At 37.2% G+C, this 144,179-nt stretch overlaps 1 pseudogene; it reads right to left on the bottom strand.

Moving 5' to 3' along the window:
* Window positions 1–948: 948 nt before the first annotated feature.
* On the bottom strand, window positions 949–1,668 carry LOC110566909 (RWD domain-containing protein 1-like; annotated as a pseudogene).
* Between the last annotated feature and the right edge of the window lie 142,511 nt (window positions 1,669–144,179).

Genomic DNA, 144,179 nt, shown 5'->3' with positions numbered 1-144,179 from the left:
TAGTGTATGATTGTGAGTCACCTCAACATGAAAAACTGTATTAAATGGTTGCGGCACACTTTATGAATGATGCATTTTTGTTTTCCATATTTTGGACATTTTGCTGTTTGAGTTTTTAGTTTGATTTTGGAGAAAGAACTTAAAGTTCTGTTGGAAGGGCCTTGCTGTTTGGGGCTGCAGTCCCCTCAGTCTGTGTAGTCATTCTGAGCTTAGCCTTAAGGTGTAGGACTTGCTCTCCCCAGCAAGGCCTCCTGCTTTCTGACTGATTTCATCTGGAGAGTGTCTGTAGACATAGATACCCCTAAAGGCATTTGATATACAGTATAGCTCCCTGCTATCTCTCCCCACCCCATGCATATATGTTAATTAGGTACTAGGTTTTCGTTCATATGATAGGAGCTAGCTGTTTAATGCAAATGAAGTATACTGAAAGTGCCTAGTCTTAACCAATTATGTACACCTATCCTTGGAACTCCCCACCCACTGCCCAAGGGGTAAACAGCCTTTGTTCTCTAGAATTAAAGTTGAACTAGGCTCCCTGAAGTGGTTTCTGGTGGTTTGATCTCTGTACAGGCTTGCAGGCCTTTCAAGCCTTGTGTCTCATCTCCTGCCCCTCGTGACTTCATGTGCTGGTGGGAGACAGCCCCCCCAGGCAGAAGGAGAACCACAAAGTATGGTGGGTTTGGAGGAAGAAAGGATCTTGATTAACTTGGGAGAGGAGAAGAGTATAATCAAAATGTATTTAAATTTATTATTTTAATTTATTTATTTACTCATTTTTTATATTTGAAATTTTATGGGCAGTTTATTTAGTTCAATGATAAAAGCTATCAGAAGAATATTCTCCTGAATAATATGTCTTTTCTTAGAAAAAAACAAACAAACAAACAAAAGAACGATATAAACCCTCTAAGCATTGCCACAGATGCTGGAGAAAAGGACAGTGCATCAGTCTGAGGAGTTGCTCCCGAGGGCAGCAGGATTGTAGTCGGGGTCATCCTCACCATCCTCCAGCTCCAAGTCCTCCATGTCCTGGAACAAGGACTCATCCACCTCCACATTGTTCCCAATGTCCTCCAGAAACTGGATATCAGGTGTCAAGATTATGATCTGTTTCAAATAACTGTTTCCCACTTAGCTTATTTTTCCCTGCTGTTCTTCTTTCATCCTTTTCTTTTTAATTTCCGGGAATTCTGCATCAAACTTGGCTTTCCAATTCAAGAAATTTTCAATTGTAACAGGAGTACCATGGAATAGTTTCTTTTCTGCTTCTTCTGCTTCCTTTTCTTTCTGTTTCTTTTCTTCCTCTCTTCTGGTTTTATTCTGATCTACTATTTCATTTAACTTTTCCTGAACAGCTGTCACAAGGGTGAGGATCTTCACCATGCCAAGATTCTCCTCAGCCTGCAATGCCAGTAATTTTAAAATGTCTGAGACATCATTGTCTTCTAGATTTTCCTGGGAGAATATTTCATAAAGGGGAGCCTAATCGGGGTATTTTTGCACTATATGTAAACTTGAGGGTAGTCCGGACAGTTTCATCATTTTCTCCAGCCTCCGATGTCATGCAATTAGTAATGGGTTTTCTGATAACCCTGTGAAGGAGTCGGGGTAGATGGACTCCAGAGCCTCCAACTCATTGCATTGCTCCTCACCATATTCTGTCATCATGGCCCGCGCTGATGCCCATCAATGAACGGGACACTCTGGACCGCGCGGCTGCCTGGTAGGCACACGTGCCTTATTTACTTATTTTACACCCCATCACAGCACCCCCTCCCACCTTCTTTCTCCTCTCCCCTTATCTTCAGAAAACCAACAACAACCAGTCTGAGAACATCAAGTCACATCAGGACAGAGGGTATCCGCTTCCACTGAGATCCAACAGGGCAGCTCATCTAGGGGAAAGTGATCCAAAAACAGGCAACAGAATCCATGTCAGAGACATTTCCAGCTCTGAGTACTAGAGGACCCCCCCCATCAGCTACATATGTGTAAGGGATGTATGTCTAGTCTATGCAGGTTCTTTAGTGGTGGTTCAGTCTCTGTGAGGACCTGTGGTCCTCAGTTGACTCTGTTGATCTTCTTGTTTTAAATAATAGTTAAAAAATTACCTGTGATAGTGGTGCATGTTATTAATAACAGCACTTTTAGGAGGCTGAGACAGGCAGATCTTTATGAGCTCAAGGCAGGCCTGGTCTATAGAGAAAGTTGCAGGACAGGCAAGGTTACATATACATACAAACCATGTGTCAAATAAAACAAAATTATAATAATGTTAATAATAATAATAAGACCATGAGGTTCATATCTTTCTGTGCCTAACTTATTTTCTGTGATACAAGAATTTCTAGGGCGTGGACAAATGACAGTATAACTCTTTGTCGTGGTTGCACCGTGTCCTTTACATGTGTGCCCTGGGTTTTCTTTACACACCTTCAAACGCTGAATGCTTAGTATGTAACACTCCTTGACTACTATACATAGTGTTGTGATGACCTTGAGAAGACATATTTCTGTTCAGCAAAACAGAAAAACTTACATTCTATTTATTTATTTGATTGCTTATTACAATTTATTCACTTTGTATCCTGACTGTGGCCCACTCCTTTGTCTCCTCCCAGCTGCACCCACCTTCCCTCTTCTCCACCTATGCCTCTTCCTTAAACCACTGAAAGGGGAGAACCTCCTCCCCTTCTATCTGACTTTAGGCTATCAGGCCTCATCAGAGCTGGCTGCATCATCTTCCTCTGTGGCCTGGCAAGTCTATTACCCCTCCTCCCCATGAGAGGTGATCAAAGAGTCAACCACTGAGTTCATGTCAGAACTCAGAGAGCCTCTTTAGCCCTTACTAGAGAACCCACTTGGAGACTGAGCAGCTTATGGGCTTCACTTAAGCAGGCATTCTAGGTCCTCTCCATGCATGGTCCTTGGTTGGAGTATCGGTCTCTGCAGGCCTCCCTAGACTTTTTTTTTTTTTTTGTCTCTGCTAGATTTCCTGTCCCTCCAGGTCTTTCTATCTCCCCCTTTTATCATAAAGTTTCCTGCACTCTGCCCAAGTTTGGCTATGAGTCTCAGTATCTCGTTAGATATCCTGATGGGTGGAGTCTTTAAGAGGCCCCCTGTGGAAGGCACCTGTCCTGTTCCTTAACTTCTACTTTTGATGTCTGTCCTGTTTGCCCTTCTGAATGAGGTTTCAACCTCTTCCTTAGGATCCTCCTTGTTGTTTAGCTTCTTTGAGACTATAGATAGTAGTATGTTTGTCCTATATTATATGTCTAGCATCCACTTAATAATGAGTAAATATCATATCGGACTTTGAGTCTGGGTTACCTCATTCAGGACGATCTCTTCTAGTTCTATTCACTTGCTTGCAAATTTCATAATTTCCTTCCCTTTAATTGCTGAGTAGTATGCCATTGTGTAAATGTACCACTCTTTCTGTATCCATTCCTTTGTTGAGGGACATCTAGGTTCTTTCCAGATTCTTGCTATTACAAATAAAGCTGCTGTGAACATGGTTGAGCAAGTGTCCTTGTTGTATACTTCACCATATTTTGGATATATGCCTAAGAGTGGTATAGGTGGATCTTGTGGAAGCACTGTTCCTAATTTTAAAAGCACCAGATTGATTTCCAAAGCAGTTGATCTTATTCTGAAGGGTGTGAGGTGAAAACTCAGGATCATTTTGATTTGCATTTCCAGAAGGACTATGAATATTGAGAATTAAGTATGTCTCTGACATTCGATATTCATCTGTTGAGAATTCTGTTTAAGCCCCCATATATATATATATTTTTTTGTACCTGACACACTAAGAATGTGGGAAGAAAAATTTGGGAAGAGGCACAGGAGAAAACTTCCTGAACAGAACACCAACACTTCAGGCTCTAAGATGTACAATTAATAAATGGGACTTGTGAAACAGAAAAGTATCTGAAAAGCAAAGGACACTTTCATCAGAACAAAAGGACAGCCTACAAACTGGGAAAAAGATTTTCACCAACCCCATATCCCACAGAAGAGTAATAGCCAGAATATGAAAAGAACTCAATAATTTAGACACCAACAAACCAAAATAACGCAATTAAAGAATGGGGTATAACTCTAAGCAGAGACTTCTCAACAGAGGAATACTGAATTTCAAAGGAACACTTAAAGAAATGCACAACATCCTTATTCATCAGTGATATGTAAATCACAACAAATCTAAGATTCTATCTTACACCTATCAGAATGGCTTAGATCAAAAAACTCAAGTGACAACACATTCTGGAAAGGATATGGAGAAAGGGAAACCATTCTGCATTGTTGGTGGGAGTGCAAACTTGTACAACCATTTTGGAAATCATTCTGGCACTTTCTCAGAAAATTGGGAATAGCACTACCACAAGACCCAGTTATACCATTCCTGGGCATGTACCCAATGTTTTAAATGGAGTACTTGGTATTTGGTGTATAATTTCTTGGGTTCTTTATATATTCTGGATATTAGCCCTCTGTTAAATGTAGGGTTGTTGCAGGGCTTTTCCCAGGCTGTAGGCTGTCGTTTTGTTCTGATAACAGTGTCCTTTGCTTTACAGAAGCTTTTCAGTCTCATGAGGTCCCGTTTGTTGATTGTTGATCTTAGAGCCTGTGCTGTTGGTGTTCTTTTCAGGAAGTTGTCTCCTGTGCCAATGAGGTCAAGGCTCTTCCCCAATTTCTCTTCTAACAGATTTAGTGTGTCTGGTTTTATGTTGAGGTCTTTGATTCACTTAGACTTTAGTTTTGTGCAGGGTGCTGAATATGGATCTATTTGCATTTTCTACTTGTAGAAATCCAGTTAGACTAGCACCAATTTTTGAAGAGGCTGTCTGTTTTCCATTGTCTGGTTTTTGCTTCTTTGTCTAAAATTAAGTTTCCATAGGTGTGTGGGTTTCTTTCTGGGTCTTAGATTCCATTCCATTGGTCTGTCTTTCTGTTTCTATGCCAGTATCATGCCGTTTTTAAGAACTGAATCCAAGAGCATATTAAAGATATCATCCACTACGACCAAGTAAGATTCATCCTGGGCATACATGGGTGGTTCAGTATATGGAAATATATCAATGTACAAATAAACTGAAAGAAAAAAACAAAACACATGATCATCTTATTGGATGCTGAAAAAGCCTTTGACCAAATTCAACACCCATTCATACTTAAGGTTTTGTACAAATCAGGGATACAAGCCACATTCCTAAACATAGTAAAGGTCATATACAGCAAGCTTACAGCTAACAACAAACTAAATGGAGAGAAACTTAAATCAATCCCACTGAAATCAGGGACAAGGCAAGGCTGCCTACTCTCTCCATAGCTCTTCAACATAGTATTTGAAGCACTAGCTAGAGCAGTAAGACAACCAATGATCAAAGGGATACAAATTGGACAAGAAGAAGTCAACGTATCACTATTTGCAGATGATATGATATTGTACATGGGTGTCCCCCAAAATTGTATCAGAGAAATCCTTCAGCTGATAAATATCTTCAATAAAGTGGCTGGATACAAAATTAACTCAAAACAACAACGACAACAACAAACTGAATCTGTTCTGTATATAAAAGACAAAGGGGCTGAGAAAGAAATTAGGGAAACAACATCCTTCAAAAAAGCCACAAATAACATAATGTACCTTGGTGTAACTCTAACCAAGCAAGTGAAAGACCTGTATGAAAAAAAAATTTCTTGTCTCTTAAAAAAAATTGAAGACAATAGCATAAGATGGAAAGATATCCCATGCTCATGGATCAGTATGATTCACATAGTAAAAATGGCCATCCTACCAAAAGCAATCTACAGATTCAATGCAATTCTCATCAAAATAGCAAATTTAATTGTTAATTTTAAAATATTTGATATGCTAATATATTTAAAGTATTTTCTCTTTTGTGTGTAAGTGTGCACTTACATGTAGTGGTCTGTGTGTGCATGTGTTGTTTCAGTGATGCTTGTGCTTCTTAGCCTGGTGTGTGTGTGTGTGTGTGTGTGTGTGTGTGTGTGTGTGTACAGTATACATGTATACATGTGTGCATGGCAGAGATATACTTGCAGTGGCTGTTCTTGATTGCTTCACATCTATTTGTTTATTATGTATTTATTCATTTATTCAGATAAGGTTTCTTCCTTAAACTGTACCTGACTGATTTGCCTTGTTTCCCTTGTCAATGCCCTTCATGAATCTACTAGTCTCTGGCTGCTCCTAAAATACTGTGGCTGCAAGGTATCCTGAGCTGAACAGCTTTAAACACAGTTTTATTGATGATTCTGGGCATCCAATTTCAGGTTCTCATGCACATGTGGCAGGGTATTTGTCCACTTAAACATCTCTAGAGTTCTAATGCAAGTTTACAAAAGAAAGTAAACATATATACATATATATATATGTATATATATATGTATATATGATTATATATGTAACTTTAAATATTGTGAAATATGGATATAATTTCTGTTTATGTCTTAAGTCAGAAAAACAATTCATTGTTAAAATATGATTAATTATCTTGCATCTGTGTTTTCTTCATTTGGAAAAGAAGATTTAATTCAAAATAACTTTCTTAAAAAAGGTTTTAAAACCAGCATTCAAATATGTTCTCCCAAAATGGATTTTATGTGTTATTCTATATACCACATGACAGTTTGCACTTGTTTTGGCAATGTTTCAGTATATCATCTTAGAGTATTTGTTGCTTTGTTGGTAGCAATCAGAACCTGGTTATCTCTAGAATGGATAATTATCATTTTAACTATGTTCCTTTGAATTTTTCTAAATATTTAAGAGGTACAACCATTTTGTCGATAATAACACACAGTAGGAAGTAGATTTTCAGGTGATTATATCAGGCATTTCTGGAATCTTAATGTTTGGTAATTTTACCCCCACAGAAACAATTATACTTAAATTGCAATAGACTAGAATGCACCAGGCTTTCAAGGAAAAAAATCATTTCAAATATGAGTAAGTAAAATAATTTGTTAGTCAAACGAGAGGATATTTTTATTTGATATCAAGGTCAGATATTAATAAAAACAAGGGCCACATAATACCTTAGGATAACTTGATAAAATGATTAGCATGTTTTTTGGCTCTGTTGTTCTCCAAATGGAGTTCCTGCCCACCCATAGGCTACTCAGTTTCCAAGTAGGTTTCCTAGTAAGGGGTATAGCAGCTGTCTCTGTCATGAACTCAGTTGCAGGCTCCTTGTTCACCTTCCCCTGGGGAGTGGAGACTTGCCTGGCCATAGAGGGAGGCTATGCAGCCAGGCCTGATGAGACCTGATAAGCTAGGGTCAGAGAGAAGGGGACCAGGTCCTCTCCTACCATGGGAGAAGAGGGAGGGTGGGAGAAACTGGGAGGTGATGAGGGAGGGAGCTGCAGTGCGGATACAAAGTAAATAGATTATAATAATAAATACATAAAATTTAAAAAAAGAAAAATCTACATCTAGAAAGCAGAAAAAAAGACTAACAGGTGGTTCTACTGCTGTGCAAATAAGGAAAGTGAAAAATGATGAATATCATCAAAACAAATTGATTTTGTACAAAAGCTAAACTTTAGCTATATTAGGAGACATCCAATTTATATTAATTGGTGAGCTTATAAAATGAAAAAGAGTAAGACATTTACATTTCATTTTTTAATTTAATTTCATTTATATATTTATTTATTATAATCGATTCACTTTGTATCTCTGCTGGAGCCCTTTCCATTGCCTCTTCCCAATTTCACCCACTTTCCCTCTTCTCCCTCTATGCCCTTTCCCTAATCCCCTGATAGGGGAGGACCTCCTCCCCTTCTATCTGACCCTAGCTATCAGGTCTCAACAAGGCTGGCTGCCTCAACTTCCCATGGGTCTTTTCTGAGATTGATACTCCAACCAAGGACCATGCATGGAGATAAACTAGAACCCCTGCACAGATGTCCAAATGGGCTCCTAGTAAGGGGAACAGGGACTGTCTCTGACATGAACTCAGTAGCTCTTTTATCACCTCCCCCTGATGGGGGAGCAGCCTTACCAGGCCACAGAGGAAGACAATGCAGCCAGTCCTGATGAGACCTGACAGGCTAGGGTCAGATGGAACTGGAGGAGGACCTCACCTATAGGAGCATGGGAGGAGATGAGGGAGGGATGAAGGTTAGGATTGGGAGGGAATGAGGGAGAGGGCTATAGCTGGAGTACAAAGAGAATAAACTGTAATTAATATAAAAATTAAAATTAAAAATTAAAAAAACTTATTCATTAGTACACATGTTAATATGTATGAAGATAAAGTTATATATACAGTTGATGTTTAAATTTTTAAACTTTGTATCAACTTTTATACATTCTAATAAATATTTAATATATTAATTATTTAATAGCTAATATGATATTATTAAAAACAATATAAGTTCTGAAAGAGGTAAGTAAAAATACTTATAAGTATTAATTGACTCATATGGAAGAAATGTCAATGTCCAACCCTTATATATTGAATTGAGAATTTAGTAAAAGCTAGTACAATGAATTCCCATTCTTTTTTTATTTTCAGATTGTGAGGGTAGTGATATGGTCATGCATGATGGTGAATGCCTATAATCTCTGTACCTAATTCAGAAGCAGGGGTTGACTTTCTAAAATGCTTACCTTGTCTATATAGAAAGTTTCAGAATGGCCAAAGGCATTCCACAATAGTAAGGACATCAAGAATATACCCACTATGAATGCTTTAAGCGACTTGTAGAAATTTGATCAATGCAACTAAACTCAAACAAGTTTTTCTCACTCACACATGTCTTAGTAATAGCTAATTTTCTTGTACCTGGTCTCCTGAGATAACAAAGAGTGCTTTCTGACTTAATAAGTAAAAGCACTGATGTCATGCTAATTTTTATATTGTTACCATGCCAACAGGTTAAAAACTGTATACTTCAAGAACTAAAAGATATTTTTGAGCATAACATTATTTAAGTCTGACTGGATTTTTTTATTCCCTTTTATGAATTATCTTTTTCTAAAAGCACTTATGTTCTAAACAGTGGTCTCTTCTTTTCATCACTTTTCTCACATAGAGAGCTTTGTATGTCTCACCTGCCAACTAGGACTAGTTTACTGTACAAAACTTAAATAAAGGAACAGAATTAGAAGACCTACAATTTCATATACAATATCAAGTATAGAATATAAATTTTTAGTAACTGCGTATTGGTCCGGTCAACAATCTTCTGAAATATTCGCATAAGTGCTTGAATGTCTAGTTATAGATATCTCTCCATATCACTTCTATTACTTGAATTTAAGTTAATCTTAAATATTCATCATATGATTTGATCAATAAGTTATTGTTCAACCCAATGTCAAAACTAAAGATGGCATATATATATATATATATATATATATATATACATAATGTAAAAATACATATAGATAAAACTTGGAGATTAATTAAAGCATTAATTTATAAAACATATTGTTTTATTGATAAGACTCTATAATATATTTGGAATATTATCCTGGTGCTTCTGGAATACTCCAACATACTTGTTCTCTCTACTTCAATATCAGCCCATCTCACTCACCTTTACTTACTTCAATCATTTTGTCTCTCTCCTTACTTACAAATTTACTTAATATATACTTAATATATACTTAGTATATAATATATACTTAAATATAACTCATTTTTATTTCATCATCATTCATATATGGGAAGAGGCCATAAAATTTGATATCCATTGATCTCCAAATAAAGTATTTCATGATGCTATGGGCTATAAGAACATTATACTATGCCTGCTTGAGATTTCATATTCTTGAAGAATAAGATTTACATTTTTCAAAGCTACCTTGTAGAATTTTAATGGCTAAAGTAGGCCAACACAATTCTTTTGAAAATAAGAACAGCTAAAAATAAATTGACATTAAGGATTGTTAACTTCATAATACTCTAGGAAGGTTGTTCATTTAATGTAAATCGATTCATTAAGAGACTGTATTGCAGCTCAGTAATTCCCAACTGTCAAAATAGACTTCCTGAAAGGCTGGAAAGATTTAGATCAATTCATACTGGTATCTCTGACATCAGAAGTCAGTAGGTACCATTGGGAATAGAAAGTACTTGTGCTTCTGAACAAAAATTAAGCATAAACACACAATCTCAGCAAGAGGATGTCAATTTTAAGATGTAGAAGTAGCCAAGGACAGTAGTTTAGCTAGCTCAAAGGCCCTGATATAGAAGGTTTAGTTAGGGTTTTTTGTGTTACTTTGTCAGGCACTGTTTTATTTACTTGGATAAATTGAGCTTTTTCTTTTTCCTGTTAAACTTTGGTTAGTGACACAAGTTGATTTTTATCATTTTAAGCCATGTCTTTATTTCTGTAATGTTGTTTCTTGCTTGTATTAATTTTGCAATATTTGCCTTTGGCCCCTAGGATCTTATTCGCAACACTATTCTTTTGCCTCAATAGCTTTTCTTATTTGCAAAGATGGTGTTGAAGAAAGTTTTTAAAGAAGAAATATAAATATTTATAAAAGTGTACAAAGTCACTAGCCTTTAATAAAATGCAAATCGAAAAACATTGAAATTCTATCTCATACCACCCCTGTAGAAATGCTGTTACCAAGAAATAAATGAAAATAAATTTTAGTGAGGATGTAGAGAAAGAAGAACTATATTTCATTGTTTACCAGAGTGTGAAGTAGTATTGCCAATATAGAAATCAATGAGGGTTTCCAAAATGCTAAAATTAAGGCATCATATGATCAAGCTGTACATTGACTCACTCTCCTAAAGAGAAATTTCCTTACCCATGTTCATTGCTGATCTTTTCACAATACATAAGAAGAAATAGTAGAGGAGAAAAGTTGTAAGAAAAAAAAAATATATATATATATTATGAAACTTCACAATAGGTAAGTTAATCAAAAGATATACGTAAGAGTGTTTGAATGCAAGTGGCCTAAATTGAAGGGTAAGCTGCCCCTAGGTTATTTAATGAAACTTCTAGAGCTAGAGATAGGCCACTTCCTTACAAATATTCAGGCTGTGATTCCTTTGAGACCCTTAAAATATAGTCATTTGCCTATAGCTGTTGATTACCCATGAGCACTAAATGGTTACCTAGATGCTTCATAGTTTGGGCAGAGGATATAAAGAAATCCAGCTAGAACATGGATTGACCATCCAGCCCTGCTGTTAGGACTCATTGTGTTGGAAAGTGCTATGCAGGGTGCTTGTATGCTAAATCCTCACCCAGCCAGACATACTGATCCCACTAGTGTTGTAATGCCAGGTCAGTAAGGAGAATAAAAAACACTCTTTGATAAAATTTGAATCCCTTTCTACTGGAACATTTAGTATCATAAATCTAGTCAAAATTTGGTTGCTGCAAAGGTCATAGAAGAAGCTACACTATTTTATTGCTGAGTATGATATACATATCAACCATCACATTTATATCTGCAGAGTAATCTAGAGTCAGGTTTTGTTAGAAAGCTTTTTTTTTTATGACGAGGACAGTTGTAGTAGCCAAGACACATAGCTGGTCAAAGTTTGGGGGTAATGAAATGTTGAATTTGCATCTATAAATTGGGTTTTGATGTCATCCCTCCCAAGGCTCAAGAATATTACAGAAATATTTGGTCCTTATGGAGCTCCTGTCCTCTCCAGGTCATACTAACTCCCCCTTCTTTTATATGATTCCCTGCACCCTGCGGAAGGTTTGGTTATGAGTTTCAGTATCTGCTTTGGTACACTGCTAGGTAGAGTCTTTCAGAGGCCCTCTGTGGTAGGCTCCTGTCCTGTTACTTATTTTCTCCTACATCCAATGTCCATCCCATTTGTTTTTCTAAGTGAGGGTTAATTATCTTACCCCCGGTCTTCTTTCTTCTTTTTTTTTTTTTTTTTACCCCAGGTTTATCTTCTTTAGGTGTACAGTTTTCAGTATGTTTATCCTATCTTATTGGTCTATTACCCACTTGTAAGTGACTATATACCATGTGTGTCTTTCTGCTTCTGGGATACCTCACTCAGAATGATCTTTTCTAGATCCCAACATTTGCCTGCAAATTTCATGATTTCAGGACAGGAACTCCACAAGGACCAAATGTATCCTTGTGGGCACAGGGGTCTTTTATGAGACTGTATCTCCAACCAAGTACCATGTATGGATATAACCTAGAACCCCTGCTCGGATGTAGTCCATGGTAGCTCAGTATCCAAATGGGTATCCTAGTAAGAGGAACAGGGACTATTTCTGACGTAAACTCAATCACTGGCTCTTTGACCTCCCCACCCCACCTCCTGAAGGAAGAATAGCCTTGCTAGGCCACAGAGGAGGACTCTGCTTTTCATTCTCATGTTTCAACTGTTTATCTCATTTTTAAAAGATAGATACTATTTGCATATTTAATATATCATCCCAGACCTCTTTTCTGTTTGTATGTAACATATATATTATAACATTGAAATGTTTTCTAAAACAAAATTCCAACTTTTACCAAAGATATCAACAATATCTTTGGCACCTTAAATTGCATGTGAATTTCCTTAAACCCTTATGCTACACCACATATCTGTAAGCATCAAACCATGCTAGATGAAGCCCTCTTCAGGTAGAACACTTACTTTCAAAGACACCTTTCATAAACATGTGCAATTCACATACTTCCTATATTTATTTGTATCAATATATATTAAGAAATTACCATACATTTACCAGATATATCAAATCTGCTATTATTCCAGTTTCTCAGCAGTGTAGTTGTACATTAGTAGGGTGTTGAGTATCACTAATCATGTTAAATTCAAAGTGTCCTCTGGGGGCTACTAGATTATCTATCTATCTATCTATCTATCTATCTATCTATCTATCTATCTATCTCAATTTATTTACTTTGTATTCCTGCTGTAGCCCTCTCCCAAATCTCCTCCTAGTTCCACCCACCTTCCCTCTTCTCTTCCTAAGCCATTTCCCTAGGAACTTTCTTTTGTATCTGTCTTTTGACTTTCTTCTTTTTTTTTTTTTCAGTTCTTTTTTTTTTTTTTTTCAATGCAGTTTATTCAGGAACATTGAACAATCCTCGGACCCCGGGGAAAGCCAGCCCACAGCTTAAATAGCCTCTGGGTAGCCAACCCAGGCGTGCCACGGGGGCAATGCAGATAGGTCCACATACATGGAAGCAAGCCAGATCCTCGGCCTTAGCCAAATGTGGAGTTGTTCGTGACAGAGAGCACTCACCATCGGGAAGGTGGAAGGCGGAAACCAGCTCCATCTTTAAGGCATAGCATTCCGCAGCTCTCTACAGTTCCCCCTTTTTGTTTTAGACGCATCAGGCAAGAGTAGAGGTCTGATCTCTTGACTTTCTTCTTTATCCAACAAGATAGATCAGGTTTCACAGAATTACTTTCCTTTGGTTCACTTAAACTGACTGGTGATCTAAACATATGCAAATAACCCAACAGTCAGTTTTTAAAACTGTGATAAAGGAACTCAGAAGGGCTTAGTGAGTGAGATTCAGAGCTTGTTACTCACTAGGCAATGAGTAAGAACTATCTTTCAGGTTTCTGCTCTCCTACTTCTGACCTTCCCTAGGTCCCTCTTCCCCCACTCCCAACTCTTAACATTATATACTTTCATCATTTCTTCTGCATTCTCAGCAAGATGTCAAGCCTGCAATGCACATTTTGGAACAATCAAAAGTTTGGTTATGAAGTTGAAACCTATTGACCTTAAAGTAGAGTGGTTGAATAAAAATAGAATTATTAAATCCATGTGACTGAAAATTGTGGGAAATCTGTTGGGAGCTAAAGTAATGGTTAACAAAAGGCATTTGAAATGTCATCACTGCTGTTCTCTTAGGTTTTTTAATAGAAACATCCTCATGAAACATTCTAAAGACACATAGTAAATTTACTATGGAGGTTCATTCTGGGTTATGAAGGCTGCATAGACATTCAAATAAGTAAATATAAATAGGCATTCATGTGTAATCAAACATACAGAACAGTAGTGAATAAATTGCTTAACTAATATAATATAGGTAGGATATCTAAAGTAACTAAAAATATTTTCTTAGGGATTTGCAGTACAGTGAGGAATCATTGTAACTTAAGACTTATTTTGCCTTTACATATATGGATTTAAATATTAAAAGATAAAAGATTAAAATATTAAATTCACGTGTCTAAAGAAAAGAGGTAGAATTAGTTCAAATAAATATGACAACACAGCTATGCCATGTTTTTCCCTATATTCATTACAGGGGAATCATTGGTCTTGAAGGCACTTGCTGCTTTATCAACATTCCAAACAAAATGAGAAAGATGATAGGTGTTTGGTTGGAACTGCCCTGATGCCTTCTCTAATAAACTTCTCTGTTTTGCATATAGGTCCAGGCTTAGATCTATGTGCACACTCACCCTCATGAGGAAATTAGAGATGTGCTTCCGTGGAGACTTTGAGGTCAAAGGGGAACCAGGGGACCGCCTCACAACAGTCCTCAAGTCCTGAAAACATGTGCTAATCAACTATGAAGCAACCATCTACTCAAAACTTCAAACTGGTTTACTTACAGAGATAATTTATTCGTTTATGTAAACTTTGAAAATGCCTAGTAGGCATAGTAAAATCCAGAATTCAATTATGCTAACGAGAACTCACATTCTGTCCTGCCAACACTCTTACCTTAAATTATCTCTTTATAATTAAGCCACGGAATCTTCGTGTGCTGTTAACTTCTGTCTGGGTTGTGTACTTAGAAGGAAGAGAACAAATTTCTACCTGAATTTAGAAACATTGTTCTTTCAATAAAGTGTTTAAGCTGTTCACTATGGATATCCACATAAAGTACAAGTTATTAACTTCTGTATTTTAACAGTGTGTGTGGTGGGTCTGAGGAGATGAATAGAAAGATCACATGCTGCTCTTGCAGAGGAGTTAGGCTAGAATCACAGAATCACATGGTAACTCATGAATTAACCTAACTCCAGTTCCAGTGGGATATGGTTACCCTCTTCTGGCAGCCTCAATGGACACTGCACACATATGCTTCGCTTACATTTATGCAGAAAAATACTCATACTCATAGCATTTTAAAATAAATAAAATAAGAATAAAAGCACAAAGGTCCCTGAGCTGAAAGTTACCTGACTTTCCACTGGGAACTAGCTGTCCTGGTAGCAGAAGGTACCACACAACTTTCCAAAGGAGGGAGGCAACCAACATTCCTACTCAGCTATGTTTCCTAAACCACAACAACTGACATGATAGGATAACTCTGTCAGGGAAATAGTAGAGCATACTTATCCTAGCAGTAGCAAACTGCTCTCTAATTGCAATCAAGTCCTCCCGACAAGAGGGAAACCATGACTAGTACTGGAAACCTAGCTAACTCCTTGATGCTACTAAAACCAAGATTACTAACACAGAATCTAAAACCACTAATTTACTAAAACAGCATAATCTGGAATAACAATATAAACATTCTTTATATCCACAAATAAGTGTAGTCATCACCCCTTATCAAAGACACTTCTCTCTGTAAAAGTTACAGACCACTGCAGAAAATCACAACCAACCAACATGCAGAGTTGAGCCCAGTCCCAATTCACACATCTATGAAACATTTCTGCGCCTAAGTCCCAAGGCCAATAGATGAAGAGAGGAAAATAATATATTGTAGACGAAGAAGATCAGATTGTGTCTCCTAGTAATATTAGAAGTTATACCAGCAAAGTCTCACTGATATCACTACAGAAATGTGAGCTGAAAACTGAATGGGGAAAAAGCCATGAGGCTTCAACTCTACACAAAGAACTACAGGTAATTAAACAAAACCAGGAACAGAAAAAAAAAAAAAATGGTCCTCTGCGGGAAATAATACAACAATTAATCCTGAAAACAGACATTTAAGTAACATACACAAACTCAGGTAAATGTGTGTGTGTGTGTGTGTGTGTGTGCAAATACACATGTTCATGCAATAACGATTGATGAATAAGATAGGCCTTGAATTAGAAGGAGAGTAGATTGAAAGGAGGATATAGCCTGCAATTTATTACAAATAAAGTTTTTACTGCAGGAACTTCTTAAATAAAAGCCTGTTCTGCCACAGAAAATTTTTACTGTAGATTCCTGTTTGCAAAAACATGATTTTTGTTATGTATTTTTATTAACTAATGTCAGGAATTATTGAACATTAATTATCAATTTGCTTTTTAAATTAATTAATATTCAAATTAGGAGAATGATTTCATGCAGTTTCTGGCTCACAAAATTTGTGCTTACATTAATTCACTCTATATTTTTTATTATTAAAAATAAGAAACAAACTTAAAATACCTTTTGTGTAGTAAGAATAAGATTGAGAGCAAAGAGCCCTGTGGATTATTACTGTTCTGATATTGTAACATTAAAATCCCATGGCTTTGTACTTTGTAACTTTATGTTTTAATAAAACGAGAATGGGAGAATTATTATTATACAAGTGTTTGTGTTACATAACCCTCATTAACTGAGTGCAAAGAAAGAAAGGATGAGACTAAGAATTATTGACAGCATTGGTCTGGAAGATAAAGGTGAAATTGCATCCTCCTATGTTATTGTAAAGATGAAAACTGTTAGCACCTAACCTTGACTGGAGCATCACAGAACTATGGAATGCGTACTTAGTTTTCATAGAAGCAAAAGGGAAAGTACACATGATTCAATAATTAAATTATTTCATATGAAAAAGTTTGAATTTTACATTATACAACCAAAAAAACTGTCCCCAAAATAATGGGCTGTCTTTGTAGATTAAGAGGTACTTTTTTTTTTGAAATTTATTTGCAGGCTTGCATAACTATAACAGAGGGGGCCATATGTAGTGTAGCTGTGTCTCAACAAATAGGCCCTGACACTTTGCACTAGCTGTGTGGGGCTCATCATTTTTTTGTGTGGCTGTAAACTTCTCAGTGCAGAGGAGTCTAAAGCTTTCATTTGATCTTTAGAATAATTTATATAGTTCTTTTTTTCTTTACCCACTATTAGAATATAAGAAATAAGAAAGGACATGGTAATCTTATTTTCATGCTATTTAACTTAAAAATTATACTTTATAATCATTCTAATGACTTAGAAATCAGTAGTTACCTGACACTGCAACAATTAAAGCATTGCATTCAAACCAGATAAATCGTTTAGTGAGACCAAAGAAGAATCAAGACTGAAAATGATTTCGCCTTACTTTTCACAAAGGAGCTCTGAGTGAAGAAAGTATGCCGATGTTTGTACTACTCCTTCCTTCATTCCTTGAATACATAAAACAGACACCTGCTTAAAAGTACGCTTGGTTTCAAAATTGTGGAATTTTCTTTTCACATTTAGAGTTGATTTCCAGGTTTCATATTTTTGTTAATTCTAGGATAAACAGATGGACCCATGTGAGAGTTACTGAGGACCAATGAAAGTAAGATTAGAATACAATAGAAAGCATCCAATGATACTCTCTGAGATATATAATTTTTATTTACTAATAAGTTATTAATGAGAGCCAGCTATAGTATTCCTTGTGATTCAAGAAGTAACTTAGAATTTTAAAACTACTCATATTTATTATTCTCGTGCTTTCTTTTCAATAAATGTTTATAATAGTCATAGTTTCTCTATGAATAAGTAACTAGTTTTAATCCATACAAAACCTCCTTTGATTTTTCCCTTTGAACTTAAGTAATTAATAAATGAAATTTAATTTGTTCAAATAAGTCTCAAAAGAGAGGCATATATTTTTGATTCTATGAATAAAAGTCTAAGTATTTTTTGTGTTCATTAGTTTGGATGAATTAACTAGAAATTTAAATATTTTAAAATATATCACATAATACATACCATAATTATGTATTTTAATAATACAATTGTATTTTGAGTAATAAGGTTTTTTATGTTAACTGTTCTGTACTTTTTCACATTTTATATTACAGTTTTTAAATCACTGTTGAAATCTTTCCTGGTGATAGTGTTAGAGAAAATTATAGAATAAGGAAAATTTATTCATAGACAGTTTGGTAAACTGATATTGAGTATAAATTTGAACTGAAGAAAAAAAGCCATACTCTTTGATACTAAGATGCATTTAAACAAGATTGTAGAATGTTTCCTTTGTTTTATTTCATCACTGAAAACCTGAAACACATCTGAAAGAATATAGAACCTCTAACCAGTGCAAACTTAAGTACTTCTGACAGCCTTAAACAGATCCTTGATGCATATTAATTTCATTTTATTCTAGTCCAGGCTGATTTCTAAGAGGACCACCTGACAAGCCATTGCTCTCTGGCTTACTCTGCATCAGCACTGCAGTATGTACTCCATGTCTTCCACTCTTCCAGGGTCTGCATGGATATCCAGGGCATTGTTCACTTTTCTTGCTCCTGTTACAAACTACCTGATGAACCACCAACCATAACAATCGCAAAAAGGATTTATTTTGGTTCGCTATTGAGAGAATTTCATCCACCATGGTTGAAAAGATGGTGGCATCCATAGCTCTGTAGAAGTGTTCTACTTAAGAGTCCCCAAACCATAAGCAAATTACAGTGCACAGAAGAGTTCCATGCTTCTTGACCATTTTTTCTCCTTTTCTTCAGCCTTGGGTCCCAGCCTATCCTCAATGAGTCTTCTATCCTCAGGCTAACCTCTCGGAATTTCCTCAGAGGTACACTCAGAGGTATTTATGAATAATTCTAAAATCCAGAAAAATTGTCAATAAAAAATTTATCAGCCTAAATAATATAAAATTATTTCCTAACCTTGCCTATGCATCGTTGATGACCGTAAAACACCAGAAAACAAGAACAATTTAGGAATGAACAATGTAATGATTCTCTATGTATCTCTACTCAATAATCCATAAGATGGAGAATGTGAAGAGAATAAAATATTATCATTCACTTTCTACATTGTTGGAGAAAACATTTAACAACAGTTTACCTTTGATTTGGTTTTATTTCATATTTTTCTCTTGCCTGGAGGATTTGAAATAATTTTTTATACTGCAATTGTGTAGCAATTTGTCTTCCTTTTCATGAAATATCATGTTTCCCTATACTCACTCTGTGTTCATAAACTGACAATATCAGTCCATGAAGTCATTAGTTCAAAAATTCCACTGTCTTTTATTCTCCTATTTATGAAGTCTGCTCATGGTAAATAAGTGGCTCCCACCCTTGGGGTTGTGCAGGATTAAACATCAATTATATGTTTAATTTTAATCGTGATTTTTCTTCTTCAGTTTTTCCTCCTCGTTCCCTTCCTCCTCCTCCTCCTCCTCCTCCTCCTCATTCTCTTCTTTCTCTTCTTTCTCTTTCTCCTTCTGTTCCTTCTCTTCCTGCTCCTCCTGACTTTGTGTTCCTTGTGTTCCTCCTCTTCCTCCTCTGTATCTGGAGAGATGACTCAGCCGTTATACTGCTCTTGCAAAGCACCATTGTTAGGTTGTTGGGATCCATATCAGAAGGCTTACAACTCTTTATAGCTCTAGTTCTTTCCCACATTGGGTGTATCTTCATGCACATGTTGAGCTGAGTTGAACCAGCCAGAGAGGGTTGAGAAAAAACTAGAAAGGCTTGGGATAGCTGTCATCTCATGTCCTTATCTGAGGAAATAGTAACTACCTTTACAAGACAGCTTCCTTGCATGAATGTATACACACAATATGCATGCCTGGCTCCTGCTGAGGCCAGAAAAGGATATCAGTTCACTGGAACTGGAGTTATGAATGGTTGAGAGCTACTGTGTGGGATTTGGGAATGAACCACAGGTCTCAGGCAAGATAAACAATTGCTGTGATCTGCTTAACCATCTCATAAGCTCCAGATCATTAAGTTTATTATCAAATAAAATATATGTGATTTAAAATAGGCAGCTTTCTGTGCATTGTTTTGAAACACTGTCTTTTTAACGTTGATTTGAGATAGTACTCAAAGTGACCTTTAAGCCATAAATAGATAATATCATTGCACTTCCTTCTCACTCCTGAGAATATTACAGAACAGAATTTCTGGGATGTTTAAAAGCCAAAGTTTCCCACATTAGACATGGACAGACATATTAGAAAATTGACTAATCTCTTTCACCTGCTTGTCACATTTTTTTTCATTTTATTTTATTTTATTTGTTTGTTTACTTTCTCAACTGAAATCATCCTAGAGAACCCAGGTTGAACTCAGACTTGCAACATTCCTACATTACTTTTGAAAGCTAAGGATTTTCGTCATATACAACACCTACCTCCATTAGAAAGTTAATGTTAATTATAATCCATCCAGAGAGAACAGAGATAGGAAAGGTCATCATTACTCCAAAGCATAGAACTGACCATTATAATTGGAAAACAACATAAGTCATTTTAATATGATGACACTATTCCATAAAATATCCATAATGCAAAGGTGGGGAAATATGACTATTTTATTTTCATCTTCAAATTTTCATAGTTCAGTTCTTAAATTATATACTGTTTTATTAATAATAACAAGAGATAATGCAGATTATGACAAATATAATAATTTAATTAATTACCTTTGTCCTTGAAATCAAATATATTTAAACAAACACTTCCAAATTGTAGAGCTGCCAGTAAACATAGACATGTTTGCCACTCTTAGAATTCTAAGATGGGCATTGTGTGTGAAAACTAAACTTTTAACATTGCAACAAGAAATACTCAAATTCTATAGTAAATATTGTATTTGACACATTGAATTATTACTACACATTTCACTGTAGGTATTTAAAGACATTTTGTTAAAACAATAGGCAGAGAAAGTTTGTATGCAGAAGTATCAACTTTTTCATTTCACCATCATTCAGAATTCATGGCTGAGAAATAAACCTAATGAAGTAAGTATGAATAAAATATGAATTATTTTATAAGTTTCAAGACGGCAAGCTATAAATTTTACTATGAAACACTTGCTATACAACAATCTGAGTCACCCAAATTACTTAACCGTTTAACCAAATTACATAAATTACTCATTTAATATTCATTGGAACCTTCCTTTATAAAAAGAGAGCATAGTGCCTTTTTTGTTGATCTCCTTTATTTTCTCTAACTCTCTCAAATGCATCAATGCCATTACTGTGTTCTATTTGTACACTAACTGCTGGTCCAACTTTACTTTTCATCAGAAAAAAAAATCGTAATTTCATCCCAGTAGTATTTATGAACTGTGGTATCGTTTTATATTGGTATTAAAAATATCAACTTCATCAGAGCAGGGGGTCTAGGTCCTCTCCATGCATGGTCCTTGACTGGAGTATCAGTCTCTGCAGGGCCCCATGTGCCCAAGTTTTTTGGCTGTGTTGGTTTCTTGTGGAGTTCCTGTCCCCTCGAGGTCATGTTGTCTTCCTCTTCTTCCCTAAGTTTCCCTGTACTTTGCCCGAAGTTTGTCTATGAGTCTCAGCATCTCCTTTGATACCCTGCTGCACAGATGGAGCAAATAGGCTATTCAGTTTCCAAGTGGGCTCTCTAGTAGGAGCTGTCTCTGAAATGAACTTAGTGGCTTGCTCTTTGATCACTTCTCCCTGGGGAATTTAGCCTTGCCAGGCCACAGAGGAAGAAGATGCAGCCAGCCCTGATGACACCTGATAGGGTAGGGTCAGACAGAAGAAGAGGTTCTCCCCTATCAGTGGACTAGAGGAGGGAAATAGGGGAAGAGAGGGAGAGTGGGTGGGACTGGAAGGAGAGAAGTGGGTTACAGCTTGGATAACAAATGAATAAATTTTAATAAATAAAAAGAATTTATTTGAAATCATAATTAAAAAAATAATTAATCAGGAAAAATATTATTTGCAGTAAAAGTACATCAACTTCAATACATAGAGTAAACTTTTTCAAACTTATTTGTTTTTCATCAATATACTTTAATAACCTGTAAGGTTAGACATGGAGTGATCAGAGTTAATTTTAATATATCATTCATGTGCTTTTGGTATTCTTACTTCTTGAATTATCTTAGTAACTTAATAGGAAGTATCTAATTTTGAAACACAAGCTTCACATCTGCTCTCAAGTCAAGTTCAAAGAATACAGGAAGAGTGTGGTTAAATATTCAATCAGTCTAAGTATATCATTTTTATTTAGTCATAATTTTAAAGATAATAGTATATCTACACTAAAAATTTGCCTGTAAATTTCATGATTTCCTTGTTTTTAATTACTGAGTAGTATTCCATTGTGTAAATGTACCACACTTTCTGTATCCATGAATCTGTTGAGGGACATCAACAAAATAAACTGTACTTTAGAATCTTTCCAAATTATCTTTCTGAGCATTTGAGATCTTCAGTTTGAAAATTTAAGCACCTGTTTTAAATGAAAATGAAAAAAATCCAGAAAAATTGAACACAGGGGTCTTCTCAGAGACTCATACTCCAACCAAGTATCATGCATGGAGATAACCTAGAACCCCTGCATGGATGTAGCCCATGGCAGTTTAGTGTCCAAGTGGGTTACATAGTGATGGGAAGAGGGACTGCCTCTGACATAATCTGATTGGCCTGCTGCTTGATCACCTCCCCCTGAGGGGGGAGCAGCTTTACCAGGCCACAGAAGATGACAATGCAGCCACTCCTGATGAGATTTGATAGACTAAGATCAGAAGGATGGAGAGGAGGACCTCCCCTATCAGTGGACTTAGGGAGGGGCATTCATGAAGAAGGGGGTGGGAGGGTGGAATCGGGAAGGGAGGAGGGAGGGGCTTATGGGGGGATACAAAATGAATAAAGTGTAATTAATAAAGAAAATAATAATAAAAAATGCTCAAAAAGAAAAGAAAATGAAAATGAAAGATGTAACATATCAAGAAAATAATATGTCAAAATAGAATAAAACACTGAATTTTACAGAATATAAAATTTACAACGATATAAAATAAAATAGGAATATGTATAAAACTATTCTGAACTACTATTGTTGGGGGAGAATAATCTAGGTAAGAAAGTACTTACTGTGAGTAATAGCTTCATCAAAGATTACTAATGAAAGTATTATAGTATAAGATTTTTAACTACACAAAAAAGAATTATTGTGCAGTATTAAAGTGTCATCAGGCTTGAGATTATGATAAAGAATATAAACTAACTCCACATTTGATGTACATTCTAATACAACAGTATAATTATACTTATATGTGTTAGTAAATGATGACTTCTTTCATGTAAGTAGAGTAATTTAAGATTACATACACTATTGAAATGCCAGTTTTACATAAAAAAATATAATGGCAAATGCAAAATAATAGAGAATTTCAAAGTAAGAGTAAAATCTAATATCAACATTTTGTTTTGCAAGAAGTTACTAAGTACACAATCATAAAGGAAAAAAACTACAAAATATTCAGCATAAGATAATTTTATTTGTAGAGCTCCTATCCTTTCCCCATCAGACTAACTCCCCTTCTTTCTTATGATTCCCTCTACTCTGCGAAAGCTTTGGTCATGAGTCTTTGCTTTGAAAACACTGCTAGTTAGAGTCTTTCAGATGCGCTCAGTAGACTCCTGTCATACGTTCAATGCACATCCCATCTGTCTTTCTAAACGAGGATTGATCATCTTACCCCATGTCCGCTCAATTGATTATCTTTTTTAGGTGTATAGATTTCATTATGTTTATCATATCTTATAGGTCTATATAAGTGAGTATATCCCATGTTTGTCTTTCTCCTTCTGGGATATTTCACTCAGAATGATCTTTTCTAGATCCCACCATTTGCCTGCAAATTTCATGATTTCCTCCTTTTTGATTCTGGGCACAGGGTCTTTTCTGAGACTGACATTCAACCAAGGACCATGTATGGATATAACTTAGAACCTCCACTCAGATGTAGCCTGTGGTAGCTCAGTAACCAATTGGTTTCCCAAAGTGAGGGGAACAAGGACTATTTCTAACAGGAACTCAATGACTGGCTGTTGGTCTCCCCACCCCCAAGGGAGGAGCAGTCCTGTTAGGCCACAGAGGAGGGCTTTGCAGCCAGTCCTGAAGATACCTGATAAAACAGGATCAGATGAATGGGGAGGAAGTCCCCCTATCAGTGCACTTGGAAAGGGGCACGGTGGAGATGAGGGAGGGAGGGAGGGACTGGGAGGGAATGAGGGATCGGGACACAGCTGGGATACAGAGTTAATAAAATGTAACTGATAAAAAAAATAAATAAAAAAAACAAAAAACAAAAAAAAAGATAATTTTATTTTATGAAGCAAAAAAAGAAACAAAAACACAAAACATCTATGTGTTATTGAAGACAATAGAATTTCTAATACAAAGCCCAACTACAAAAAAGCATAAGGTCAAGTAGAAGTTTAGTTTCTGAAGTTACATTTCCATGTAAATAAATAAATAATTCTACCAGAGTGGACGCAGGACTAGCCACAGGATTATCCTCATGGATTGCTGCAGCCATGAATCATCTGAAGGAATGGGCGGGCATGGGAGCATTAGCAGGCCTTCTGGTGTTGGTCTCCTTGGTTTGCCTGTGGTATATGTGCAAGATTAGAGTCTCACAACAGTGTGATGCAGCCTTGATCATTCAGGCCTTTACAGCCATTGAAGCAGGACATTCTCCCCAAGCATGGTTGGATACCATAAAAAGCTAAAATGTTACACTCAGGATGCGAGGCTAAACACTGCACTCAGGGTCAGGCGCTTTGGACCCAGAGAAGAGCATGTCTGGTTGCATGTGGGTTGATGCCCCAGGTCCCGCCTCTGAGAAAAAGGTATCGGACGGGTCTGATGCTCTTAGGGTGGATGACACCTAAACGAACATTGGTACAAAGTCCCAATTTATTTCTAATATCAGAGATCAGACCTCTACTCTTGCCTGATGCATCTAAAACAAAAAGGGGGAACTGTAGAGAGCTGCAGAATGCTATGCCTTAAAGATGGAGCTGGTTTCTGCCTTCCACCTTCCTGATGGTGAGTGCTCTCTGTCACGAACAATTCCACATTTGGCTAAGGCTAAGGATCTGGCTTGTTTCCATGTATGTGGACCTATCTGCATTGCCCACGTGGCATGCCTGGGTTGGCTACCCAGAGGCTATTTAAGCTGTGGGCTGGCTTTCCCCAGGGTCCGAGGATTGTTCAAGGTTTCTGAATAAACTGCATTGAAAAATAAATAAATAAACAAACAAACAAAATGAGACTAGGTATTCAGGCATAACCCCTACCATCCAGGAAGAGGTATGAGTTAGAAAGTGGAGGTTATCCAAAGGGAAGGATGTTAACCTCTGGACTGTGGAAGATATTAAGAATTATAAATTAGCATTTAACTAACAAAAATCCTTGGGATTATCACATTCTCTTAGGTGAAATGAGTTTGTTATATGCAAACCAGTGATAGATCATGTATTGCTAAAATCTGAAACCCAGAAATAAGCAGCCTTGATTTTGGGGGTTGAGGTAAGTAGTCTCAAGGATACCTGTTTAACAACAAGAGAAGGACCACTCTTTAGAGAAACATAACAAGAAAATTAAAGCACGAAAAAAATAAAGTAATAATAAGTTACTAAAATTAACCAGGAACAACATGAGCTTCTGTACTAATTTTTCATTTTGATGAAATCAATGAAGAAAAAGGTAGGTTTCTATACTCAACATTTAGAAAATATACTGCATGTGTATACAAAAATATGCTTTTGAATAAGAAAATACAGACCCTTGTGCTGCCAATACGTCTATACCAGATGCTGCTTAAGTAAATTCTTTAGAATAATAAGAGGAATTATAATGTCCTGTACAATATATAGCCATGAAAAATCAAGAACAATAAAACAGCAAATATGGCCTAGGTAAAGACCATAACTGAATATAGCAAATATGAATGTTGTTAAACTACAAGATGAATTTGGTACTAAAAAAGAATGCATAATTAGAAATTTCATAAGTGGAAGCATGAATTTTAGATACCTGAATAATCCAAGAAGAGGGAAATTATTCAAACAAAGCATAAAGCTGAAGATATAAACCCAAGTGTGAAAGCAATCATAAAAACCTCAATGATTAACATTTTAAACAAAAAAAGGTAAGACTTTTAGACAGAATTTATAATGCTCAGCTATGAATTTCTTACTCATGTTTTACATGTGAACACATAGAAAGCAAACATGTTAAAATAGCATGCATGTATGTACTATCCATGGAAAACTGATACAGTGGTTAAGATATAAAATTAATATTTCCTGATATAATTCCTCTGTATGTCAACCAATAGCAACTCTGTTCATAATCATAAAGCACCAACATCTAGTAATTGTTTTATAAGTTGTATACATGTAATTGAGTATTATTATAATGACTAAGTTATTTTTGTAACAATTTCCCAGAACAAAATCACAGAAAGTGAACAGATACCTCAGTGTGTATTTATTATGGTCCCATTGATATTTTTGTCTTCAAAAAAAAAAAATGTTTCCTGGCAAAATTGCTCAACATGTAACTAAAGAAGAAGTAGGACATGATGTGGGATTTAGAACTTGTAAAATTCACTTTATTTTCTCTTTGCTGGCTCCGTACACATGTGAAATTTGTAACATTCATTGTTTTATATTCATATTGAAATATGTTTTTATAAGCATTTTAATGACATACAATATTCTAATGACCTAACTTATATTTTCACAAAGCTAACTCCCCCCCCAAAAAAAAACCTATTAAATATGTTAAGGAATTTAATTCTAATTTTTAAGAATACTATAATAAAAAGATTCAAAATATAGATACACTTATTCTGTTATACATGCATCATGCTATTAGTTCTCAAAGTTTTTCTGTATTTTCTTCTTGCTTTGATAGTTACCTGGAAGGAAAATTATCACGTAATCTATTTCTGAGTTTAAGCTCATCTCCTCAGTTTCTTAGACTGTTCCGTGGGGGCAGAAGAGCAATTTCTGGAAAATCTGTTGGGAAATCATAGATGCCAGTCTGCAGGAGTACAGAAATATACAGTCCAAGCCAGTATGTTTGAAAAACGCTAATCATGCTTCACAGCAGCCTCGAAAGAAAGTCACCCCTTAGTCAGTAAAAGTAGATCAATGAGTTAGTAAGTAAAATAAAATAACTATGTAAGTGTGCTGTTGGGGGGATTTAGTTTTAATTTATAAGTTCACTTTACACCCAATCATAGTCCCTCTTCTCCTCTCCCGCCAAGTCTCTCCTTCCCAACCTCTTCTCCGTACCTCTCTCCCTTTCTCCTCGGAAAAGGAAAGCTTCCCACTAGCCCACCCTAGCATATCAAGGCACATCAGGACTGAGTTCATCCACCATCTTTCCAGAAATGACTTACAGTAGTGGGAAGAGAACACCAATCCACCTACAAAACCTTCGACCCAAAATTTACCCTGCGTACAAGATGTGCAGAGATAAAGACAATCTGAGGAAATGTCCAACCAATGCCTGGTCCAGCCTGGGACCCACCCCATGGAAAGAGTCAATTCCTGACACTATTAAAAATACTCTGCTATGCTCATAGACAGGATTCTAGCATTACAATCCCTCGAGAGGCCCCATCCAGCATGTGATTGAATCAGATGCTGAGACTCATAGTCAATCATTAGGAGATATTGGAGTCCTGTGGCAGAGTGAGGGAGGTGTTTGGAAGGACCCAGAGGGGAGAAAAATGCCAACAAGAAGAGCAATAGAGTCAACTAACCTAGACCCATGGTGAGCTTACAGAGATGGAAGCACCAACCAAAGAGCATGCATCAACTGGACCGAGGTCCCCTACACATATGAAACCAAGGAGCAGTTTGATCTTCATGTGGTTCCCCTGGTAAGTTGAGCAGGTGCTGTCCATGCCATGGGGGGGGGGGGTGGGTTTTTAAGCTAAAAATCGTTTTTGAGATTTATTACACTGTTGATATAAAAATACTAATCTTGATAGTGTAAAATTAAAATCCTTGGATGAAATATCACTGTCATGTATGATTGATTTTTATGTTCTTTTGAGAAGATATAGATATGTGTTTTGTTCTGTGGCTACCGGATCAATGAAATAAGTTGTAAATTAACAACTCTGTATAAGGGCCAAAGTCAACACACTGCTGTCCTCAGACCTTTTAATAGGACAACGTTTGCAAAGATCTTGTTTCCAAACCATACCATTTTCATGATGTTAGGAGTTTCAAGTTTTAATTTTTGACACCCACTATATTATTCATTCTTCTGTTTGTTTTTTTTATTAATACAATATAGATAACAAGTGTGTTTCTTAGAGATAATTCTATATTCATCTTTAATTGATTTCATCAATGAAAAATTTTTTATTCCAGCACATTCACCTTAGGACTGCATTTCTAACCAGTCTTTATAGCCTGCTTATATTATATTATAACATTGGGCTTTAAATTAGGCAAGGATAATATTCACATATGAATGGGTGAAATAAGAAAATGTATTCTAAAGATGAGTTGATCTTGATTTATTTCTTGGAAGAAAATATAAGCCTGGTCACTCTATGTGCACCATAATGTCAGCCAATAATCTTAAAAGAAAATATCTTTAGACTCTAATATATATAATAAAGCTCTTATATTAAGAGTTGAATAATCTAAGGTGATTCAAAAATCCATGAAATTTTTTTTTTGAAATTTCAAAATGTGCTTTTAGTCCAGATTCTTTTACTTAATCTCCACACAGTTGACCATGCTTTCTTTTTCTATTTTGTAAACTATATCACAGGGATTTCTGTTTAATACAGGGAGCCTAAGCAGTCTGCATATGTTTTTTCTAAAGTAAAAAAAAAAAAAGTTTACTAGCTTACTTCAAGTAAGCTATGGTGGAGTGGCTCTCAGGTTGTGCCAATTATAGTTGGACTTTCCCTCAATCTTTGTTCCCTCTTTATACCTTTACTTTTTGTAGGCAGGATAATTTTTGGATCAAAAGGTTTTTGTTGTTGTTGTTGTTTTGTCTGTTGATTGTTGTTCTCCTACCTCCACTAGTCCTGCCTGGCTAGGCAGTGGTGACTTGTGCCTTCATGCCAACCCTACCACCCCCGCTCCCCGCTGTTAGGAGTTTCAACCCTATGTCAGACAGAGAGGGCTAACATCACGCAAACAAAGAATGCATAAAGAATTTGTTGTGTATTTATGCAATGGAGTACTACTCAGCAATTAAAAACAAAGAAATCATGAAATTTGCAGGCAAATGGATGGAACTGAAAAGATCATTCTGAGTGAGGTAACCCAGACCCAGAAAGACACAGATGTTATATACTCCCATATAAGTGGATAGTAGACCTATAATGCAGGAAAATCATATTACAATCTGCAGACCCAAAAAAGCTAAGTAACACAAAGGGCCCGAGTGTGGGTGCCGGAATGTCACTGAGAAGGGGAAATGGAATGGACAGCAGAAGTTGATGAAGAGAGGGAACTGGGCAGGAGATGGAATGGGGAGGGAAACTTGTGGGGCTCTGATGTGGGAAGACTGGGTGGGAGGTGAGAGGGCTGCCAGTAAGAGGAGAAACTGAGGGGGACACCTCTTGTCAAGCTGGAGGTGACAAGCTTACTTCAAGTTTCGTGTTTTAGAATCCAGAATTTCATTTCATGTTTTAGCATACTCCTGTGAAACTTTTGCTATTTATGTCACACAATAAAACATTTATGGTTTTATTAAATATTTGATCCATTCAGTTGACTCCTATTTGTGTGTTTCAGAATTGCCCTTATTTCATGTAATTTTGAAACATTGCATTATTCATTTATGCTCTTGTTTAAATTGAGTTGGGAGAATATATCGTGGGAACCCTACCTACAATAATAATTAAAACATAAAGTAAGTTTAAATTGTTAGTAGCAGGCCTTGGTATTTTGCCATTAGTTTTTGAACTTTAATATAAAATCTGGAAGTGTATTTGCAAGCACTTTGCTAATGGCCTTCTCTAGCAGTTTAAAATTCTTGCAGCCCCATTAATCTCACTTGAGTGTACAGTTTCCCCCTTAGTGGAAATTATAAGTGCTTTTCCAAACTCCCTCAGTTTTTTATGTGACAATAGAAGAGATGTTATAAATGAACATTTTTCTTTGTTCATATAGCTTTGACTAATATGAACAGCCCTAAATTTAAATAAATACTTTCCTTTTACTCAAAATTTCAAGTAATAACATGCTGATGTAATAAAGTTAGTATCAAATATTTAAGACATGTCCTATATAAAGTGTTTAGTAGAGTGTTCCAGTAACAAGGCTGGTGTGAAACACTGTTTCACAACAGTAAAAAATCATTTAGGAAAACCACAAATATTTAGAGAAGGTGATTTCCTACTTTTAATATTCTTTGACAAAAAGAATAAGAAAGGCAAGGGTTAAAGTACAAGTGGAAGTGGAGAAGAGCTTTGAACTCATTGACACAGGAGATAACTTCCTGAACAGAACACCAACAGCACAGGCTCTAAGATCAACAATCAATAAACGGGACCCCATGAAACTGAAAAGCTTCTGTAAACCAAAGGGCACTGATATCAGAACAAAACGACAGCCTACAAACTGGGAAAGTATCTTCACCAATCATATATCTGACAGAGGACAAATATCCAGAATATATAAAGAATTTGAGAAGTTAAACAGCAATAAATCAAGTAATCCAATTCAAAAAATGAGGTACAGAGCTAAACAGAATTCTCAATAGAGGAACATCGAATGTCAGAGAAACACTTTAAGAAATGCTCAACATCCTTAGTCATTATGGAAATGCAAATCAAAATGACCCTGAGATTTCACATTACACCCATCAAAATGGCTAAGATGAAAAACTCAACTGACAACATAGGCTGGAGAGGATGTGGAGAAAGAGGAACTTTACTTCATTGCTGGTGGGAATGTAAATTTGTATTTTCACTTTGGAAATCAACCTGACGCTTTCTCAGACAATTAGGAATACTGCTACCTCAAGATCCAGCTATACCACTCCTGGGCGTATATCCAAAAGATGCTCAAGTATATAACAAGGACATTTGCTCAACCATGTTCACAGCAGCTTTATTTGTAATAGCCAGAAGCTGGAAACACCCCAGAAGTCCTTTAGTTGAGGAATGGATGCCGAAATTGTGCTATATTTACACAATGTAATACTACTCAGCAATTAAAAACAAGGACATCATGAAATTTTCAGGCAAATGGTAGGATCTAGAAAATATCATCCTGAGTGAGGTATCCCAGAAGCAGAATGACACACATGGTATATACTCACTCATAAGTGGATATTAGACATATAAAATAGGATGATCATGCTTAAATCTGTACACCTAAAGAAGCTAGTCAAGAAGGAAGACCCTCAGCAAGATGCTCCATCTTTATTCAAAAAGGCCAAAGGGACAAATGTCAGAAGAGGGAGAAAACAGGGAACAGGACAGGAGCCTACCACAGAGGACCTCTGAAAGACTCTACCCAACAAGGCATGAAAACATATGCTGAAACTCATAGCCAAACTTTGGGCAGAGTGCAGGGAATCTTAGGAAAGAAGGGGAGATAATAAGACCTTGAGGAGAGAGGAGCTCCAGAGGAGAGCAACAGAACCAAAAAAAGGGGGGGGGGGGGCTGGAGAGATGGCTCAGTGGTTAAGAGCACTGTCTGCTCTTCCAAAGGACTCGGGTTCAATTCCCAACACCCACATGACAGTTCACAACTCTCTGTAACCCCAATTTCAAGGGATCTGATACCATCACACTAAATATACATAAAATAAAAATTAAAAAAAAACCTACTAGTTTAAAAAAAAAGAATCTGGGCACAGGGGTCTTTTGTGAGAGTGATGTTCCAACCAAGGACCATGCATGGAGATAACCTAGAACCCCTGCACAGATGTAGCCCATAGCAACTCAGTGTCCAAGAGGGTTCCTTAGTAATGGGAACAGGGACTGTCTGTGATATGAACTCAGGAGCTGGCTCATTGATCACTTCCATCTGATGGGGGAGCATTCTTAATCGGTGTAGATTTTATGGTGGTGCTTAATTCAGATGTGGAAATGGCTGGTGTGATTTTCAAGGTTTTGGAATGTGCCAGAATTCACAAGGCCTTTACCATAGCCTCTTTCTGAGACAACCAGCACTTCCTTATTTTTCCTTGAACCCAGCACCTAAATGTACACACATCCATATTTCCTGAACTCCTCCATGTGCAGATGAGGCACAAGCAGGTGAGATGACAATTAATTTATTCAAAATAATGTTCAACACTGAAAGAAAATGTTCAACACCATTTATAAAATATGCTTTCATTTCTTCTGGTATCAAATTAAAATTGATAAATGAAGATATGAATAACAAATTATAAACTGACTAAGTGCATTGTACTGAAAAAGTTGTGGGCATTTAACATTTATAAGACACAAAACTTTTACTACGTGAAACTTACTGGCAATGATGGTCCAAAATACATTTTCAAATGGAAAGATTTTATTTCTTTATAGTTTAAGTGCTATTATTTGTTGAAATTCCCTCTTCCATGATAGACAATATAATACATATATATTTACATAGGTATAAATATTTATACATATAAATGTATATATATATACATATATATATATACACATTTTGATATATTATAAGCTGGTTCCTCACTTGTCTTTTTAAACTGAGCAGCTAAAAGAATGCATATTTATATGTATATATACATTTACATATACATATGTATATATATTTATATTTCAGTGCTGTAGGTTGAATGAAATCAGGTTCTGGTTTCATTTTGTAGGCAAATGTTGTAAGCATACAATACATTTTCTTTTTTATTATTTTTCTTTTTTTATATTAATTACACTTAATTCACTTTGTATCCCGGCTATAGCCCCTCCCCATTCCCTCCTAATCCCACCTTCTTACCTAATCTCCTCCCCTGCACCTCTTTAAGTCCACTGATAGGAGAGGTCCTCTTCCCCTTTTATCTGACCCTAGCCTATCAGGTTTCATCAGGACTGGCTTCATTGTCTTCCTTTGTGTCCTGGTAAGGCTGCTCCCCCTCAAGGGGAGCCAGCCACTAAGTTCATGTCAGAGACAGTCCCTGCTCCCCTTACTAGGTTACCCACTTGGAGGCTGAGCTTCCATTGACTACAACCTGAGTGAGGTTTCCCAGAAGTAAAAAGAACACATGGTATATACTTACTTATAAGTGGATATTAGTTATATAATATAGGACAAAAATAATAAAATATGTACACTTAAGGAAGCTAAGCAAGAAGCAGGACTCTGGGTAAGATGACTAATCTTCACTCAGAAAGGCAAATGGGATAGACATTAGAAGTAGGAGAAAACAGGGAAGAGAACAGGAACCTACCACAGAGGGTCCTTGAAAGACTCTACCCATCAGGATTTCAAAACAAATGCTGAGAATCATAGCCAAACTATTGGCAAAATGCAGAGAATCTTAAGGAAGAAGGGGAAGATAGAAGGACCTGGAGGGAACAGGAGCTCCACAAGGAGAGCAACAAAACAAGAAATCTGGGTACAGGGGTCTTTTCTGAGACTGAAACTCCAACCAAGGGCCATGCATGGAGAAAAACCTAGAACCCCTGCACACATAAATTACATTTTTAATTCATTATTTGATTTTTTTATTTCATTGTTCACTTTAGTACTAATCTCTGATGTATGTCAAAAATAGTTTATATAATGTACTTTATTAGTGTACCTATCAAGGTTCTATATGATGGAGAATATTTCCTTAAACAATGTCACAAGGGTTAGACTTAAATAAATAATCTTATGTCACTTTTATGATGAGCTTAAAGATAAGGGAAAACTGAGATGCTATTATTTGTTCATATCTTCAGTGAGAGGTGAATAAAGGACAGGGGATGTGTTTAACAGTTGGAACACTGGAAATCAATCTGGTGCTTTCTCAGACAACTAGGAATAGCGCTTCTTCAAGATCCAGCCATACATCCACTCCTAGGCATATATCCAAAAGAGGCTCAAGTACACAATAAGGACATTTGCTCAACCATGTTTGTAGCAGCTTTATTTGTAATAGCCAGAAGCTGGAAACAACCAAGATGCCCCTCAACTGAAGAATGAATACAGAAATTGTGGTAGATCTACACAATGGAATATTACTCAGCAATGAAAAATAAGGAAATCATGAAATTTGCAGGGAAATGGTGGGAAATGGAAAGGATCATCCTGAGTGAGCCGTCCCAGAAACAGAAAGATGCACACAGTATATACTCACTCATATAGACATATAATATAGGATAAACCTACTAAAATTTGTATATCTAAAGAAATTAATCAAGAGGGAGGACTTTTCCTAAAATGCTCAAACCCCATCCCAAAAGGCAAAGAGGATCGACATCAGAAGAAGAAGAAAACAGGAAAAAAGTTAGGAACCTGCCACAGAGGGCCTCTGAAAGGCTCTGCCTTGCATACTATCAAAGCAGATGCTGAGACTTATGGCCAACTATTGGGCAGAGTGCATGGAATCCTATGAAATAAGTGGGAAATAGTAAGATCTGGAGAGGACAGGAACTCCACAAGGAGAGGGATAGAACCAGAAAATTTGAACACAGGGGTCTTTCCAGAGACTCATACTTCAAACAAGTACCAGGTATGGAGATAACCTAGAACCCCTGCATAAATGTAGCCCATGGCAGTTTAGTGTCCAAGTGGGTTACATAGTAATGGGAAGAGGGACTGTCTCTGACATAATCTGATTGGCCTGCTCTTTGCTCACTTCCCCCTGAGGGGGGAGCAGCCTTACCAAGCCACAGAAGATGACAATGCAGCCACTCCTGATGAGATATGGTAGACTAATATCAGAAGGAAGGAGAGGAGGACCTCCCCTATCAGTGGACTTGGGGAGGGGCATGTGTCAAGAAGGGGGACGGAATGTGGGATTGGGAGGGGAGGAGGGAGGGGTTTATGGGGGGGATACAAAGTGAATAATGTGTAACTAATAAAAGTTTAAAAAGAAATAAAAAACGTTAAAAAAAAGGAACACTGCATTTTAAAGCTAAATTACACATTGTTATTGATAGTAAATTTGCGGTTTAGGTTTTGACCTATACCTTTACATGCACTCCCCATTAGTAAGTAGACAGTGCTTACATGCTTAGTTAGAATATCTATACACCAACATTGACTCATGCAGGCACTGATCTCATTTTTTCGGTTGTGTTAAAAAGCCAGTGAACAAATGAAAATCTGACCAAACTTTTATATGATGAGATTTCAAGTTCATGAAGAAAAAAATATTAAAGAGCTTTACTTTTGATGTCATGTTTCATAGGAGCTAAGGAAAATCATCCCTTGTACTATCAAGGGAACAATTCCACCTGCGGTGATTTAAGCTTATTTTGAGTGGCGAAATTTGAGAGAATTGCCAAACTCTCAAGTTTTGAGTGCAAAATGTAGTTATTTTACTTTCTATTACTTTAAGAACACAGGTTAGTGTAGTCCAGAGCAAATCTTTCAGATCATTTTAATTCTATCATTTAATTCTATGTAAATGCATTTTAATTTTGAGCACAGTCGCTATCTTGGGCAGTAGTACTTAGCCACTGCAGATACGCGAGGCTAACAACAATATTTTAACCATTTCTGAGCACTCATTGCCAAAGAAACTTTCATTTTAAGAAATATATAAAAGCAAGACAAACTTTTTATGGAGTGTTTGGAATTATGGATTTCATAGACGCTTTACAGCAGGAGCTTACTCTACTTGTTCCTGTATTTCTGCAAGCCCTGCTGAAACAGCAGGAATTTGTAACTGGCTGTGAAATTAGATTTTTCTAACATGAGCAATGAGAGCTGTCATCATTCTGATATCTATAGAAAAAAAAAAGTGTTTTTACCATGGTGTTTTTATATCTTCTGTGAATATTATCTCTGATCCTAGTATGCAAGGAGTGATATACAAATTGAACCTGACTTTTGTGTATTTAGGGATTTTTGGGTAAGTCTTGGGCTCTAAAATTTTATTCCAAGGCAAGATTTTATGAAGAATATGCCTAACAATAAAAAATGGAGAGTTTACTAAACCCAAAGTTAAAAAAGAATACTGTACTGTCAAAATAGTTTACATTTTTTCTGCAAGTAACTTTTAATCTTTTATCAGTGAAATTTTGATGATAAGCTTTTGTAAACCACTTGTGTGTCTTGATTAGTCACTGTAACAACCAAATCCCTCCTGCACCGTGTCTCTTTAGCATGGTGCGTTAATGTTCACTTAGGACAAAATTAATCACTTTCATTTAAATGAAAGCTCAGTTTTCTAGTATAAAAATCATGGCTGTTTCTTTCTTTTGATGCTGTTTTGTTGACGGTTTGCATTTGTGATGATTTAGATAAAACTCAGTTCCTTCAGCATGCTGTACAAGTCCTCTCACACCAAGCCATATTGCTGGCTCACAAAACTTATTCCAATTTTATTTCTGCATCATATTTGTGACTGACTGGGGCATATCAATTGACAAAAGTTCAGCTTTTTATTTTTAAAGAGAAAATAATAACTTAGTTTTGTGGTTATTATGAAAATAATAATTTTATACACTTTTTAGAACATAACACATACTTTATGTGAATTTATTTTTTGTTTTTGGTTTCCTTTTTTCACCTTAGGTTGTATGATAAAACAGTCACACTGATGTCCATACAAAGGAGGAAGCAGAAAATTCCTGTGATATATGATTAAAACTGGTTCACATTGAAAAACTAACCATGGAAGAGTCTAGAGGGTGATGAGAACATCAGAATAGCACTACTTTCACAAAACTACAGCCAGGTATAATAGAAACCCAGGAAACATGTTTAGTGTCTATTTAACATGTGTTTTGAAGGCTAGTTCAGGAAGCTCTCTCATGAGATAAATGCCAGCCAGGTGGGTCTAAAGAGTAAGTTACATGCCAGCTAAAGCTACATTGCAGGACCAAGTTTTTGTTTCTTGTATTTTTTTAAAAATCTGATGAGCGCTGAGGGATGTATTAGTGTGTGGGTATAACAGTAATTCATTTATAATTATTTAATATTATGTCCATTTAGCAGAATAACCATAACAACTTCTCCCCTAATGGCTGTGACCTGACTAGCCATAGATTGTTGGACTGATAGTGCTATGAGGGATATGTTTCATCTTGTAGATTAGGACTTAAATCCAACAAGAAAGTACCTGTGTAGTGTCAAGATGTTTGTGCTACTTTTGTGGCCACTAGGAATGTCTTAAAAATGTAGTCCTTGCTGTAGTTTACAGAGTTCATACCTGGATAAGATTGCTGTTTCCTTTTATCCTGTGATTGTATTCATAGTATCTTCTTGCACTATGAAAACTAACCAGTAAGGATGAAGTTTCCTCTTGATAAACAGCTTGCTTTTTCTGTATTTTAGGACCCATACATATATTGTCTGCAGCAATAAGGTTAATTGTCAGTTACTGTAGGGTAATCAATAGCGTTAACAATAGCCTGAATTGTTTGGTTATCATTGGGAATGTAATAGCCAACAGTTCCAAAAGAGGTAGGCCATCCTGGACATTGTGCTTTTCTTGGCCTGTGGTGTCTAGTAGGGGGTATGGCTGTCCCATTATATTGTAAATCGTTTTAACTCCGAGAGGGAGGGGGAGAGAGAGGGAGAGAATGACATCTGCATGTCTTCCAGGGTACTAGCATTCCATCTGTCATTTTAAAAGGCAGCTAATATTACTTAGCTCTCCATTTATTATTCTGCTAGACCTCTTTCTCTTCTTTCACCACAATTCAAGCCCTCCTGTGCCATTATTCCTATTTAACATTTTACATCTGTGAGTTCTGTCTATTCTTACTTGAAGCTTCCTCGCCTGAATTCTCGTGGTGCTATGGCTAATTTTGGCAGTCAACCTGAGTATATGTGGAATCAACTAAAACCCAAGCAGCTGAGTATATCTGTTCTTTCTTTCTTTCTTTCTTTCTTTCTTTCTTTCTTTCTTTCTTTCTTTCTTTCTTTCTTTCTTTCTTTCCTTGGATCATTTGAGGTGGGAAAATCCACCCTAAATCTGAACTACACTTCCCTGTAGCAGCCCATATGAAAAGGGCATGGAAAAATGAAGCTTTTGCTTTTTTTTTTGCATGTTTCATTCACTCTCACAGGTAAGTTCATTTACCCTTCTACTGAGGCTTCTCTTAAGTGGTAAGAGAACCTACTCTTCAGGATCCAAAAATAGATTTTAGACCACCAGCTCTCAAGGAATTCCCAGGAGACTGAGTATCTCATCAGTTCTGGGAATTCTTTCAGAGCTCTTTGAGTGGGTGACAGGCCTTTCAACACTACCCAGACAATGTCATGTAATTTATTCCAATGAATTACATATATATGACATCTGTGTACATATTTACATGGCATATATTTCTGTTTATATGTATAATTTCTATCTGTTCTGTGACTTCAGAGAAACCTGAATAACCCAGTGGGTATTCCAAAGTAAATATGCATATATGAGGATGATGTAAATAGTAAATTAACCACCAAATGAGAAAAGAAGGGGTATTTGTTCTTCTGTGGTCGGTTACCTCACTCAAAATAATTGTTTCCATATCCATCCACTTCCTGTAATTATCATAATCTCTTTTTACGAACAACTGAATACCATTCCACTGAGTGAATGTGCCATATTTTCATTACCACCAACTAAACTGCAGCCAACTGTACCAAACTATACTGTACTCCTGGACCAAAATTGTACTGTCTTCATAAATTCTCTCTTTCTCTTTTTCTCTCTGTGTGTATGTACTGTTCTTTTTTTAATAATTATTTTTAGTTTTATTAATCATAGTTTATTTACTTTGTAGTCTTCCTGTACCTCCCCCCTGTCCTCCCCTCCCAAACCCACCCTCCTCTTTCCCACCTGTGTCCCTCTCCCAGTACACTGATAGGGGAGGTCCTACTCCCCTTCCCTCTGATCCTAGTCTATCAGGTCTCATCAGGACTGGGTTCTTTGTCTTCCACTGTGGACTGGTAAGGCTGCTCCTCCCTCAGGTGGAGGTGATCAAAGAGCCAGCCCATGAGTTCATGTCAGAGACAGTCCCTGTCCCCATTACTATGGAGGCCACTTGGATACTGAACTGCCTTAGGCTACCTTTGTGCAGGGGTTCCAGACCATCTCCATGAGTGGTCTTTGGCTGGAGTATCAGTTTCAGAAAAGACCCTTGGGGCCAGACTTTTAGGATTTGTCCTTGTCTTTGTAGAACTGAAGGTTTACGAAGTTAGTGGAATTTAACAGATTTTCAAACAATTTGAACATGTGTTTGTTAAAATGAAAGAAAACTAAACCCTTTGGAGCTATTTAGTTGTAAGCTAATAGGGATAAACATGTGCCATTAAGAAGTGGGAAGCCTGCAAATTTCATGATTTCCTTGTTTCTAGTTACTGAGTAGTATTCCATTGTGTAAATATACCACAATTTCTGCATTTTCTCAGTTGAGGGACATCTAGTTTGCTTCCAGATTCTGGCTATTATGAATGAAAATGTTACAAACATGGTTGAGCAAATGTCCTTATTGTATACTTGAGTATTCTCTGGATATATACTTAGGAGTAGTATAGCTGGATCTTGAGGTAGCACTATTCCTAAGTGTCTGAGAAAGTGTCAGATTCATTTCCAAAGTGGTTGTACAAGTTTACATTCCCACCAACAATGGAGGACAGTTCCTCTTTCTCCACATTCTCTCAAACATTGTCACTTGAGTTTTTGATCTTAGCCATTCTGATGGGTGTAAGGTGAAATCTCAAGGTCATTTTACTTTGTATTTCCCTGATGAAAAAGGATATTTGCAGGCAAATGGTGGGAACTACAAAAAGCATCCTTAGTGAAGTATCCCAGAAACAGAAAGATACACATGGCATATACTCACTTATAAGTGGGTATTAGACATAAATATAAGATAAATATACTAAAATCTGTACACTTAAGGAAGCTGGGCAAGAAGGAGGACCTTGGGTAAGATGATCAATCCTCACTCGAAAAGGCAAATGAGACAGACATCAGAAGAGGGTGAAAACAAGGAACAGGACAGGAGCCTATCACAATGGACTTCTGAAAGACTCTACCCAACAGGGTATCAAAGCAGATGCTGAGACTCATAGCCAAACTTTGGGCAGAGTGCAGGGAATTTTATGAAAGAAGAGAGAGATAGACAGACCTAGAGGGGATAGGTGCTCCATGAGGAGAGCAAAAGAACCAAAATATCTGGGCACAGGGTCTTTTGTGAGACTGATATTCCAAGCAAGGACCATGGAGATAACGTAGAACCCCTGCATAGATGTGACCCACTGCAGCTCAATCTCCAGTTGGGTTCCCTGGTGATGGGAACAGGGATTGCCTCCAACACATACTTGGTGGCTGGTTCTTTGGTCACCTCTCATTAAGTGGGGATCAGCCTTATCAGGCCATAGAGGAAGACAGTGCATCCAGTCCTGGTGAGACCTGATAGGGTAGGGTCAGAGGCAAGGAGAGGAAGACCTCCCCAATGGGTGGACTTGGGGAGGGTCATGGGAGAAGATGAGAGATGGAGGATGGGATTGGGAGGGGATGAAAGAGGTCACTACAGCTGGGATGCAAAGTGAATAAACTGTAATTAATAAAAAATAAATTTTTAAAAATTCTAAAAAAGAAAGAAGTGTGAAAGCAGAAATGAACAGAAGTCTTAAAAAATCAAAATCAGACTCCGAGACAGCAGTGACCACTGAGCACCAATTCTGAAGGGCAGAAGATCAGAAACTCCAAAACTAGAGGGTTGATGGGCAGCTGAAGCCAGAGTATCCAATAGAGGCTTCCTGGTAAGAGGGGACAACCTGTGAGCTGGGACAGATTGGATCCAGACCCTGTGGACTTCTCCAGGGTCTGAGAGTGGCCAACAATGAACCTCTGGCACTTTCAGCTGTTCCTTCACTGGCTCCTGCTACAGTAGCTGTGGCAGCTGCTAAGAATGCATATCCCCAGTTACAGGGCTTCCTTAGACTAATGACCAAACTGGGAACGCAAATCTGTGAGTAGAAAAATATGCATTCTTTAACCTTTCTCATTCACCTGCAAGTGAGTTCCTGGGCCCTCTGCACTTTCAACACATGCCTGTGAATGAGTGCTTCTGCAAGAGATTGCACAGAGAGCCCCAGATCTGGGTCCCTCTACTCTAACAACCAGACATTGGACCCCTCCCATCCACACCTCCACTGTAGGCAACATAGAGATTGCTGGGACAACTTTCTCAACATTGAAGCTCCTTTTTCTGTGGGTCTCCCAGTGGAGTCCAGCAAAACAATTTCTAAAACCAAGATGGCACAGCCCAGACAGATTGAGTGCTTAGAGCACAGTACCGATATAGGCCTGTGGGTCACTGAGCTATTCAGGATACCTGCGCACGTGCAGTGCACCTGCACCAAAACCTGTACGTGTGCTCCTTCCTTATAATCTACCCTTCCAGACGGGCACACCAACATGCATAGTCCTGCACTTGCACATATACATCTGCAACCTCCCTCCAGTAGCTGCATCTGAAACACCTCACCCACTCTCAAACCGGTGGACCTCTCTCATCTTCCTGAAGAATACTCCATACTTTAGAGACAGACTGATCTGCAGTACAGGATCCAGGAAAAAAAAAAAAAAAAAAAACAGCAAAGGCTACTGACCATCAGATGGCTAGAGGCCATCTGATGTGTGAAAGAACGCATCCAACAAAAATCAGGACATCATGGCTTCACTAGCAACCCCTAAAATCAGTGGATATTTTATTTCATTAGAAACATGGGAAAATAATTTTAAAGATATGTTTATCAAGTAATTAGAGGCACATAAAAAGGAAATGAAGAAAACTCTTAAAGAAATATAGGCAAATATAGCCACACAAAGAGACACATAAAGAGGAAACAAACAAAGTTCTCTAAGAAATACAGGCAAATACAGCCAAACAAATAGAGGCACAAAAAGAGGAAGTGATAAAAAAAAGGCTATCATGGAAATACAGGAATCTACATTCAAACAGATGAACGAAATGATGCAAAACATGAAAAAAGAATTAGAATCAATAAAGAAAACACAAACAGAGAAAACCCTGGAGCTGTCAAACTTGCAGAAACAATCAGGAAACACAAAGGTAAGCATCACCAACAGAATACAAAAGATGGAAGAGATAATCTTAGGCACTGAAAATATATTTGCAGACACTGATTACATGTCTCAAAGAAAAAATAAAATCAGAAAAGTTCCAAACACATCCAAGAAATCAGGGATGCCATGAAAAGACAAAATAATAGGAAAAGACTAAAAAGATGATTCCAAGCACAAAGGTCCATTATGAGATGTCCTTAAATATACAGGAGGCTTACAGAACACCAAATAAACTAGAACAGAAAAGAAACTCTTTATGTCACATGATAATCAAAACAGTAAATCTTCAGAACAAGGAAAATATATGTAAAGTAGCAAGGGAAAAAGGCCAAGTAACATACAAAGGTAGACCTATCATAATCACATGAGACTTCTCAACAGAAACTATGAAAGCCAGAAGGGCCTGGACAGATGTCATGCAGACTCTAAGAAAACACAGATGTCAAACCAGACTAGTATACCCAGCAAAATTTTCAATTTACATAGATGGAGAAAACAAAATATTCTATGACAAAACTAAAATTAAACAATATCTACAAAGCAACAAAACCCTAGAAAAGATACTAGAAGGAAAATTCCAATCTAACTAAATCAATTTCACCCAAGAAAACACAGGACATAGATAACTTCACAACAAAATATTAAAAGAAAACAAGCATTGAAACACAATAACACCACCAACTCCACAATATAAACAACTAACATTCATTGGTCACTATTATCTATCAATATCAATGAACTCAACTCTCAAAATACACAGAGTAACAGAATGGCTGCAAAAACAGGATCCAACCTTCTGTATCCAAGAAATACACCTTAGCAACAAAGATAAACTACCTCTGAGTAAAGGGCTGGAAAAAAGTTTTTCAAGCAAATGGACCCAGAAAACAACTGGGGTAGCTATCTTAATATCTAATAAAATAGACTTCAAACCAATATCTAGAAAGACGAGGAGGGCCATTTCATTCTCATTAAAGAAAAAATCTACTAGGAGGACATCACAATCCTGAACATCTATGCTCCAAAAACAAGACCACTTGCATTTGTAAATGAAACATTACTAAGCTGAAATCACATACTGATTCCAACATCTTAATAGTGGGAGACTTCAACACTCCACTCTCACCAAGGGACAGATCATCTAGACAGAAGCTAAATAGGGAAATAATGACCCTTTCAGAAGTCGTAAATCAAATACACCTAATAGATGTCTACAGAATCTTTCATACAAACTCAAAAGAGTATTCCTTCTTCTCAGCACCCCACAGAACCTTCTCCAAAATAGACCACATAGATGGACACAAAGCAAACCTCAACAGATTCAAGCAGATTGAAACAATCCCTTGTATCCTATCAGACCATCATAGCCTAAAACTAAACCTCAACAAAAATAGAAGTAATAAAAAGCCTACACATGCATGGATACTAAACAACTCTCTACTCAACGACAGCTGGATCAGGGAAGAAATAAAAAAGGATTTACGGACTTCCTAAAATTCAATAAAAATGAAGGCATAACTTACCAAATTTGTAGGACACAATGAAAGAAGTGCTAAGAGGAAAGTTCATAGCACTAAGTGCCTCCAGAAAGAAGTTTGAGACATCTCACACAAGCAAATTAATGGCACACCTGAAAACCCTAGGGGGTGGGGGGGAAGAAGAAGCCACATCCAAGAGTATACTGTTGGAAATAATCAAACTCAGGACTGAAATCAATAAAGTAGAAACAACTAAACAATTCCAAGAATCAATGAAACAAAGAGCTGGTTCTTTGAAAAAAATCAATGGGATAGAAAAAACCCTTAGCCAAACGAAGTAAAGAGCAGAGGGAAACTATCTAAATCAGCAAAATAAGAAAAAAAAAGAGGTCCATAACAAGAGAAACTGAGGAAATCAAAGAATAATTATGCCTTACTTCAAAAGCTTATATGACACAAAATTTGAAAATCTAAATGAAATGGACAATTTTCTTGAAAGATTCTATTTACCAAAAATAAACTGATATCAGGTAAATAGATTAAGCAGTCCTATATCCCCCAAAGAAATAGAAGCACTCATCAAAAGTCGCCCTGCCAAAAAAAGCCCAGGGTCTTTTTAACAGAATTCTACCAGACCTTCAAAGAAGTGCTAACACCAATTCTCCTCAAACTATTCCACAAAATAGAAACAGAAGGTACATTACCAAACTCATTCTATGAAGCGACAGTCACCCTGATACCTAAACCACACAAAGACCCAACAAAAAAATAGAACTTCAGACCTATCTCTCTTACGAACATTGACAAAAAATACTCAATAAAATACTTGCAAACGGAATCCAAGAACATATCAAAGATATCATCCACCACGACCAAGTAGGCTTCATCCCAGGCATGCCTGGGTGGTTCAACATACGGAAATCCATCAATGTAATCCACCACATAAACAAACTGAAGGAGAAAAACCACATGATCATCTCCTTAGATGTTGATAAACATTTGACAAAGTCCAACACCCATTCATGTTTAAAGTCTTGGAGAGATCAGGGATACAAGGTACATATCTAAACATAGTAAAGGCAATATACAGCAAGCCCATAACCAACATCAAACTCAATGGAGAGAAACTTAAATCAATCCCACTGAAATCAGAGACAAGACAAGGCTGCCCCACTCTCTCCATACCTCTTCAACATAGTACTTGAAGTCCTAGCCAGAGCAATAAGACAACTAAAGGATATCAAGGGGATACAAATCGGAAAGGAAGATGTCAAAGTGTCACTATTTGCAGATGATATGATAGAATATATGAGCAACCCCAAAAATTCAACCAGAGAACTCCTCCAGCTGATAAACACCTTCAGCAAAGTGGCAGGATACAAAATCAACTCAAAAAAATCAGAAGCCCTCCTGTATACCGAAGACAAAAGGGCTGAGAAAGAAATTAGGGAAACAACACCCTTCACAATGGCCACTAATAACATAAAGTACCTTGGGGTGACACTAACCAAGCAAGTGAAAGACCTGTTTGAGAAAAACTTCAAGTCTCTGAAGAAAGAAATTGAAGAAGATATCAGAAGATGGAAAGATCCCCCGTGCTCATGGATTGGTAGGATTAACATTGTGAAAATGGCCATACTGCCAAAAGCAATCTACAGATTCAATGCAATTCCCATCAAAATACCAACTCAATTCTTTACAGACCTTGCAAAGAAGATTCTCAGCTTCATATGGAGAAACAAAAAACCCAGAATCTCCAAAACAATCCTGTACAACAACAGATCATCTGGAGGTATCTCCATCCCTACTCTCAAGTTGTACTACAGAGCAAAAGTAATAAAAACTGCATGGTATTGGCATAGAAACAGAATGAGGATCAATGGAACTGAATAGAAGACCCAGAAATAAATCTACACATCTTCAGATAACTGATTTTTGACAAAGAAGCCAAAACCATTCAATGGAAAAAAGAGAGCATCTTCAATAAATGGTGCTGGTCCAACTGGATGTCCACATGCAGAAAAATGAAAATAGATCTATATTTATCACCCTGCACAAAACTAAAGTCCAAGTGGATCAAAGACCTCAGCATAAAGCCAGATACTCTAAAGCTATTAGAAGAAAAAGTGGGGAACAGCCTAGAACTCATTGGCACAGGAGACAACTTCCTGAACAGAACACCAACAGCCCATGCTCTGAAAGCAACAATCAATAAATGGGACCTCATGAAACTGAAAAGCTTCTGTAAAGCAAAGGACACCGTCATCAAAACAAAAAGACTGCCTACAAATTGGGAAAGAATCTTCACTAACCCTTTATCTGACAGAGGACTAATATCCAGTATATACAAAGAACTAAAGAAGCTGAAAAGCAGCAAACCAAGTAATCCAATTAAAAAATGGAGAACAGAGCTAAACAGAGAATTCTCGACAGAGGAATATTGAATGGCAGAGAAGCACTTAAAGAAATGCTCAACCTCATTACCCATTAGGGAAATGCAAATCAAAACAACCCTGAGATTTCACCTTACACCCATGAGAATGGCCAAGATCAAAAACTCAAGTGACAACACATGCTGGAGAGGTTGTGGAGAAAGGGGAACCCTCCTCCACTGCTGGTGGGAATGTAAACTGGTACAACCACTCTGGAAATCTATCTGGCGCTTTCTAAGACAATTAGGAATAGTGCTTCCTCAAGACCCAGCTATACCACTGCTAGGTATATACCCAAAGCTTGTTCAAGTACACAAAAGGGATACTTGCTCAACCATGTTTGTAGCAGCTTTATTTGTAATAGCCAGGACCTGGAAACAACCCAGATGTCCATCAATGGAGGAATGGGTACAGAAATTGTGGTATTTTTACACAATGGAATACTACTCAGCAATCAAAAAGGAGGAAATCATGAAATTTGCAGGCATATGGTGGGATCTAGAAAAGATCATTCTGAGTGAAATATCCCAGAAGGAGAAAGACACACACGGTATATACTCACTTATATAGACCTATAAGATATGATAAACATAAGGAAATCTATACACCTAAAAAAGATAATCAAGAGATCGGACATGGGGTAAGATGATCAATCCTCGTTTAGAAAGACAGATGGGATGTGCATTGAACATATGACAGGAGTCTACTGAGCGCATCTGAAAGACTCTAACTAGCAGTGTTTTCAAAGCAAAGACTCATGACCAAAGCTTTCGCAGAGTACAGGGAATCATCAGAAAGAAGGGGAGTTAGTCTGATGGGGAAAGGATAGGAGCTCCACAAGGACCAAATATATCTGGGCACAGGGTCTTTTCTGAGACTGACATTCAACCAAGGACCATGTATGGATATAACCTAGAACCTCTGCTCAGATGTAGCCTGTGGTAGCTCAGTAACCAATTGGTTTCCCAAAGTGAGGGGAACAAGGACTATTTCTAACAGGAACTCAATGACTGACTCTTTGGCCTCTCCCATCCCCCAAGGGAGGAGCAGTCCTGTTAGGCCACAGAGGAGGGCTTTGCAGGCAGTCTTGAAGATACCTGATAAAACAGGATCAGATGAATGGGGAGGAGGTCCCCCCTATCAGTGGACTTGGAAAGGGGCACGGTGGAGATGAGGGAGGGTCTGGGAGGAAATGAGGGATCAGGACATGACTGGGATACAGAGTTAATAAATGTAACTGGTAAGAAAAGATAAAATTAAAAAAAAATTCTCCTTGCCAAAAAACGCCCAGGGTCTTTTTATCAGAGTTCTACCAGACCTTCAAAGAAGTGCTAACTCCAATTCTCTTCAAACTCTTCCACAAAATAGAAACAGAAGGAACATTACCAAATTCATTTTATGAGGCCACTGTCACATTGATACCTAAACCACACAAAGACACAACTAAAAAGGAGAAAGAACTTCAGAACTATCTCTGTTATGAATATTGACATGAAAAATACTCGATAAAATACTTGCAAAGAAAATTCAAGAACACATAAAAGATATCATCTACCGTGACCAAGTAGACTTCATCCCAGGCATGCAGGGGTGGTACAATATATTGAAATCTATCAAAGCAATCCTCCACATAAACAGAAGAAAAAAAATGATATGTTAGTTTTCATGAGTGATCCTAAAAATTCTACCAGGGAACATGTACAGCTGATAAAAACCTTCAGCAAAGTACCTGGATACAAAAGTAACTAAAAAAAATCTGAAGCCCTCCAGAATACAAAAGACAAAGGATTGAGAAAGAAATTAGGGAAACAAAACCATTTACAATAGCCACAAATAACATAAAGTAACTTAGTGTGACTCTAACCAAGCAAGTAAAAGACCTGTATGAAAAACAAACAAACAAACAAACAAACAATCAAAAAACCCTTCAAGTCTCTTTAGAAAGAAATTGAAGAAGATATCAGAAAATGGAAAGATCTTCCATGTTTATGGATTGGTAGGATTAATATAGTGAAATATCCATCCTGCCAAAAGAAATCTACAGATTCAATGCAAATCCCATCAAAACACCAACACAATTCTTACAGAACTTGAAAGAATAATTTTAATTTTATATGGAAAAACAAAAAGCCCAGAATTGCTAAAACAATCCTGTACAATAAAAAATCTTCTGAAGGTATCTTCATCCCTGATCTTAAGCTGTACTATAGAGCAATAACAATAAAAACTGCAGGGACTGGAGAGATGACTCAGTGGTTAAGAACACTGTCTGCTCTTCCAATATAGACCTGGGTTCAATTCCCAGCAACCATATGTCAGCTCACAACTGTCTATAAGGCCAATTCCAAGGAATCTGACACCTTCACACTAAAGCATATAAAATTAAAAATTAAAAAAAAAAGACTAAAAATTGCATGTTCCTGCCAAAGAAACAGAATGGTAGATCAATGGAATCAAATAGAAGACCCAGAAATAATCCCACACACCTATGGACAAAGAAGCCAAAACAATACAGTGAGGAGAAAAAAAGACAGCATAATCAACAAATAGTGCTGTTCTAAATGGATGTCTACATGTGGAAAACTGGAAATAGCTGCATATTTATCACCCTGTACAAAACTAAAGTCCAAGTGGATCAAAGACCTCAACATAAAACCAGACACACTAAATCTGTTAGAAGAAAAAGTGAGGAAGACCCTAGAACTCATTGGCATAGGCGACAACTTCATGAACAGAACACCAACAGCACAGGCTGTAAGATCAACAATCAATAAATGGGACCTCATGAAACTGAAAATCTTCTGCAAAGCAACAGACACTATCATCAAAACAAAAGGACAGCCTACAGATTGGTATAGGATCTTCACCAACCCTATATCTTGCAGAGGACTAATATCCACAATATACACAGAACTTAAGAAGTTAAACACCAACAAACCAAGTTAACCAATTAAAAAATGGGGTATAGAGCTAAACATAGACTTCTCAGTACAGTAATATCAAATGGTAGAGAAACACTTTAAGAATGTTCAACATCCTTAGTAATCACTCATACATATCAAAAAGACCCTGAGATTTCACGTTATACCCATCAGAAATGCTAAGGTCAAAAACTCAAGTGACAACACATGCAGAAGAGGACATGGAGAAAGGGGAACCCTCTTCCATTGCTGGTCAGAATGTAAACTTGTCCACCCCCTTTGGAGATCAATCTACCGCTTTTTCAGAAAATTCATCAAATAGTGGGAACTAAAAAAGATCATCCTGAGAGAGGTAACCCAGAAGCAGAAAGACACATATGGTATATACTCACTCATAAGTAGTTATTTGACATAGAAAATAGGATAAACATACTAAGATCCATACTCCTAAAGAAGCTAAACAACAAGGAAGACCGTAGGAAGATGCCTACCTCATTTAGAAGTACAGGTTTGATAGACATCAGAAGCAGGAGAAGACAGGGAACAAGACAGAAGCCTAACACAGATGGCCTCTGAAATATGAGGTAGCAAAGCAGAGGCTGAGATTCATAGCCAAACTTTGGGTAGAGTGCAGGGAATCTCAGGAAAGAAGGGGAGATAGAAAGACCTGTATGGGTTTGGAGCTCCAAAATGGACCTACAGAGCTGAAAAACTGAGCCCTGGGAGCCCTGAAGAGAATAATACCCCAACCAAGCACAATGCTTGGAGAGGACCTACAACTCCAGCTCAGACGTAGCTCTTAGACTCAGTCTCCATGTGGTTTACCAATAAGGGTAGCAGGGGCTTTCTCTGACATGAAGACAGTAACAGGCTCTTTCACCTCATCCTGGTCTTGTCAGGCCATAGAAGAAGACAATGCAACCATTCCCGATGAGACCTGATAGGCAAAGTCAAATAGAAAGGGAGGAGGACCTCCCCTACCAATTGAGTAGGGGAGGGGCACAGGGGGAAAAGAGGGAGTGAGGGTGTGATTGGGAGGAAGAGAGGGAGGGTGCTGCAGCCTGGATACAAATTGTAAAATACGATAATAAAAAAAAAAATGAAAAATTTTTGAAAAGTTTAACAAAGAAATTGAGTGTAAACGTTACTGAGCTCATTGAAAGAAGTATTTCCCAAATAAAATAAAGCTGATTCATGAAAGAAAAAATAATCAAAATCACTTATTGTGATTGTCAGTTATATATGTGTTTGCGTTTATTTGAATGATAAAATGTTGATTATTCTTGCCCTCCCAAATTTTGTCAATAATTCTCCTTAATTCAAACATTTGATGAACAAATCATATTAAAATGTTTTTTTCCTCATTATATATGTAGATTAGCCTTAATTTTCCTGTTTTGTTTTAATCCAGAGGCTGGCATTTCAATATTTATACTGACTAGAATGACAGCTGTCAAAATAAATATAATTTTAGGTTACATTTTTAGAAAGCAATCATTGTGACAGGTTTAATATAAACATTTTTACATTTTGCTTCAGTATTCATCATTTTTTTCATTTTCTTTTATAACTTTAAGTAAGGATTCTTCATACAGCATAAAGAACTCTTAAGTAATTTGGCAGACACTGGACAAGATTAATGAGAAGATATGAGACGTTAGTTTCCCAAGGAAAAAAAAGGAATCCATACCCAAACTTTTGTAATCCAAGTTAGAAAAGCTCTCTATATTATGATTATTAGTAGATAATGTTTTTAATTTTTACTGAATATTATTTTAGATACTGATATTACACCTTCAGCTGTTACATACACTTGATTCAATTATATAACTCATAATAACAAAGGTTTTTTTGAAATTGTACACTCTCCAATGAGAAATAATGACATTAAAGTTTTGATCCATTTGAACAACCTTCATGGTATATAAGAATTCCTACTAAATTTAAAAATAATTAATATAGTTATTACTCTCCAAGTTGCTATTCCTTAATATTTTCAGCAAGTTGTTTCATTCATTAATGATTCCAATAACATTTTATTTTTCAGTAATGAGATTTACTTTGATAACATATTATTCATTTTACTTTGTGAAAATGGATTAATTTTAAGATTTGGGTGAGTTTATAGCAAAACATTGAAAATGAAAGAGTTCTGATATGTCTTTGTAGATCTGCTTCTCTTATTGTCATCTTTCATAGGTCTGGAGAATTTGTTTCAAGTGGTGTGCAAGCATTAAGTTTAAAGTAATACAAAGAGGCTTCTCTTTTGGGTTTCTCTTTCCCTTCTCACCTTTCTCCCCCAGGGCGTCTTTTCCCTTACCTCTTGCTCCTGCGGCTTTAACATCCGCAGAAGGGCCTTTTTTCTTAGAGACTTCTTTATTTCTATTCATTGGGGCCCCTAATCTTTTGTCACGTTCTGTTTCTGACATGCTGTCTTGTATCTCCTCTAACACTCCCTTAGTGCCTACTCTTAGCTTTTTGTTAATCTCTTCCCTTCCGAGGTCGCCCTCAAGCTTGTACGAAACCAAAAGAAAGAGGACGAGGGCAATGATCACAACAGGGAAAGCAATAAGGGCTTCTGCTAGCTGAAATGAAAGATGAGATAAATCAAGACCAAACATGCCTTTCAGAACTAACCTCGATGCTGCAGTTCTGAATCCTCCCCGCAAATGGAGCCCCCTCGGCACCGGTGATGGCAGGCTCCCTGCTTCCCGGGTGGTTCGTTTCCGGGTTTCGGCACCAGATGTTGCGAGCCGCATGATCGTCTCGCCAGCAAGAACGCACACGGACAACAGGATCCTTCTGCAACAGGCTTTATTACAGTCAAGCGATGAAAGGAGGAGAGACCGAGCCCTGAAGTGGCGCTGTTTATATAAGCCCTGGTCGCACCTAAGTGACGTGAAGTGACGTGTCATACCCTGATTGGCTGCTCACTCATCACCCCGTCTGAAGGCCCGGGCTCGGGCAGTGGCTTGGCGCTTTCGCAACTCGCACATGCGCTCTAGAGGTTCTTTACAGTTCTGAGGGCGGATGTCAGCGCCATTAGATGGCGTCTGAATCTCAGCTCTCCACATTATATCCTATTTTGTCACCTTTTAATGGTATTTTCAGGACACAAGATAAAATTAGAAAAGAAAATTTATGGTTAAACAAGAATGTGTACACTAAAATAGTGATACAACAAATTGTAATGTGCAATGAAGATACAGAATAATCACAAATTAGATTATGTTTAAGAATATGATATCATTTTATGTAGAGTTTGAACAGACATATGCCAAAGTTTTTGTAGTTAGTTGTAAATGACATCAGATTAAAAACTGAGGTGTGTGGCATGTAAGTTAGGGGGACAGTTGTGGAAAACTTCTAAGGTGAGCAAAAATGACACAGATAATTTCTTTTTCAAAAGGTTTGTAATCATGTCTGCAATGAAAGACTTAATTGTTTTTAAAAGTCTGACATTTGTTCTTATAAAAATTTATTTAATTTTATTGTGTGTATGTGTGCGTTTGAGAGACAGAGAGTATTAAATATGCATAGCCACAAGGAGACCCCAGACTTCTATTTCCTCTGGAATTGGAGTAACATGAGGTTTTCAGCATTCTGATGTGGGTGAACTCAAGAGACTAAACTCAGGTTCTAAGTGAGAGTTATATGTGCCCTTAATCTGAGTCACCACTCCATCCAAAAGGCCTAAAATTTTTTAATTAAAAGCCTATATCCTGTCAGGTATACATTAATTATATAAGGTGAGCTGGTGCAGGTTTAGAGCCTCCACCTCTGTGTTTTAGGCTCTTTGTCAAGGGAAGGAACCCTGCAAGGTGTGGAAAGTGAAACCTAGACCATCGACTTAGCCCCGAGCGAGCCTACAGTCTGCCCTGCCTGCTGGACAGTAGTGCCCAGAACCTGTGAGAGTGACCAAACAATGTCTGATTTAACTTGAGGTTCACAGTAATAGAAGGAGCTCATGTCCTACACTGTTTGGATGGCCGGGAAGCAGAAACTGGATAGTCCAGAGAACTGGAATATAACCAAACACAACAGGATTTAAAAAAAAAAAATAATCAATGAAATGATTCCCAATGGCATCCTGCAATACTGGTAGAAGGGTGTCTTATCCAGTTGTCATTAGAGAGCTTTCTCTGGCACCAGGTGGGAGTGGATGAAGAGGCTCATGTTAAGTGGAGAGAGTCAAAATCGGAGGTGTACATCGGGCCCTATCATTGAAGACCGGAGAACCCCGGAGAAGAATGGGAAGAAAGACTTTAAGTAGACAGGGGGAATGGAGGACACCAAGATAAAACAGGCCACTGAATCAACTATGCAGGGTGCATATGGGCTCACAGAGACTGAAGCAGCAAGCATGGCCCTGCCTGGGTCTTTCCTGGGTCCTCTGCTTAAATGTTATGGCTGTTAGCTTGGTGTCATTGTAGACTTTTAACAGTGGGGGTAGGTGTGTTGTGACTGTCCTTGAGACTTTTTTTTTCTCCTATTGCGTTTCCATGTCTTGCTGTGAGGGTCTCTGCTTTGTCTTATTGTAACTTGTTTTGTCATGGTTGGTTGTTGTCTCTTGGAGATCTGCTCCTTTCTGAAGGGAAATTGAGGGAGAGTGAATCTGGGAGTGGTTGGGGAAAGCTCGGAGGACTGAAGGGAGGGAAAACTGTTGTCATGATGTATTATATGAGACAAAAACCTTGTTTTGATTACATAAATAAATAAATATAAGATGTTTAGACCAAGTTAATAGTAAACACAAATAAAGTTTATTTACTTTCTTGTATCCATTGAATTTACTTTTGTAAGTCTCTGTGAAAAATAAATATTGCAAGTTTCTATGTTTATGTATTTGTGACTAGAGGGCAAAACCAGCTCTGCTGATTTTTAAATGCCATTTTTGTATGTATGGTGTGTGTGTGTCCGTGTGTGTGTGTGTGTGTGTGTGTGTGTGAGTGTTAGGGTACATGCTACAGAATGCATGTGGAATTCAAACGGCAGTTCTTCCATTTTACCTTGTTTGAGACAGAGTCTCTTTTGTTCTCTCTTCTGGGTACATGTCTTCTTATTTGCATGCCAAGGTTCTGGATTCTTTTGTCAACTCCCATCTTCTCATAGGAGCACTAGGATTATGCATGGCATCTATCAGGCTATATGTGTGTTCTGAGCATTAAAACTAATTTCTTCACATTTTCACAAAAATATTTTATCCATTAATCCATCTCTCTAAAGACTGTCTTCTAAACCGTACAAAGATATTTTTTATGAATGGCAAACCATCTTAAATTCTACTTTAACAGTTACAAAAATATTTCAATAAAATACAAGTTACATATCAACCATGATGACATTTTTATTTTAATTTTATTTTCTCATGAATGAACAATACCATGATGTATAAAAAATAGTTTCTCAACAATTAATTCTTACACATCTGAATAGCCCAATATTGGCATAAATTAAGATGTCATTTTACTTGGAAATGACATTAAGCCCATTAGGAATTTCCAGTTGAGATATCTCATGTATTTTAATGGCTTTATCTTTGCTGAATACAATTTTATTGACATTCTTTTTTTTAAATTGTCTTATCTTCAGAGTTTGCATAATGCAATTGGTTACAAATAATTACTGAAGGTATTATTTAGCACTTAAATATGACTAGTCATTGAATGTTTTTGTAGCGTATTATTGGACTGCAATTAACATATAAACATATAAATAATTTTTGTTTTTTAACATGAAAAATTTCTTAGACCTGAGATTAAAAATAAAATACCAATTATTGCAGAGGTTAATTATTAATATTTGTTTTGTTTCAAAGTCCTGTCTGATAATAATAATAATTATTATTATTATCAATTTATTCTTCTCTCATATATTACCTCTTGACCACAGTTTCCCCTCCTTCTTCCCTTTCCAGTCTCCTTTACTCCCAACCTCCACCCTGATCGACTCCTTCGTCTTTCTCTTCAGAAATGGGCAGGTCACCACAGAGATCAAACAAACATACCATATCAAGTTGTAATAAGACTAGGCACCACCTCTTGTATTAAAGTGAAGAAGACAACCCAGTGGGAGAAAAAGGTTCCCCAAAGCAGACGGTAGAGTCGGAGACAAATCCTGTTCCCACTGCTCGCAGCCCCACAAGATGACAGAGCTGTACAAGCGTACATCTGAGCATCGGGCCTCAGTGAGTCTCAGGCAGGCTCCCTGATTGTAGGCGCAGTCTCTTTGAGCCCCTTTGAACTCAGGTTAGCTGATCCTGTGGGGTCCTATAATCCTCCTCCCACTCTTCTGCAAGGATTCCTAAAGCTTGATGTTTGGCTGTTGGTTTCTGCATCTGTTTAAATCAGTCGTCAAATGAAACCTCTCTGATGATAATATTCTAGCCTCCTTTCTATGAATATAGCAGATATCATTAAGAAAAATTTCATTGACATTTTTCTTTGCTTTCTTTTGTTTTTTGTTCTTGTCTTTGCGGGTCATGCAGAGTGCTATCCTAGGTATCTGAGCTATCCATCCTCTGGTTCCTCGTCCTCCAGGCAGTGTAAATGGTAGGTCACATCTCATAGCATGGGTCTCAAGCTGAACCAATCATTAGTTTACCACTTTCCAAAGTTCTGCACCACCTGTACCCCAGCACATCTTTCAGGCAGGAAAAATTGTAGGTCAAAGGTTTTGTGGCTGGTTTGGTATCTCAATTTCTCCGCTAAAAGTCTTGCCTTTCATAGGAAATAGCCAATCATGATCCTGATCCCCCATTACTAGGTGTCTTAGCTAGGATTGCTTCAACAGATTCCTAGGAATTTCCACTAGATTTCTAGGCTTGTGACCAAACATTATCAAGTACAAAAACAAACAAACAAACAAACAAAACACATTTCTTATGAAGTTCTTCCCCTATCTGTTTTGCAGACTGTTATGGAGTACTAATGTATCCTATATTGAAGAATATAATTAACTGAACTGCTTTGTAATGTCTTAGTTTTTTTTTTCTCATATGCTAAAGAAGTATAAATAACATACAACAACCTGACATTCTATCTTGGCCATCAAGATTGTGGCATTCTCCTTTCTATGAACTCAAAGCTGCTGTAAAAACAATATTTGTCTCCTGTCAAAACGGATATGTCTAATACATTTGTTGTGTCACTGCCATTAGAACTTGCTATCTTAGATCTCCCTGAGAGAAAGGTTATGCTGCTGTCAATCATTTGTTTCTCCTGTCTGACACAGACAAAATCAGATTTGTCTGTAAAACATAGACAATGCCTTAGCCAACTCTAATGGGACTAGAAAACAAAACAGTCAAAATCAGCTAAGGGGAAGTTAAGTGGAGGTTAAATGAGCTGCTTCTGAGGTGCCAGAAATCCTGATTCTGAAGACAAAACATGTTATTATCCATGATGTTAACAGAGGAATAATTCATGACAAATGTTCATTCTGGCTAAAGAGACATTTCAGTGTGTATGTTCACATGGGAATTGTGGACATTTAAAAATTTAATAATGTTTATTTTATATTATTTCAGTCTGAATTTGTGTTTGTGTGTGTGTGTCTGTGTGAATATGTGTGTCTGTGTGTGTCTGTGAGAGTATCTGTGTGTGCATATTTGTGTGAGTGTGTTTGAGTTTGTCTGTGTGTGTGAGTGAATGTGTGTGTGTGTGCACAGGGGAACAACTTACAGCGCTTAGTTCTCTGCTTCCACCTCACTGAAGATCATCATCAATCTTTAACACTGGACACTGCTGGCCCAGCTACTGAGATTGTAAGGAGAAAAAACACTAGCAAACACTAAGAACAGAAAGTCACTTTACCTAAGAAAGCTCTGTGTTTGGACACAGCTACATGTGAGCTTTGATCTTTGTTAAACTTCCTTACAACTTCAGCGTGCAGATTCGCCAGCTCTGAAAGCAGTCTAACATATTCAGCCATCTGTCACTGAAGCTCAACTTCATGGTGGTTTTGCTGATTCCAACTTATAGTGCAGCAGCTTTGGTGGAAGACTAAATAGAAACAAATAAATAAAAAAATTAACGGAAACTGTCTCTTTCCTCATTACTTTTACAGAGTAAGCTACTCCCCACATCCATAGCAAGGTATGTTTCTCCTTAATGGGATGGAAATGCTCAGATTCTAAAACCTAATTCAGATTATGGTTTCACAACTGACCCAAGGAACACATTGCATTCACTTTGCTCTATGAGAATTTTTGCAAAACATGAGTAACTAAACCCTGCAGATGCTATTGAATGTCATCCAACTAATGGTGCTCACAAAATTTGAATGATTGATTTAAATCTGTTCCTGCTACACAACATTGAGAGGAGCAAACAGCTGGGCAAGTTCCTGATATATATGTGTGTGTGTGTGTGTGTGTGTGTGTATGTGTGTGTGTGTATGATACATATGTATACACATATGTATATGTGTGTAAGTAAAAAACTTCAAGTGTATAATTATATATACATTGCATTTAAAGTAAAATATACAGTGTATTATTTCCCATACACATTAAAAATATTTAGAGTCAGGAGATTAGAAAATGTTACTATAGTGAATGTTGGTTAAAGAGAGATTCAATACATGAGCTTGAGAATGTCCTTTCCATTAATACTTTATAGCAAAATTATCATCAAGAGAATATTGTTTATTTGCCCATTTACTTAATTTAAATGATTAAAACAATATGTTGTTGCCAAACTAATTTGTTTCAGGGTCAGGCAATGAATTAATTTGTAAGATATAACTAGGTTCAGAAGAAAATTCAAAAACAATAACCCTTTGGTAGAACACATTTCTGTGGAGTGGTTTACAGTAAGCAATAATGCCTGGACTTCAAGTTAAAACAGTGATCTAGTACAGTGTTAAAATACAGACATCACATTTCTCAGAGAAAGTATATCAGAAAATATGTTATTAATGTATACTTGCTCTTTTCATGTCAAGATGTCATTTAAACTAGAGTCACCTAAGAGAATCTCAATTGAGAAAATACCCTTGTAATGCTGGCTTTTAAACAAGAATGTAGGTCATTTTTTTAGTGATTGATTTGGAAGAGCCCAGCACACTGGGGGTTAATACTGCCACAGGACATATGGTTCTGGTTGCCTGTTGAGGATGGCATAGAGAGCAAAACAGTAAGAAGAACTCCTCCATGTCTTCAGCCATAGCCTGTCCCCAAGTTTCAGCCATGACTGAGTTCCTGCCATTTCTATAAGGAGGCACTGTGAGGTGGAAGATGCTTTGGGGCATGATGTTTCATCACTGCATAATCCTAACCCATGAAAACATGTTAGTTCTCAAATTCTTGTTTTCTATTTAAATTTTTTTGTATTATATTGAACAATTTTTATTTCAGCCACCACTCAGATCAGATGTCTCATAAATGTCCATAACCCTTGCTTCAAGAGGTTTTTTAGATATATTTTATTTTTATTAATTACAGTTTATTCACTTTGTAGTCCATCTGTATCTCCCTCTTTCTTCCCCTCCCAATCCCACTCTCCTTCTCTCTTCTCCACCCATGCCCCTCCCCCAGTATACTGATAGGGGAGGTCTCCTCCCCTTCCATACGATCCTAGACTATCAAGTCTCATCAAGAGTGGTGGCATTGAATTCCTCTTAGGCCTGGTAAGGCTGATCCCCAATGAAGGGGAGGTGATCAAAGAGCCAGCCACTGAGTTCTTGTCAGAGACAGTCCCTGTTGCCATTACTATGGAACCCACTTGGATACTGAGTTGCCATGGACTACATCTATGCAGGGGTTCTAAGTTAACTTCATGAATGATCCTTGGTTGGAGTATGAGTCTCAAAACATTCCCGTGTCCAGATTTTTTTGTTCTCTTGCTCTCCTTGTGGAACTCCTATCTCCTCTAGGTATTTCTGTATCCCCCTTCTTTCATAAGATTCCCTGCACTCTGCCCAAATTTGACTATGAGTCTCAGCATCTGGTTGATACCCTGCAGGGTAGAGTCTTTCTGAGGCCTTCTGTAGTACACTCCTGTCCTGTTCCCTGTTTTCTACCTCTTAACTGGGACCTCATGGAATGGAAAAGCTTCTGTAAAGCAAAGGACACTGTCGTCAAAAAAAAGCAAATGCATACAGATTGGAAAGGATCTTTACCAACCCTATATCTGACAGAAGGCTAATATCCAAAATATGTAAAGAACTCAAGTAGTTAAAAAGAAAAGGGGAAGGGAGAGTAAGATTGGGAGGGGAGGAGGGACGGAGCTACAAGGGGGATACAAAGTGAATAAAGTATAATTGATAAAAATGAAAATGAAAAATGAAAAAAAAAAACCCTTCAACAAAGCAAGTAATCCAGTTAAAAAATAGGGTACAAGGAGAGCTTCTGATATTTTTGAGTTAATTTTGTGTCCAGTCATTTTGCTTAAGGTTTTATCAGCTGAAGGAGTTCTCTGGTTGAAGTTTTGGTGTCACTCATATATACTATCATATCATCTACAAATAGTGAAACTTTGACTTCTTCCTTTTCGATGTCTTGATCTCCTTTAGTTGTCTTATTGTACTGGTTAGGACATCAAGTAATATGTTGAAGCGATACAGAGAAAGTGGGCAGCCTTGTTTTTTCCCCAATTTCAGTGGGATTGATTTAAGTTTCACTCCATTTGGTTTCATGTTGGCTATAGGCTTGCTGTATATTGTCTTTATTATAGTTAGGTATGTGCCTTGTATCCCTGATCTCTCCAAGACTTTAAACATGAATGGGTGTTGGATTTTATCAAAAGGTTTTGGTATCTATGGAGATGATCATATATCTTTTCGCCATCAGTTTGTTTATATGGTAGATTACACTGATGGATTTCCATGTATTGAACCACCCTTGCAGGCCTGGAATGAAGCCTACTTGGTCATGGTGGATGATATCTTTTATGTGTTCTTGGATACTGTTTGCAAGCATTTTATTGAGTATTTTTGCTACAATGTTCATAAGAGAAATAGGTCTGAAGTTCTCTTTTTTTGTTGGGTCTTTGTGTGGTTTAGGTATCAAGGTGACTGTGGCTTCATTGAATGTGTTTGGTAATCTTCCTTCTGTTTCTAAAAAAAAGGGCCAAGAAAGAAATTAGAGAAACAACACCCTTCACAATAGCCACTAATAACATAAAGTACCTTGGGGTGACTCTAACCAAGCAAGTGAAAGACCTGTTTGAAAAAAAACAAAACAAAACAAAACAAAACTACAAGTCTTTGAAGAAAAAAATTGAAGAAGATATCAGGAGATAGAAAGTTAACCTGTTCTCATGGATTGGTAGGATTAATAAAAAGAAAATGGTCATCTTGACAAAAGCAATCTACAGATTCAATGCAGTTCCCATCAAAACACTAACACAATTCTTTACAGAACTTGAAAGAAAAACTCTCAACTTCATATGGAGAAACAGAAAACCAAAAATTGCCAAAATGATCCTGTACAACAACAGTTCATTTGGAGGTATCTCTGTCCCTGATCTCAAGCTGAACTATAGAGCAATAGCAATAAAAACTGCATGGTATTGGCATAGAAACAGAATGTGGATCAATGGAACTGAATAGAAGACCCAGAAATAAATCTACACATCTTCAGATAACTGATTTTTGACAAAGAAGCCAAAACCATAAAATGGAAAAAAGACAGAATCTTCAATAAATGGTGCTGTTCTAATTGAATGTCTACATGTGGAAAAATGCAAATAGATCCATATTTATCACCCTGCGTAAAACTAAAGTTGAAGTGGATCAAAGACCTCAATATAAAACCAGACACACTAAACCTGATAGAAGAAAAATTGGGGAAGAGCCTAGAACTCATAGGCACAGGAGACAACTTTCTGAATGGAACACCAACAGGCTCTAAGATCAACAATCAATAAATGGGACCTCATGAAACTGGAAAGCTTTAGTAAAGCAAAGGACAGTGTCATCAGAACAAAAAGAGAGCCTACAAACTGGTAAAGGATTTTCACCAACCTTTTATCTGACAAAGGGCTAAAATCTAGAATATATAAAGAACTAAAGAAGTTAAAAAGCAACAAATCAAATAATCCAATTAAAACGTGTACAGAGCTAAACAGAATTCTCTGTAGAGGAATATCAAATGGCAGAGAAACACTTAAAGAAATGCTCAATGTCCTTATTCATCAGGGAAATTAAATCAAATCTACTGTGAGATTTCACCTTATACTCATCAGAATGGCTAAGAACAAAAACTCAAGTGACAACACATACTGGAGAGGTTGTCCCATACTGCTGGTGGGAATGTAAACTTGTTGAGCCACTTTGGAAATCATTCTGGAGCTATCTCAGACAATTAAAAATGGTGCTACCTCAATATCCAGCAATACCACTCTTAAGCATATATCCAAAAGATGCTCAAGTATACAGCAAGGACATTTGCTCAACTATGTTTGTAGCAGCTTAATTTGTAATAGCCAGAAGCTGAAAACAAACCATATGCCCTTCAGTGAAGGAATGGATACAGAAATTGTGGTACTTTTACACAATGGAATACTACTCAGGAATTAAAAAATGGAAATCATAAAATTTGAAGGCAAGTGGTGAGAACTAGAAAATATCATCCTGAGTGAGGTACCTCAGAAGCAGGAAGATACACAGGGTATATACTCACTCATAAGTGGATACTAAATTTCAATTTTTAATCCTCTCTCTCTTTCCCTTCCTGTCTTTTTTGTCTTTCTGTCTCTCTCCCCCTCCACCTTCCCCCCCTCTTTCTGTCTCTGTCACTCTGTGTGTGTGTGTGTGGGGTGAGCACATACCAAGGCACATGAGTGAAATTCAAAGAACAACTTTCTGTGATCAGTTCTTCCTTACACCAATGGTAACAGTTCAAATTCATGCTATTATGCTTGAAAAACCACCTTGACAGCCCTTATTTTAATGTCTGTCTACCTTTTCTTTGTAATTAAGTTTCTAAGAAAGAAGAAATTGTCTAATGCAGATTTTCAATTAATTTAAGCAGCCAATAATGTTGAATGCACTAAAAATATTGTTTTATATGTTTCTATTTCAAAACACATTTTGAAATAAAGTTTTAAAAAATATAACTTAATACTGTGGTATGATACTTCTTCAATATCTATCCCTTAACAAAAATCAAGTAATTGTTATTGACATTAATCAGAATATATTATCTATAAAAATATTAATATTTTGTTAAAATCACTACATGTGCCTAATTTTTGAGGAAAAAAATGTAAATCCACATAGGTGAATAAAACTTTAAAAAGTATATACATAACTGCTAGGGAAGACCCCTTTACTCTACTTCATTTCCAGCTAGTTATTCACTCTAAATGAATTACATATCTGTGATGTAAAGGAGATATGCAAATAAATACAACATGGTTTGATCATTTTATCATGTTTTCATATTTTTAAAGATTTATTATTATTGATGCCTACGTGTGTGTGTGTGTGTGTGTGTGTGTGTGTGTGTATAAAACCTGTAAGCACAAAAAGACCCACAGATTCCCTGGAGTTGGAGTTACATGCAGTGTTCAGCCTGTAACATGGGTGCTGGAAAAGAGGTGTAAGTGCTCTTTGCAACTAAGCTATTTCTCTAGCCTAAATTTATATCTGTAAATAATATTTCTCAATATTAGAAAATGGATGATATTGGGCTCATATTAATCTTTTGATATTTTCTAATTGTATTTGTAGCTATATATTGCATAACAACTCAATTTTTGTTCAACCACAAACTTTACTACATTCTCAATAAATTATATTGAGGACTCCAGGGGTGACGAGCGGCTCTGGGCGCTGCTCCCGGGAAGAGCCTTTTAACTGTGTAAATCCCCGGTTCCCGTCCGTTTCACTCCAACTGCGGCCGCCGCCCAAGCAAAGCCGCTGGTCATGACCACCGTTGGGGTGTTGCGTTCAATAAACCATCGGCATTTGCCTAAAAATAAATAAATAAATAAATAAATAAATAAATAAATTATATTGAGTTAAACACCATAGCTAAAATACTTTGAATTAAAATACTTTCTATAAAAATGAAATAATGAAATATTCTTGGAATACTATACAGAGGTTTTTAGTTTTGTCATGGGTGAGCAATATTAGTCTATACCTATTTTTTTATATCACCAATGATTTCTTAAATTATAGAATCTTTGTTATTAGTATCAGTTCAATAAAACTTTAAAAGTATGTGGTTTTAAAATAATTTTTGCCTTAATTTAAATTCAGTTGCTGATATTTACATGGTACAGGATGATATTTTCATACATGTATGCAAAACACATGCAATGCTCAGTGATCACATGAGAGCCAGTTGTATGCCCAATAAATACGTTGTTTGTTTCTTTGGTTTTAATAATAAAAATAATTGCTCATGAGTATTTCTAAAAAATTTCAAAAGTTATTGTTAAAACAAGCAAGTTACAGGATTCGAAAAATATTATTATGATGATAAGAATTTTCAAAAGTATACATAGTGTATGAATATAAATTAATCATGTTGTATAGTTGCTACATGTATGTTTTGAAAATTATATTTAAGTTTGCTCACACATTAATAAAATTTTTATCTTAGAAATGAATTTACCTTGTAAAACTTTTAAAAGTATTTATATTCAAATGATCCTACTCTTATTTTGATATATTATTTTTATTTAGCTTATTTTTCAGCATCTGGAGATTTTTATTAAAATATCCCCAAACAAAATTCCATAGGTAATTAGGCTTGAAATGAAAACTATAAGTTGAAAAAAAAATCACATGCAATCACATTCATATTTAAATATATGTATAAATGCTATCCTTTAACATAAAAATTATGTGTTATCATGCAAAAGTATAAAAATTGTTCAGTATAAATCAATATGCCATAACTCATACAAATATAATCTTTAATAAAATTAATTTGATCAAAGCCCTCTGGTTTCTCAATGTTCTGTGGAATTTTCTTTGCTTTATTTTGTTTTCTTGCCTGTTACCTGTTTGCCATGCAGGCATTGAATTATATGTACACATATTTTTAGCCCACGTCCTTTAGAAGTCTGTTTTGCTCAGTGGGAAAAGAAGTATCCAATTATAAACCATCTGGCATTTTGATTTTCAGTTGTAAATTTAAGGTTTGATGCCTTACCTCCACACGCAGTTAAGCAAATGAAAGAAAGTAAAGCTTTGAATTGAGTTACGGTCCTTTTTGTGGTTCCTTTCAGTACACTACATAAAAGAAATAAATAAATGGAAAGCAAACATCTGTCTGCTCCAGCTGCTGGCATGTAGGGGAGATAATAGAATCCCCGTCTCTAGATGTCGTTTTGTTTTCACTGACAGGTGAGGCATCTTGAGTAGCTTTCTTCAGGATACATCTGCTTTTCTATTAAGGGAATGAATCATACCAAGTATGAATTATACACTCTCTGCAGTCCAGGCCTCCGCTAGTATGTCTTCAAGGCTTCCTTTGGATATGCCTGCTTTTATTATTTTAATAACTGAAGAAATGTTTTAAAATATCTAATATGACTATAACATGTTTTAAGGGCAATTAAAATAATATATGTTCTAAAGTCTGTGACTTAACTAGTCCTAGAAAGCTGGCTAGATTTCCGGTACAAGTGCCAGAAATGATTTTCCTCCTCTACTGCCACTTTGCTACATCAACATAATGCCTTATTATTGTAAATCTTGTCCTTTTACACCACAACCACCCTCTCAAAAAAGCCTGTCATTGCAGCAAATGAAGACCATCACAGAAAATTACTGCCATACACATAGCAGAGATCAATGATACATTGACAGCACAAATCCTTCATGGTTGGCTCAGGGAACATGGAAGAAATGGTAATGGAAAGACTGTAGGAAGCTGAATACCAGAAAACCAGAGAGACAGTTGTGAGACACTCTGTCTTTACTGGCTGTATGTATAAGACTACAACAATGAAAATATCTATTTACATGTCAACAAGGAAGAACGAGAGATCTTCAGTGTCTGATCACTAGACATGGAGCTATAGGAAACTATTGACTGCTGAGAGAAGGATAATTATCCTCTCGTCTCCTAGGATTGCCCTTTATTGGCTGTTCAAACCAGACAGATCATTCTTTTTCTTTCTTCTTTTCTTTTTAATTCAGATCATTCTTAAAACCATGAATACACAAATAACAAAAAGAAATTTAGCAATTTGTGTTTATTTATATTTTTGTACATGCATAAGATACATACATACACACACACACGCACATATATATATATATATATGTGACAGTAATAAACAAAGAATGGATATAAATTTGAGGGAGAGATGGATGGAGCTTCAGATATTTTAACAGGGAAGGGCTAGCGGATAATGCAAAGAGAGAAAGGGAATTCATTTACATATACCATAATTAATGACTATTAAATTATAATAAAACATTTATAACTCTGTCTTAATAGTTCTACCATATTTTGTAAGAACTTGCTCAGAACTTTTGGAGTTTATGTCACATAATTACTAACATTAAAAATTGCCTTATTTTGTCACTTGTACAAATAATCATTACTTTGAAAATATTAAAACTTACACAAGAGGATTCTTCAAAATTTAATAAAACCATAAGTTTATAATCTTGAAGCTAGATTGATAAAGATAATATAACTTTGTCTTGAATTTGTGACTTTTCTCTTTGTTTTTTAAGAAAATTGATGATTATTTCACAGCATGTCCATGGCAGTAATATTACTTTGAGTCAAATAGTTCCTCTTCAAAAATTACTTTGTAACAATTCTCTTTATTATTTTGAGAATAGATTGTTAACATAATTTCTGTGTTCTTAAATAGTTTTGAAAAATAGTGGCTATTTTTCTTTTGAAGTAATTTCATTACAAGAAAGATATGAAAATGAAGAGACACCCCCATATAACAGCATAAACGGAAAAATACAGCTATACACAAAGTGCCTTAGAACCTTTGCAGCAAGCTTATAGAAAAAAGAAACAATGATCTTTCTCAAAATGGTCTTGCATGATATAACACCTATCTCCCAAACCAGGTGTGCTTACTGGAGCAATAGGGGGCCAACTGTAAAGGTAACCAACTGTCTACTGCTTTGATCTCAGACCTGCTCCACATGAAGAAATTCATGATTGACACCATAGACCTTATAAAAAACACAATGGTTAGGTGTATCATAGGCCTCAGGGATAAACTTACTGATTTTGTTTGGAAAATTTGAAGTATCTTCAAACTATTTCTTTACTGTGCATATCTGTAATTGTAGATTGTTGTTGGCCTCAGTTCTGACCAGAAAACCTTCACTTTGAAGTGAGTGACAATGCAGAGAACCGTTCCTGGTAAACATACTGAGCACAGGTAGTTTTAAAATGCTCAGCCTTACATGGGACACCAATATCACCCCTTCCAAGGCTCAGGCAAAAATCACAGAACAAGAAACTTAAGAACTGTAAAGCCAGTATGATAGGCAACAAGGCGATAAAATGATACTTTCTTGACATTACTTTATCATCCGAATGTGAATGTATAACCTTAGAGATCATTTGCATAGTCTCTGAAGAATTCTGGGTAGTTAAATATTCAGTCGTGGATGAAGGAGGTCTTTTTGGACCCTATAGGGTAGTTCTAGTGGTAGTGGTAGTAGAAGGTTGTTAAATGAGAGAAAAATCTTTGTTTTCAGTGATCTCGCAATTTCTGATTTATTCAAATACAGTGGGCAGATTCATAACCATGCACATGTAGGTAGCTAAAAACAGTGGGCTCCAAGAAAAAATGGAAACGAAACAAAGAGAACATGACAGCAGGATGGGACCTTGTTCCAAGCAGGCAGGGTTGGCTGTGCGAAAAAGATAACTTAGAAGAAGGTGATGAGAATGACTCAAGTTTATTTACATAAATATGGAAATTGCCAAATAATAAGTAAATTTTTAAAAAGGAAAATACTGCTGTGGAGATAACTCAGCATGTTTAAAGGTATGGCTGTGTAAGACTAGGGGCTATAATACAAACTGGATATACACCACTGCTTTTTCAATAAACCATAGTCCATTTTGTTGTAATTATCAATGGAACAACCACAATTTGGAAGAGACAGTGATGCTGATACCACCTGCACCAATAAAGCAATTTAAAGACAAAGATCTCTCAAACAACTTCAGTGACACAATGCTGGATACATTAGGGTGATACTGCTCTTTAGACTTGGAACTATCATGCCATGTTCTTCACAAAGCTCTCACCTGTCTTGATGGAGGAGGCTTTCAGTTCAGAGATGGTGATGGCAATTATTTTCTCCTCAAAGGGAATGAATTGCCAATTCCCAGGTTCATTTCCAGCCACTTTTTCACCAAAAGCAAGGGTATGGAGAATAGGTACTCTTTGTCTCTTCAGACTGAATAGAAGAACTGTGGACAACTTCCTTCCTGTTCATGGTGTACCCAGGGAGAAGAAAAAATGGGTTCCATAATAAACTATGGACAGTGTCAGAATCTGTTCCAGCCTTGGTTGGCTTCACAACACCTGTGCTATCCTCCTGGAATTCCTGGTCTTGAGTTAAGCCAAGATGGGGGTACACCAAAAGATAAAGGCTGTTAGCATACTTTTTAAAAACCCGTTTATTTACATTTCTTATATTATTTCTCCCGACTCCACCCCGATCCCTTCCAACACCTGAACACCAGGTAGTAGAGAGAAAGGGTTAGTGGGAGAGGGGGTATAGTTCTCTTAGTTGGTTCCTGCTGGTTTGGATGGTCTGGTTACTTGATCGTCTGAGGTATTTCTACAAAAAATTCAGATATAATAATTAGAGATAAACTAATGTGAAATTATTTAATGTAATTAAATACCTATTATTTACTTTTATTTTTCATATTAATCACAGGTTATTTACTTGTATCCTAGGCTTAGCCCACTCTCTCGTTCTCGCCCAATCCTGCCCTCCCTCCTCATCTCTTCCCTGCCTCTTTCCAAGTCCACTGATGGGACGGTCCTCCTTCCCTTCCTTCTGAGCTTAGCTTATCAGTCCTCTTCAGGACCGGCTACAATGTCTCCTCTGTGGCTTAGGAAGGCTGCTCCTCCCTCAGGGGGAGAAGTCAAAAGGCAAGCCATTGAGTTCATGTCAGAAATAGTCCCTGTTCCCCTTACTAGGGTACCCACTTGAATACTGAGCTACCATGAGCTACATCCGATCAGGGGTTCTAGGTTATAGCCATACATGGCCCTTGATTGGAAAAACAGACTCATAAAAGACCCCTGTGCCCTGATATTTTTGGTTCTTGTGGAGCTCCTGTCCTCTCCAGGTCATACTAAGTCCTTCTTCTTTCAAATGATTACCTGCACTCTGCTGAAGATTTGGTTGTGAGTCTCAGCATCTGCTTTGGTACAGTGCTATATAGAGTCTTTCAGAGGCACTCAGTGATAGGCAACTGTCCTGTTACTTGTTTTCTCTTACTTCCAATGTCAATCCCATTTGTCTTTCTAAATGAGGATTGATCATCTTACTTCAGGTCCTCTTTCTTGTTTATCGTCTTTAGGTGCACATATTTTAGTATGTTTATCATATCTTATAGGCCTATATAAGTGATATATACCGTGTGTGTCTTTCTGCTCTTGGGATTTCTCACTCAGGATGATCTTTTCTAGATCCCACCATTTGCCTGCAAATTTTGTGATTTTCTTGTTAATTGCTGAGTAGTATTCCATTGTTTAAAAGTACCACAATTTCTGTATCCATTCTTTCGTCAACGTCCTTAGTCATCCTAGAGATGCAAATCAAAACAATCTTGAGATTTCACCTTATACCATCAGAATGCCTAAGATAAAAAACTCAGGTGACAATACATGCTGGAGAGGTTGTGGAGAAAGGAGAACCTTCCTCCATTGCTGGTGGGAATGTAAACTTGTACAACAAGTTTGGAAATCAATCTGGAGCTCTCTCAGACAGTTCGGGATAGTGCTTCCTTCCAGCTATACCACTCCTAGGCATATATCCAAAAGATGCTCAATTATACAACAAGGACATTTGCTCAACCATGTTTGTAACAGCTTTATTCATAATAGCCAGAACCTGGAAACAACCCAGATGCCCATCAACAAAGGAATGGATAAACACCTATTTTAATTAATGATAAATAAAAACAATTATATCAAAACTAGTATACCTCCTCAACCCAAATAAAAATGTTTGTTAAATAAATAAGAGTATTCCAAAAATATTGAAAAAGACAATAAAATCCCCATCCTGAAAGGCAAAGAGAATGGACATCAGAAGAAGAAGAAAACAGGAAACAACCTAGGAACCTGCTACAGAGGGCCTCTGAAAGGCTCTGCCCTGCAGACTATCAAAGCAGATGCTGAGACTTATGACCAACTGTTGGGCAGAGTGCATGGAATCTTATGTAAGATGTGGGAAATAGTAAGAGCTGGAGAGGATAGGAACCCCATAAGGAGAGCAACAGAACAAGAAAACTTGAACACAGAGAACTTCCCAGAGACTCATACTCCAACCAAGGACTATTCATGGAGATAACCTAGAACCCCTGCACAGATGTAGCTCATAGCATTTCAGTGTCTAAGTGGGTTACATAGTAATGGGAAGATGGACCGCCTCTGACATAATCTGATTGGCCTGCTCTTTGATCACCTCTCCCTGAGGGGAGAGCAGCCTTACCAGGCCACAGAAGATGACAATGCAGCCACTCCTGATGTGATCTGATTGACTAAGATCAGAAGGAAGGAGACGAGGACCTCCCCTATAGTGGACTTGGGGAGGGGCATGCGTGAAGAAGGGGGAGGGAGGGTGGGATTGAAAGGGGAGGAGGGAGGGGCTTATGGGGGAATACAAAGTGAATAAAGTGTAATTAATAAAAAAAAGGATCAAAATTCATCTCAAAAAAAAGAGAATAAGACAACAAAATCAGCAATTTGACAGGTGAATCATAGAGCAGGAGGACCCCCATAAAGTTAAAGCTCTAAAAATATGTAATTTTAGAGCCAGAATGGACAGGTGGATAAATTCTTAAGTAAGTAGATTTTTCCTGAGCAAACAATATCTTAATCAAAGCTTAAGAAAAGGTAGCAGCCTCACTCTCTGCCAGTTTGCCAACTGAAATGGATTAAAACAAATGAAAAGCTTTAGTAAGCATGAAACATAGAAAATAAGTCTGTGGACACCTGCATCTTTCTCCATTCAAAAATAAATGATCAGAATGTGCAAACTCATTTGCACTTTGGTATACTGATAGCAAAGAGTGTATATGAATTATAACCTTTCATGAATCTTCCACTGTGATTTCCCGATTCAATATGTACCCTAGGTTGTATGTATCATTAAGCATCCTGAAATGCTTAATATATCACACATTGTGGAATTCTGGATTTCTCTCTATCTTCTTCAATGTCATGTAGATGAAAATTCTAAGACAGCAATAGGTCTAGAATTCACTAAGCATTGAGGGACATGTCTGAAAATCAGTGAGTATCAAACACCTTTCAAACTATGTAAGGATAGTTTCAATAAACAAATAGAAAAAATATTCAGTAGTTAAAATTGCATATACCTAAAGGGGAATGCTCTATAGAAGCTTTAATAAGAATTATTGAAGTCCTGACAAGAAAACAGGTCGAATATAGATTGAGGTGTATGAGGAGCTTCAAGATTGCAGCAGCCAGCACGGGCAGGGCTGCAGAGCCCTATAAAGAGCCTGAAAAGCTGAGAGGCTTCTCAGGGTGAAGGCAGAGGACAAGAGTGCTGGAGCATGCAATTTCTCCGGAACAACTAAAAAGGGCAGGTCTAATGGGAATATACTTTTTAAAAGTGGTTTTGTGGGACTAGAAAAAAGCAAAACAAAACTGACAGAACTGACTTATGTGAGCTACATAGAGAAGTGGAACTAGAGGTGCAATAGCAGTGACAGAAATGGGCGCACCTCTGCAAACAAAGGAGCGTATCAATGCCAAGGTCTGTGTTGTCCTATTGCTGCCCACTAAAAGCCAGTTCTACAACGCAGGTGGTGTCCAGTTGACTGTAGCCTGGGGCCTTCCCCGGAACCCACTGCCTAACACCATGGTCACCCTGACTCTCAGCAATAAGAAGACATCTGAGATTGAATAAGGGTTCTTTTTTGTTTTCTGGATTTAGCCTCCTTGACAAACTTCTATGATCCTTCTTGCACCCAGACCCATGCTGGCATCCAGACCCATGCTGGCATCTGTGGTATGTGCTGCGGACAGAGACTGTATTGGCATCCATGATCTGATCTGTTGCTGAAATCCACGTTCATGTCCACGATTAATGATGCTGCTGGAAAGCACGTGAAAATCCATGATCCATGCTTCTTCTGCAGTGGTATCAATGACTGCAGATTCATAACTGAGAAAGAGAGACACTTAAGGCCTTTATGACAACCTCCCCTGCAAAGGGATGGGGTGAGAAACAGACCAGACAGGAAGCTATTAAAGAGATTCCTGATAATTTTAGTAAAGATTGTGTAGAGTTTAGCTCTTTACAGTTGATGGTTTGTGTGGGAGGAAGGTGGCTGGCAAAGAACTCAGTTTTCTTTTATGGATTGGCCACTAGTAGTTTGATCATGCATTGATGGGCATATGGCCACACAGATTGTGCTTGGTGATTGTTTTGGAGGGGAGGAAGGTGGAGAAATAGGAAGGAGGACTGGAGAAATAGGGTGAGTGTGATGAGGTGCATTATATGAAATTCCCAAATAATTAATACAAATATTATATTTGAGAAAAATTAACTGAGATGAAATATAAAAAGTATACCAGGGGCCATAGAGGTGCTGAGTGCTTTGCAGCAACTGTTGCTCTTACAGAGGACTCAGTACTCACCGTGGTTTATAACCACCTATAACCCCATCTCCAGGGAATTTGGTGCCTGCTTTTGACCTCTATAAGGCACAAACATAGTGCACATACATACGTGCATGTAGTTGAAACAGTCATGTACACAAATAAATACATTTTTAATGTTAGAAAAGATAAAAAGATTTATGAGTTGATGAGTATTTCCCTTGGTATTTATAACGCATGAATAAGCTCCAGGGCCAATCTAAACTCCATCTATCTATCCATCAATTTAATTATCAGTCATCCAGCAGTATAATAAATTGTGCTGACAACAAACAAAGGGAAAATATATTTTCTATATCTGTGGCCACTGAAGAAGAGCAACAATAAAGTAGGCAATCAAGTGTTCTTTTCAAAGATATGCAGAAAGACAAAATCAACAGGACATAGGTGACAGACAGACATGACACATAGGTGTAAATTTAAATGAATTTCTCGGCACACATGGATTTATATAGACAACGATATAGTGTGTAGATAAATAATAAGGTGCTTTTGAGTAGAATGGGATAATTTTCCTGAAAGAACTTATGCCCAGTGGCAGGCCATCTTTAAACTGGAAATCCAGATGGCCAGGGGCATCACACAGTTTGATTTCAAAGCCTTCCCACTGTGAAACTTCTTAAACCGTAGGACGTGTTGGTGCATGACCCAAATTCCACAGACCAGTGAATCTATAACTCGGAATCTCGAATGTTGGTAAAAAGCATTGTGAGTGCAGAGCAGAGGGATGAAGTCATATTTTTCACATAGTCTTTTATTATCTGGGCTTCCAGGAGGTTGGATGGTGCCTTACCACAAATAGGGCAGCTCTTCCATACAGAGCCAGCTCAGCGCACTACGCACAGTCTCCTCTGAAAACTCCCAGGTACAGAGACAATGTTTGCTTGCGGGAGCTTTCTCTGTTTAACTTAAACTAGTCAAAGGGACAACTAAAATTCACCATCTAAAAAAGTACTTATAACTAAATGTGGTGATATTGCACAAAAAAAAAACAAAACATTTAACTGAGTAAATAGAACCAAAATAATTGCTCTTATGATATTAATTAAAATATTTTAATACAATTTTAAAGAAAACATTTTTTCTTTGTTAAAAAATTAAGACAAAAATGTAATCTAACACTTTCAATAAACAAAAGAAATAGGTCTGATATTTCATACATATTTTAATTTTCAGTTTTCTTTAGTACCAATCCTATTGAAACATTCTAGCTATTTGTTAACATGTTATTCTTTATGATCTACAACAACTAGCAAAAGTCTCTTTAAGTCAAAGGTAACTTAAAAAAATCAGTGATAGGTAATCTTTAATTATCAAAATAAATCTAGCTCTACAAAGAAAGATAGAGTTAGTGGCAGAAGATTTACTTACCAATTGTATCTTATTTAAAAGTGGAAACAGTGCAAGAGGAGATAAGCATAGCAATGACCTCACTGTGAGTTCTAGTCCGTGCTGGGTAAGCATAGTGAGATTTAGATCAGCATAGCTCACAAAATAGAGTTGTGTCTCAAAAATCAGAATTACCACAGCAGCAAAAGGTTAAAATGGAAAAGAGAGAATGTATTAAAACTAAAATGAAAGAGAGAAAACAGACTCTTAGTAAAAGTTCATTGAGTGTGACTTTGAAAACATATAGCTTTTCATGAAATCAATTAAACATTGGCTAAACAGCAAAAATTAAAGAAGATGGGTGTTTAGGAGAATTAGAAATGCCAATACTGAGATGACCAGTAAAACGAAACATTGCTCATCATTTTTGTAAACAATGAAAAGGTTTATTAGCTGTTTTGTTTTTATTATCTGATAACAGTCAGAGCACAAGAAGAAGGTGATGTCATCAGTTTTCTTTTCATTTTATTTCCTTGCCTTGTCTCTTCACTTCTAGCCATCTTCATGAAACGTTTTGAAAAAAAAAATCTCTTTATAGTTATTCAGGATTTTTTAAAATTGAGTTTTATTTTAATTGTGTTTAAATGAGCTTTTAAAACATGTTTTATTAAATCTTTCATATTTTCATATAATTTATTTTGATATATTAAATTTCTCTCAACTGCTCTCATATTCAGTCTTACTTCCCTACACACCCAATTTTGTTTTCCATCTCACATGCTCTCTTGTTGAGGAACTTTAATTCAGCAACATGGCTGTTCTGGTAAGGGATCACATCCAAAGTCTTTCTATGTCTACATGACTTAGCAGGAATGCAGACATGTCTGGATAACAGTATGATCTGGCTGGAATACAGATACACCCTCAGTATATTCCTTTAATCCTTAATATTGTCAGCAAGGTTAATGTTTGAAAGTAATATGAAATTGAGGGGCAAAGTACTGAATCAAAGACATGTTCAACAGAATGAGTCAGAGATAGGATACTCCCAGCTATTCAGAGAAAAGACAGGAAAGAGAGTCTATATACGAGCAGTGCAGGGAGTCAGTTTTTTGTGAGTGAGTGAGTCAGTCAGTTGAGTTCAGTGTCAGTCAACTCAGAATCAATGGAGAGTCAGTTGAAAGGAAGTGGACCTAGAGAGGGCAGGGAGGAGGTGAGGGAGGGAGGGTGGGATTGAGAGGGAATGAGGGAGGGGCCTACAGCTGGGATACAAAGTACATAAACTGTAATTAATATATAAAATAAAAATTTTAAAAAGAAAAAAAGAAAGGTAGTGCTGTGTTGTTGAGTCTGTGGCAGTTTAGTGTGTGGAGTTCAAAGGCATTTTTACTGGGACAACTGTACAAAGAAAGGCTGCAAAGGGAGAGCAAGCTAGACACAGGTGAAGACAGAATAAGCTAGAGAATGAGAAGGGGCCAGAATATTACAATTTATGGCCAAAGTTAGTATGAGGCCAAGCAGAGTAATTCAGTTAGAAGTCAAGAGAAGCCAGTATGATTTGGTCAGCTTGGAGAGGAGTTTTGAGCCAGAACAGCTGAACTGAATCAGCTAGGCAGAATTTAGAAGGAACTACAAGGGTGAGCATGTTCAGCAGTAAGCCTGTGAGATAACAATTACATCAGAAGAATAAAATATACTTTTATACTCTCTCTACGCAATATAATCTAGTTTTTTTTTTTTTTTTTTTTTTTTTTCTCAATGCAGTTTATTCAGGAACCTTGAACAATCATCTGACCCTGGGGAAAGCCAGCCCACAGCTTAAATAGCCTCTGGGTAGCCAACCCCAGCATGCCACGTGGGCAATGCAGATAGGTCCACATACATGGAAGCAAGCCAGATCCTCAGCCTTAGCCAAATGTGGAGTTGTTCCTGACAGAGAGCACTCATCATCGGGAAGGTGGAAGGCGGAAACCAGCTCCATCTTTAAGGCGTGGCATTACACAGCTCTCTACAGTTCCCCCTTTTTGTTTTAGACGCATCAGGCAAGAGTAGAGGTCTGATCTCTGATATTAGAAATAAATTGGGACTTTGTACTGATGTTCATTTAGGTGTCATCCACCCAAAGAGCATCAGACCTGTCCGATACCTTTTTCTCAGAGGCGGGACCTGGGGCATCAACCCGCATGCAATCAGACATGCTCTTCTCTGGGTCGAAAGCAGCTGACCCTGAGTGCAGTGCTTAGCCTCGCATCCTGAGCGTAACATTTTAGCTTTTTATGGTAGCCAACCATGCTTGGGGAGACTGTCCTGCTTCAATGGCTGTAAAGGCCTGAATGGTCATGGCTGTATTATGCTGTTGTGAGACTCTAATCTTGCATATATACCACAGGCAGTTTTGATCAAATACTACATTTTGTGATGACTACACTGGAGTATGGAATCCATGACTAATCTACTCTTGCAGTTGTTGAACCGCAAAGCACGCAGCAGATAGATTTTACTACCAGCTTTAGTTTTTCCCTAGTGCTAGAACATATTAGCAGCCAAAGTTAAATTCAGCTGCTTTCTAGAAGCAGAAAGCTTAGCTTGGTAGTATCTTGCCCTGAGGGCATCTTTCCTTTTACTCCTTTGTCCATTGGCAGTACTCTCCTCACTGGTAGGTCCTTCTAATCATCAAGTTGTTCATTTTGTATTTCTTTGCATCACTTGATACTTTTTCTTGTAGGCCTGCATCAGTGCCACCAATAATGACTAAGCAAAATCATTATTATGTTGCCTTGAAATCGTCTCTACCAAGAATATTAGCAACTCAGCCTAAGAGAAATTCTTAGACCAAGGTCAAAATACAAACCAATTATTATCTATATATCACATAAATAGCCTTTTGCCTTTTTAAAACATTCTGCTTAGAGAAACCTATTGATCTGTGCCTCTACAACCCACACTGCTTTAGTATTACTGTCTTCTAATCTCTTGCTAGGATATCCCATTAATCCCTGCTTAGAGCATTCAACCACTTATATATTCCAATGTCCAAAAGTCTTCCAAGTTCCTCCAAACAGTTAACATGATGAGGTTCTTTATGATACCTCATTCTTCATAGCAACTTTTGTATTAGTTAACTTTATGTTGCTGGGATAAAATGCCATGGCCAATGCAACTTATAAAAGGAGTTTATTTTAGATTGTACTTCAGAAGGCATAAGAGTCTTTCAAAGCAGGGAGGTATGACAGCATGAAGGCAAGGCAGCAGGGATGGAATAGAATACTGATAGCTCATATAAGGAGTATATAACACACAAAGCAACTAGAAGTAGTTAAGGCATTTAATTCTCAAAGCTTGCTTCAAATGATATAATCCCTTTAGCAGACACTAACTCCCCCAATACCGCCACCAACTGGGTACAGTGTATTAAATTAGGGCTGCATTTGAATCACCAATGATCCTAGCAATAGCTCCTCATTATACTTCTGAAAGAAGTGAACTTACCTCAAGTTCATCAAGTTGGATTTCATGGAGCAATTAATTTGATCTGCACTGTCAACTTATGGGGTGTATAAGTATTTGATCACTTTTCCATATAAAAAGTAATTCAACCAACCCTTAGGATATTTCTCAAGGTAACAACTCAGCCTGTATAAAAGATACCTGTATGCATGTGCCACTATTCATAGACAAGATATTATGTTCAAGCAGCTGCTTATCAACCCATGTTGTGCGTGTGTAAAACTAAGTAAAACACAATTAATGTTTCTAATCTCATGTCAGAGGCAGAAGAAACAAACAGTAGACCTGATAATGACAACTACTATAATAACTGAATAATACATAGAAAGATAGATAGTAGAGAGAATGATAGATAGAGACATAGATAGATAAAACTTGACAGACATGCATAACAGCACAAGAATTAACTTATGCATGCATTCTGCAGAAATACAGAAAGGGTTTCAATAAACAAAATTCAATAAGTAATTCTGGAAAATTGGATAGCTCAACTCACTCAGTTTGAGAATGTGAAATTCTTATCTATAGATGACAAGAAATGAAAAGGCATACTGATATAAACACACAAACATTAGGAAGCACTAGTACTTCATTATATATTCTGGATAGCTGAGTCACCAACTGAACAAAACTTGAATATGCAAGAAAATGTCAGGAATAGGAAAATAATTCCTCCATTATTTACCAATACTACCTGATTATTGAACAATTGCATAGCTGTCCCATATCAAGGAAAATAACAGAATAGTAAGAATTTAGTTAGAATTGAATTAAAATATGTTTTGCTATCATTTTAGTATTTATTCAAACATAATTGTTTAGTTACCTGAGACTCAGTTGTTATATATTCTAAAACTGTTTTTTAAGTGGATAGGTGTTGTCGCATTTCAACAAAACTTTATTTATAAATGACCCCCACAGTAGGGTCATAGTTTGTTGATGCTTTCTTCAAGCACTCACTTAATGACTTTGCTTTTTTCTTTTTAATTTATTTTTATTTTAGTTTTAAAATTTATTTTACATCCCAAGGGTGCCTCCTTTCTCCTCTCCTCCCAATCCTCCCCTTCTCTTCCTCCTTACCCTCTTACTTTCCTCCAAGAAAAGAAGAGCCCCCTTCCCCCTCCCAGCCAGCCCATCAAGTCTCATCAGGACCTTGCTTATCTTCATGCCCTGAGGCCAGGCCAGGAAACCCTGGAAGGAGGAAGTTATCCAAAAGCAGGCAATAGAGCCTATGTTAGAAACAGAGCCCCTCCCCAAACTTTCCAGGCAATCAATATGAAAATCAAGCAGCCTACCAGCTATATGTATGCAGGGAGACGAAGTCCAGATCATGCTAGCTCCTTAGTTGATACCCCAATCTCTGAATGCCCCCAAGGGACTGGGTTAGTTGTCTCTGTTGGTCTTTTTGTGAGGTTCCTGACCCCTCCAGGTTCTTTCATCTCCCCCCCCCAACACTTCCACAGGATGCCCAGAGTTCCACCTCATGCTTGGCTGCAAGTCCCATCATCTGTCTGGATCTGCTGCAGGCTGGAGCCTCCCAGACTACTGTCAAGTTAAGCTCCTGTCTGTAAGCATAGCAGAGTATCATTAATAATGTCAGGGACTGGCTCTCTATCATGGGGTAGGTCTCAGATTGGAGCAGTTATTGGTTGGACTTTCTCTCAATCTTTGTTCCCTCATTATCCATGCACTTCTTGTGCATGGTAATAGGCAGGGTAATTTTTGGATCACAGGTTTTGTGGGTGGGCTGTTGTTCCATTCCTTCCACTAGTCCTACTTGGCTAGGAGGTGGTCACTTCAGTCTTCATGACCCCCCCCCCCCACACACACCTGGGTGTGACTTTAGCTAAAATCTTTTGTGTGCATCACGTGGGAAAGAGGTTCTTTACTTCTGAAAGAGATGCTTCTTATTTCAAAGTTAGAGCTTTTGGTCATGATTTACCTTAGCAGTGTATGCTGAGAAATTTTCATTTCACTGAAAAGTGGTGGAATAGAGAAGTGTGATGTATAATCAAGTTTGGAAGGTGCTTCATCAGTGTAACCCAATGTCTGGTCAGTACATAAAATGGAAAATAGCTCCCTAAACTTGAGAGCAATAATCTTGAATTATGTGGAGTCTGTAGAGATTTAGCTGACTTTTAGGATGTTTCAGATACCATGATGCCATAAAATTGCCATTTTAGTTTTGATTTTGCTGTTACTGTCTTTCCTTAGTGACATGAGCTTTGGTGGAAGTTGTAGGAGGATTAGCCATCGCTGCTGACTCACCTGCTGCTTTTCTATTGATCGTTTTCAGTCTGTGAATCTTCCCCGAATTGAACCAACTCAGAATGCAGTGTTTAAGATGGCGTGTTTACCAAAATTGCTTCCCAGCAGTTTAAGACACTGGAGTGAAAGAGTCTGGTATGAACACTGACCTCGTTTAAGCCCAGCCCCTCAGTAAGGCTCTCACAGGCAGCACTCTTACAGAAAGAAAACGAAGATTGATTGTCCTATTAAAGAGGAAGAATCCACACAATCTTTAATCCTACACACTGCATGCTTCTGCTGCAGAAAGTTTCCAATCCACTAAATTTAACTTCTCAGAAGAAAGTGGGAGCTACATTATTTCTCAAGTAAATTGTTCTGAATTTTCTGTTTGTAACACAGAAATAGGTTATTATAATTTAGTGAATGTTTAATAATTTTAGATATTAGAATGTTTCACCCTATTTATATGTAATGAGTATTTTATTGTATATTTATTCTAATTAAATTGCTGTCCAGTGACAATTATAAGCCATGAATTACAGTATGCTGACAGTATGGCATCCAGGCATGTCCTAGCTTCTTACACTCCATGTAGTATTTACATACTTATGAGACTCATGATAAAATAATATACAATAAAAATCATGTGGCAAACATTTATAGTGAGAGTATAATGAGAGCTCTAAGATTTTGGAGAATGTACAGTTTTCTAGAATCTGAGCTACAGTATTTATATTGGAATTGCTTTCAGTGTCAGCAACCTTGTCCAAAATTTGGAAATAACACCAGAAATATTTCTCCTCTCTCTTGACAGGATAAAATTTTATGCTGCATATGAAAGGGATTGTTAAATTATACAACATATAAATTTAATGAATTTAAGTTCTATTATGTTTTTTTAATGACAATATATGTGATTAGCTCTTATGCAGAATTCTCAGTGAAGGCTTCCAACAGTATGTCTTGATTAAATGAAATTGGTATAAAAATAGCCTAAGAAAACTGCCAGGCAATGACTATGCACAATAGCATATTACTGGAGACAAAATGTCTGCTTTTTCTGTGAATGGTATTTAAGGGAAGCATATCGTACTCACTGAAAGAATCAACATGCTAAAATATATCTGTCTGTTACTAGATAGCATTTTATAGAAATAATTGAACTTAGATAATATAGTTTTTTTTCAGTTTTTACTGTAATTTATACCAACAAAAGCTAGGATCAGAAAGAAGGAGAGGAAGTCCTCCCCTATCAGTGGGCTGGGGGGAGGGGCATGGGTTGAGAAGGAGGAGGGAAGGTGGGATTGGGAGGGGAAGAGGAAAGAAGCTACAGGTGGGATATAAAATGAATAAACTGTAATTAATAAAAATAAAATGACTAAAAAATGTTAGGTCTTAAACAACTATAAAGGAAGTATCAGGTCAAAGATGGGAGAGGAAAGGATTTTGAATGAAGGTGAGTTGTAGATCCCTTACATATCATTATTAAAACTTTAAATGAGCTTGACATAATTTTTTCATCACAGAGAAGTGTTTTATCTTTTAGGCCCTCAAGAATCTTGTTCAAAAAATAAGAGTACTATATACCTGCTAAATGAATTAAGTTGCATATATCTAACATAATGAGCAATACTATGATAGCATCCATGTTGATAAAAACATACATGGTACTCTAAATAGAAAATCCCTGTATTTGTAATAAGTGACTCATATAAATATAGCCAAGGACAAAAATCAATACTCCTTGGATCTCATTGTCAATGGAGACAACATACTTCCTAAAATGGTACTCTGACCTTCACATATATGTGGGTGCTGCAGCTCCTGGGTGGGGCCCATTGGATGGTAAGGGAGACATCCTTACCACTCAATAATACTAGTGTCCATGTCAACTGCTATACTGCATGACAAAGAGGATCCTAGCAAGCTTGTAGAGCTTCAGAATAGGCCTGGAACAGGGTGGTGGCTGCTTGCCCTGCTGTAGGGAAGTTCCCTCAGGTGATGGCAGGCCAATCACCTTTCTGTAGTAACACTGGATAGTTGGCTCTACTCAGTGCTCATGTTGATTTCCCAAACCTTTATGAAAAGAATTGCTCCTGCACATTAAAATTAGATCCCCCCCATCCTCTCCAGGTCTTACTACCTCCCCTTTCTTTCATAAGATTCCCTACACTCTGCCCAAGGTTGGTTTATGAGTCTCAGCATCTACTTTGATACACTGCTGGGTAGAGTCTTTCAGAGATCCTCTGTGGTAGGCTCCTGTCTTGTTTCCTGTTTTCTCCTTCTTCAAATGTCCATGCAGCTTGTCTTTCTGAATGAGGATTGATAATCTTACTGCAGGGTCAGGAGCTAACACAGGAAGAACAACAGAACCAAAAAATCTGGGCACAGGGGTCTTTTCTGAGACTGATACTCCAATCAACGACCATTCCTGGAGATAACATAGAACCCTGGCACAGATGTAGCCCATGGTAGTTCAGTGTCCAAGTGGGTTCCCTGGTAAGGAGATGAGGGACTGACTCTGACATGAATTCAGTGGCTGGCTCTTTGATCACCTCTCTCTGAGGGGAGAGCAGCCTTGCCAGACCACAGAGGAAGACAATGCATCCAGTCCTGATGAGACCTGATAAGCTAGGGCCAGATGGAAGGGGAGGAGGACCTCCCTATCAGTAGACTTGGAGAGGGGCATGGGAGGAGATGAGGGAGGGAGGATTGGAATGGGAGGGGCTGAGGGAGGAGTATACAGCTGGAATACAAAGTGAATGAACTCTAACTAATATAAAAAATAAAAATTTAAGTAAAAATGCAAAAAATATCCCCCCAGTGCTGGTCTCTGGAGTTTGTGCCCCAGGTTCTTGACTTTGTCTCCCTCACCCATTCCTGGATTTCAGATCCTACAAAGACCTGCACCCATACTTACATACACAAATCATGCACAGATAATAATAAATAATATCTGAAAATGAATAATTTAACAGCTTTTAGCTCAGGATGGCCAATGTACTTTATAATTTGATGATAAAAGCATAGACTTGGGAACCATAAAGACACTAATTATTTATTTCAATTGCTAATTATTTTACTTATTCTCAGAGGATTTGCTGATCAAGGCAACTTTACAGAAAAGTAAGTCTCTGCTTCCTGATATCTTCAGTGATAAATACTTTAGTCTCTCTTTAATTGAAAGGTAACTGGAGCATCAATAATACATCATTTCTAAATGTTTAGTGGATGGCCAAGCATAAAACCAGTAATCATTACTTTCTAGCATTTCCCCTTGCTCTATGTAAGATCTCATGTTTCTTCATTCAATTAATGGCACATTTTTAACTTGTCAAGTCACTAACATAATAATATCCCATAAAGTATTTCAAGGTATAAGAACTTGAAAACTGGTGGACTGCTATTCGGGATTGAAAACAAAGCTCATTTGAACATAGAATGTCATTTTCAAACTTAAGGTTTTTTTCTAGAAAACTAGAAAACAAACCTGAAAATGTACATGTTGGTTATCTGAGCACGTAGAAAAATGGAAGGATCACTGTGAATGTTTAACACAGAAGCAGTACTGTGGTTCTTAAAAAGGAATTAAATTCCTGTTCTGTAACCAAGGCAGAGTACCAGATCTTCTCCTATAGTCTCCAGTAAAGGACAGCACACTACTAAGTATTCAACAGGATATTTCTAGGAATTGACTGCTTGAAACCTACCAAGTTTTTTTTTTAATTATTAATTGTCTGAGTTTCACATCATGCACCCCAGTTCCACTCATCTTCCTGTCCCTCCATAGCCACTCTTTACTCTTGCAACCTCTCCCTACATAAATAAACACACATACACACACACACACACACACACACACACACACACACAAATGAATAAACACCAACACATAGAAAAGCAGCTCATAGTGGAAGCTGTAGGATGCCACAGTAAGACCCATAGTATATTTCTCTGTCCACACATCTTTACTTGCAAAATGTTCATTTCAATGAGCCAGTGCTATCGTTCAAGGTCTCTGGCATCTGTGACTCTATCAATATTGGATCCTCAAGGGAATTCCTCCAAGTTATCCTGTTGTTGCCCTGTGTCATGACATCCTGCTGCTTTCAGTCAGTAAGACTGGCCCTTTCACTGGCCTCAACCGATCACAGATGATGTAGCTTTTGGAGTGGAGTAACTCAGAACTCTGGATCTGGGCCTGTGTGGTAGATAAGCTCTTGAGAGCATTCTAGCTTTTCCTTATCCTCACCACAAGAGTGAGTTCTCCATCACTGCTTCAGCTAGGCCACCCAAATGAGGCCATCCTGCTCTCATGCCTCCAGAGCCTGTTTTACTGTGCTGTCCAGTCAAAGCCCAGGGTCTATTTTCATAAGTGCTACAGCCTGCAAAGGGCTGAGACAACTCTCCCACTCTCACACCCTAGGTGCTGGCTTCTCCATCAGAGACAGCTCCATTGCATTGCCCAAGTGAGGTACAGGGGCTGCTCTACAGAATGCTACAGCCAGTGAAGTGGCAGGGCTACCTCTCCACTCTCATGGCCTCAAGGTTAGCTCTTCTGACTACTGCATTTGGCAAGTGGGGAGAGGAGGAATGCATCAACCTCTCACCCACACCACAGTATATCATAGTGTTAGGTACGGGAATTGCTGAAAGAAGGCCTCATACTCAGGCATGATGCCAGGAGTATTTATTCTGCAGAAATTGCCAGCATGCTGGGGCCACCATTTCATACAATGGCAACCCCGAAGTGACCAATCAGGCTTAATTTAAAGATAGTTGGGGGATTTCACTAGTTTGATTAGATAATATTTTCATTGCTACTTTGGTGCTGATCTAGGAGATAGGGTGAATTCATGGAGTGTCCAGCTAACAAAGAGTGCTTACAAAAACAGTCTAGGTAACTATTTTTGACTAGCTAATCAAAGTATTTCTAGCTGACCTTTAATTTAATTGGTCAAGTGCTTGGGCACTTTTTAAGGCAGTTATGAAATCATTGTTTTTAATACTTACGGAGGTTATTGTATCTTGTTTCCATAGACTGTATTTTTGTTTTCTAAGAAATAGAACCTCAGTCCTGTTCAGTCTGAGGCTGTTTTTGAAGCCAGTCAAGGAGTCAGGCTAATAAATTAAAAACCATTTTCCTCAAGACTAATGGTGAGGCCAGCTCTTCCTCATTCACATCCTCAGGGCTAATTTCCCTGTTCTCCCTTGACCAGGGGCAGCACTCTTGTGATGACCAGGCAAGGTGCTGGGCCAGATCTCCCAAGTGCTGCAGCTCATGAGGGGCTCATGACTAGCTCATGTCTAGCTCATGACTCTATCGGCCACTTTCCTCCCTGACAGAGTCATTTCTCTCACTCTCATGCCCTTGGCTGGCTCACTCAACCCCTATCACACAGGCAAGCTCCAAGGTGCTGCCTGCAGGAGATAATAAACCTGCTCTCCAACGTGCTGCCGCTGGTGAAAAAGGCAGCCAGCTCTCCAGAGCTCCACAGCCTGTGAGGGGCCAGTCCTGTTCTTTTTTTGTAAATTTATGTTCATTTTTATTAATTTCACTTTTTTCACTTTTTAGGCCCCCTGTAGCTCCCTCCCTCCTTACCTCCTACTCTGACCCTTAGTTCCCCTTCTCCAAGCATACCCCTGACCAAGTTCACTAATAGGGGAGGTTTTCCTCTCCTTCCTTCTGATCCTAGTCTATCAGGTCACATTAGGACTGGCTGCATTGTCTTCCTCTGTGGCCTGGTAAGGCTGCTCCCACTCAGGGGGAGGTGATCAAAGAGGCAGCCCCTGAATTCATATCAGAGACAGTCCTTGTTCCCATTACTATGGAACCCACTTAGACACTGAACTACCATGGGCTACATCTGTGCAGGGGTTCTTGGTTTTCTCCATGAACGGTCCTTGGTTGAAGTATCATTCTGGGAAAGACCTCTGTGCCAGGATTTTTTTAGTTCTGTTGCTCTGCTTATGGAGTGCCTGTCCTCTCCATGTCTTACTATTTCCCCCTTCTTTCATAAGGTTCCCTGCACTCTGCCCAAGGTTGGCCATAAGCCTTAGCATCTGCTTTTATACCCTGCAGGGTAGACCCTTTCAGAGGCCCTCTGTGGCAGGCTCCTTTTCTGATTCCTGCTTCTGATGTCCATCCTCATTGCCTTTATGAATGGGGATTGAGCATTTTAGCCAGAGTCCTCCTTCTTGATTAGTTTCTTTAGGTGTACAGATTTTAGTAAGTTTATCCTATATATATATATGTCTAATATCCTATTATGAGTGAGTATATAACCTGTGTGTCTTTCTGCTTCTGGGATACCTCACTCAGGATGATCTTTTCCAGTTCCCACCATTTGCCTGCAAATTTCATGATTTCATTGTTTTTTATTCTAAGTAATATTCCATTGTGTAGATATACCACAATTTCTGTATCCATTTCTCAGGTGAGGGGCATCTGGGTTGTTTCCAGCTTTTGGTTATTACAAATAAAGCTGCTACAAACATGGTTGAGCAAATATCCTTATTGTGTACTTGAGTATCTTTTGGATATATGCCTAGGAGTAGTATAGTTGGATATTGAGGAAGTGCTATTCCTAATTTTCTGAAACTCTGCCCAAAAATTGGCTATGAGTAGCACTTTTTCTACTTTTTCTTAATATGTGTTAATAGTTACTATGATTTTTAAAATATATTAAAAATACCAGCACGTCTTTACAAGAACTAAACTGTTTTATGGTTTTCTACAAATGTTAAACATTCAGTTTTCTTTTTTCTTTTTTTTTCCCAAAATGTTAAAGGAGTATGACTCTCTCAGCACCTGGACACCTTCTCTGTTCAGAGTAGATTTGGTGAAGAGACTTTTCCTTATCTTTTTTGTTTATATTTATATTTGTTTTTAAGTTTTATATTATTCAGATAGATTACTTAAATTATAGATATACTGTAGATTTTTATACTAGAGATTTTTATCAGCAAATGCAGTAATGCTATTATGTCCATTTGAAACCCATTTCAAACATGAAACTATAACAGAAGATGATTGTCAGGTGCATCACAACATTATTGAAAGTACCAAAAAGTAAATACATCTCAGTTGATAGTAAGTGGAAAATGTTATCAGGAAATACTAGGAATACATCCGTTTTGCTTAGGGATTCGAAAGAAAGTAAATATATGGACAGTGACACAGGATCCAGACCTTTGGGGTAAGCTAACAGTTTACTTCAAATCGTGGGTTCCTACACTGAGTCTCAGAGTACAGAACCCTGTGGTTTTGCTGTAGCGTTGCTGCAAGTTTTATTGTTCCCACTGTAGCAAGCAAAAACTTGTTGTGTCAGGAAACCTTTCCTCTCTCCAGGATTAGACTGTCAAATGTCTAATCTGTATCTTGATTCTGAATGTAACATCAGTGGAGCCGAGGTATGATGGCCACATGTATAGAAGATAATGTATGGAGGAGAAAAATATGACAGCAATTCCAAAAGACAAATAAAGGGACAGATCTGAAATATTAACTTTCTGAACAAAAGTAAGAAGACCCTCATGACAGGTGCAAAGACAATTCACCCCGGAGGGTTACTAATGAATAAGGAAACAGAAACCTATGTGTGACTTCTAGAGAATTTTGATTTTTAGAATTCTCAAACCTAAACAAACCAATGGCATCAACAAAGAAAATATTTTAAAATGTTATGAATGTATTTGTGAAACATACAGAGTAACACAGAAAGAGGACTGGGAGTAGGTCAAGAGATAAAGTATTTGGGGTAGTACTGTGAAGACTGAAGCTCATATTTCCAGAGCACACAGGGAAAGCTGGATGCGGAAGCACATGCCTGTTATCCAAGCTTCGAGGAGAGGGAGACATAAAAACACTTCTGGGTCTTGCTTGCCTGCCAGTCTACCTAACCTATGATCTCTAGTTTGAGTGAAAGAGTCTGTCTTAAAAAGCAGAGTGAATCAACCTGATCCTCCACACACCCATACACAATTTGAAAAGAAAAGAACTGGATGGTTAAAAAGAAATTGTCTAGCATTTCCTATATTTAATGTATAAGTAATTAAAGAGAAAAGACTGTGGATAAATGCTATAAATCTAAGTTAAACTCAGAAGAAAAGACTGTATAGTGGAATCCATTCAGAGTCCACTAAAAGAATCTACTGAGATGGGTTGATAGATGACAAATTATAATTTAGGTATGCATGCATATATACATGTAAATATATATATATATACATACATACGTATGTATGATACATATATATACATACATATATATGTATACGTATGTGTGTTTGTGTGTGTGTGATGTTAAGCCAGCAACACACAGCTCTACAGATCTCTATTCTTTACCCTGTATTCTGCCCTATAAAGCTGGTGCTGGACCATAAAACTCTTTCTGAGATTTGAATCTTCACTTCTTCATCTCTGGCTTTTACAAGTATATCCAAAAGCTCTTGATATTAGGACAGCAAATTCCACAATACTGCATTGTGTTCTCAATAGTATTGATACTACCTGGACTTCTGTTATTCTTAATGAATACTAGATAATGTATGTACACCAGAAGCCTGCAAATTAGAGGGGTATTCTACTCTCCACTATTATTTTAAAAGAGAAGTCTTAAATTAATCTCACACAGAGACAGTCTACATTCAATAAAATTTTTCTGTTGGAAACTTCACTGCAGCAGCAATGATGTTAGAAGCCTATGAGACTCAAGAAGTAAAAACTGTCACCACAAATGTGAATGGCATTTAAATTATTTTTTAATAGGTGAATACTAACATAAAGCCTTATAACATTTACTAAAATGCATAGACTTATTCCGAATCTCTGATGGAACCACAGTCTTTACCTACTCACCCCAACTTCATGCATGTACACTATAGCTACATAACAATATAATGTATAATATTTTATATTTATAAAGAAACTGCATAACTGGGCAACACTGTTTTGCTTATGACATATAGAATCCATTCATGGCATTATTACTAAAAGGCATGGCAAACAAGAAAATTTATAGAAATAATTTTTAAGAAGTTGGAAAGCAGACTAACAGGAAATGGATGAATTTGTCTGGGAAGGACCACAGAGAAGAGGTTTCATCTGCACCAGGGAATTTGCTGCCATGTGCATATTTAGCCTTAAAAGGGACAGACAATGGGCATTTGATTCTGTGTTGATGAAGAGTGAGTGCCTGCAAGTGGTCAGCTGATTAAATAAAGAGTCCTGGACAGGGACTCCAATACTTTTCTTTTAGTAAAGAATCACAGCAAGACACAGGGACTAAAATCATAAACACATACAAATTAAATAATCCAATTAAAAAAATGAGACTGATACTCCAACCAAGGTCCATTCATGTATATAACCCTGCTCAGATGTAGCCCATGGCAGTTCAGTCTCCAAGTGGGTACCCTAGTAAGGGGAACATAGACTGTATTTGACATGAACTCAGTGGCTGGCTCTTTGAGCACCTACCCCTGAGGGAGGAGCAATCTTGCCAGACCACAGAAGAGGACATAGCAGCCAGTCCTGATGAGACCTGATAAGCTAGGGTCAGATGGAAGGGGAGGAGGACCTCCCCTATCAGTGGACTTGGAGAGGGGCAGGAATGAGCTGAGGGAGGGGGTTACAATTGGGATGCCAAGTGAAAAAATTATAAATAACAATGATAATAATAAATTGATCTGTGAATAAAGCATAAAACCAGAAAAAAGAAAGAAAATAATGAGACAAAGTTGAGTTCTCTATAAAATGTAGCCTAAACTGATTCACAGTTATTATGTGTTGAGACTAGAGTCTTTCATCCTTATGAGCAATTATACCAAAGCACCTGTAATCCTGATCAAAAGATTCACTCTTAAAAAATGTCAGGTAAAGAAATTGAAGTTCCTGGAGGAATGAGGTGAAAACACAAGTCCAGACAGTGAGGAAACTTAAGAGCAACATAATAAAAGCTAAAAGCATGTAAATGAACTTGAAAAACTAAAGAAATTATTAGAGTGACATCATGAAGAAAAGTTTTATTTTTTTGTTAGTTGCTTTTTTTTCATTGATTTGATAATGATTGGCTTGTGAAATATTATAAGAATTCTAGGGCTGGAGAGATGATTCAAAGGTCATTTTTTCAATATTAATTTTTTAAAGAGCTATGGAAATTTTTTAAATGAGAAGAATTTTGTATACTCCTCAATATTTAACTGGCAATGTTAATTGGTAAAGAGCAGGAAAAAAAATGATTTTAAATGCAGAAACCTAAACTTAAAGGTTAGTTGAAGGGCACTCTGGCATATAAAATGTTCTTATTCTGCTCTGTTCTTACTCCTGGTTTTAAAATCTATTAACCTGAGACATTTCCCTGTTTTCGCTGATATGGCAGAAACTGTATGAACCTTAATGAACCACCTTTATGTCAACTCCTGAACAGCTTTTCAGCCATGGAATAATTCATTAATGGTTTTAGCTGCCAAACATAATTTGCTGAGAATCCTTCCATATGAATATCATGTTTGCACACATGTATTATACATAGCGAAGTGTTTCATGGGGACAATTTGTTTCCAGTGTTCCATGTATTTTGACTGTTTTATACCTTCCTGAAATCTATTTCTCACTTCTTGTTATTTCCTGAGCTATCAAAATATTTTTCAGAAAGCTTTTTATTATGTCTCTGTTCTGAAGTATGTTCCTGGCCATGCCTGTAGCCCGTTCAAAGTTTCATATTTTATATTAAAGTCTATGACCTGTGGTAAATTTACTTTTTGTAACGAGTATTGGATCTATACTCATTTTTGTGCATGTGGTTATGTTATTTTCCCAGCACTACTGGTTGAAGAAAAATTCTTTTATTCAATGTATGTTTTAGCAACTTTTTCAAGTTTCATATGGTTGTTATAGGAACTTCTAGGTCCTATCTTTTATTGCATTCACAAGCATTTTTTTAAAATTGTATGCCAGTACCATGTTGTTTTATACTGTGCCTTTGTGCCATGGTTGAAATCAGGAATTAATATCTTTTTCATTTTGTTGTCATTCATTACTACTTAAACTTCGGAAAAACATGGTCTATGTAAATGAGTTTTAAGATCAAATTTTCTATTTCTTGTAGAATATTATTAAACGTTTTATGGAAATTGTATTGATTATGTAGACTATTTCTGGTAATACTGACATTTTCCTATATTAGTTCTCTTGCTCTTGAAAATGGGTTATCATTCTCCAGTATTCATACAAACTTTTTAACACTTTACACTTTTCTAAAACCCCATGTATTTTTGGAATACAGATAATATTTGAGGGCATAAAGGTATTTTTAAAATTATACTTAGTTATTCATTTGTGTATGTGTGCATGCCCACACATGAGTATGTATTTTAGTCATTGTTATTTTTGTTATGAACAGACATTATGGCCAAAACAACTCTTATAAGAGAAAGCATTAGGTTAATTTAGTCCACTATCATTAGGAGGAAGATGTTACCTCATTGTCAGACAAGATACTTGAGAAGTACTTGAGGTTTTTGCATCTGTATAGGCAGAAGGAAGAGAGAAAATCTGGGCCTGGCTTGGCCTTTTACAACTGCAAGCCCACCAACAGTGAGACATTTCCTTTAAAAAGGGCACACTTCCTATTCCTTTTCAAGTAGTGTCACTGCCTTTTGACTAAACATTCAAATACATGAGCCCATGGAATTCAGGGTTTTTTTTAATTTTTAGTTTTTTTAATTTTAATTTTTATTTATATTAATCACAGGTTATTTACTTTGTATCTCAGCCGTAGCCCCCTCCTTCATTCCCTCCCAATCCCACCCTCCCTCCCTCATTTCCTCCCTGCCCCTTTCCAAGTCCACTGATAGGGTAGGTCCTCTTCCCCTTCCATCTAATCCTAGCCTATTAGGTATCTTCAGGACTGGCTGCAATGTCCTCCTCTGTGGTCTAGCTTAGCTGCTCCTCCCTGGGAGAATGGGGGTCAAAGAGCTAACCATTGAGTTCATGTCAGAAATAGTCCTTGTTCCCCTTACTGGGTGACCCACTTGGATACTGAGCTACCATGGGCTACTTCCAAGCAGGGACTCTAGGTTATATCCATAAATCGTTCTTGGTTGGAGAAACAGTCTTATATAAGACTCCTGTGCCCAGCTATATTTGGTCCTTGTGGAGCTCCTGTACTTTCCAGGTCATACTAAGTCCCCCTTCTTTCATATGATTCCCTGCATTCTGCCTAAGGTTTGGTTATGAGTCTCAGCATCTGCTTTGATACACTGCTAGGTAGAATCTTTCAGAGGCCCTCTGAAGTCAGTTTTATTAAAAACACAACAGTATGTGTGACACAGAGAACGTCTTGAAATGAGAGTCAATTTGTGAGAATGTATTTTCTTCCATCCTGTGTTTCTCAAGGATCAAAGTCAAGTCACCATGCTTAATAGGAAGTTTAGCTACTAACTTACCTATCTCTCTGTCAATAAAATAATTCTTTCATTTTTGAGAGAGAAACATTTTCATTAGCTTAGAGATCTAAACTACAGTCCATCAAGGTGTCAAATTTGCAATGGATTGAGAAATGTGTTCACATTTCTTTTATAGTTATGAAGAAAAGAACAGGGTTTGAATTGTTGACTCAGTGGTTAGGAACATTTTTTTTTTCTTGAGGATGACACAGGTTCAAAGAAATACTGTCACTCACATTTCACATTTCCTACATTAATCAGCATAATCAAGATGACTTCCTAGAGGCTGCTGGAAGTAAATCTCACATGTAATTATGGATTTTCCTATAGTGACAAATTTTACCATTATATTGCTACATCTTGTCAACTTGACATTCAAACACACAACTTTTAAGAGCCAGCCTTAGACTTTTAGCCTTCGTGTCTAGAAAGATATCTCTTTCATTCCATAATATAAAATAAAGTTCAACTTTAAAAATCGTCATCATCTTTAACAATTCAAACAAATTGAAATTCAAAACTTTTTTTTGCTTTTAAAAAATATTGATTCATTTATTTTCATTTATTACAATTTATTCACCTTGTATCTCAGCTGTAGCCCACATCCCCTCCCAATCCAGCTCTCTCTCCCTCTTCTCCTCTCATGCTCCTCCCCCAGTCCACTGATAGGGAGGTCCTCCTGCTCTTCCATCTGACCCTAGCCTATCTGTTTTATCAGGACTGGCTTCATTGTCTTCCTCTGAAGCCTGGTGAGGCTGCTTTCCTCTCAAGGGGAGGTGATCAAAGAGCCAGCCACTGAGTTCATGTCATAGACAGTCCCTGTTCACCATATTAGTGGTTGTACAACTTTATATTTCCATCAGCAATAGAGGAACATTCCCTTTTTCCACATCCTTTCCAGAATGTGTTGCCACTTGAGTTTTTGATCTTAGCCATTCTGATGGGTATAAGTGAAATCTCAGGGAAGTTTTGATTTGCATTTCCCTGATTGCTAAGGATGTTGAACCTTTCTTTAGTGTTTCTCTGCCATTTAATATTCTTTTATTGAGAATTCTCTGTTTAGCCCCAGTTTTTAATTGGGTTACCTGATTTGTTGTTAAGTTTTTGAATTCTTTATATATTCTGGCTATTAGACCTCTGTCAGATATAGGGTTGATGAAGATCCTTTCCCAGTCTGTAGGCTGTCGTTTTTTCTAATGTCAGTCTCCTTTGCTTTACAGAAGCTTTCCAGTTTCATGAGGTCCCATTTATTGATTGTTGATCTTAGAGCTTGTGCTGTTGGTGTTCTGTTCTGTAGGTTGTCTTCTGTGCCAATGAGGTCATGGCTTTTCTTCACTTTTTCTTCTAAAAGATTTAGTGTGTCTGGCTTTATGTTGAAGTCTTTGATCCACTTGGACATTAGTTTTGTGCAGTGTGATGAGTATGAATCCATTTGCATTTTTCTACATGTAGATATCCAGTTAGGCCAGAACCATTTATTGAAGATGCTATCTTTTTTTCTACTATATGGTTTTGATTTTTGTCAAAAATCAAGTATCCATAGGTGTGTGGATTTATTTCTGGGTCTTCTATTTGATTCCATTGATTCACCTTTCTATTTCTATGCCATGAACATGCAATTGTATTTTTTTAATTTTTTATTTTTTTTAACTGTTGCTCTATAGTACAGCTTGAGATCAAGAATGGATATACCTCCAGAAGATCTATTGTTGTTTAGGATTTTTTTTAACAGTTCTGTGTTGTTGTTTTTTTTCTCCATATGAAGTTGAGAATTTTTCTTTCGAGGTCTGTAAAGAATTGCGCTTGTGTTTTGATGGGAATTGCATTGAATCTGTAGATTGTTTTTGGTAGCATGGCAATTTTTAAACTATGTTAAGAGATGTGGAGAAATAAGTTGGGACTTTGTACCAATGTTCATTTAGGTGTCATCCACCCAAAGAGCATCAGACCTGTCCGATACCTTTTTCTCAGAGGCGGGACCTGGGGCATCAACCCACATGCAATCAGACATGCTCTTCTCTGGGTCCAAAGCGGCTGACCCTGAGTGCAGTGCTTAGCCTCGCATCCTGAGTGTAACATTTTAGCTTTTTATGGTATCCAACCATGCTTGGGGCGACTGTCCTGCTTCAATGGCTGTAAAGGCCTGAATGATCATGGCTGCATTACGCTGTTGTGAGACTCTAATCTTGCATATACACCATAGGCAAACCAAGGAGACCAACACCAGAAGGCCTGCTAACGCTCCCATGCCTGCCCATTCCTTCAGATGATTCATGGCTGCAGCAATCCATGATGATAATCCTGTGGCTAGTCCTGCGTCCACTCTGGTAGAATTTGCCGTAACAATTTATTTCTAATATCAGAGATCAGACCTCTACTCTTGCCTGATGCGTCTAAAACAAAAAGGGGGAACTGTAGAGAGCTGCGTAATGCCGAGCCTTAAAGATGGAGCTGGTTTCTGCCTTCCACCTTCCCGATGGTAAGTGCTCTCTGTCACAAACAACTCTATTTTTGGCTAAGGCTGAGGATCTGGCTTGCTTCCGTGTATGTGGACCTATCTGCATTGCCCACGTGGCACGCTGGGGTTGGCTACCAGAGGCTATTTTAAGCTGTGGGCTGGCTTTCCCCAGGGTCAGAAGATTGTTCAAGGTTCCTGAATAAACTGCATTGAGAAGAACAACAAAAAAAAAAAAATCAGAAAGAAGGAGAGGAGGACCTCCCCTATCAGTGGACTTGGGGAGAGGCATGCATGCAGAAAGGGGGGGAAGGTGGGACCGGGAGGGGAGGATGAAGGGGCTTATGGGGGGATACAAAAGGAATAAAGTGTAATTAATAAAAGTTAAATAAAAAATTAAAAAAAACAGATGTGGAAAGAGTGGGCAGCTTTGCCTTCTTCCTGATTTTAGTGGGATTAAGTTTTTCTCCATTTAGTTTGATGTTAGCTATAGGCTTCCTGAATATTGCCTTTATTATGTTTAGGTATATGCCTTGTATCCCTGATCTCTCCAAGACTTTAAACATGAATGGGTATTAGACTTTGTCAAATGCGTTTTGGCTGCCTAATAAATATAAGACACAAGTTACTGATGCCCACCATAAATTGGCATAGAGTAAAAGTTTTTCTTTCCAAATGGAAAAATCAGGGCATAATTTGGAACCAGGCAACAAAACTCAGCATGGTAAACTCTAAATTCTATGCCCCTATGACTAGCATCCAATGCTTGTGATAACATCCTCTAGACTCCAAATGTACTTTTATAGCTACATTCATCATGCTTTGAAACTTGCATTTCACAGAAGGCAGTTGTAGCTCATGCCAGTAGCCTTTCTAGATAGATATCTCACCTGTAGCATGCATATAGTATGATCTTTCCAGAAGAGAAGAGGCCTTAGTGAAGGCTATGCAATTATCTGCCTTGACCTGCTAGAACCTCCATACAGGCTCTCAGTTAATTCTTATCAAATATAATATAATTGAAACAATTTCTATTCTCATTGAATACAATAGAGAAAAATAGTGATCAACAGCAAGATAAACTGCAGGAAGTGTACAAAGTAATAAGATTTAGCACTGGAACTTGAGAGCTGAATGAGTTTTATCAAGAAAATAAATGGAGCATGAATTTTAAATTACCTACAATAGAATGAAAATGGAAATAAAATATACCATAACCTGTGGTATATAATAAAACTGATTCTAAGTTGACTATTGTTCATAGGTAAACAAGCCTATCTTTAAAAAATCTTAAAGAAATCTCAAGTAAATAACTTCTGGGACCTAGGGAAATTATAACAAGCAAAACACAAAATATCTAAATAAAAAGAAATAATATGTATTGGAACAGAAATTAATGAAATAATGAAAAGGGCAGAGAATCAATATATAATAAAATAAGTAGTTAATTCTTAAAAGATGAATAAAGTTGCTGTGTACTTAGTAAAACTAATGAAAATGGAGAATATAGGACATCCAACTTCATAATGTTTTACTGATTTAAAAAAGAGACTTTCCAATAAACACCAATAAAATTCACAGTATTTCTAACGTATTCTTCAGAACTTCCAATTTAATTTATTGGAAAATTCTAATCACATGCAACCAATTAATTTGTTTAATTAAATGTGTCAATTATAAGTAGCTATATGTTTATAATGTCTACTAAGACATAACATGTAATATTAATCATTTGTATAAAATATAAGATAGCCTAAGTAAAGATGAAACTTGCCAGTTGTTTGAAAGAACGTATACTGAAGTTCTCTAAACAGTTCTTGAAGATAAACTTGAAAGGACACTAAAAAACTGATTGTCTGAAGTCAGTATTGTCCAAAAACTAAAATAGCATTATTTTATTTTAGAGTACAGTGCTATCTTTCTAATATATATGGAGTAAACATTAACAATAAAATATATTCAAATCAAATTTTAAATGCATAACAATATATCATTCAAAATAAGAAAAACTGTATTCCCATAGATGCAGAGACAGTTTTATGTATATGTAAATCAACATATGTGTTTTAGCACTGAATAGAATCAAGGGAAGAAATAACACAATCATTTTGATGGAGTACAAAAATCTTTTGACTATCTTTTTCCTGCATAACTTGTACACAGGGTAAATTTTGAGTTGAAGTTTTTGTTGGTGGTCTGGTGTTCCCCTATGTTTTCTAAAAGATTAGTCTAGTTAGAGAATGTCCTCTTCAGTCTTTATGGTCTCTGCTACTAGGAGTCTTTGCTTGAATCACCCTTATATGCTCCCAGGAGCCTATCCTGACTTAGGTTTGTCATAGAGATTTCCCCACCCTCAGTTTCGCTTTTCTCTACAGGCTTTCTGTCCTTTTGCCCTTGCTCTCCTCAGGTCTGATCTCCAACCTCTTAACTCTCTGTGACCCTTCTCATAAATTTTTCCCTCTTTTTAGCCATTACCTGTGTCTATTCTATCTCCCCTTTAAGTGAGATTTATGCATCTTCATTTAGATCATCAAGAGAAAAGATCTCGTAAGAGAGAGGAGCTCAACAAGAAAAACAAAACAAAAACAAAACAACAACAACAGAGCCATCTAACCCAGACCCAGAGGAACTTGCTGAGACTAACGCATCAACCAAGGATCATGCGTGAACTGGACCCAGGACCCCTATAAAGATAGAGCAGATGGGCAGCTTAGGCTTCACCTGAGTATGCTATAAATGGAAGTGAAGACTGCATCAGTCAGGGACTCACTTTTAGATCACTTTCTCCTGGCAGGATTGCCTTCACAGGCACAAGGAGACAAACAGAGACTGATGAATCAACCAAAGACCATGCATGGAGAGGACATAGATTCCCTGCTCAGATATAGCCTATGGGCAGCTCAGTATCCATGTAGATTCCCTGGCAATGGGAGCAGGGGCAGTCACTGGCATAAGCACGGTTGCCTGCTTTTAGATCACCACCCCCTGGAGAGGTTGCCTTACTAGGCCATAGAGAAAGAGGATCCAGACAGTCCTGATTAGATCTGATAGGGTAGGGTTAGATAGTAGGGGAGGAGAACCTCTACTATCAGTGGTCTAGAGGAGGGACATGGAGAGGGAAAGGGAGGAAGTGTGGGACAGGGAGGCTATTTGGGAGTGGGTACAGCCGGGATACAAAGTGAATAAATTGTAATAAATAAAAATAATAAAGAAAAAAATTGTAAAGATCTCTACAATGAAAAACTTTCAAACACTGAGGAAAGACTTTGTGTCTAGACATTTACATTAAAAGGAATAATCAATCATTTCAACTCTTCAATATGATAAATTTGATATTTAAAGTAAGCTATTATTCTCAGCATTTTAAAATCATTTCATGAAAGAAATTAGTGCAAATACCTCTGTCAATTATGATTTAAAAAATAATTCTGTGATTTGTTTTTTTGAAGAGATGCAATGATTAAAAGGAATTCTAATCACTTAATTCAAGGATGCTGATGAAATGCCAAGCACCTATATTACATGCCGACAGAGTATTTTAAGTAGGCAGTACTAGGGAGTAAGTGCATTTATATGTATACACAGCAGTGTGCATTGATGGGAATTCCAAAGAAAGAGAAGACAAGAAATAAAACCCAGACTCTAATATAAAGAAAGGACTAATCAAACTACATAAAAAGTGATATCTCATGTGGCAATTACTAAGTAAATTTTGTTACATTATTTAATTTCAGGAAGAAAATTCTACTGAGGTAAAATGCAGCCTAGTCTCCAAGTGGGTTCCCAGTAAGGGAGACAGCACTGTCTCTGACATGAACTCCGTCACTGGCTCTTTGTTCACCTCCCCCTGACTGGTGGGGAAGCATCCTTAACAGACCACAGAGGAGGACAATGCAGCCAGTCCTGATGAGACCTGATAGGCTAGAGTCAGTTGGAAGGGGGGGAAGACCTCCCCTATCCGTGGACTTGGGAAGGGGCATGGGAGGAGTTGAGTGATGGGGCAACACTGGAAGGGGCCAAAGCTGGGATTCAAAGTGAATAAAGTATAATTGATAATAAATAAATAAATTTAAAAAGATAAAATGTATTTATTTTTAAATTATATTTCAGTACACTTAGGTGTACATTTATTTGTAAATGAACCCATATCTTGAAAGCTCTAGGGAACTCAATCCAAATTAATATTAGAATGATTTTACATATAAATATTTTTTAGCATATTACACTTAATTAGGATCAAAGTGGGAAACACTTTCAGAGTATTTTTTAATTTCTTTTTTTATTAATTAGTTTGTAACAATTTGCCAATGTGTTTTATATTATGTACAAAATTAAAGTTAAAATTTACTGAAAGAGTTCCATGTCTCTTGCAGAACACATTGCTGTTTTAGGAAAATAACAAAAAAGATTCAAATCTGCTAATGAAATAGCACTTAAAATACTCCCTGAATCAGGAAACAATGTAGATCTCCCTCAACGGAAGAACGGATACAAAAGTTGGATCTCATTTACACAGTGGAATACTGCTCAGCTATTAAAAACAAGGAACCTTTCAGAGGCCCTCTTTGGTAGGCTTCTGTCCTATTCCTGCTCTTCTCCTGCTTCCATTGTCTATCTCATTGTGCTTCTGATGAGGATTGAGCATCTTCCATAGGGTTCTCCTTGTTGCTTAACTTATTTAGGAGTATGGCTTGTAGTATGTTTATCCTATATAATATGTCTAATATCCACTTATAAGTGAGTATATACCATATGTTTCCTTGTATTTCTCAGTTATTCCCACTCAAGATGATCTTTTCTAGATCCCACCATTTGCCTCCACACTTCATGTTTTTCTTGTTTTAAAAGCTGAATAGTATTCCGTTGTGTAAATGTACCACAATCTCTGCATCCATTCCTCCAGTGAGGGACATCTAGGCTCTTTCCAGATTCTGTTTATTGCGAACAAAGCTGTTAAGAACATGGTTGAACAAATGACCATGTTGTATAGTTGAGCATGTTTCAGATATATGCCTAGAAGTGCTATAGTTGGATCTTAAGGTAGCACTATTCCTACTTGTCTGAGAAAGTACCAGACTGATTTTAAAAGTGGTTGTACAAGTTTACATTCCCACCAGCAGTGGAGGACAGTTCTTCCTCTGCATCTTCTCCAGCATGTGCTGTCACTTGAATTTTTGATGTTAGCCATTTAGATTGATATAAGGTGAAAGCTCAGGGTTGTTTTGATTTGCATCTCCTTGATGGCTAAGAATATTGAGCATTTGCTTAAGTGTTTCTCTGCCATTCTATATTCCTCTATTGAGAATTCTGTTTAGCTCTGTCCCCATTTTTTAACTGGATTACTTGGTTTGTTGCTGATCAAAGTATTGAAACAGAGGTTGAGACTTATAACCAAATTTTGGGGAACGGGTGATAAGAGGGAAGGATGGTCAGATGGGGAGAAGAGAGAGGAAGCCACAGCTGCAATACAAATTTAATAAAATGTAATAAATGATAATAATAAAAATAATAATATGTAAAAAAAAACATTAAACAAGGAAATCATGAAAGTTGCAGGAACTAGAAGAAGTCAAGTGAGGTAATCCAGAAACAGAAATACACACTTGGCATATGTGGATATTAACCATATAATATAGGATAACCATACTAAAATCTGCAGATCTAAAGAAGCTAAACATCAAGGAGGATCTTGGGGAGTATGCTTAATTCTTATGCAGACAGAAAAACAGGATAGAAACAGAAAGTAGTAGAAGACAAGAGACTGGGCAGGAGCTTCCCACAGATCTCCTCTAAAAGACTCCACCCAGCAGGGGATCAAAGGAGATGCAGAGACTTATAGACAAACTTTGAACAGACCACAGGGAGTCTTTTGGAAGAATGGGGAGATAGAAGGATCTGGAGGTGACAGGAGCCACACAAGGAGACCAACAAAGCCAAAAGACGTGGGCGCATTCATGTGGGTCCTCCGGTGAGGAGAGAAGAGACAGTCTCTGACATAAACTTGGTTGGCTGTTCCTTCATCACTTCTCTCTGATGGGGCAGCCTCGGCAGTCCACAGAGGAGAGGATCCAGGTAGTTTTGATGAGATCTGATAGGCTAGGGTCAGACAGTAGGAGAGGAAGACTTTCCCTATAAGTGGACAAAGGGAGAGGAATTGGGGAGGAAGAGGAAGGGAGGGTAGGGCTTGGAGGAGATGAGGGAGGGGACTACTATTGGTATACAAAGTAAATAAATTGTAAATAATAATAACAATAATAATGAAAAAATTAAAATGTGTTTATACATCAAAAAATTTCATTCAATGAAACTGGTTACCAAAGGCAAAGAAAGAAGAGAGAAAATGTCTCAGAATCCAGATACTTTATTTTTGTAGCGACCATTGGGATTGATTATATTGTATCACCCCAAATTCAAATGTTGAAGCCCATAATATCCTCAGTGAAACAGCAATTTGATATTAAGTTCTGTGCAGATACCTAAGGTTAGATGATGTCATGATGGCAATACCTTCAGAGAGAATATTGTTCTCATTTAAGAAAGAACAGGAGGAGTATGTCTTTTCCATCTCTTTTTTGCCTTTTTTCCCCTCTCATACCTTTCTAGCCTTATCTGTCTCCTTACTATGTTAGAAGACAATAGTAAGAGGGCTATCTATGAGCTAGGAAAAGATTCTTCATTAGAAACTGACCATGATATAGTTTCATCTCAGACTTCTTCCTCTCAAATTATGAAAAAACATATTTCTGTTATTCATTCCATACTTTCTGGTTTTTTTTCTTATAGACTTTCAAATAAATTAAGACAGGAAAATGTAATGAGTCTGTTACAGAAGTACATGGCATGACAACAAAATTCTTAGAATTGTGAACTGATAAATACCAACACCAACATAGCATGGGTACATACTTAAGACTAAATCCCACGTTTAGTTATAAAATGGCATTATTTTCTAAACTTTATCATAAAGCTTTTTGAACTTTACTTTTTCACATGCTCATGAATGAAAGAAAAACATTTGATTTAATATATTTGATATATTAATAACAGATGAATAAAAGTGTGTAATTGCTTTATGTTACCCCACAGAGGGGTCAAAACAAAATGTGAATCAATGGGCTAATGTAACGTAAGGTAAATGAACATCTCTTAAAATGATATAGAAATGGGTGCATTATTTGAGAACTATAACTACAGAATACTAGAATCCCTTTTAATGGAAAATTTTGGCTACTGAGGGATAAGGGTTTCAGTTGTCTTTCTCATCATGAGCCCAATGTGTCACACAAGACATGTCAACTGATGTAATAGTGACATGGCTGGTATTGGGTAACAACTCTTAAATTAGATTTGAGGATTACTTCACTGGATGAAATGCATGCCTATTTCTATAAACACTGTACATATTCTGCCTGGGGGGATGTAGGTCCTAAAAAAAGGATCCAGTATTGTTTAGAAAAAAAAAAGATGACACCCTGATTTTAGTCTCAATATTTATGTTTATACTCATAAACATATGCTATGCTCATTCTCTTTGTCTTAATCCTTTCTCATATACTATATTGCACCAAAGCCTCCCCTCCTCCTCCTTCTACTGTTCTCCACTCTCCCTCTCCACTAGATCCACTGATTCTTTGTTTTCTTTCAGAAAAGGGCAGGCCTACTAGTTATATCAACCAAACATGCAAAACAAGATTCAATAAGTCTAAACAAAAACTCTCATATCAAGGCTAGGTGACCCAAAGGTTCTTATGAGCAGGCAAAGGAGGAGGAAGCAAAGGTTTTCTCATGAGCAGGCAAAAGAGTCTGAGACATCTCCATTCTAACTGTTAGGAGTCTAAAAATAACCCCAAACTAAACAACCACAGCATGTACACAGAGGTTCTAGTGCAGACCCATGTAATTCAGAATCAGGAAACTTTCTCTTTGAATAGTGCTTGAAAGAAAGTATTTGTGACTACATGAGATGTTTAGAATATTTATTCGTGGTTGAGGGGTTAGCTGCAAAAAGACAGACATACAGACCATGATAGATCCGTTAAATACTGGTGAACAGGGAAAAGAAAAAATTAAATTGTCTGAACATGGGCAGAAGAGATGTGAAATGCTGCCTTTGGGATATAGCATAATCATTACAAACATGCAAACAAGATTCCACAGCAAGTGCTTTTGACATCACTCAGTCTAAAAAAGATAGGCCCCTGTAATAGATCAGGATAGGACTCATGAGGGCTACCCATTCTGCATTGTTATTTTTAACTGATGGATCCTGGAGGAAGGACAGTATCTGATTTCAGTTGTATACTAAAAGCTAATTCTACCTGAATCTAGTGGATGTTTCAAAATGTGTGGGTGCACAGACTGCCATGCTTAGAATCTTCTGTGGGAAACAAAACAAAACAAAATAAGGACATGAATATCAGAAATGACCAATAGGGAAGGAAGACGATAGCAGATTGAAGGAGTGAAAATAAAACAAAACACAGTTTTTGCAGGTATAAATTTTCAATGAACAACATTAATAAGTTACAGAAAAAGGAAAATCTATGCAGCTAATGCAACTATGAACAACTCTACTTCCCAAACATCTATGAGTGTAACTGGGTTGACCAAGCATTTATCAAGTGCATGTTCCCATTCTGGAAGTATGGTCATGCAAAGTGACAATATTTTGTACCGAACGTGATTCAGATAAAGTTTCAGTTTTAATTTTGAGTTTGTACTTGAGCATTAAACAAACTTGATTCTTTGAAGCTAAAAACTGTAAAAATACACAAAAAATAGCTGAATATTTCTTAGTATATTAAAGCTTTTGAGTGTATTTTGCAGTATTATGATAGGTAGCTACTACATGCTATCATATTTTTTTCTTCACAATTTGTTCAGTATAGATGCCGATTGAAACTCCCTCCCTCAACTCACCCAAGTCCCACCCTCCTTCCTTCTTCTACCGGTCCCCTTCCCCTAGTCCACTGAAAGGGACTAGGGGAAGTCCCTTTCAGTGGTTGTACTATTGCCATCTGTCCATAGTTTGTTAAGGTCTCAAATGGACTGCCTGGATCCTCTTCCTCTGCGGCCTGCTAAGGCCACATCACCAGGGGTGAGTGATCAATCAAAATTGAGTTCATGATAAAGGCAGACCCTGATCCCCTCACCCAGAGATCCATAAGGAAACTGAGCTGCAATGAGCCACACCTGAGCAGGGTGTCTAGGTTGCCATGCATGCTCCTACATTGGTGCATCAGTCTCTGCAGGACTCCCTGGGCTCAGATTTTTTAGTTTAGTTAGTCTACTTGTGGGGCTTCTGTCCCTTCCATGTCACTCCATTCCCATCCCTCTCTTTCCCTGTAAGAATCCTAGTGCTTTGCGCAAAGTTTGACTCTGACTTTCAGCATCTGCTTTGATCCCCTATTGGGTGGTTCCTTTCAGAGAACCCTCTATAGTATGTTCCCATCCTGTTTCCTCTTTCCACCTCCTATCCTGTTTACCATTCTGAATGAGATTTAAGCATCCTCCCTGCGGTGCTCCTTAGTGTTTAGCTTTTTTAGGTCTGTAGATGGCTGTCCTATATTATACGGCTAATATCCACTTATAAGTGAGTATATACCATGACTGTCGTTCTGTTTCTGGGTTATCTCAATCAGGATGATCTCTTCTCATTCCATCCATTTGCCTGCAAATTTTATGATTTCTTTGTTTTTAATAGCTCAGCAATATTCCATTGTATAAATATCCCTCAATTTTTGTATTCAATCCCTTAAAACAAACACTTAGGTTGTTTCCAGATTCTGGCTATTACAAATAAAGCTGCTATGAACATAGTTGAGCAAATGTCCTTATTGAATGGTGGGGCAACTTTTGGGTGTATGCCCAGTTGTGGTATAGCTGGATCTTCAGGAAATGCTATTCCCAATTATCTGAGAAAGCAAAAGATTAATTTCCAAAGTGGTTGTACAAGGTTGAACTCCCACCCATGCACAAGACTTTAAGGTTTTTTTCTCCCCATTCACACTATTTGGACAGGAGTATATACATATAACCCCAAAACAAGATGTACAATAGTTACTGAAAATTCCCTCTACTATCTCTTATTTGTTCCAAGTGTGTGCACTATTTCCCCCTCTTATGAACTACCATAAATCATGTATGTTTACATGTTCTTAAAATTTATGTAACTGGAATTGTGTTACACACATACCCCTCCATACTTTCTTTCCATTAAGTATAATTTATATGTATTATAATTTTTTTCTCTATCGATTGGTGTCTTTTTTATTTTATTCCTGAGTAACATTCCACTGTGTGAGTTCTGAATAAACTGCAGTTCATTTTACTTTCAATATTGAAAAACATTGTGATATTTCAATGTTTGGACAAGTATCAATTCAGTTAATAATGAGTCAATCAGTAAAAGGTCCTGTGAAGAAGACTATTCTTTAATATCTAAAGAATAATTAATACATTATGGGAAGGTATTGGCTCTGATGATCGTTTTCGCTTGGACACAATGTAAGTAAATCATTTTCAGACAAATCTGTCTCAAATGAGTTTTCTTAGATATATTTTATCACATCTACAATTATAACTTCCAAAAATTATAAAATTTACCCAATTTCAAAAAAAATTAAAATATAAGGAAGTTAGTAGTTGTATAAAAATGTTCCTTTTCCTAAAGAGCTTTTTCTTGCACTTTCATCCAGTTAACTCTGTGGGGTATGAGTTAATGCCTTGCCACATTTTGTGGTGTTCCCATCCAGGCATTTAATGCTCTAAAGCAGAGATTATGTGACGATACTGGACAACAGCCATTACATAATTTTCCCCAATCCTAACCTTATTTAAAGAAAGATTTACTCTACTGAAGGTATAAAAGACGGTTTCTTTTAACAGATTTAATCCATTATGTTGACAATTGACCATGCTAGTGTCATCCTGACTTTAAGTGGTCCTTTAGAGTTAAGAAGAGAAGTAATGAACCAGACAAATTGATTGTACTTGAGTTCATGTTTGTTATATTTCTGCAGTATGTCTTTGAATAACCAAAGTAAAATTTGTTCAGAGTAATTTAATTCAGGGTCCTTCCACTCATAGTTGTAAATAGAGCAAAGTACATTTTTCTATTCCAGTATTTTGCTTCACAATATAATAAAAGAACCACTTTTGCAACTTGACTATCATTCCATTTTACATGTTAGCTAGTAAAATAGCAGCTTCAGTATTACAGCCCAAATAAATAATGTCCATTAGCCCTAACTTTGTTAGTAAATGTATAAAAGCTATTGAAATATTCCTAATATTTTCAAAGTAATGTTCGATAATTTTATTTTCTTACTTTCTTATTGTGGTAGTTTGAATAAGAATGTCATCATAGGCTCATAGATTTCAATGCTTAGTCACCAGGAAGTGGCTCTGTTTCAGAGGATTAGAAGGATTAAGAAGTATAGAATTTTGGAGTAAATGTGGTCTTGGAGAAAGTGCGTTCATAGGGTAAGTTTTGGGGTATCAAAGCCTATGCCAGACATCGTTTCTCTCTCTCTCTCTCTCTCTCTCTATATATATATATATATAGTATGTGTATATACTATCTATCTATATGATATATATCTATATATTATATATACATATATACTATCTATATCTATCTATATAATGGTATCTATCTATCTATCTATCTATCTATCTATCTATCTATCTATCTATCTCCTAGCCAGGATATAGCTCTTAGCTACTGTCTTTGTGCCTGGCTGCATGTGACCATACTCTCTGCCTTGATGATAATGAACTAAACCTCTGAAACTGTAAGCAAAAGCCTTCTTAAGTGCTTTCATTCATAAAAGTTGCCTTGCTCATAGTGTGTCTTCACAGCAACAGATCAATGACTAAGACACTTACATTAATGCACTAGTTTTGCCCTATGTTATAATTACAAGTCGGTAGATTAGAAAGAAGTCCTTTGTATTTAGAAAATCAGTTAAAAATAAAGTTAATCATAGACAAACTTTGGGCAGAGTGCAAGAATCCTTGTGGAAGAAGAGGGAGATAGAAAAACCTGGAGGGGACAGGAACTCCACAAGGAGAATAACAGAGCCCGGGGGTCCTGCAGAGACTGATACTCCAACTAGGGTCTGATATAAGTTGAGGGAGTCCTCCCCTATCAGGTGATTGGGAAAGGGAATGGGGGGGAGAAGAAGGAGGGTAGGTTGGGCTGGGAGGAGATGAGGAAGGGGGCTGAAGCAGGGATACAAAGTGAATAAATTGTAATACATACATACATACATACATGCATACATAACATTAAAAATCAAAAGCGAAGTTTCAATTACCTTAATATTAAAGTCAGCCATAAACTTGAGCATGTATTTTCATGTTACCACAATGATTAATGCTATTCAATGATGCATGTCTGATATACTATTAATGGATGTTACTTCAGAACAATATTAAGGTAACAAATGTCATGTTTCCTAGAAAACTGTGCTCTGGCACTGGGGGGTGGGGAAATCAAGGGCTAGATTTCAGAAGACTCAGTCATTCATATGATCTCTACAGTATGGTAGTGCATGAGACACAGAAATTCCATCTGCTTGTTTTTTGCAAGTGTGGCATCCACAGATAAAAAGTACTCCACTTCAGAGTCTCCAAAACACTCATGCAGAAAAAGGAATGGCCCAGAGGACTAGAAAGCAGCCAAGGGCAAATGATTAGATTATAAGTGAATCAGAACATTCCACAAAACATGGCATTTATCTCAGGAACTATTATAATTGGATTCAATGTCACCTTGCTAGAAAGTAGACTAGTGTGTGGGACATGCAGTAGATCTCTATTTAGAGTGTGAAAGTGTTTTATATTTTTGTGGTGTCTGCATTAGTGTGCACTCCTAGCAATAGTAAACTCTATTAGGTAGCCTTGAATATAATTTTTTTTAAATATTTTCCTACTAGTTTTGTCTGGTAATTAGGTGTTACTACTGTTCTTTACATGACCAAAGGTTGAAAGTGCATGAGTGTCCCCTTCAAGACGGGAAATGCTATCTAGGAGTAAAGAACTTAGTCCCATGGCTCTTGAAATCTTTTTCCCTTTCTTTTACAACATTCCCTGATCATTGGTGATGGGGTGACATTATACATTATACACTCAATATACAAAAAAATGTGCCATTAGAGGCACCCATGACTATTATTCCTACATTTTGACAAGTCATAAATTTCTGCAAAAATTTCCATGTGTTGCAAAATAACCTACTTTGAAAGAGGGTGATGAAGGTAAATATTTAGAATCCAGTTCAAAATCTGTTTGGGGAAAGTGTGAGTAGTAGATTAACCTGTAGGGCCCGGGACTCCACCAGCCACTTGTGGTTGGCTAGGTTTATGAAACAAAGCCTGAGGTGCCTCACATTAAATGGGCCTTAAGTACAAATTATAATGCAGATGGAGATAACAAGTTATATACTTTCTTTTATGGCATCATGGGGGATATTTTTCAGGGCTCGTCATTGTACTTCATAGACTTTGCAGCTTGGTAGGACTACTGAAAATGTTTTTCCCATGGTAGCTTGCATAACATCTTTGGATACAATTAGAGATTTTCCTTTTCTTTTCTTTTCTTTTCTTTTCTTTTCTTTTCTTTTCTTTTCTTTTCTTTTCTTTTCTTTTCTTTTCTTTTCTTTTCTTTTCTTTTCTTTTCTTTTTTATTAGTTACACTTTATTCACTTTGTATCCCCCATAAACCCCTCCCAACTCCCCTCCTAATCTCACCTTCCCTCTCCCTTTTTCATGAATGCCTCTCCCCAAGTCCACTGATAGGGGAGGTCCTCCTTTCCTTCCTTCTGATCTTAGTCTATCAAATCTCATCAGGAGTGGCTGCATTGTCATCTTCTGTGGTCTGGTAAGGCTGCTCCCCACTCAGGGGGAGGTGATGAAAGAGCAGGCCAATCAGTTTATGTCAGAGGCAGTCTTTCTTTCCATTACTATGGAACTCACTTGGACACTGAACTGTCATGGGCTACATCTGTGCAGGGGTTCTAGGTTATCTCCATGCATGGGACTTGGTTGGAGTATGAGTCTCTGGAAAGACCCCTGTGTTCAAATTTTCTGGTTCTGTTAAAAAGTGGGGAAGACCCTAGAACTCATTGGTACAGGAGACAACTTCCTGAACAGAACACCAACAGCACAGGCTCTAAGAGCAACAATGGGACCTCATGAAACTGAAAAGCTTTTGTAAGGCAAAGGACACTGTCATCAAAACAAAACGAATGCCTACAGATTGGGAAATAATTTTCCCCAACCCTTTATCTGACAGAGGGCTAATATCCAGTATATATAAAGAACTAAAGAAGCTGAAAAGCAGCAAGCCAAGTAATCCAATTAAAAATGGGGAGCAGAGCTAAACAGAGAATTCTCGATAGAGGAATATCAAATGGCAGAGAAACACTTAAAGAAATGCTCAACCTCATTAGCCATCAGGGAAATGCAAATCAAAACGACCCTGAGATTTCATCTTATACTGATCAGAATGGCCAAGATCAAAAACTCAAGTGACAACATATGCTGGAGAGGTTGTGGAGAAAGGGGAACCCTCCTCCATTGCTGGTGGGAATGTAAACTTGTACAACCACTCTGGAAATCAATCTGGCACATTCTCAGACAACTAGGAATAACACTTCCTCAAGATCTTTTCTTTTTTTATGAGAAAACTTCTGGATCTGTTGCTACTTAATTTCTAACTATAAAGTGTGTGTTGCCTCCAGCAATAGTATGCTACTTCAATTATTTCACCATGAAAGCTGGTAGTCAGGGAGGATGCTTTCATGCTGAATCCTCCTGGAGCTGTATTCAAAGTACATGGTGTCACCAAGAATAGGGAATTGTCTTCTCCATCAAGGAGGAAATCGATGGCAGCAACCAACAACAGTTTAGAAGAGTTTTGTTCTCTCTCAGACAACCCTGACCAAGAAGTTAAAAGGGTTCTTCATACGCCTAGTATTGCTTATTAGTTAAATAGTCTATAGTTTTGCAAGGAGCATTGTTAGTACAAGAAAGTAAATTTTATTTCTCTCTATCTATCTATTTATCTATCTATCTATCTATCTATCTATCTATCTATCTATCTATCTATCTATGTAAATACACCAACAAATAATAGTATCTATGATATATAATTTCAAGTAAGTAGATAATGATATGATTCTTTATGACTTTTTCAAACATCCATATGGCTAATTTTCTTTCGTCCCTACTCTGCTTTATTGACTCCCTCCTTGCAGTTTTTTGAATGAGATTCTTCCCATAGGCTCATATATTTGCATGCTTAGTTCTCAGTTCATGAACTGTGAAGCACTGGAAGATGTGCTCTTGTTGGAGTAGGTTTGTTCTTTTGAGAAAATGTGACACTGAGGGTGAGCTTTGAGATTTCACACTAAGCTTAGTTCTCTGTCTCTGTCTCTGTCTCTGTCTCTGTCTCTGTCTCTGTCTCTCTCTCTCTCTCTCTCTGTGTGTGTGTGTGTGTGTGTGTGTGTGTACTTCATGTGGATCAGGATGGAAATTTCTCAGTACTGCTCCAGATCGATTGCCATGCCTTTTTGTGTTGCCATCATGATGGTAATGGACTAACCCTCTGAAACTGCAAGAAAGACCCAATTAAGTACTTTCTTTTGTTTTGCCTCCTCCATTTATTTATTTATCAAATCACCTTAATCCTGATCCCAGCTTCCTCCCTTCTCTCTTTTCAGTTTCAACCCCTTCTTCACATTCCCCCTTTCCTTCCTCCCAGAGAAGGATAGGCCCCAAACTGGTACAAATTTACACTTGTATCTTAGGTCATTTCAGGACTAAGCACATTCTGTATCACTACGGAGTGACAAGACAGTCCAGCTAGGGAAAGTGATCCAGTGGTAGGTAAGAGATTCAGAGACTCCCTACTCTTATTGTTAGGGGACTCACATGATGACCAAGATGCACATTTGATACATATGTAAAGGGCATCTATCTAGATTCTGTCCATGCAAGCTATTTGCTTGGTTCAACAGTGAGCTCCCCTGGGCCCAGTTTGGATTACTCTGTAAATCTTTTTTTTTTGGTATCTTTGGTTCCTCCAGCTCCCTCTAGCCTTCCTTCCACTCTTCCATATCACTCCTGAGCTCAGCCCATTGCTTGGTCTTGGGCCTTTGCATCTGTGTCCATCATTTGCCAGATGAAAACTCTCAGAAGATAGTTATGCTAGACTCCTGTCTAGAAGCATAGCAGAGTATCATTAATAGTGACAGTGGTCAGCCCTCTTCCTTGGAGTGAGTCTCAAGCTGGGCCAGTCACTCACTTGCCATTCTCTCAATCTCTGTTCCACCTTTGCTCCTATGCTTTTTGTAGACAAGACATATACTGGGTTGAAGGTTTTCTGTGTGGATTGATGCCCTCCTCCCACTGCTGGGATTCCCATCTGGCTACAACAGTTGCTGACTTTATGCTCCTTGACACCAGTTTCTTGCAGTCTCAGCTACAGCCACCCCCATAGACTTCCAGGAGCCTTCCCTGTCCCAGATATGGATCTCTGTACCCGCAAGGAGTTCCATCCCTATCATGTGATGTGAAAGTAGCAATAGAGGAATTGTGAGAGTAGAAGAACTTCAAATGAGAAGGGAGGTAGGGGGATAGGAGAGAGATGTGGATGCAAGGAAAGATTAACCAAGATTAAACATGTATAAAACATTTCTATGGATATCTACTCTGTTCTACATCCATTAAAACACATTAGAATGCTTTAAAGTCAATGTGCATGAGTGGAGAGTGCTCCTCCCAGAAGGCAGAGATTATTAAGTGAGGATTCCAATATCAGGTGTAGAATACCCTTATAAGAGTTGCTGGTCAGAGAGGCGTCAGGGGCATCTCAGAACATTACAAGATGTTGCCTTTGTTTTTGATTGCCCAACAGAACGGGCATTTAAAGTCCTCTCTGCTAAAATCAGTGCAGATTTGCATTTCAGGACACAGAGTAATCAAGCTGGAAATAAATGAAGTTAACTCATTCATAACTTTTGCTATCATAGAAGGGAAAGAAGAATAAAAAGAGAGAGGGCATATAGAGGTTGTCTGAGAACTGTATTTTATCCTTTCTCCTAAATAATTCTAAAATGTAAATCTTGATAAATCTACATCAACTCTAAATTTGAATCATGACTGTCCACCTATTCATTTTAATTGATTTTACAATAAATTGTTCTTGGCTTCAACTCCTTGACAAAGTAGAGTTCTTGAAAATAACCATTACTGTAGAGGAATTTTAATCGAACAACATGTCTTCTCTGGCAAGGGATGACATCTAAAGACTTCCTAGGTTTATGTCATGCATCTGGAATGCAGAAAAACCCGTAGGATACACCTTTAATAAAAACAATGAAGGTAAAGTTTATAGAAGGAAGTAGTGATCTTTGAAAGTGACCTCTAATGGAGGGGCAGACTAAGAGATGAATCACAGAAAGATTTGAGAGAATGAGTCACAAATAGGATATCCCCAACTCTCATAAGAACAGCACAGAAAAGAGAGGTTACTTAAGCACAGGGAGAGAAGGAGTACAGTAGTGTGTGTGTGTGTGTGTGTGTGTGTGTGTGTGTGTGTGTGTGTATGCGTGTGGCATTTTTTTTAAGATAAACCATTGCCTTCATTTTTATTTCAGAGACATGCACATCATTGTTTTTTTTTTAAATATGAGTTACAGTTTATTACCTTTGTATCCCAGCTGTATCCCTCTCCCTCATTCATTCCCAATCGCACCCTCCCTCTCTCATCTCCTCCCTGCCTTTTCCAAATCCACTGATAGGGGAGGACCTCCTCCCTTTTCTTTTTTTGCATTTTTTATTTTTATTAATTACTGTTTTTTTTTCACTTTGTATCCTCCCTGTACCTCCCTCCCTCCTCCCCTTCCAATGCCACCCTCCCTCTTCCCCACCTGTGTCCCTCTCCCAGTCCACTGAAAAGGGAGGTCCTCCTCCCCTTCCCTCTGATCCTAGTCTATCAGGTCTCATCAGGAGTGGCTGCATTGACTTCTTCTGTGGCCTAGTAATGTTGCTCCCCCTTTTATCTGACCCTGGTTTATCAGGTATCTTCAGGACTGGCAGCAAAGTCCTCCTCTGTGGCCTAGCAGGGCTGTTCTTTCTCAGAGGGTGTGGAGGTCAAAGGGCCTGCCATTGAGTTCATGTCAGAAATAGTCCCTGTTCCCCTTACTAGGGTACCCACTTGGATACTGAGATACCATGGGCTATATCCGAGCAGAGGTTCTAGGTTATATCCATACACGGTCCTTGGGTGGAGAAATAGTCTCATAAAAGACCCCTGTGCCCAGATATATTTGGTCCTTTTGGAGCTCCTATCCTTTCCAAGTCATATTAACTCCCCCTTCTTTCTTATGATTCCCTGCACTCTGCCGAAGGTTTGGTTATGAATCTTAATATCTGCTTTGATACACTGCTACTTTGATACACAGAGTCTTTCAGAGACACTCTGTGGTAGGCTCCTGTCCTGTTACATGTTTTCTCCTACATCCAATGTCCATCCCAGTTTTACAGGGACAGTTTTACAAAGACAGATTGCAGAGAGAACAAGTCAGAGAATGACAAAGAGCCAGAAAATTAGAATGTATGCTCAGAGTTAATTTTAGGCCTAGCATCAGGAGGAAGTCAAGAGACAAGCCAGACTGAATCAGTCATCTTGGAGAGGAGTTTGGGCCAGAAGAGCTGAGTTGAAACAGCCAGGGAGAGCTCAGAAGTTGCTAGAAAGGGTGAATTTTCGAGTAAATCTTGGAGTCTGCAACATTCTAGGCCTAGTTTAGCAGAAGGAGGTTGGAAACTGAAACTTTCAAGCTTCAAGTTACAGAAGATTAGAATATATGGAGGCTAGAAGCTTCCAGACCTAGCCTAGGGATGGCTATAATAGAGAAAGAAACAATCTGGGCTTAGCCCAATCCATGTTTTTCACACAGCTTGGATACAGATCTCATCTCATCTCTTACTCTGAGGAAGTAAAAAAAAAAAAAAAAATTACATCTGGCCCCCTACATTTATATATCACAAGGTGTATGGTGATGTTTATGATGTTTCAATGTTTTCTATGTGAGGTTAAATATATGAAGTAATCTTTCTCATTTGCAAATTATTTAATTTCTCAGTATTTATAATTTTTATTATGTGGATGCTGTACAGCATATCAGAATGCTTTATTTTTATCACTGGTAGTCTAATTTATCTTCTACAAACAGAATGAGGTAAAGATTTTAAATTCTAAATTTTGTGTATTAGTACTCTACTTTGTTCTTGGTTTTCTTGATATGAAGTTTATAATATAGTTTAGGCTGTTTCTATGTACCTTATTTGACTCTAATACATATATTTGCTTACCTAGTAACACTCTGAGCTTTTTAAATAACATTTCAACATTAATATGATTGTTTTGTATACCCATGTATCATGGCATAAATATATTTTGTATTTTTCTTTCATGCAATATATCAGGCTCACAGCCTCCCCCCCTCCCCTCCTTCCAGTCTTCTCCTATCTCCCATCTTCCTCAGGTCTATTGCTCCTCTGTTTCCCTTAAAAGAGAGCAGACCTTCCAGTGATATTAAGTGAACAAGGCATAACAAAATGCAAGGCACTAAGACTGGACAGACCTAGCAAGGTCTAGTTAGGAAGGCAGCAATTGTCCAATGGAACTGAGATTAAAAAAAATGCAAGAGAAACTTGACATTTCCTTCTAGCTGTTGGTGATGCACATTGGCCATCATCTTTCCCAGGCTGACTTAACCATTTTGCTTTATCTGGTAGATCTTTGCAGGCCTTAGTATCCTGACAAGTTCTTTTTTTAATTTTTTTAATTTTTATTAATTACACTTTATTCACTTTGTATTTCCCCATAAGCCCCTCCCTCTTCCCTTTCAGATCTCACCCTCCCTCCCCCTTCTTCACGCATGCCCCTCCCCAAGTTCACTGATAGGGGAGGTCCTCGTCTCCTTCCTTCTGATCTTAGTCAATCAGATCATATCAGGAGTGGCTGCATTGTCCTCTACTGTGGCCTGGTAGGGCTGCTCCCCCCTCAGGGGGAGGTGATCAAAGAGCAGGCCAATCAGATTATGTCAGAGGCAGTCCCTCTTCCCATTACTATGTAACCCACTTGGACACTGAACTGTCATGTGCTACATCTGTGCAGGGGTTCTAGGTTATCTCCATGAATAGTCCTTGGTTGGAGTATGAGTCTCTGGGAAGTTCCCTGTGTTCAAATTTTCTGGTTCTGTTGCTCTCCTTGTGTGGTTCCCCTCTGTCCTGCAGACTATCAAAGCAGACGCTGAGACTTATGGCCAACTGTTGGGCAGAGTGCATGGAATCTTATGTAAGAGTGGGAAATAGTAAGAGCTGGAGAGGACTGACAAGTTCTTTTAATTGGGGGAGGTGTAGCTTGACTCATTGGGATGTAGTAATTATAAGCACATTACACAAATCTTGCTTCTATTTATTATCCTAAGATTGAAAATAAATATCTGTACTTTCTTATTAAAATATATCTATATAATGTTCTATTTATAATCAATCATTTTATCTAGAATCAGATAACCTCACTTTTTATTTTATTTTTGTGTCCTCACATACAGCTCATTCATCTTTTTGTTCCAAATACCTTCTTTTTTTTTTCCTGCTCCATAAAGGGAAAACCATGATTCTCAGCTTTTAATTTTACTCAGTGTCCCAGGAACAAATCTCATATATCCTTTTCTCTCCAGAGTCAAGCCTGCAAAGGACAAGGGAATGTTTAATGGTCTCATTTCATAAATTCTCAGGGAATAACACTTGCATACTAAAATAATGTTTAATCATAATCAAACCTAGTTTCAGTTTCTTCTACCATGCAGTAGCATAGTTAATGTTTAATTTTTTATAAGTAGCCCCAGAATTATAAAATTTCTGTTGTATTTTGTGGAATACATTGTGAGTTCATTATTTGTTGTCTTAAAATAATTCCAGATTTAGTAATTTTCTTGAATAGTCCCAGAGAATTTTGCATATTATGTACTCTAACTTAATCTTTATGTTTCAAAATTATTCATTATTTAACTTTTTAAATCTATAGCATATCTTCAAAATCAATTGGTCAAATAACCTGAAATATGCTTGAAGTAGTGAATCAGTTATTCAGACACAGAAACCACTGATCATTCAAAGAATATTATTAGTAAGGACATTGGTAAGGACTATGTTACATTTTCCTTCATCATGCATCAGGGTTCAAGAAGACAGATTAATCTCTTCTGTATTAAAGGTTGTGGGGATGATGAGACTAATGAGCTTAAGTTCTAATTCTGAATGTGAAACTGGAATATTCAAAATAAGAAGGCAAAGCAGTTATGTTTGTCAAAATATGCATAAATGTTGACCTATAGGGCATAGTACAAAAACAAAGAAACAAAACCAAACAAGCCAAAATATTGCAAAGACCTGTGCAATGAATGATTAATAAAAATTTGGCTGATGAGAAAAGGAAGTAACATAATGCTTGACATTATCATATAAAGTAATTGTAATTTTAATGACCTTTTAAAATATTGGCTTAGGAAACAGTTCTTATATAAATAATGGGCAGATTCATGTTGGTAGAAATCTACTGATGAAGTGGTATTGTGGCCAGTTTGGGGTTAGCTCACTTGCTTCTAGGGAATACAAATATAAAGAATTGGTTTTAGCCTTTGCTGCCTATAATTCTTGTGAGTTGTAGTGACCACAAGTAGTGAGGGACAGTGGATGTAGAAATGATGGTACAGTCCATTCAAATAAAGATAAAGACTGATGCACATCTGAAATCACCATATAAGTGGTTTTATGACAAAAACAGTCATTTGTAATTGATTAGATACTTGAAAATACTTCAGTGGAATATCACTTGTCTTTTGTTTACTTTCTTTTTTATTTTAATTTTTTTATTAATTACACTTTATTTACTTTGTATCCCCCCTGTAGTTTCCTCCTTCCTCCTCTTCCAATCCTTCCACTCATGCCCTTCCCCAAGTCGACTGGTAGGGGAGATCTTTTCTTTCCTTCTGATCCTAGTCTGTTAGGTCTCATCAGAAGTAGCTGCATTGTCTTCCTCTGTGGCCTGGTAAGGCTGCTCCCCTCTCAGGGAGAAGTGATCAAAGAGCAGACCAATCAGTTCATGTCAGAGACAGTCCCTGTTTCCATTACTATGGAACCCACTAGGAGACTGAACTGTCATGGGCTACATCTGTGCAGGGGTTCTGGGTTATCTCCATGCATGCTACTTGGTTGGACTATCAGTCTCAGAGAAGACCCATGTGCCCAGATTTTTTGGATCTGTTGCTCTCCTTTTGGAGCTCCTGTCTCCTTCAGGTCTTGCTAACTCCCACTTCTTTCATAAGATTCCCTGAAATCTCCTCAAAGTTTGGCCATAAGTCTCAGCATCTGCAATGATAGTCTGCAGGGCAGAGCCTTTCAGAGGCCCTCTGTGGCAGGCTCCTAACTTGTTCCCTGTTTTCTCCTTCTTCTGATGTCCATCCTCTTTGCCTTTCTGGATGAGGATTGAGCATTTTAGCCAGAGTTCTCACTTATCTTAAGTAATCAGTTTATTAATACTTTTAAATGCAAAACTTCAAATATAAACCAGAAATATTATCAAAATAAAAATCTTTATCTTTTTTGTTGTTGTTGTTGTTGGTGGTGGTGGTCTTTGGGTTTATTGGAGGATGGGTTGAGACAGGGATTCTCTTTGTAGCCTTGGCTAAATTTTAACTCAGTCTGTAGTCCAGGCTGGCCTCAAACTCACATAGATCTACTTGTCTCTGCTTTCTTAAGTGCTGGGATTAAAGACATGTGTCACCACTACCCAGCAGAAATGTTTATTCTTAATGGGAATTTGCATAATAATAATGTTGCATAATGTGCATAATAATAATATCAAAAAAAGAAAAATCATGCTTAAATTGCAATGGCTGTGTCTGTATTCAGAGCAACTAGAAAGATAAAATATTACTGTAAACGAGCAGCTAGTAGTTTTCATAGATTAGGACATTTCCTTCTGCTTTAAGGGAGACTCCCAGATGAGAGTTAGCTTGCAAAATTAAGAAAGTAATATCAAGAAAAGAACTGTACAACTGTACAATAGTATATTTCCAAAGTATATAAAGAAATCTTTGACAGAACATTATTTATTATATATAGTATATCTTTAGTGAATATTGCAAAGAATGTGAACATATTAGGAAGCACATAACAGCTTACTATTGCACATATATTTATTTATTTATCATTTAAGCAAATTGTTATCACTCAAACACTAATTCACACATAACTTCTCTAGGGACATGGTGATTAGTAGTACAGTGCATTACATGTGTGCTCTTAGGTCAGGAGATGGACTACTGATCTGATCAAAAGACACTCATCAGTTTTCACACATTCATAGCTACTTGAATTTAGACCACTTTCCTGTTGACACATAAATCATGGAAGAACTTTAGTGCTGAAAACATCAGCTGAATTGTCCCTTGACAAATGGCTTCTGTCAAGGCAGCTTGAAATTAGCAATGCATAAATGTATACTTATTTTAACATGGCATTTTTATTACTTAACCATACCCCAGGAACGTGACTAACAAAAGTACATGCTGCTACTTTCTCTCTCTGTCTCTGTGTCTGCTTCTGCTTCTCTCCCTCCCCCCTCTCTTTCTCTGTTTTATTTGTGTGTGTGTGTGTGTGATTTTATTTCCAAAATACAAACGTTGTATTAGTTATTCTGGCAGTGAGATTTACACTGTGTTGAGAGGAAGTTGGAAGCAGAAGAAATTTTAGAAAAAATACAGAGGACAATAGCTTTCTTAAGAATCTTCTGTCTTTTTTGAAGGTGAGAAACTCAACACATTTATTCATGGATTATAGCAGAGATAGTATACATTAAAAAGAAATGATAAATTCTTATTCTCTGCATGTTGACAATTTGAGGGTTTCTGCAAAAAGAAGCTTCTGAGGATTAAAGAAAACTTATAGCACTAAGTCATTAAGAGTTATTTTAATACCATATCCATTTAGCAGAATGACACTGTGCAAAGTTTGTCCTTTTTCATTCAAATGCGAATTTCTCTACCCTGCCTACTGGTTTCAATCCAGCACTGTAATGTATCTCCTGCCTCAAGTTTGTGTACACATATCCACTGTTTGCTCTCTGTTCTGCTTATAATCGATAATAATCTATAAAGTCTACTTTGAAGAAGTCATTTCAAAATTTTTCTGGTAAGCACCTAAGATCTCAAAGCACCAGTTTAGTTACACTTCCTGAAAACCCATATATATTTATATACAATTTTGTATTTTTGTACTGCATAGGTCAATATAAACGTAATATTCATAAAATAACAAAAAATAGGAATGAAGACCACTATAAATTACTCGAGCCAAGATAAGCTTGTAAGAATCTTTTTAAAATAAAGGATTTATTAATATGCTTTATTTTTGCCTTATGTAAATAATAATGACTCATCAAAAGTAAAGGAGTTTTAAAAAACAATCGCTTTTCTATATCATGAAATAAAGGTATGTTTTATAACACTTAACCTTAGAGATGATTTTTTATAGTCAAAAATTGAATAAACAATATGATTTCAGTTTTATTATTGTGGTACCAATCTAGTCAAAAAGATGTGATTTCTTCACTTTTCCATGAAATAATTTTTATTAAGTATATAAAAATCTTTTTCAAATGGGACATAAATTCAAATAATACCAGGTGCCTATATAATAAATGGAATGAAGTAATTGGATTTAATAATTTGGGATGTATTGAGCTAAAGTTCATATTAAAAAGATACTTAAAACATACACATAAAATATTTTTAGACCATGTCTTCTAACAGTCTCTTCAAAATTTGTAATTCCTTAAAAATAACCTCCTATCCCACATGATTTAAAATGTATTTTCTGTTCAGAAATTTCACCATTTCTCTTTAATTTTTATGATATTTTATAAATATTACTTTTATAATAACTGATAAAAGTTTTAACATAAGTTTTCTTCAGTGGAGCCTGACTAAGTAAAAAATCACTTTCTGTAGCAGGTTCTGTATGCAGGAGTAGTTTATGAACACTGAACAAACTAGATAATTTTATTGCATACTTTTTGTTTTTATTTTATTTTATTATTAAATTTTTATTTTTTAATATTAATTACAATTTATTTACTTTGTATCCCAGCTGTAGCCCTCTCCCTCATTCCCTCCCAATCCCACACTCCCTCCTTCATCTCCTCCCTGCCCCTTTCTTAAGTACACTGATAGTTCCATCTGACCTTAGCTTATCAGGTCTCTTGAGGACTGACTTCAATGTTCTCCTCTGTGGCCTAGCAAGGCTGCTCCTTCTTAGGCTCCTTAGGGAATGGAGAGGTCAAAGAGTCAGCCACTGAGTTCATGTCAGAGACAGTCCCTATTCCCTTCACTAGGGAACCCACTTGGAAACTGAGCTGCCATGGGCTCCATCTGAGCAGGGGTTCTAGGTTATACCCATGCATGGTCCTTGGTTGGAGAATCAGTCTCAGAAAAGACCCCTGTGTCCAGATATATTTGGTCCTTTTGGAGCTCCTGTCCTCTCCAGATCTTACTAACTCTTCCTTCTTTCATATGATTCCCTGCACTCTACCCAAGGTTTAGTTATGATTTAGCATTTTGAAGAAGTCATTTCAAAATTTTTCTGGTGAGCACCTAAGATCTCAAAGCACCACAAAAAGCACTACAATCATCACATGATCTCCTGCACTCTATCCAAGGTTTAGTTATGATTCTCAGCATCTGCTTTGATACACTGCTAGGTAGAGTCTTTCAGAGGCCCTCTGTGGTAGGCTCCTGTCCTGTTACTTGTTTTCTACTACTTCCAATGTCCACCCCACTTGTCTTTCTAAGTGAGGATTGATCATCTTACCCCGGTTCCTCCTTCTTGTTTATCTTCTTTCGGTGTACAGATTTTAGTATGTTTATCTTATCTTACAGGTCTAGTATCCACTAATAAGTGAGTATATGCCATATCTAAAGAAGTTAAAAGCAATAAATCAAGTAATTCAATTAAAAATTTGGGTATGGAGCTAAACAGAGAATTCTTAATAGAGGAATATCGAATGGCAGAGAAACACTTAAAGAAATGCTGAACATCCTTAGTCATCAGGGAAATGCAAATCAAAACGACCCTGAGATTTCACCTTACACCTACCAGAATAGCTAAGATCGAAAACTCAAGTGACAACACATGCTATAGAGGTTGTGGAGAGAGAACAACCCTCCTCAGTTGCTGATGGGAATGTAAACTTGTACAACCACTTTGGAAATCAATCTGGCACTTATTCAGACAAGAATAGCGCTTCCTCAAGATCCAGCTATACCACTGTTAGGCATATATCCAAAAGATGCTGAAGTACACAATAAGGACATTTGCTCAACAATGTTCGTAGCAACTTTATTTGTAATAGACAGAACTTGGAAACAACGCAGAATGGAGGAATGTATACAGAATTTGTGGTACATTTATACAATAGAATACTACTCAGCAATTAAAAACAAGGAAATTATGAAATTTGCAGGCAAATGTTGGGATCTGGAAAAGATCATCTTGAAAGACACTCACGGCATATACTCATTTGATTTGTTTTTCATTTTTTTATGTTATTGTATTTTAATATTCTTGTTTAGACCATTGATTATTGTCCTATATATTTGTTGATTTTCCTTTATGAGTGACACAGAGAGCATGAAATTGGGTGAGGAGAGAGATAGAAAGAAATCTGAGAAGGTTTGGAGAGGAGAAAAATATGATCAAATATATTGTACATAAACTTTTAAAGAATTTTTGAAAATACTTTTTTAATTAATAATTTAGTTATAATTACTTACATAATTGACCATATTCCAAGTATACTTTTATTATTTTTGACTAATCATTATACCTTAAATGTTTATTGAGACTATGAATATTAGACTTGTTTATTATTTGTTAATGTTATTGTCTCCATACAGGTAAACATGTAAGTATACTCTTTTTCACTGAAATGGGAGACACAAGAAAAATTATCAAAAGCAGAAAATTGCTATGAAGAATTTATACAAGGAAAAATAAAGAATTGACAAAGTAGAAGATTTTGTAGAAGTAACTTTTTTTTTAATTTGATGATTTACTATTCCAGATCTAGAAAAAGATATAATTGTAGCTGATTATAGAGGGAAATTTATATAAAGAATACCTTAACTCAAAACACATAATAGTGCTAGAACTATGGCAGAAAACTCTATCATTCTGAATGGTGGAAAAGAGATATAAACCATTACAGAATATTTAGAGAGGTCACGGCAGAAAGCTACAACAGGATTTTACAACAAGAAGACAGTGTCCTCTGTACTTCTGCCAGAAAAATTCAAGCAAGGACCTCACATTTTTAAAACCTGACTTCTTCAGGAGAAGCTTGTCTGGGATTATGTGCTGGGTTTGGTTCTAGAACTAGTTAAAAATTTTCAAACTAGAACAAGTTGGTCAGGTTCCTACACAGAATGTAAACATGTAATATATTTTCTGATGGAAACAGAACCCTAAAACAACAAGAGGAACCTCTGGAATAGAAACAAGAAAGAAAAGCCAGCTTCTTCTCCCTTCTATCAGCTTCACTATTTTGCCACATTCTAGTGATGTAGATCAGATTAGACAACTGACAAAAGAGAAATGTGTTTATAGGCTCTACCCAAGTCTACTGACAGAGAAAGTTAGCGATAGCATAGGGTTCAAGTGAATGGAGAGACCTTAGTATGTCTTTATTTTATTCTATTTATTTTATTCTCTTTTCAAAAATTTCATGGACTAGTCCCCAGATATTTTTTTGTAAGCTATAAATGGTTCAAAGAGTTTGAAATGGAGGCAAGAGATGAAAGAACTGGTTCACCAAGGAAATCTGGCTCCTTTGAAAAAATGTTCAACTCCAGGCAAGTGTGAGGTGGATTTGAAAATATATATACAATAATATAGAGATACCTTTAACATACCCTTTTTCTATTCTAAAATATTTTTCCCCTAAAATCAATGCATTCACACAGGAGAGGACTTCCTGAACAGAACAGTGCAGGCACAAAGATCAACAATTAATAAATGGGACCTCAGGTAACTGAAAAGCTCCTGTAAAGCAAAGGACACTATCAATAGGATAAAATGGCAGCCTAAAGATGGAAAAAGATTTTCACTAACTCCACATCTGACGGAGAACTAATTTCCAATATATATAAAGAACTTAAAAAAATCAGACTTTAGTAAACCACATTATGCAATTTAAAATGGGTTACAGATCTAAATAGAATTATAAACAAATGAATCTCAAAGGCTGAGAAACACACAAAGAAATGTTCAGCATCCCTAGTGATCAGGGAAATGCAAATCAAAAGGACTCTGAGATTCCACTTTACATACTTCAAAATGGCTAAGATCAAAAACATAAGTGAGAAATCATGCTGGTGAAGAGGTGGAGCAAGGAGATTGTTCCTCATTTGGGAATGCAAACTTATACTGCTACCTTGGAAATCAATATTGTGCTTTCTCAGAAAGTTGGAAATCAAATCTACCTCAAGAGCCAGCTATACCAATACTGGGCAAATACCTAAAGGAAATTCATTCTTACCACAAGACCACTTGCTCAACTATGTCCATATCTATTTTATTTGCAATACTCAGAAAATGGAAACCACCTAGATGTCCCTCAAGAGAAGAACGGATAATGAAATATGATACATTTACACAATGTACACAGCTATTTAAATATCATGAAATTTTAGGCAAATCGATGGAACTTAAAAGATTCCTGAGTGAAAAACAAACATGGTATACATTTACAAAAACAGAGAAAAACAAAGATGGTATACATTTACTCATAAGTGGGTATTATCCATAAATTAATGGATAACTATTTTATAATTCACAGACGCAGAGAACCTAAGCAACAAGGAGAGCTCAATGTGCATGAATCTCCCTGGAAAGAAGATATAGAATAGACATCACATGTGGACTGAGGGTAGGGAGGGATGCTGAAGGGGTGATCACGTTAAGGGAAAATAAAGTACAGAGAGTACTGTGAGAAAAAAAAAACTGGAATTGGGGGACATCTTGAGATGAGCTAAACACCTAGTATAATGGAAACGCCCAGGAATCTGCATGGGTGTCTCCCTGTAGTGGGGGTCAGAAGCATGAACCAACCATATTCTGTAACCAGGCAAGACTTCCAGTTTATGAGTTGGGATACCAACTTACCCAAAGAACCTTTGACCTAAATTTGTCCTGCCTAAAAGAAGTCCTGGATAATGGTGGTTCAGAAATTATGGGAGTGGCTAACCAATAACTGGTCCAGCTTGAGACTCATTCCACTAGAGAGAGCAGACCCCTGACACTACCTATTGGAATAGAAACCAGAGAAAGTCTGGATAGCCTAGATATCCAGGATAGAACCAAGCAGGACGAGCAATGATGATAATAAAATAAGTTAGCATAATCAACATCAGAGAGTCTTCATCCAGAAACTGATGGTAACAGATGCAGAGACCAATGGCCAAAAGTTAGGGGGAACTTGGGAAATGTTGCAGAAGAAAGGGAGAAAGAACTGTAGGAATCAGAGGGGACATGGGCACAAAGAAAACCCACAGACCCAACTAACCTAGGCTCATAGGTGTGCACAGGGACTGAGCAGATGACTAATAATCAGGAAGCTTATATGAGTCTGACTTGGCCTTCTGCATATGTGCTTTGATTGTGTAGCTTGGTCTTCTTGTGGGACTCTGAACAGTGGGAGTATGGCTGACTCTGGCTCTTTGACTGCTTTTGAAATCCTTCTCCTCACACTGTGTTGCCTTGCCCAGTGTTAATAGGAGGGGTCTTGCCTAGTCTTACTGAAACATGATACACCGTGTTTGGTTGATATACATGGGACACCTGTCTGTTTCTGAAGAGAAATGGAGGAGGAGTAGCTAGGTGTGGGGTTGGTAAAGGAGAAGAGAAAAACTGTGTTCAGCATGTCATATATGAGAGAAGCATAAATAAAATAAATTAATTAATTTAAAAAACACCTGGGCCTTGGGGGCCCTGCAGAGACCAATACCTGAACCAAGGACCATGCATGGAGAGGACCTAAAACCCAGGTTCAGATGTAGCCCATAAACTCAGTCTCAAAGTAGGTTTCCTAGTCAGAGGAGCAGGGACTTTCTCTGGCATGAACTCAGTGGCTGGTCCTTTGATCACCTCCCCCTGTGGGGGTGCAGCCTTGCCAGAACACAGAGGAAGGCACTGCAGCCAGTCCTGATGAGACTTGATAGGCTAGGGTCAGATAGAAGGGAAGTAGGACCTCCCCTATCAGTGGACTGGAGGAGGGGCATAGGAGGAGATGAGGGAGGAGGAACAGTGAGGCGATGAGGATCTACAGCCTGGATACAAAATCAATAAATCGTAATAAATAATTAACAACAAAATTTAAAAAGCAGCATATATCATGTCCATTCTGTCTGAGGATCTTATTTTCCAAAATGGTATCTTGTTACTTTCCAATGATCTGGTCAGATGTCATTGCTGTGTTCTGAACTATGTTAGATTTGTTTATCTTCATCAGTTAATGAGAAGAAAATCCTTTGGTGTACCACCCAAGGCACTGTGTTCAAATCATTGATCCTTTAGGTCAATGTTTTATCATATTTGCAGTCTATAAGTAGTCAGGAAAAAAATGCCTCATTCATCTTCCTTCTATTTCTCTTCCTTTTGTGTAGTCTCTGGGAGGTGTATGTGTGCACATATGAATTGTGTGTGTGTGTGTGTGTGTGTGTGTGTGTGTGCGCGCGCGCGTGTGCCTGTGTTATAGTGTAAGTGAAGTATTACACGCTATAGCTATATATAAAATGTGTGTGGATTTTATGTATTTTCGATGCTTGTATATATGGTATATACTGTGTCCTGTTACAGTACGCTATATGGATAGTGCACTGGATGGTGTTTGGTATGTAGGTTGTGTGGGTTTTATGTGGTAAGTGATAGGGCAGGTGTAGTTGTGGACAAATTATTTAACTGAGTTTAAAAACACATTTCCTTTGTAAGTTACACAGTGAACAAGGACTCCACCAGATATATCATTTAGCGTAAAATGATACAAATTTTCAAATTTGTTTAAACATACCAGAAGTTTACTATCTAGTTATGCATAACATTTTCCTTGTTAGTCTTACTCCCTGAACTAGTCCATAATATTTGGGCATTGAAAGAGTCACATAGTGTACTTATTGAAAATGTCATTTAGCTTGATAGCTTGGTATGTTTACTGGCCATCACTTTATAACATACAGACAACAAAATACCAAATTATGTGACTTAAATACATGATTTTGTCTATTCATTTTAAGCTCAATAATAGCAAAAATAAGAAAATAAAATGATTGAAGAAATTGAAATTTTCTTTTCTTTTGCTTGGACATCAACAGAATGCATTTTGAGGAAAGTAATTAGAAAAAAAATTGAAAGTAAAAATAGAAAAGAAAAATAATAAGAATATAGTAATGGAAATATAGGAAAAGAAATGATGAAAAGCAGAGAAAAGATCATGCAGGTATATACTGGGGAAAGTGAGGAGAGCTTGCGCAGAGAAGGGTACGAGAGGAGGCCCCTCTGCAGCCAGGCAGTAGTGCTTATTCAACTGCTCAGTCACCAACACAACAGTGTTGCCATACCTGATGACCTAAACAAATTTAAAAATTAAATTGCCTTCACTTAAAGTTATAAAATATTTAATTTTACTTTATATGAAAAATTTCCATAAATTTGTTATTTTTGGTTTCCAGTTAAATAATGTGTTTTTCCTTTCTTGATCACATATCTTAACTTTAAGCACAATTTTAGCTTGTTCATTCTCAGGCATAATAAATTAATGTAAAGGTGTTTGTTGAGAAAATTCACAGTAAGAAATCCTTTACTTCATGAACATACTATGGGAATTCACATGAAAATAGAAAAATAAAAGCAATATATTAATGTTGAAAGAATATGTACTGAGTCTATGGTAGGATATTTTATTTAAACACATTTAGTCTTTCACTAATGTTATAAAACTTTTTACACGACAAAAATTAGATTAGTAACATTTGCTTTATTTAATTTTCAGTTATATTTAGTAACTTGACATTAGTTTCCTCTGAGCTTTTAAACTTGTTTCAATCTGATAATTACTTATAAGTATTTGGCTTTGATTCAACTTTTGCTTAACTTATTTATACATTTGAAAGACTGAAATTTCTTTAAACATTTATAACCAGTTATATACTTAATTAAGGCAGTTCAGTAAGAATTTAAAATATAATCATAAATTTAATTTTTCTGATTATCTTAACAACATAAAAGATTTATAAGACAAATATCTAAATTCTATGATAAAAATATTCTTATGTAGCCAGATAATGCTTGCATATGCCTAAACTACATTTTAAATTTTAATACCTCAGATTCAGTTAGCATTACAAAGGAATTTAAAATGAACAAAAAGTCACAAGTCTTTTTTGCTTAAATTACTAACATACACAACCCAAGGTTTCCAATAATATGTACCTCTCTTCATTCCAGGATTACAAATACAATCTTCTGTTACAGTACTCCAATCATAGTCTCGGGCCTGTGAAGGGCGTTTTGGCCACAAACAGTGGATGGCCTTAAATTCTGTATGAATGAAATCTTCTCAGGGAAGACTATAAAGAGAATCATCCATACTTGACTTTTGGCTGTTTCTTGCAGGAAGAAAATTAATAGTGATCCCTTATCTTCTTGTACGATGGGTAGAGCCAAATCCCATGATCTTAGTATATGTATGTGTTCTTTTGTCAAATCCCTAATACACACACACACACACACACACACACACACACACACAGTTTATAGTAATGAATTTTGCTAATTTCTTTGTATAAAGAGTGGAGTGTACCTAACACTGAGGTTCGAGGAGCTGCGAACCTCAGTTCTCATTGCATATTTGATTGTCGTTATCATTCTACAGCTGTGGCTACACTTGCCGCACAGTAATGTCATGGAATGTTGTCCCACCGCTGGGATTTTTCTGTGATGGGTTGATTGGCTGCAACATGTTGCTTTTAACTGCTGGAAATTCATTTTCTGAATATTTTCACTGCTATCATAAATAAAAAAAACATAAATAACTTTTAATCAACAGCATTTAAATCTGACTGTGTTCCAGATACATAGCCCGACATGTTTGCTAAAGAAGATGCATTGCGATGATTAAAACGTGCAATTATATAAAATTCTGTGGTTATTACTATTGGCTTTATTTGACTCATTTCTTTAGTTTCCTGTATGATTCAAAAACAAACAAATAAACATAACTGCTGGAAAGAAGATCTGGAGGGATGGCTCAGTGGTTAAGAGAGGTTCCTGGACTTTCAGAGGACCCAGGTTCAATTCCCAGCACTCACATTAACCGGATCACACTACCTGTGAATCCAGGACCACTCTGAGCTAACTCTGTGGACATCTGCAGGAACTAAACAACACAAACACATAATTAAAAATAAAAACTAAAAAAATATTAAAATAGTGTTGGAAATAAATGAGCAAAATATAATTAAAACTTTAGGAGGCCTTACGTTCCTGTGAACAAATAAAAACATAAAATGAGTAGAAATAAGGCTATTTTAGTGTTGGCTCTTTAAAACTGATAAGTTTGATTGTGCCCTTTTATCAATTGAAAGTACAAAATCTGAAATGAAGACCATATAACCGTAAGTGTTGAGCTCACACCTAAACACCCCTGCCCACCTTACATGAAGTCCTTCGTAAGTTTTGTTATTCTTAGCAGTTTGCAGACTGGAAGTTAGTAACTAAGACAAAAGTAATCACAATGACTATTCAGATGGAAGTAAATATTTATAAAGAAAATATTAACTTAACATCATTGATGACGTAAAGTTTGCTTAAAATTAGTATAATCTAAAGGTAAAATATTTCGGTTATTGCTTAGTTATTACTTACTCATAAGGTTAAGCATTTAGAAGATTATACTAGGTCAACGTGAGTCCAGTAAGTAAAATGGTTTAAATATATCAGAAGGATATTTTCTCTCTTATTTTATCTGCCCAATATATAAGACTATATCTACCCTCATCAACAAACAGCATTGGGGCCGGAGAGATGGCTCAGAGTTTAAGAACACTCACTGTTCTTCCAAAGGTCCTGAGTTCAATTTCCAGCAACCACATGGTGGCTCATAATCATCTATAGTAAGATCTGGAGTATAGGCAGAATGTTGTGTAAATAATAAATAAATCTTAAAAAAAATAAACAGCAGTACGGGATGGGAGTACTTGTTTGTAATGACTGACATAGTGAAACTAAAATTATATCTTGATTGTTCTCTTTCTTCTACCCTAACAGTGGTGCCTTCTTACTTTTCTGGTTTATCCTTATATATGAAAATCTGGAGTTAGGAACTTAAGATGAGAAAGAACAGTCAATGTTTCTCTTTCTGAGTCAAGGCTCCCTTAATCAATATAATCTTTTCTAGTTCCATATGAATGATTTACATTTATTTTAAATATAGAGTTAACTAATGGAAAAAATTTATTATGTTAATACATACACATTATGTATGTGTGTACATACATATATATACATACATGTATGCAAATATACATGCATATTTAATTATTTATTTTCACTAGTTACAATGGAAGGAATATACTTTGAAACCATGCCTGTTGAAAATCTGTGGCTTTAACATTCCCTAGGCTCTTCCTCATGATTCAAATTTTATTAAAATATAAATTGTTGTACTCTCTTCCATTCTTTGTATAAGCCTTAATGCAAATATTTAATAATTCAGTGAAGTGGAGAAAATGCCTAGTCTGTAAATCATGGTATTTTATTTGCTGCCTTTGTTTTGCTCCAGACAGTCTTGTTCCATGTTAAACACTATATTGCATGTTACATATTAAATTATAATATCTATAATAGTTTTTATTTCATCATGGGATGAAATAAGAGTTATACCTATGCTTTATGAATGCATGACTTGGGCAGAGCCCAGAATATTTGTTTCTAACTATCCCTAGACTTGAGCCTGTTAAGTGTCTAGCCTCCATACAATCTAATTTTTCTCAATCCTGGACCTTAAGGCTTCAGCTTCCATCCTCGATTTACTAACATCGGCCTAGAAAGTTTTCAGCTTCTGAGACTTACTGCTGAATGTGCTCACCCTTCCTAGTTCTTTTTGAACTCTGCCTGGCTGGTTCAGTTCAGCTGTTCTGGCTCAAAACTTCTTTCCAAGCAGATTGATTCAAACTGGCTTCTTTCTGCTTCTCACTGGATTGCTCTGCTCAGAAAAACTGCCTCTGAACTCCAAAGCTGAACTGCAGAAGCTCAGGTGTACATTTCTCTTTACAGAAGCCATGATTTCAATATCTCTCGTGAAACCTTCATCTGTAACTCCTGTATACACAATGAATCCTTGAGATGTTAGGATTCTTCTCCTTAAAACCATTCCCCCTATGTGGGGAGTGGTTCATGAACTCCAGTGGCTATATTACAGCATTGAATTTTTAGCGATAGTGTGAGATTTTTCCTTCTGGTTGAGTCTAGGGCAGCACCTCCTTCTGTAGCATTCATTAGGTCTCCAATACCCAGTTTGAATGAGCTATTCCATTGCTTACAGGTAATGCCTGGCTTATATTGTTTGTTGCCAGGGTATGAGACAAAACCCTTTTAGAAAGTTTCCCATATTTGCAGGATTATCTACTAAAGAGTTTTCTATTGGTAAGAGATTACCTCACATATCTCTTGCTGATCTTCATTCATTAGTCTAATGCACACTCTTGCTAGAGCTATAAATCCCAGAAGGCTGAGGATGCCTTGAGAAGATTTTAAGAATATCTGCTACAACCGCTTTTCAAATGGCTTCTTTTCTCACTGAACTGGAGGGAACTCCACAAGGAAAACAAAAGAGCCTAAAATACCTGGGCCCAGGGGTGCCTGAAGAGAAAAATACTCCAACCAAGGACCATTCATGCAGAGGACCTAGCCTCTTGTTCAAAGGAAGCCCATTGGCTGCTCAGTTTCCAAATAAGGGGTAGAGGAGCTGTCTCTGACATGAACTCAGTGGCCTGCGAACTCTTTGATCACCTCCCCCTGGCCACAGAAGATGATGCAGCCAGCCTTGATGAGACATGATAAAGTAGGGTCAGATAAAAGGGAAGGAGGTCCTTCCCTATCAGGGGACTACAGGAAGGGTATGGGAGAGAAGAGGGAAGGTGGGTGGCACTGGGAGGAGATGAAGGAGGGGGCTGCAGCGGGGATATAAAGTGAATAAACTGTAATAAAAAATACATAAATAAAATTAAAATTTAAAAAACTGCATTTTTGATATCTAGGATTATCAAATATTGCCTGTCCATTTACATAGTCATTAGGGTCAAGATCAGCAGTAGTTCTAGTTCATTCATCCGTGCGTGCTGATTGAGACTTTAAAGGTCTGAGAACTTTTTACACCCTGTATTTGCTTTTTTGAAAGCCAAAGTTTTAGTTAATACTTGTCTTGCATCTGGCTTTGATATTTCCCTCTTTATAAAGAACGTTAATCTATGTAAGAAAAAAAAAGTCTCTGTGGGGCTTTGCATAATCTTTCTGAATGGCATAGACTCTTCTCCTTGTTCGCTTACCTTTTCCTAGACTCCTAAAGCTACTAAATTACTTTGTATAATAATACAGTCATCAAATTGCATCTGCTTTCATAAATCAGCATATTGACCTATTACAATTTTCCATAATCACAGTTTCTCACCACCAGGCCAGTCACTGTAATTGAGATCTAGCGTTTTAATACGATTCCAGGCTAGTTGTTTATTTTCTGAATTTTTAGCATTTTTCTGGCATTTATTCCTGGCTAACTGGGAAAATTAGTTGGGGTGGTCATCTTTTCTCAATTTCATTAAGATGTGGTGCTCTAAGTTCAATGCACTGATCCTAACTTCATCCTGATTTTAACTAGGTGCCATAGATTCACAATTAAGAACTTACTGACTTCTTCCTTTCTCTCTTGTAGCTCAAGCCTTTGTACTATCATAGCTAAATGTTCTTGTACAGCTATTTTTTTTCTTTTTCTTTTTTTTTTTTTTTTTTACCTTTTTTGAGACAGGAAATGAAGATCGCAAGTGAAAGTAGCGAGGAATTTTGTACGGTGGTCACAGTTGCAATAAGTACAAAAATCACTCTTTCAAGTAACATTTCTATATCCTCAATTCCTACTCTTGGTCTTAAGGTATCTTGAACGGAGTTTCCCATTTTTTAGTGCAAGAAAAGTCTGTCCTTATTGATGGGTGCGGAGTGGAAGCCAAGAAAACTCACTTCAGCTTAAAATGAAAGTTTTTTTTTTAATTTTTTTAAAACTTTTAAAATATAGTTATTTTTATTTTATTTTACTAATTACACTTTATTCACTTTGTATCCCTCCATAAATCCCTCCCTCCTCCCCTCCCGATCCCACCCTCCCTCCCCCTTCTTCACCCATGCTCCTTCCCAAGTCCACTGATAGGGAGGTCCTCCTCTCCTTCCTTCTGGTCTTCCTCTATCAAATCTCATCAGGAGTGGCTGCATTGTCATCTTCTGTGGCCTGGTAAGGCTGCTCCTCCCTCAGGGGGAGGTGATCAAAGAGCAGGCCAATCAGATTATGTCAGAGGCAGTCCCTCTTCCCATTACTATAAAACGCTCAATCCCCATCCCGAAAGGCAAAAAGGATGGACATCAGAAGAAGAAGAAAACAGGAAACAACCTAGGAAATGGCCACAGAGGACCTCTGAAAGACCCCCTGCCCTGCAGACTATCAAAGCAGAAGCTCAGACTTATGGCCAACTGTTGCGCAGAGTGCATGGAATCTTATGTAAGAAGTGGAAAATAGTAAGAGCTGGAGAGGACAGGAACCCCACAAGGAGAGCAACAGAACCAGAAAATTTGAACACAGGGGTCTTCCCAGAGACTATACTCCAACCAAGTACCAGGCGTGGACATAACCTAGAACCCCTGCACAGACATAGCCCATGGCAGTTTAGTGTCCAAGTGGGTTACATAAAAATGAAAGCTTTTTTTCTGAGCTCAGGGAGGTGCTAAGTTTGGAATCTGATCCGTGTCCTTGAGGGAAAGCCATACTTCTTATTTAAAGGGTGAAAACAGCAATTAGCTCCCAATGGGGCAGGTGGATGGGGCGGGGGTAGTGGAACAGGGTAGTCATCTCATCTCTGACTTAAGTTTTTTTTTTCTTTTTCTTTTTTAATGCTAGCTAGACAAGCATTTCTAGCTGAGCCCTTTTTTGATTGGTCCCAGATAATGTTATGGACAGCTGTGCTGAAGATTTGGGAATTTCTGCAAAAATCAAGGCCACAGAGTATGTGAATATGGACATAGTTTTTGGACAACCAGTCCTTGTACAGAGATTCTTTTTTTCTGCATCAGGAACAAGCAGTATTATGTGGCTGGTAGGCCTGAAACAGAAATGGCTATAGTTAATGCTTCCCAAAAGGAGCAGGCCTCATTATATATAATTAAAATTGTCTCAGTGCCAGTTGTATCCCGGTAAAATAAACCCCATCCCACACACACGTGAGCAGTCAGCAAACTGTGTTTCTAGAGCTTCCTTCAGAACTTTCTAGAAGGGTATAATATCCTTTACCCAACTGTCTTCATTTTGTATATAACTTTTATCTTGGGTCTTTGAGCTTTGCTCCTCTGTCTAGGGTATAGTATTTCAAGTCCCCTCATAGGAAATGACCACAAGGCTTAGTTAAATGAAAGTATGAAAAGCTTACTAATATACACAAGAGATTTTCACTTCAAGCTCAAATAGTATTTTCTTTTCCAAATTGTGTATACTTTTAATCAAACTATAGCTAATATATCTAATTCAATAGAAAATTAGGATGGCTTCTTAAAACCCTTATGTAATGATAAAAAATTAAGTACAAATTTTATGTATGAATAGATTAAGTTTATTACTCAGTATTTTCATGTTCACTGACATAATCTACATATTTATTTATTTTTTCCTAATATTGCATTTACTACCTATAATAGCAGCCATGGTCCTAATAAGCTGACTGGAAAGAATTGGAAATTTAAATCTATCCAGTATCAGTGCTATGGGCAGGATATTTAATGATTTCCTGTTTATTCCTCATGAATTCAAGACCCTTATAACTTGAGAGACAAACTTTTAGGACTGTGATTTTCTGATCAAATTAAATAGTTCAAACTTAGTCACTGATTGAGCTATGTAAATTGTAATTAGCAAGGTGTGGAAGGAAGAATGAAGAAGTTACATTTGCAAACAATTAAGCTCTTTGCAAATCCACTTGAAAGCCAATTTTTATATTTTTCTTTAGAAAGCATTTATCATATTGCTGTACTTTTAATTGTACTTCTAGTAATCAATTCAAATTCATATTTTTAACTTGACACTCATGATTTTCTTTCTCTAAGAGTATAGCAGAAGTATTAAGTGATAATCTGTGTCATTTTCATTTTAAGTTAATAAGTAAATATTTTTCAAGGTAAATATTTGATTAATACAATAGAATAATACATGTATTTTATTAGTATACTACAAATGCAGCCATTAAAAGAAATAGGTGCTCTTCAGGACAAACTGCTGTATTACATTAGCATATATTCATTCATACATTCTCTGTTTCAGGTAAGATTAAATAAAATAAATAAATAAGTAGAGTAACAGAATTTTGTTTAGCAATCTTGTTGCTTTCTTTTTTGTGAGTGACAATTCAGACAGTATATTGACAAGAATGTAGACCAGTATACAGTCTCTGGGTTTACAGTCCCCCTGTCCCAGCCTCTGTGGGTGCTCATGGTTTCTGGCATTTATCATGCCAGATGAGCATACACAGAAGCTTTTCTTTCTAATATACAGTGCTGTTACAGAATTTTCCCTTCTTTTTCCTTCTCCTACTCCTCTTCCTCCTCATTTTTCTTGTATGTCTATCTTCTGTTAAAGGCAGAAACTTAAAACATTTCACATAAGTTTTGTAGCAATGACAACTTCATTCTTTCATGGTTGTCTTTATGATACAGAGAAAGCATTCCAAGCAGCCATCCTTTCTACCATTTTCATCTCAGAAGGTCTGAAAATGCCATAAAGTATGCTAAATGTCTTTCCTAACTATGACATAAAGTATTTAGAAATTTATGCTTACTTGAGTGATTTCCATACTATACCTGTCTGCACAGTGCTTTCCTATGTGAATACATATGAACTTTCCTCAAAAATCCCCCATATACTTTGCTCAAGGAGGGCTTGACCTTTAAAATAACTCCAGTGTTTGCAAAATCTACTTCATGTAGAAAAAATACATATCCTTTTAAATCTTTTTGTTTCTGGCAATCTTCAGAAAGGAATACATTGTCTGCTCAGAAATTGGTGACTTAAGTGGACTGTTGTTTTGGATCCTAAAAGGGAAAGCAAGAGAAAAGGGGTCTATGGCAGAATACCCCAAATGCAGAGACAAATCCTACTCTGCTAAAGCAGGTGTGTCCTGGAGCATCTTCCTCAGTTAATCTGGTATTCTTGCTGGGATCCTGGGGAAGAGAGTAAGTTGCTTCAAATTTTTGTTCCTAATTGATCCTGAGGAGCCAGTAGTGCAGCCTCCTGACCCCACAGCAAAACCATGGTTTAAATTTCTGCTGTAACAGCAGACACAGACCAAAAAGGAAAGACCAGGAAGAGGAGGAGAACAAGAAAGAAGAACAAGGGAAATTAAAAGTAAGCAGAGAGAAATTTGTAATGCCATAGAACTATTCTAACAAGGGAGAAAGGACAGGTGGATTTTGCTTGTCATATTTTTCTCTTTAAATATGTTCCATTTTAAGACAATTTTTATTTTATTTTTGATTATATTTTAAAAATAATTTATTAATTTTTTATTCACTTTACATCCTGGTTGTAGCTCCATCCCACCTCCCCTCCTAGTCCCACCCTGCCTCCCCTACATCTCTTCCCACACCTAATCCTCAGAAAAGGGAACTCCCTTTCACATCCATCCCAGCTCAATCAGGACTGAGCCTGTCTTCTTCCCCTGTGGTAATCCAGTCCTGACATGGGGAAGTGATCAAAAAGCTTGTAAGTGAGTCTATGTCCATTCCAGTCCCCACTTCCCTTACTAGAGAAACCGCATGAAACCTAAGCTGCTCATCTGCTCCATCTTTGTAGGGCATCTAAGGCCAGTTCGCGTGGTTCTTGGTTGATGCTTCAGTCCTTCTTGTCCCTGGTTAGTTGGCCCTGTTGGTCTTCTGGTAGACCTGTCAATGTTAAATTTAAAACATTTTTTTTTAATTTGAATATATTTCATCATATTCTTTCCCTCCCCCCAAGTCCTTTCAGATACTTTCCCCCTAACTACCTATCTCACTTTAAGAGCCTTCTCAAAAAACATAAACTAACAAACAAAAGGGAATCCTATGAAAGAAGGGGGAGACAGTTGGACCCGGAGAGGTGAGGAGCTCCACAAGAAGAGCAACAGAACCAAAATATCTGGGCACGAGGGTCTTTCCACTAGGTTGGAGATAGATACTCCAACCAAGGACTATTCATGGATATAACCTAGAACCCCTAATCAGATATAGCCCATGTCAACTCAGTATCCAAGTGGATACCTAGTAATGGGAACAGGGACTATACCTGACATGAACTCAGTGGCCAGCTCTTTTATCACCTTCCCCTGAGGGGAGATCAGCCTTACCAGGCCAGAGAGGAAAACAATGCTGCCAGTCCTTATGAGTCCTGATATACTAGGGTCAGATGTAAGAGGTGGAAGGACCTCCCATATCAGTGGACTTGGATAGGGGAATGGGAGGAGATGAGGGAGGGAGTATGGAATTGGGAGGGAGTGAAGGAGGGGGCTACAGCTGGGATACAAAGTGAATAAACTGCAATCAAAATAAAAAATAAACTTTTAATTTAAAAATAAATAAATAAATAAAACCCTGAAAAGAAAAGAAAACAACATTCAAACTGAAAAACAAACAACTGTAATTAAATAAAGGTTCATGGCTGGGCTCCATAGATCATACCTGTAATCCTAGCACTCTGGGAGGGAGAGGCAGGTGAATCTCTGTGTGTTGGAGAGCATGATGGTCTACAAAGTGTGTTCAGGACAACCAAGGCTACCAGAGAAACCCTGTCTCAAAGAGGAAAAGAAATAAATAAAGCCCACAAACAAAAAACAAAACAAAACAAAACAAAAAATGTAGAATCTAGTATATGTTACTCAACTATTTCTAAAATTGAGATCAGTCTTGGAGTAGTTGACATACCCAGTGCCTCTCCATTGGGGGGGGGGTGACAACCAAATTAAAAAAAAACAACCTTATTTTCCCACTCCAAGCAGGTTAGTGGTTAGGTATACTTTCACTTATATTTTTAATATATAATAAGATAAAACAAATACTATCACATTGAAGTTGTGCAAAGCAAAAAAAAAAAAAAAAAAAAAAAAAAAAAAAAAAAAAAAAAAAACAGAAGGAAACAAACCCACTAGAATTAGAGACTGACACACTTACACACTCAGGAATCCCATAAGTACCCTTAAGTGTAAACCATAATTTAAATGGTGAGAATCTTGTACAGACCCAGGCAGACCCTGTGCATGCTGCTTTCATCTCTGTGAGTTCATGTGAGCGCTTTGATCATAGTATTTTAGAGACCCTTGTTTTCTTTTTTTTTTTAATTTAAATTTTTACTTCTTATATTAATTACAGTTTATTCACTTTGTATCCCAGATGTAGCACCCTCCCTCATCCCTTCCCAATCCCACCCTCCCTCTCTCCCCTCCAAGTCCCATGCCCCTCTCCAAGTCTACGGATAGGGGAGGTCCTCCTCCCCCTCTATCTGACTCTAGCTTATCAGGTCTCATCCAGATGGGCTGCATTGTCCTCCTCTGTAGCCTAGCAAGTCTGCTCCCCCATCAGGAGGAGGTGATCAAAGAGCTAGCCATTGAGTTCATGTCAGAGACAGTCCTGTTCCCCTTACTAGGGAACCCACTTGGATACTGAACTGCCATGGGCTACATTTGAGTAGGGGTTCTAAGTTATCTCCATGCTTGGTCCTTAGAGTATCAGTCTCAGAAAAGACCCCTGTGCCAAGATATTTTGGTTCTGTTGCTCTCCTTGTGGAGCTCCTGTCCTCTCCAGGTCTATTTCCTTGATGTCCTTTATTATATCTACTTTTCAAATTCTCTCCACCTCCTCTTCTACAGGGTTCCCTGAGCTGTGAAGGAAGGGATTTGATGAAGACATGCCATTTACGGTTGTATTACAAGGTCTCTCATTGAAAGATGCAGCTTCTCTGATGATGGCTAAGAAGATGCTGATCTAGTAGAGCAGAATATGATTAGGATTTTACCACTTCCTTTTTTCATTTTTTTAAATCAAGTATTTTTTTATCCTAGATATTTGGACTATGTAGTAATGACCCTTAATTTTAGCTTTGTATCCCCATATTCTTTCCCTTTTTTTCTGCTCTCCAACCTCCCTGGCAATTATCCCACATTAGTCCTAAGCTATCGAGATATTAACTATATGTTCTATTTTGCTTTCCTAAGGGAATAAATATGTTCTTTTTAGGCTGTTATTCTATACCTACCCTCTGTAGTTATATAGGCTGTATCTTGGTTATGATTGACTCAACAAAATATCACATGTAAGTGAATACATACATGTTTGTCTTTCTGTGACTGGGATATCTCATGTAGGATGTTTTTTTCGTTTGTTTGTTTGTTTGTTTTTTGTTTGTTTAGTTCCATTCATTTGCCTGCAAATTTCATGATGTCATTTTTTTGTTTTTGTTTTTGTTTGTTTGTTGTTTGTTTTTTATAAGTCTAAGTAATACTCTGCTGTGAAAACATACCACATATTCTTTATCCATGTTTCTGCTGGGGATGCCTAGGTTGTTTCCATTTTCGGGCATTGATGAATAAAGCTGCTGTGAATATGTTTGTGCCAGTGTCTCTATGGTAGGTAAAACATCCTTTGGGTATATGCCAAAGAGTGGTATAGCTGGATCTTGAAGTAGATCGATTTCCATCTTTCTTAAAATCTGCCACAATGATTTCTATAGTAGGTGTACAATATTGAGTTCCTATCAGCTCTATATGTGTGTTCCTCTTACTCAGCTTCCTCACCAGCATGAGCTGTCTCTTGTTTTGCTTATCCTAACCATTCTGACAAGTAGAAGATGAAATATTAAAGTAGTTTTGATTTGTATTTCTTTGACAGCTAAGGATATTGAATATTTTAAAGTACTTCTGAAGCAGTTGAGTTTTCTAATGAAAATTCCGTTTAGAGTTGTACAACATGCTATATTTAGGTTGTTTTTCAATATCTAGTCTCTGAATTATTTATATATTTTATATACTAATATTATATCAAATGTCAAGTTGGTTAAAATGTTTTGTTTTTTTTCTGTAGGTTGCATGTCAGAATGATGGCATCCTTTGCCTTACAGAAGCTTCTTCATTCCATTAGGTCCTATTATGTAATTTTTAATCTTAGAGCCTTTGTTAATGATATTGTGTTCAGAAAGTCTTCTCTTGTGTCAATGACTTCAAGGGTATTCCCGACTTTCTCATCTATCAGATTCATTGTACAGGGCTTTATATTGAGGTTACTTATCCATCTGGAGTTGAGCTTTGCACCGGTTGGTAAGTGTGGCTCTCTGCATTCTTCTATATGCAACCATCCTGTTTGACCAGCACAGTCTGATGAAAATGCTGTCACTTTCCAGTGTATATTTCTGGCTTCATTATCAAAAATCATGTGCCCAAAAGTGTGTAAATTTTGGTGGGTCTTCATTTTGATTACTCTGATCATCATCATGATCACCAACATGATTATCATGTTAGCAGTACTATAGATTTATTGTAAAATTTGAAATCAGGTGTAGTGATTCTTCCAGCAATTATGTTATTATAAAGAATTGTTTTAACTGTCCTATATATTTTTTGGTGGCTGTTTTAGCATGGTTTTGTTTATTTGGGATTTTTTTTTTGTATGTGTATGTTTGTGTGTGTGTTATTTCCATAGGATGCTGAAAATTTTTTTTCCACATCTGTGAGGATTTGTATTGGAATTTTCACAGGGATGCTCTGGATCTGTACTTTTTTTTTTGTTTGTTTGTTTGTTTGTTTGTTTGTTTTGGTAGGATCAACATTTTTACTAATTTAATCCAAATGATCCATGAACATGGGAAATATTTTCATCTTCTGTCTTCAATTTATTTATTTTTAAATCCTGAAGTTTTTAACGTATAAATTTTATACTTTCTTCTTTAGGGTATCCCAATATACTTTTTATTATGTGAGGCTACTTGTGAAAACATTGTTTCCCTGATATCCTTCTCAGTCCATTTGCCATTTTTGTATATAGGAGGGCTACTGAATTTTGTGAGTTAATTTTTTTTATCTAGATATTTTTCTGAAAGCATTTAGCAACTGTAGAAGAGGAATTTTTATCCTCACTCATGTATACTATCATATCAACTTCTAATAAACAAAACCTCACTATTCCTTTCCAATTTGTATTTGTTTGATTCCCTTCAGTTTTCTTACTGTCCTAAGAATTTACTATATTAAATAGTTATAGAGGGAGTAAACAATCTTTTTGTTCCTGATTTTAGTAGGCATGCTCTGAGTTTTTGTATATTTAAGTTCATCTTGACTGTGGGTTTATAATAAATTGCTTTTATTATGTTGAGGTGTGTCCCTTGTATCCTCAATCTCTCCAAGACTTTTATCATGAAAGGCATTGTATTTCATCAGAGGCCATTTCTTTTTTTTTATTAATTACACTTTATTAATTTTGTATCCCCCCATAAGCCTCTCCCTCCTCCCCTCCGGATCCCACCCTCCCTCCCGTTTCTGCATGCATGCCCCTCCCCAAGTCCACTGATAGGGGAGGTTCTCCTCTCCTTTCTGATCTTAGCCTATCAGTTCTCATCACAAGTGGCTGCATTGTCCTCTTCTGTGGCCTGGTAGGGCTGCTCCCCCCTCAGGGGGAGGTGATCAAAGAGCAGGCCAATCAGATTATGTCAGAGGCACTCCCTCTTCCCATTACTAGGTAACCCACTTGGATACTGACCTGCCATGGGCTACATCTGTGCAGGGGTTCTAGGTTATCTCCATGAATAGTCCTTGGTTGAAGTATGAGTCTCTGGGAAGTTCCCTGTGTTCAAATTTTCTTGTTCTTTTGCTCTCCTTGTGGAGACCCTGTCCTCTCCAGCTCTTACTATTTCCCACTTCTTACATAAAATTCCATTCACTCTGCTTGAGAGTTGGCCATCAGGCTCAAGCATCTGCTTTGATAGTCTGCAGGGCAGAGGCTTTCAGAGGCCCTCTGTGGTATGTTCCTAGTTTGTTTCCTGATTTCTTCTTCTGGCTTTCAGAGGCCCTCTGTAGCAGGTTCCTAGGTTGTTTCCTATTTTCTTCTTCTTCTGATGTCCATCCTCTTTGCCTTTCAGGTGGGGATTGAACATTTTAGTTAGGGTCCTCTCTCTTGCTTGGTTTCTTTAGATGCATAGATTTTGGTGGGTTTGTCCTACGTTGTATGTCTATATGAGTGAGTATATACTGTGTGTGATGATGATGGTTTGAAGCTTTTTAAAAAGTGTGGAGAGACTAGCCTTTGCTCTGGAATTCTATCTTGGCTTTGAATTAAGCAGATATTTTCTGTTTCAACTTACTTAGAAGGTACAGAAGACATGGGTGATTGAAAGGATTCCTCATCCCACAGGGAGTCTGATTACTTATAAACAAATATAGAGAGTTTTAAAGAGGACCAGGAAAATAACTGATTTTGGAAATAATAGCTATTTCCAAGTTAATGTTTACTGAGTTAAACTGTATGCCCATTCTGCAACTCTACACTGAGGTAAAGACAAAAAAAGAAACGTAAGAACAGCGCTATATTTGTTTACCCATTAGTTATGTCAGTTTCATATTCTTAATAACAGGTGTTTTACTTCAATTCAATCCTTTAAAATAGCAAAATCAATATTTATATATGTAAATTTTTATATTTGTAAAAGCAATGGAGAAATTTTTCTCAGCTATATCCCTTCATTTCTAAGATATATTCCATGGCTAAGTGTCGAATTGATTGTTCAATCAACAATAGTTATGAAATAGGTAGTCATAACTAGCAACACATTATAAGTACATTATGACCCAGAAAAGTAGAAAAGAAGGATCTACCATGAGTTTTAAATGACATTATATACAACTTTATCTCTTCTGCGAAATAGAAGAATAATGGGATAGAATTACTTACATGAAATATTTTATGTCACAGTGAGAGTCAGAGGAAGTAATGTGAATTAAACAAAATAGTTACATTTTTTAATCAAAAAAAGACAGTTCTTGCAGACATTTCAAATCTCTCTAAAAAAAAATATTGCCTTATCATCCAGGTACGAAGACAGAGAGAGAGAGAGTGCAAAAGAGAGAGAGAAAGGCAGAGAAAGGGGAGTTCCCAAATCTCCTTCTGTTTCTGAAGAGCTGTAGGATCCATTCCCTCCATCTCCTTGGTTTTACTTCATTGCCTTATACACAGATTATCCCATTACATAAATGTTCACTTCTTCTTGAAAGTATGACTAATGTGGGACAGAAGTGAGAGGAGAGTTCTTAAGATGGTTAATGTCTTTCCTCCTTCAGGTGTCCAGGTGCTTTTTCTAGAAAACATAAAAGAATAAATTTTACAGGCAACAGAAGAGACAGTTTAGAAAGTACTTACTCTTATAGGTTAAAAGACAGTAACTCTTATAGATAAGAAGCAAGTAGATGTACATACACAAATGTAGCCTGCACAGATGTAGCCCATGGGAGCTCAGTCTCCTAGTGGCTGCCCTAATAAATGGAACAGGGACTGTCTCTGACATGAACTCAGTGGCTGGCTTTTTGATTCCCTCCCCCTGAGGGAGAAGCAGTCTTACCAGGCCACAGAGGAAGACAATGCAGTAAGTCCTGATAAGACCTGATAGGCTAGGGTCAGAGGGAAGGGAAGAAGAACCTTCCTTATCAGTGGACTTGGGGAGCATGGGAGGAGAAGAGGGAGGGCGGATGGGATTGGGAGAAGATGAGTGAGGGGGCTAGAGCTGGGATACAAAGTGAATAAACTGTAATTAATAAAAAATAAATTAAAAATACAAAAGGAAGCAAGTAGAGCTACTAAATTTAAAGCAGCTGGCAAGCCAAGAGTTCCCTGTGAGATTTGTTGTCATAGAATTGTGAAGGCTTTATGGAACTGAGGCACTGGGTGATCTGTACAGTTGGCCTCCACATAGAGTTTCTGCTCTGCTCAATTCTCGGTCCTGGGAATGAAAATTTGATCACAAATTAGTTTCACATTTAACTTCTATCACCTCCGTGTGTGATACAAATAGCAGTCCTGAGACAGAATGCTTTCCTTTGCCATTGTTTCTAAATTAAAAAGAGTATATTCTCTCTATTTGTTTTTCAGTAGTTTTGGTTTAAACAAACATGCACACAAGGTCTGAAGGCAAACTTTTTTTAACACTTGCATACTTTTTTGTTGTCATTGTTGTTCTAATTCTATTTATTTACTTACTTATTTATTTATTTATTTATTTATTTTTCATCTTGATCTTAACTCACTCTCCATCCTCCTCCATCCTACCTCTCCTACCTCTCAGAAGAGGGGATTCTCCCCTTGCTAACCCACCCCAGCACATCAAGTCACATTAGTACTGAGCCCTTCCTCTTTCCCTGTGGCCTCTCTGGGCAACCCTGCCAGGGGGAAGTGATCAGAAACCAAACAACAGAGTCAATGTCAGAGACAGCTCCCACTCCCCTGACTAGAGAACCTACATGAAGCCTGACCTGCCCATGAGCTAAGTCTGTGTAAGAGGCCTAAGTCCAGTCCATGCATGATCCTTGGTTGGTGCTTAAGTCTCCCCAAGCCCCTCTATACTCTGGTTAGTTGGTCTTGTTGGTCTTCTGTGGAGTTCCTGTCACCTCCACGTCCTTCTATCTTTTCCTCCACTTTTCCACAACACTCCCTATCCTTCACCCAATGTTCAGCTGTGATTTTCAGCATGTGTTTTGATCTGTAGTGGGCTGAAGCTTCTCAAAGGAAGCCTATGCTAGAGTCCTGTCTTCAAGCAAAGGATAGTATTGTTAATAGTGTCAGGGGTTGACTCTTGACCATGAGTCTCACATTGAGCCAGGCATTAGTTGGACATTCCCTCAAACTCTGTTCTATCTTTATCCCTGCCCACCTTGTAGGCATGGTAACTTTTGAGTCAAAAACTATTCGTGGGTGGGTTAGTGATCTCCTCTTTCCACTAGGAGTCCTGTCTAGTTACAGGGTGTCCTCTTCAGTCTCCATGACAGCTGTTACTAGGAGTCTCAGCTATGGAAACAACCATATCCTCCCAAAATTCTACCCTGTCTTGGGTCTCCAGCTTGTCACAGAGATGCCCCTGCCCACAGTTTCTCTTCTCTCTGCAAGCCCTCTGTCTTCCTGCCCTTCCTTCCCCTTTTTCTCAGGTCTTTTCTCTGTTATCGTTTCTCTCTGCATTCCCTTTCCTACCTTCTTCCCCATTTTCAACTGCTTCTGCTGGCTATTTTATATCCTCTTCTGAGTGAGATTTAAGCATCCTCCCTTGTGTCCTCATTATTGCTTATCTTCTTTGGGTCTGTCAACTGTACTATGTGTATCCTGTACCACATGGCTTATAAGTGAGTACATACTATATATGTCTTTCTGGGTCTGGGTTACCTCACTCAGGATGATATTTTCTAGTTCTATCCATTTGCCTTGAAATTTCAAGATTTCCTTCTTTTTAATAGCGGAGTAGTAATTCCATTGTGTAAATGTACCACAGTTTATTCATTCTTTGGTTGAGGGACATCTAAGTTGTTTCCAGATTTTAGCTTTTAAAAATAAAGTTACATAATTAAGTGTAGTTGTTGTGTAGTGGAACATATTTTGGGTATATGCCCAGGAGTGACATAGCTGGGTCTTCAGGTAGGGTCCTTCCCAATTTTCTGAGAAAGCACCAGATTGATTTCCAGAGTGATTGTACAAGTTTGCATTCACACCAGCAATAGAAGAGTGTTTTCTCCATATCCTCACCAGAATGATATACTTCTAATGAGAAAATAAAGTCAGCTACAAAGGCAGATGTTAGGAAAGAATAGATAGGCAGCTTGGCAGTCAAACTCACAGTATAGTTTGGTGACCCAGTGAGTCGCACCTGGTTCTTGAACTCAGTAGATAGATAGGGATATGATCCTTCAAAGGATAAATATATGTGTATCAAAAGCTCAGCA

This window comes from Meriones unguiculatus, chromosome 20 (assembly GCF_030254825.1).
Source record: "Meriones unguiculatus strain TT.TT164.6M chromosome 20, Bangor_MerUng_6.1, whole genome shotgun sequence".
Taxonomy (NCBI): Eukaryota; Metazoa; Chordata; class Mammalia; order Rodentia; family Muridae; genus Meriones; species Meriones unguiculatus.
Note: the sequence above shows the minus strand (reverse complement) of the source record. Positions and strands in the feature narration are given on the sequence as shown.